Source organism: Callithrix jacchus, chromosome 7 (assembly GCF_049354715.1).
Source record: "Callithrix jacchus isolate 240 chromosome 7, calJac240_pri, whole genome shotgun sequence".
In the NCBI taxonomy this organism is placed as follows: domain Eukaryota; kingdom Metazoa; phylum Chordata; class Mammalia; order Primates; family Cebidae; genus Callithrix; species Callithrix jacchus.
Window position 1 is genome coordinate 37,527,459 of NC_133508.1, and position 141,112 is coordinate 37,668,570.

At 47.3% G+C, this 141,112-nt stretch overlaps 5 pseudogenes; 3 read left to right on the forward strand and 2 right to left on the reverse strand.

Annotated features, from left to right (window-relative positions):
* Window positions 1-7,861: 7,861 nt before the first annotated feature.
* LOC128930927 (ubiquitin-conjugating enzyme E2 E3 pseudogene) lies at window positions 7,862-8,529 on the reverse strand (annotated as a pseudogene).
* A 22,481-nt stretch (window positions 8,530-31,010) lies between these two features.
* Window positions 31,011-31,758, forward strand: LOC108590201 (large ribosomal subunit protein uL30 pseudogene; annotated as a pseudogene).
* Window positions 31,759-34,392: 2,634 nt separating this feature from the next.
* LOC103790768 (haloacid dehalogenase-like hydrolase domain-containing 5) lies at window positions 34,393-35,142 on the forward strand (annotated as a pseudogene).
* A 17,434-nt stretch (window positions 35,143-52,576) lies between these two features.
* Window positions 52,577-57,625, forward strand: LOC100400891 (transmembrane protein 121B-like; annotated as a pseudogene).
* A 7,194-nt stretch (window positions 57,626-64,819) lies between these two features.
* On the reverse strand, window positions 64,820-108,207 carry LOC100400533 (interleukin-17 receptor A-like; annotated as a pseudogene).
* Between the last annotated feature and the right edge of the window lie 32,905 nt (window positions 108,208-141,112).

A 141,112-nucleotide genomic window follows, 5' to 3' on the forward strand; every position in this document is an offset into this window, starting at 1 on the left:
CACTGTTTTTCAACTATATGACATTTTACAATAGGAAAATATATAGATGTAGTATGGATTTCAGGGATTCCCAGAGGTTCAGGAGGAGGGAGAATGGGATGAATAGGCAGAACTCAGTGGACTTTTAGGGCAGTGAAACTATTCTGTAGGATCTACTAATGGTGAGTGGCCATTATACATTTATATTAGCCAAAATCCATAGAATATACAACACAGTTTGAATCCTAATGTAATCTATAAATTTAAATTAATAATAACATGACAATGTTGGCTTTTTGATTGTAACAAATATACCACATAATTCTAGATGTTCACAATGGAAGAAATGGCACAGAAGGGGCAATGTATTGGAAGTCTTTCTACTTGTCACTCAAATTTTCTCCAGAACTAAACTGCTCTAAAATAAATCTATTAATAATAATAATGAAAAAATGAACTAACATTACTAACATCAGATTGAATGATGAGAGTCTGATTTTTTCCCTGTAATATCATGGAACAAGGCAGGAATGTCACCTCTCATTACTCCTTTCCACTTCCTTCTACTGGAAGTCCTAGTGAGGGCAAGAGGTGGGGGTGCGGGGAGGGACATAGCCATACAGAGTGTGAAGTAATTCAGGAATCAGGGTCCATTTACAAGCAACATAATTGTCTATTTTGTAAACTTTATAAGTCCTACAGGAAGCTTCAAATAATAAGTGAATTTAGCAAAATTATTTCATACAAGGCCAATACACAAAAGTCAGTGGTATTCCTATGATAGCCTTTGAATCTCTGATGTCATTGCTGCTTAAGTGAATCTTTTTCATCTGGGAGAAGAAACCACTCTGGTCCTTGGCCTCACCGGGTAGTTGGCATACAACAGATGCTTAATAATTGGTTTTTTGGTGAATGACTTAATTAAAATATGTTCAAGACAAAGGAATCTAAAAGGATTCCAGATCACTCGTCTGCCTTATTTTAGAATGGGCAATATATGACAAGTACAGGCAGATACAATTACAATCTTCATTTTGTTTTGTTTTATTTGTGGAGAAAAGTCTTTCCTGTAGAAAGTGGGATTTTACTTTCTACATGTGCCATCAGTAATTAACCTAATGAAAGTGAGGAGTCTGGAATCTCCACCTTAATCCAGGTTCAGGTGGGCAGGAGGCTTTTTGAAACCAGGGAGGCATCATCACCTGACAAAGGGTTGCTCCCTGATGAGGGTCTACAAAGCAGGCCGGCTCAATTTTTAAGCCATGCCCCAGGATATTCACATGCCAGGATGAGGACCATGGCACTGTGGCTTTGAAATCAGGCTTGGGTTTGCTCACAGCTCAGGCTTTTGCTAAGTGAGTGGCATCAGGTAATCACTCAGCCTTTAGAGCCTCCTTTTAATCCTCTACCAAATAGGCTTAAGTGTAACACATGCTTTAGAGAATTATTGTGTGACTGGTTAACTGGAAGAAGTAAACACTCAGAACAGCACCTATTAATATTATTAGCAGAATCTGCTGACCTGAGCTAGTCAAGATCCTGCTCAGCATCTTTGTGGGCTCTTCTGGACATAGGGGCAAGCAGAAAACTCACACAGGAAGAATTAGAAGACTTAGATAAAAGCAGACTGTACCTTAATGAAAAGTCATTATTTCCCAAAAAAATATCTGCCAGCTTTCTTCCTGTGCATGGAGGGAAAGCCAGATTTCATGCTGCTAAAGATAAAGACAGCAAGGGGAGGGGAGCTGAAAAAGCAGTCAGCTGCAGCCACCGCAGGGCTGCTGATCAAAGTGCTTCTCTTCTTAGGACTCCAGCAGGCCCGAGCACTTTTCCAGGTCTGTGTCAGAAACTGGAGGCTGAAGTGCACCCCTTCCAGGGGTCCAGACAGGAAAATGCTGCTAGGTCCCCCAGGCTCCCTCAGAGGCCCCAGCTCCTCTGTCTTGCACCCAGATGGAGCACTTCTGCTCTCACCCACACCCTGAAACACCTGCTGCTAGGGGCTCAGCCCTCAGTGGCCTGCAGCACTAGAAGCTGATCGGTTGTATCACTGCCTCCCTTTGCCTTGTTGCTGATTGAGTTTTAATAGGTAATTCTTATCTGTAATGGAAGCTAATTGCACAGATTCCCAAGAATTGTTTGTTGAGTAGAAAAAAAAGGCACATCGGGCTGTTTCTAGAGAAGTTAATTAAAGAGTTGGCACCACACAACAGATGGCACTGCACTGGTCAGCCTGACAGAAAAAGAGCTGTTTGCGGAGGTGCTGCCATTGTTAGAAACACCACAGCTCCCACCACCCACCTCTGCTCTGGACACTTTTAGAGTGTTCTCCCTGGCTGAGGCCCACCCCTGGATCTCTGTCTGAGTATGTGGTGGGAGGTTGGGTGGGAGTGTGCTAAGGTGGCCCAGAACCAGACAGCTGATGGAAGGTTAGCATGGGCAGCGTTCTTGTGCTCTTGTGAGCCAGGGCAGAGACACAGCTGTGCTGGGAGCTTGGGAGCCCAGGGCCTCCTCCTAGGGCTCCTCCCTAGGACATAGCACCTCACCCTGGCTGGCTTTGGACTCCACACCTTACCTTCTGGCACCTGTGTCTCCAGCTGTGCAGTAAGGAAAGTGAACTAGACACAAGCACCGAGGATTCCCAGGGTGCCTGTGGTGCCAGTGGGTTGAGGCTGATGAAAGTGATGGGCAGGGTCCTTGTGCAGTGCATCTGGGTGCCTGCTGTGTGCAGAGATGCAGGCCTCTGCCTGCATTCTAACATCCCTCTTGCCAACTCTATGTGTATGTATCATATTTCACAGTTATGAGGACACAGGGGCTCAGAGAAGGTAAATAACTTTGCCAAGGTCATATGCTCAACAAATGTTAGGTCCAAGTATGAACCCAACCTACAGCCTTATCACTGCTGGGGCAGTGCCCTGAGAAAGGTGTAGGAGGGGCACACACCTTCTGTCTCCCTGTTCCGGATTTCTGTAACCTGCCTTCTGTTCCCCTGTCTGCAGGACTCCACTCTCTCCCCCAACCCAGATGAGGCACTTCCTGCACAGCCTTTCTTTCTTCCAGCTTCTCAGGGATGGCTGCCTGTCTGGTCTTTCTGCTGGGCACCTTCTCTTGGGACCCTGAGTCTCATGCATCCTTGAATGATGAGACTCGGATATTAACTTTTCTCCATGAATTCTTGATCTCCCTTCAATGGAAAGGAGCAATTACAGGTTTTATGTAAAATAATTCCTTCTAGTTTGCTTTATGAAACAAAATGATTGATTCATTGATTGACTGATTACTTGGTTTGTCATCTCAGTTCTCTAGGTAGGTGTTGTGTCTAAGTTCTGTACATGAAAATCTGAGGCTGAGATAAGTTGCTAACTTTCTGTCATCCCAGACCATGCTGCCAGTGGGTGGCAGAGCTGGGGTTAAAGCAAGGTCTGTTTGTTTCCCAAGACCTCAGCATTCCTATTGGAACCTGGAACCTCCTGGGGACTCCTATAAGGGCTTGCAGAATAGTTTTGAGGTAGAGCTCAGCCAGCCCTTCTTTGTGTCTTCAGCTCCAAATGAGGCAGCACTCTGTCTTTGTGCTCAGCACAATTTTTCAGGTGAAGGTGGGATAGAAGCACAAGGAAGGAGCCCCAGATTAGGCCTCCTGAACTGCAAGCGGGGTGAAACAAGAGTCCTGAGGCACAGAGATTCCCCACCCAGGGCAGCCCTCTTGCCAGGGGTTGGTGGCTTCGGCCTGTCCCTAGACTTCTCTGGACCTCAGCTCCCCAAAGTGTAAAATGAGAGTTGATGAGATGAGACACCAGCACTGATCCTCTGTGATGCTGACTGCTAAGCATTCAGAGCTCCTGGAGATTCTCAGAGGTAAGGGTGACAGTCAGCAAGGCCATTATGGCTTCCTTACAGATCATGTTCTGGTGCCTGGGCCTCTCAGCCAGCTGTGGGCCCTATGGATGCTCTTTGTGTTTCTCTGTCCCTGTGTCTGATGCTGGCCATGTCCAGAACAGCCACCCTCACTGTGATGTGAAGACAGGAAACTGGTACCAAGGTGGGGCTTTGGCTATAATAAATATCTAAAATTTCCTAAGCATGTGGAAGCATTTGGGGGCTGAGTAATGCACAGAGGCTAGAAGGGTTTTGAGGTGTATGCCAAAAGAAAAAGTCTAAATTGTTGTGAACAGACTCTTAAAGGTAATTTTGGTGGAGGTTCAGTTAGGAAAAAAAGAGAGAGCTACAGAAAAATCTTCTGTCTTCTTAGTGAGTACCAAAGTAATCACTAACTGGTTGCCAGTAGGAACATGGACAACAGCAGCCACACTAATGAGATCTCCAGTGAAAATGAACATGGCCTTGTACAGTGAAAAAAGATGATCCTATCACAAGTGGGGAAGCACTTGTCTTACTTGTGTCTGTGCTCTAGAGTTTTGTGCAAGTTAGAACTCATCAGTGATAAAATTAGATGTTTAGCTAAGGACATTTCTAAGCAAAGTGTTGAAGGAGTAGCTTGGCTCTTTCTGACTTCTTAGAGTGAAATGCAAGAAAAGACAAATGCATTGAAGATGCAATTGTTAAACTAAAAGAAACTGGAAGTTAAAGACTTGGAAAATTCTTAGTTTATTCATCATGCACTAAATGAAAAAACATGTTTGGAACAGAACACTAAAGGTGTTACCAAGTGACTATTTCATAAGAAGACTAGTATAAATGTGAAACATAAACTTAATTGACCATCTTAAAAAATAGCAAGGAATGCAGATGAGATTACCAACAGAAGCACTGCCAATGGTGACCAGTAACATCATAGAAAACAAGACACAATGAAGGAAGACTGTCAGACTTCTGTGCCCTATAGGACCAGACCACACATGTATTCAGCTGCAAAAATGCACTATTTTAAAAACAAGGACAAAGGACCCGAAAGGCTGTTATCATCTGTCTTTTTTGGCAGTTTCTTCCACCATTACCAGCAGCCTCTTCTTTTTCTCTTTTCTTTTCCATCTATAAAAACATCTCTGACATCCCTATGCCCTTCTTTGTTTAATAAAGGATTTATTCAGATATGGACAGAGAACAGTGTTTTCCCAGATTCTAATGAAATTTATGCCTGTTCATTTCCAGACGCATTTAGTAGACTGATAATTGCACTAATTTAGTGTGGATAATAGAAAACAATATGCATGTAATAACAACATGAGGCAAAAACTTTGTAATCAAGAGGAATAAAAATACCTTTCTTCATTAGCCAGGCAGGTGGTGACACCTTCCAAAGTCATTAATGGATTATTATATCTCCCTACAGGCCTGTGGTTGGTCATCTGGCCACATAAGTCCTATCCTCAGGGGTTTCAGCAAGATGACTTGGCTGGAGATGTACCCAGTATTTGAGCCATGGGCTCTCCTGATAGGTATGATGGGTGTGAGGTGGGCACATAATAAAAATTTAATAGCACTTACTATACTATTTACTCTTTTATCTAGGACAGATAATTAAGTCAGATTCTCCAAGGGTGGAGCTGTACTACCCACATACTTTAGAGCTCCCAGATGAGTCTCATGTGCAGTTTAGACTGAGTATTGCCTCAACAGCAAAACATGTGCAAAACATTATTTTGGAATCATTGGGGGTTATCACTTAGGATGTGTGGGCAAGTAGCTCTATTTTCTATGAAAATGGATGCATAATCCAGAATGTTATAATTTGAAGGTTTAAAAGAAAAGCTGACAATCTTTTAGATGTCTTTCAGGAGTAGGAGCAGCACACATCAAATCAGTTCTTGAACCTCTTGAGTCAGAGATGCCTCTGAGGTGTCCCTGCAATCACTGAGCACAGAAGCCTCCCCACTGAGGGCAGGGCCCAAGGTGCCAAAGGCTAGGTGTGGCACTGAAGGAGCAGACCTTCTGTCTGGAAGAACAGTTTTCTCCCTGCTGGAGTTTTCCTAGCGTTGAGGATGAGCCTTGGCCCTCTTTGGAACTGAGACCCAAGGTCAGCCTGACCAATGAGAAGGGCAGGCAGAGGCCAGATGCTCTCAGAAGCTATCCCTGTGCTCCCAGTGAAGGCTCTGGGTCCCCAGAATGGTGCCCATCTGAAGGCACCTCTGAGGAGCCTTTTTCCTGGAGGTCTTAACCCTAAGGCAGCTGGGGAGAGTGCTAGTGTCTGAGTCTGAGACAGGGGCTCACTAGATGGCCACTTATCCCCCTTCTTGCTGTGAGGCCTGTGCAGACCTCCTCTGCTAGCTCATGTATTACCATTTCCCAGCCACATTCACAGAGCAAAACAGTTTCTGGGGCTAACTAGACTCCTCTTCTGCTCTCCTTCACCCCATGTGGGCCATGCTCTATGGATTAGTCCATTTTCACATTGCTATAAAGAATTTCCCAAGACTGGTAATTTATAAAGAAAAGAAGTTTAATTAGCTCACAGTTTTGCATGACTGGGGAGGCCTCAGGAAACTTACAATAGTAGTGGAAGGCTAAGGGAAAGAGGCATGTCTTACACTCTGGTATGGGAAAGAGCAAGAAAGAGAGAGCCAGAGGAAGTGCTACACACTTTTTATGTTTTGTTTTGTTTTTTGTTTTGAGATGGAGTTTTACTCTTGTTGCCCAGGCTGGAGTGCAATGGCGTGATCTCGGCTCACTGCAATCTCTGCCTTGTGGGTTCAAGCAATTCTCCTGCCTTAGCCTCTTGAGTAGCTGGGACTACAGGCACACGCCACCATGCCCAGCTACTTTTTGTATTTTTAATAGAGACAGTGTTTCACCTTGTTGACCAGGATGGTCTCGATCTCTTGACCTCATGATCCACCTGCCTCAGCCTCCCAAAGTGCTGAGATTATAGACGTGAGCCACTGCGCCCGGCCTACACACTTTTTTTTTTTGGACAGAGTTTCGCTCTTGTTACCCAAGTTGGAGTGCAGTGGTGAAATCTTGGCTCACTGCAACCTCTGCCTCCTAGGTTCAAGCAATTCTCATGTCTCAGCCTCCTGAGTAGCTGGGACTACAGGTGCGTGCCACTAAGCCCAGCTAATTTTTTGTAATTTTAGTAGCGACGGTGTTTCACCATGTTGACCAGGATGGTCTTGATCTCTTGACCTGGTGATCCACCTGCCTCTGCCTCTGAAAGTGCTGGGATTACAGGTGTGAGCCACTGCACCCAGCCCACCATACACTTTTAAACAACCAGATCTCAGGTCCTCCTCAGACCCATGGAGATTACAATTTGGGATGAGATTTGAGTGGGGACACTGAGTTAAACCATATCACCCCAGAGGTCACTCAGTGACTGAGGTCAGGAACCAGCTGATTCCAGGCTGGACTGTTGCTGAGCAGACTAGGCCATCTGAGCTGTTGAGTCAGGAGCAGGCAGTAACATACAAATGTCTGAAAATTTTCTTATGCCTTCAGGAGCATGTTTATTGTGTTTGAGATGATACATCAGGTGCTCTCTGAACTAAAAAGGGTAAAAGGAAATCCTCTCATTACAAACTGACAAAGGTCAAAGGTAAAACATTTTTTACAACAGCATGAACCACATACTCAGATCTGGATTTAATACAGATGACATAATTCCTAGTCATCTACAGCTACTTGTATAACTTCATACAGATAATGAATTAGGCTAAAATGCACTGTAATATTCGGTAGACTTTAGGACCAGTATCCTTAGTACATCACAAAATACATTTTGATATCCCAAAAAAGCAAGACTTGCAAGTAGGCATTTTAAACATAACTAATCTACAGCTACAAAGTTCTACTCCCTATAGCATTTACCTTTTTGGGGAGTCTCCCAAGCTCCAAAGGATAAAAGCAGAGTAGAATCAGTATAACACATACACAGAAGTCTGTGTTGTAAAGGCTATAAAGACTTGCAGCAGTGAGAAGATACCTTCTTCTCCTTCACACTGCATACAAATTATGTGAATTATGTTGCTTATCTCTTGGTCCACTGTCTGGCTATCCTGTCGTGTTCTGCTCTGTTGGTCAAATACTCAGTGGCTATGCTTCCAACTAGAGGATCCGCTAGGTTGCAGTCTGTCAGAAGGGAACAAATAGACAACAAAACCTTCGAAACAGTCAAAGTGGGACTCCAGTTGTCTTTAAGGATGTCCAGACAGATGACTCCCTGACTGTTGATGTTGCAGTAATAGATTCTGGTGCAGAAAGTAACTTTTGGTGGCTTAAATGGATAATCTGATGAAAACGTGATATCCAGAAAAAAGACACCACCTTCATATACAGAACCCGGTGGACCAAGTATACTTGATCTCTATTCATAAATGTTATCTCCTTTAGGCCCAGCACTGCAATTAGGAGGAGAAGCAAGGGTTATTTTTAGCTAGCTCCTTATGAATTCTTTTAGCACTAGTGGAAAAGTTAGCAGTGGTTTTGCTAGAGAGCTTGGTGTTTTTCTTCTGCTGGGTGGCAGAAGGTTTTTTTCTTCTTGTTCTTCAGGCTCTGGAGTGGCTGGGTCGTGCTGGTTCGCATCTGAACTGCCACTGCTGGTGCTGGGGCTCTCATCATCGGACCTTTGCCTATCACTGGACATCTTGGTGAAGTTATCTCTTGAAAAACTTCTGCAAAGCTCCCAATGCCACCAAAGTTCCTCACTCAATTTTTACATCACAGGTTAACATTTTGTCCAAAATAACGAAAAAAAAATTTAAAACCCAAGGGAAAAACAAACAAACAAACAAAGCCCCAAGAAGTGCAACAAATTTCTGTGCCCGCTGAGGCAAGCCACGGCTGACGGCGGTGGCCACGCAGCTCCACGGCCCTTTGTGGGGAGGGTCGTGTGGGGGCTGTGGGCAGCGCTCGCCACACCAGGTGCAGAGTGATGTGAGCAGCCCGGCCGGCCCCACCTCGGCTCATGGACACCGGCAGCGCAGGCGCCCAGCGTGAACAAAATTGCTCGCCCCCAAATGTCTGAAATTTTATTGTCATTTCCCATCATTAATTATTGACTCCGGTGTAACAATATGTGGCAACTAAAAACAACACACATTTCTTATCCCCCAGTTTCTGCAGGCCAGGATCCAGGCTCTGGCTCAGGGTTCTTGACATGGTCAGGCTGGTGTCCAGGGTTGCAGTTGCCTGAGGAGCTGAGGGCGCACTTCCAGATCTCCCACGTGGCTGCAGGTGGGGGGCTTTGTGCCTTAGTCCTCAACATGGACACTTTCTTCAGGTCTCAATGTCAGTGAGAATTATCTTCTGTGCGTGGAAATGTGGAAAGATTTCATAGTCTGACCTCGTGTGCATAAATTAAACTGACAGCTTCCTAAGCAGGAATTCTGAGACCCTTTTACAGATTCAGAAAGCCAGCACCCAGAGAGGTACCTGACAAGTGTCGGGAGGTCTGGGAACAGGAACAGTTGCTCCCGACTCCACATCCTGGCCCCTAGCAATACCTCAATTCTACAAAAAATTATTTTTCAAAAATTAGCCAGGCGTGGTATCACGTGACTGTGGTCCCAACTACTCAGGAGGGAGACTGAGGTGGGAGGATCCCTTCAGCCTGAGAGGTCCAGGCTCCAGTGAGCGATGAATCATGGCATCGCTGCACTCCAACCTTGGGGCCAGAATGAGGCCCTGTCTCTAAATTAAAAAATAAGTCCAGGGATGGTCAGCTGAGTTCTCTGTTTAAGAACTTGCAAACCAAGACTGAGGTGCTGGCAGGGCTGTATTCCTGACTGGAGGCTCTGGGGAAGAGCCTGCTTCTACACTCATACAGGCTGTGGGCTAATGTCAGCTCCTGAAGGTGGTGTGACTGGGACCCCTCTTTCCTTGCTGGCTCTTGGCTAGGGAATGTCTCTGCTCCTGAAGGGTGCCTGCACTCCCTGTCATGCTTTCTGTAGGCTCTGAGTCCCTGCCACCCTTCAAATTGCTCGTTTCTTATGTTCAATCTCTCTGGATCCAGCCATAGACAGCTCTCTGCTTTTAAGGACTCATGGAATTAGATTGGGTCTACCTGCATAATTCTAGCTGATCTTCTCATTTAAAGGTCAATGACATTAATTAGATCTACAAAGTTCTCTGTGCTGTATATAATACAACATATTTTTAAGATTAGGGCACAGAGATCTTTAGGAAGCCATCCTGCCTACCACAAATAGACAAGACAGTTGAAAAAAAATCACAATATCATACAAGCAAAGACAGTAAAGTCTTAATCCAACTCCCTCACAGCTTGCCACTTGTATTAGCCTCTCGTGTATCCTTCCAGAGTTTTTTTTTTTTTTTTTTTTTTTTTTGAGACAAAGTCTTGCTCTGTTGCCAGGTATCAGGCTGGAGTGCAGTGGTACAATCTCGGCTCACTGCAACCACCACCTCCTGGTTTCAAGCAATTCTTCTGCCTCAGCCTCCCGAGTAGCTGGGACCACAGGTGTGCATCACCACACCCAGCTAATTTTTGTATTTTTTAGTAGAGATGGGGTTTCACCATGGTCTCGATCTCTTGACCTTGTAATCTGCCCACCTCAGTCTCCCAAAGTGCTGGGAATACAGGTGTGAGCCACTGTGCCTGGCCCAGAGTTTTGGTTTTTTTCTGTGTGAGAAGAAGTCTTGCTCTGTCACCCAGGTTGGGGTGCAGTGGCATGATCTCAGTTCACTGCGACCTCTTCGTCCTGGGTTCAAGCGATTCTCCTGCCTCAGCCTTCCAAGTAGCTGGGACTACAGGCATGTGCCACCATACCTGACTGATTTTTGTGTTTTTAGTAGAGATGGGGTTTCACCATCTTGGCCAGATTGGTCTTGAATTCTTGACCTCGTAATCCACCTGGAAGAGCCTGTCAAACTACTGGGATTACAGACGTGAGCCACCGTGCCCATCCCACGGGTTTCTTTTCTGAAAACATAGTCATGAATAGGCTAGGTGTGGTGGCACATGCCTGTAATCTCAGCAGTTTTGGTGGGAGAGGCAGACAGATCACTTTTAGCCCAAGAGTTCCAGACCAGCCAGGAAAACATGATGAAATCCAGGCTCTACAAAAAGCAACACATAAATAAATAAAAAAAATTAAGGCCAGGCCTGGTGGTTCATGCCTATAATCCCAGCACTTTGAGAGGCCAAGGCAGGTGGATCACCTGAGGTCCGGAGTTTGAGACCAGCCTTGCCAATGTGGTGAAACCCTGTCTCTACTAAAAATACACAAAATTGCCCAAGTGTGGTGGCAGGCTCCTGTAATCTCAGCTATTTAGGAGGCTGAGGTAGGAGAATTGCTTAAATCCAGGAGATAGAGGTTGCAGTAAGCCAAGATCACACCATTGCATTTTAGCCTGTGTGACATAGCAAGACTCTGCCTCAAAAAAGTGAATATATATTATTCTTTTTTCCTTCTTTTTCAATTTGAATATTGAAGATGGTATACTATACACACTTCTGCACTTTGCTTTTTTTTTACTTAAATGTAGTTTGGAGATTTTTTTCATAGTGCATAGAGAAAGTTCTTCATCCACTTTGGGAGGCCGAGGTGGACGGATCATGAAGTCAAGAGATCGAGACCATCCTAGCCAACATGGTGAAACCCCGTCTTCACTAAAAAATACAAAAATTAGCTGGGTGCAGTTGTGTGCACCTGTAGTCTCAGCTACTTGGGAGGCTGAGGCAGGAGAATTGCTTGAACCTGGGAGGCGGAAGTTGCAGTGAGCCGAGATCGTGCCACTGCACTCCAGCCTGGTGCCTGGTGACACAGCAAGACTCTGTCTCAAAGGGAAAAAAAGGAGAAATTTCTTCATCTATCTTTATAAAACATCGGACTTGATAAGTAGGCACCATAATTTACTTAGGCAGCCTCATATTCACAGACTGGTGGTCTTTTCCTGATATTCTTTCATACACTCAGTAGCTAACCATGGCTAACCTCACACACACATCACTGCTTACATGTGACCACTGATTTTGCGTTTCACTCTAACATCTCTGAGGCTAGAGGAAAGTTGGGGTGGTAACAGTCTCTTGTTGGCATGCAACTTGTCCATGGGCAGTTTGATGGCTTAGAAAATGGGGTCTTTGCTTAAATATGTGAATCTGAGCCACTGCCAGACCTAAATGTTGTTTCAATGCTGCCAAAGCATTCTCAGATTTTCTGTAGGATACTGATCAGCCCACTGCACACCCCAGGGTGCCACCAACCCAGTCCATGTGAATGGCATCTCTTAGGTGCAGCCACCAGAATGGGCAAGCTGCCACTTGGCCCCAAGCCCCTTCACCCACCTGCCTTGACACTCTGACCAGAGGACATTTCTCTTGCTGGGCCTTAACTGTTGTCCTCTTTCATCTTCTGGGTGGTGTTTATGCTCTTGCCCATGACGCCCCCTTCCCTAGCCAGTCCCTCATTCTCTCCTGTTTTCTGTGTTGTCATCACAGAAGGTTCATAAGCTGATTCTTAAGGCTGATCTCCTCACCTGAAGTTGCATGCTCACCTGATAGCAGGGCTTGGCCTCTCAAGGCACACACAGAATCTAGGCTGAAGTCAATTTCCTGCCTACGTCCCCACCACCCAACCTCAGTCCCATGACCAGAAGTTTTCTGCTCTTCCTATTTTATTCTGTAGAGGCCTTAACTTTCAGTTTTTATTATAAGACAAAAATGAGTGATATCTCCTGAATGGCTCTCTGATGACTCACCGGGTATAAGTACCCACCCCTCAAGCCTCCTGCCACTACAGCAAAATACTCACAGTGGGCAGTGACTGCACATTCATCATCAGACAGACATCCATCCAGAAGACCAAAGCTATTCCCCAGGCCATGTTCAGGGGCCTCAGGAAGCAGATTGAGAAGACAAGGTGGGCCTGGAATCCTGGAAAGATCAGGAAAGCATAAATTGTGGCTTTAATAAACAGCAAAACAGATGTGAGAACAATTTCAATCCTGTGGGATGGATTTCTTTCTATTCTCTCTGCATCAGATAGAGCAGAGCTTCCAGATGGGGGTTAATATGAGCTGTCACTTCTTACCTGGCATCACATATTCTTTTTTTTTTTGAGACAGAGTCTTGCTCCATCCCCAGGCACCAGGCTGGAGTGCAGTGGCACGATCTCGGCTCACTGCAACCTCTGCCTTCCAGGTTCAGGCAATTCTCCTGCCTCAGCCTCCCGAGTAGCTGGGACTACAGGTGCTCACCACCATGCAAATTTTTGTATTTTTAGTAGAGATGGGGTTTTACCATGTTGGCCAGGATAGTCTCAATTTTTTGACCTTCTGATCTGCCCACCTCGGCCTCCCAAAGTGCTGGGATTACAGGCATGAGCCACCGCACCCAGCTTCTTTGGTTTCTTTTCTTCTTCTTTTTTAAAATTGCATTTTAGGCTTTAGGGTACATGTGCAGAACATGCAAGATTGTTGCATAGGTACACACGTGGCAGTGTGATTTGCTGCCTTCCTCCCCTTCACTCACATCTGGCATTTCTCCCCATGCTATCCCTCCCCAGCTCCCCCTTCCCACTGTCCCTTCCCTATTCCCTCCAATAGACCCCAGTGTGTAGTGCTCCCCTCCCAGTGTCCATGTGTTCTCACTGTTCATCACCTGCCTATGAGTGAGAAAATGCAGTACTTCATTTTTTGTTCTTGTGTCAGTTTGCTGAGAATGATGTTCTCCAGATTCATCCATGTCCCTACAAACGACACGAACTCATCATTTTTGATTGCTGCATAATATTCCATGGTGTATATGTGCCACATTTTCCCTGTCCAGTCTATCATCGATGGGCATTTGGGCTGGTTCCAGGTCTTTGCTCTTGTAAACAGTGCTGCAATGAACATTCATGTGCATGTGTCCTTATAGTAGAACGATTTATAATCCTTTGTATATATACCCAGTAATGGGATTGCTGGGTCAAATGGAATTTCCATTTATACATTTTCGAGGAATCACCACACTGTCTTCCACAATGGTTGAACTAATTTACACTCCCACCAGCAGTTTAAAAGTGTTCCTATTTCTCCACATCCTCTCCAGCATCTGCTGTCTCCAAATTTTTTAATGATCTCCATTCTAACTTGTGTGAGATGGTATCTCAATGTGATTTTGATTTGCATCTCTCTAATGACCAGTGATGATGAGCATTTTTTCATATGTTTGTTGGCCTCATGTAAGTCTTCTTTTGTAAAGTGTCTGTTCATATTCTTTTCCCACTTTTGAACGGGCTTGTTTGTTTTGTGTTGTAAATCTATTTTAGTTTTTTTGTAAATTCTGGATATCAGCCCATTGTCAGATGGGTAAACTGCAAAATATTTTTCCCATTCTGTTGGTTGCTGATTCACTCTAATGACTGTTTCTTTTGCTGTGCAAAAGCTGTGGAGTTTGATTAGGTCCCATTTGTCTATTTTGGCTTTTGTTGCCAATGCTTTTGGTGTTTTGGTCATGAAGTCTTTGGCTCCTCCTATGTCCTGAATGGTTTTGCCTAGGTTTTCTTCTAGGGTTTTTATGGTGCCAGGTCTTATGTTTAAGTCTTTAATCCATCTGGAGTTAATTTTAGTGTAAGGTGTCAGGAAGGGGTCCAGTTTCTACTTTCTGCACATGGCTAGTCAGTTTTTCCAACACCATTTATTAAACAGGGAGTTCTTTTTCCATTGCTTGTTTTTGTCAGGTTTATCAAAGATTGTATCATTGTAGATATGTTGTGTTGCCTCCGATGCCTCTGTTCTGTTCTGTTGGTGTATACCTCTGTTTTGGTACCAGTACCATGCTTTTTTGATTACTGTAGCCTTGTAGTATAGTTTGAAGTCTGGTAGTGTGATGCCTCCCTCTGTTTTTTTTTTTTTTTTTTGCTTAGAATTGAGTTGGCTATGCGGGCTCTCTTTTGGTTCCATATGAAGTTCAAGCTGTTTTTTTCCAGTTCTGTATACAAAGTCAATGATAGCTTGATGGTGATAGCGTTGATTCTGTAAATTACTTTGGGCAGTATGGCCATTTTTATGATATTGATTCTGCCTAACCATGAACATGGAATGCTTCTGCATCTGTTTTTGTACTCTTTTATTTCGTTGTGCAGTGGTTTGTAGTTTTCCTTGATGAGGTCCCTTACGTTCCTTGTTAGTTGTATTCCTAGGTATTTTATTCTCTTTGTAGCAATTGTGAATGGCAGTTTGTTCCTGATTTGGCTCTCTTTCAGTCTGTAATTGGTGTATAGGAATGCTTGTGATTTTTGCACATTGATTTTAGCACACTGATTTTATATCCTGAGACTTTGCTGAAGTTGCTTATCAGTTTCAGGAGTTTTTGGTCTGAGACAATGGGGTCTTCTAGATATACTATCATGTCATCTGAAAACAGAGACAATTTGGCTTCCTCCTTTCCTATTTGAATACCCTTTATTTCTTTTTCTTGCCTGATTGCTCTGGCTAGAACTTCCAGTACTATATTGAATAGGAGTGGTGAAAGAAGGCATCCTTGTCTAGTGCCATATTTCAAAGGGAATGCTTCCAGTTTTTGCCCATTCAGGATGATATTGGCTGTTGGTTTGTTGTAAATAGCTTTTAGTATTTTGAGATATGTTCCATCAATACCAAGTTTATTGAGGGTTTTTAGCATAAAGGGTTGTTTTGTCAAAGGTCTTCTCTGCATCAATTGAGATAATCATGTGGTTTTTGTTTTTGATTCTGTTTATGTGGTGAATTACATTTATAGACTTGCATATGTTGAACCAGCCTTGCATCCCTGGGATAAATTCTACTTGATTATGATAAATAAGCTTTTTGATGTGATGTTGCAATCAGCTTGCCAGTATTTTATTGAAGATTTTTGCATCCATGTTGATCATGGATATTGGCCTGAAGTTTTCTTTTCTTGTTGATTCTCTGCCGGGTTTTGGCATCAGGATGATGTTGGTCTCATAAAATGATTTGGGAAGGATTCCCTCTTTTTTGGTTATTTGGAATAGTTTCAGAAGGAATGGTACCAGCTCCTCTTTGTGTGTCTGGTAGAATTCATCTGTGAACCCATCTGGACCTGGGCTTTTTTTGTGTGGTAGACTTTTAATTTCTGCCTCAACTTCAGACCTTGTTATTGGTCTATTCATAGTTTCAGCTTCCTCCTGGTTTAGGCTTGCAAGGACATGAGTGTCCAGGAATTTATCCATTTTTTCCAGGTTTACTAGTTTATGTGCATAGAGTTGTTTGTAATATTCTCTGATGATGGTTTGAATTTCTGTGGAATCTGTGGTTATTTCCCCTTTATCCTTTTTTATTGCATCTATGTAGTTGTTCTCTCTTTTCTTTTTTATCAGTCTGGCTAGTGGTCTGTCTATTTTGTTGATATTTTCAAAAAACCAGCTCTTGGATTTATTGATTTTTTGAAGGGTTTTTCATGTCTCTCTCTCCTTCAGTTCTGCTCTGATCTTAGTTATTTCTTGTCTTCTGCTAGGTTTTGAGCTTTTTTGATCTTGCTCCTCTAGCTCTTTCAATTTTGATGATAGGGTGTCAATTTTGGATCTCTCCACTCTTCTCATGTGGGCACTTATTGCTGTATATTTTCCTCTAGAGACTGCTTTAAACGTGTCCCAGAGATTCTGGTATGTTGTGTCTTCATTCTCATTGGTTTTGAAGAACTTCTTTATTTCTGCCTTCATTTCATTGTTTATCCAGTCAACATTCAAGAGCCAGTTGTTCAGTTTCCATGAAGCTGTGTGCTTCTGGGTTAGTTTCTGAATTCTGAGTTCTAACTTGACTGCACTGTGGTCTGAGAGACTGTTTGTTATGATTTCAGTTGTTTTGCTTTGGCTGAGGAGTGATTTACTTTCAATTATGTGGTCAATTTTAGAGTAGGTTTGATGTGGTGCTGAGAAGAATGTATATTCTGTGGATTTAGGATGGAGAGTTCTGTAAATGTCTATCAAGTTTGCTTATTCCAGGTCTGAGCTCAAGTCCTGGATATCCTTGTTAATTTTCTGTTTGGTTGATCTGTCTAATATTGACAGTGGAGTGTTAAAGTCTCCCGCTATTATTGTGTAGGAGTCTAAGTCTCTTTGTAAGTCATTAAGAACCTGCCTTATATATCTGGGTGCTCCTGTATTGGGTCCATATATATTTAGGATCATTAGCTCTTCTTGTTGTATTGATCCTTTTACCATTATATAATGTTCTTCTTTGTCTCTTTTGATCTTTGTTGCTTTAAAGTCTATTTTATCAGAGAAGAGAATTGCAACTCCTGCTTTTTTTTTGTTGTCCATTTGCTTAGTAAATCTTCCTCCATCCCTTTATTTTGAGCCTTTGTGTATCCTTGCATGTGAGATGGGTTTCCTGGATACAGCACACCAATGGGTTTTGGCTTTTTATCTAATTTGCCAGTCTGTATCTATTGATTGGTGCATTTAGCCCATTTACATTTAGGGTTAATATTGTTATTTGTGAATTTGATACTACCATTTTGATGCTAGCTGGCTGTTTTGCCCACTAGTTGATGGAGATTCTTTATTTTGTTGATGCTCTTTAGCATTTGGTATGTTTTTGGAATGGCTGGTACTGGTTGTTCCTTTGTATGTGTAGTGCCTCTTTCAGGAGCTCTTGTAAAGCAGGCCTGGTGGTGACAAAATCTCTGACTACTTGCTTGTTCACAAAGGATTCTATTTTTCCTTCACTTCAGAAGCTCAGTTTGGCTGGATATGAAATTCTGGGTTGAAAGTTCTTTTCTTTAAAGATGTTGAATATTGGTCCCCACTCTCTGCTGGCTTGTAGGGCTTCTGCCAAGAGATTCTGCTGTGAGTCTGATGGGCTTCCCTTTGTGGGTGACCAGACCTTTCTTTCTGGCTGCCCTTAGCATTTTCTCCTTCATTTCAACTGTGGTGAATCTGATGATTATGCGCCTTGAGATTGCTCTTATTGCGGAATAACTTTGTGGTGTTCTCTGTATTTCCTGGACTTGAATAATGGCCTGCCTTCCTAGGTTGGGGAAATTTTCCTGGATAATATCCTGAAGAGTATTTTCCAGCTTGGATTCATTCTCTTTGTTACATTCAGGTACACCTATCTGACATAGATGAGGTCTCTTCACATAGTTCCACATTTCTTGGAGACTTTGTTTATTCCTTTTTGCGCTTTTTTCCTAATCTTGGCTTCTCATTTTATTTCATTGAGTTGATCTTCGACTTTTGATATTCTTTCTTCTGCTTGGTCAATTCGGCTGTTGATACTTGTTCATGCTTCGTGAAGTTCTCGTGTTGTGTTTTTCAGCTCCTTCAGTTCACTCATATTCCTCTAAGTTGTCCATTCTAGTTATCATTTCATCAAATCTTTTTTTGTGGTTCTTAGTTTTGATGCATTGAGTTAGAACATGTTCTTTTAGCTCACGGAAGTTTCTCATTACCCACCTTCTGAAGTCTGATTCTATCATTTCATCATAGTCATTCTCTATCCAGCTTTGTTCCCTTGCTTGTGAGGAGTTGTGATCCCTTGTAGGAGGCGAGGTGTTCTGGTTTTGGGTGTTTTTCTCCTTTTTGCGCTGGTTTGTTCCCATCTTTTTGGAGTTATCCACCTGTCATATGAGTGGTTGCTGATTTTCCAATTGGGTCTCTGAGTGGACTTCCAGATTGTTGATGATGAAGTATTTCTATTTTTTAGTTTTTCTTCTAACAGTCTGGCCCCACTGCTGTAAGACTGCTGAGGTCCACTCCAAGCCCTGCTTGCCTGGGGAACTGTTGTAGCAGCTGCAGAACCGTGAGGGTTTCTACCAGTTTCTTCTTCTGCTATCTTTGTCCCTGAATGATGCCCGCCAAATGTCAGTCTGATCAGTCCTTTGTGAGGTGACTCTTTGGATATACAGCGGTCAGAGAGCTGCTTGAGGAGACATTCTGCACTTTATAGGAGCTCTGGTGCTGACCTGTGAGCTCCATTGTTCATTCAGGGCTGCTAGGCAGGTACATTTAAGTCTGCTGCAGCAGAACTCATAAAGTGAGGGAATCTGTGGGGATCACTCCCATTTGAGGCCCCTGGGAAATGGGCCTTGCCTTATGGTGAGCTTGAGCCCAGACACAGATCCCTGGTTGGGCTAGTCGAGCTGAGGGAAAGTTGGAACCGAGAGAGGGACTATGTTATTCTAAATAATTAACAGACATTACTTTATGGATATGAGAACTTGGGAGGCAATGTGTCCACTTTCAGCTTCTTATGGTTTATTGCTTGATTGTGTTCATTTTGGACCCTTGTTACCTTCATTGTAAAATATTAACTTAAGTATTTACACTTGGTAACTTACCATAACTTACTGGGTGTAACTGTAACTTACTTCCCATAGCTTACTGGGAGTGACTGTAACTTACTTACATTGATCTATTGGGCATGACCTAATTACTGAAAGTAACCTACTTACTGAAAGTAACCTACTTACTGGGCGTAACCTACTTAATGGGATTAACTTACTTACTGGGCGTAACTTAGTCGGCATAACTCGCTTACTGTAACTTAAGTACGTTGATCTGGTGTAAACAACTTTGACTTCAGAAAAGTATATAAGGAAACATATTGCAAAAATAAAATTGCTGCTTGGACATAGCCTAAGCCAGCCCTCCATACTCCGCTTTTCTATTTTTTTTCACTTCTGTGCACTCTCTCCCTCAGGTTGAATGAGACATCTACGTTGGCAGTCTTGGGGACTCCTGCAGGTCGGTAGTCCCCCGGCAGACATGCTGGACCCTGACAATAAAGCCCCTTTATTTTCCTCAGGTGTTCTGTCCCAGGGAGTTAGGGTTTTATTTATGAGTATCTGTTGCACTGTCCCGCCCAGCAAGGAGGCAGTCTAATCACTGCTTGCCTGTAGTGGCTATGCTGAGCTGCCATGGGCTCCGTCCTGTTGCTGTGGGCTCTGCCCTGTTGCCGTGGGCTCTGCCCTGCTGCCATGGGCTCTGCCCTGCTGTTGTGTGCTCTGCCCTGTTGCTGTGGGCTCTGCCCTGTTGCCATGTGTAATTCCATGTAGTCCTTTTTATATGGGTGTGGTTAGAGCTGCCATGGTGATGATGGCCTGCCTCCATAGTGGTGGATTCTCTCTGTTATGGCAGGTTGCCTCAGCAATGAGTTGCCTCGGCAATGGCAGGCTTCGTCAGCAATGGGAGTGTACCTCTGTAGGGGTCGAGTGCCTCAGTAATGGCAGATGCCTTTTTCCCTCCGAGCTGCACTGTTCTGGGTTCAGCTGTGCTTGCCATGAAACTCTCAACCCCAAGCGTTTCCAATTGCTGTTTTGTTTGTTTTTGTGGGGGTGGGACCTGCCAAGCCTGATCACCTGGTTCCCTACCTCAGAGCCCCCTTTTTCTTTAAGTTGAATGATTGACTCTCTCCCAGGTGTTCCAGTCACCTGCTGAAAGGGCACCAGGATCTGTGTGATCTCCCATGCAGCGACCCACTGCACTGGCTGGAATCACGTTGCTACCTGGGAATCTCCTGGCCTGGCTTTCTGTTTAAGTCCCATTTAATCAGATGAATGTGCTAATCTGCCTTCCGAAATCTCCAATTGCCGGTTTAACAGGGCAACCAAACCAGTGTATTTTTTTTACGGAGTGCTGCTGTGCTGAGGCCCCAGCCCAAACAGCCGCGTTGGCCCAAACAGCTGCGCTGGCAGCCCATGCAGCTCCTACACCTGGGAATCTCCTGGTCTGTGGGCGATAAACATCTGTCTGAAAATGTGGCATCCACTCATCTGCAGATTCACTGGGAGCTGCAATCCTGAGTTGGTCCTACAGTGCCATCTTCTCTCTCCCCCCTGGTTTATTTTTGAGATGGGGTCTCACTCTGTCACCCAGGCTGGAATGCAGTGTGCCATTATGGCTCCCACAGCCTTGAACTCCTGGGCTCAAGGGATCCTCCCACCTCAGCCTCCTGAGTAGCTGGGCCTACAGCTGTGTGCCATCATGCTTGGCTAATTTTTAAAATTTGTTTCTAGAGATGGGGTCTCCCTGTGGTGCCTAGACTGGTCTTAAACTCCAATCCTCACGTGATCCTCATGCCTGGGGCTCTGAAAGTACTGGGATTACAGGTGTGAGCTACCATGCCTGGCCTACTTACTTTTCTCTGCTACCCCCATTCCTCTTTCAGTTCCTTAAGTCTTTTACCTCAGGACCTTTGCACACACTTTCCCCTGGCCCAGGAAGGCCACTTCTCCTGTTGGCTGACTTCTAGCCATCCTGCTTCTCACTGTCAGAGTCATTTCCTGTGGGAAAGAATTCTGCACCCCCTACTCTGGGTTGGATCTCTCTCCTGTTTTATTCCTTTCTTTCCACACCCTAAATGTAATTCTTTCCATGTAATAATCCATCAAATTATTCATGTTCTGTTTGTAAATGTCGTGAAGACAGGGACCATACCCCCAGTACCTGCTTTGTTGCTACATTGTCTGGCTGACAACAGAATCCCCATATGTATTTGGTAAATAAGTAAGAGGGAAATAACTGTTTTTTCATTGGCAAGTCTTCCATAAATATCTGGCTCGAGGGATTCAGCAAAGGTTCCACATAGTTCCTGCAATCAGGAAATCTGCAGTGGAGTACATTCTTGAAAATGAGAGTTAAAACACTGAGTGTGGAAGTGCTGGGATGTGGAAGGCCTGGCGCTAAGGTGGTTTTCTTGAGCTCCTGCATCCAGTTTCTGGGATAGTGCATCCCAGATACTTTTGTCCCAGAGGGCCCCTTGGGTCCTACTTTGTCATCCTTAGTTACTGACCCCAGGAATCTGGTCCCCTTTCTGCCCCCTGGCTTGCCCCTAGAAATTTTCAGTCTACTCTCCTGGATAATTGTGTCCACTTTTGGTCTTTTTTTTTCTGTGCTCTGGTTGTCTTTTTTTCTTTTAATTCTATGCTGGAGCCGACCCAGGAGGCCTCCCTTCCTTTAGTCTTAGCTCATCATCCTGACAATAACTGCGTTTAAAGATTCATTATTTTTATTTGCATGTAAAAAATCATCCTTTTGGCTCCTGGACAATCTGTTGCTTGTATTACAACTTGAAAAATATTTATGACCCCTGAACTAACATTTTAACACAGATCTCAGCAGGTTCTGCATTTGGGGAATGGCATCACCCCAAATCTCACCTTTTTCCCTGGGGATGAAGAGCTGCCACCAGGAGCTTGCTCTGGCAAACCTATAGAACAGTTTCAAATGCAAATTGATGTTTTTGGTTGAATGGGGGTGGCAAGAACCTTACACACAGGCATGCACAGATCCCAGTCCCTGATTTTCAGCCCACAGGGACAGACCCTAACTTTGTTCCCTGCCTGGCCAAGAATCTGGGGAAATATCATGGGTTCTTTAGTTGATATTTTTCTTTTCTGAGACAGAGACTCACTCTGTGGCCCAGGTTGGAGTGCAGTAGGGGAATCTCAGCTCACTGCAACCTCTGCCTCCTAGGTTCAAGTGATTCTCCATGTTGGCATCCATCCAGAGGACCAGAGCTAGATAGTCTCCAACTCCTGACCTCACAATCTGCCCGCCTTGGCCTCCCAAAGTGCTGGGATTACAGGCATGAGCCACTGCACCCAGCCTGTGGTTGATCTTATTCCAAGCTCTGTTTGGGGGTTGTTTTGAAGGCAAAGATGGCCCTGTTCCCCATCTGGACCCACTTCCTTTATGGTGGCCATCACTTGAACTTTCACAGATTTATAGGGTAATTTAGCTTCAGCCTAAGATGAGAACTTCCTGGTATATTCCTCCCGGTGTGTTCCTGTCCACAGATTGTTTTTCCTTGTGAGCCTTGGGTTCTTTCTATAAAATGGGCATATGGGCAGATCACCTGAGGTGGGGAGTTCAAGACCAGCCTGACCAACATGGTGAAACCCCATCTTAAAAAAAAATAAAATAAAATGGGGACATAAAGTCTACCCCTTACCTTCTCTTCATGCTGGAGGAGGTGGAGGCACACTTTTAATTTTTTTGTAGACATGGGGTCTTGCTGTGTTGGCCAGGCTGCTCTTGGACTCCTGGGCTCAAATGATCCTCTTGGCTCTGCCTCTTAAACTGCTGGGATTACAGGCGTGAGCCACTGCTAGCCTAAAGGCACACTTTCATCATCATGGAAAGGGGAGGAAAGAGGGTGTGGGCCTCCCAGGACAGAGGCTCACTGTGCATTAAGGCTGGCCCGGGTACACATGCATAATGCACTCTGATGTGTGGTTCCTGGTTAGACGTGCAAGATGGAGGGGTTTCCTGTGGTGGTGGTGAAAGCTGGGGCTTCTTGGAGGTGGGCAGGAAACATCCATGCTGTTTGAGGAAGAGGGGTGAAGTCACCAGGAAGAGGGGTGGAGCCACTGGGAAGAGGCAGGAGAGGCTGCTCTACATCCTTTCCATCCTCTCCTCCTCAGGAGTCTCCTTCTTCTTTCTCCTGGACTCCCTAAGGGTGGCCTTGAGGAGGGAGACACCAGTGGCCCTGTGTGACTCTTAGGGAATCTGAGTCTTAATGAGTGTAGGTGATGCCAAATGTAGCTATTTAACTTTTTCATGTGAACTCATCTCTTGAAATGTGGTGGATTTTAGTCCTGTATACAGAAGAATCACTAGGAAAGCTTTTAAAAAATAATAGGACACTCCTCTGCACCCCGAAATACACCAGAGCCCAAGTACAAGGGATCTGACTTAATGGGTCTGAGGTGGGGCCTAGACACCTGTGGCTTGTAAGTTTTCCAGGTAAGGCTGGGCACAGTGGCTCACACCTGCAATCCCAGCACTTTGAGAGGCTGAGGTGGGTGGATCACGAGGTCAAGATATGGAGACCATCCTGGCCAACATGGTAAAACCCCATCTTTACTAAAAATACAAAAATTAGCTGGGCATGGTGGCACAAGCCTCTGGTCCCAGCTACTCGGGAAGCTGAGGCAGAAGAATTGCTTGAACCCAGGAGACAGAGGTTGCAGTGAGCCAATATTGCACCACTGCACTCCAGCCTGGGGACAGAGCAGGACTCCATCTCAAAAAGAAAAGAAAGAAGTTTTCCAGTAGATTCTAAGGCTCAGCCCCAGCTGCATCCAACCTGCACTCAGTTGGGCCTTCTGAAGTCTGTGTAGATGGAGGTACTGCTCCAACAATCCTTCAGAAAGGGAGCAGATGACACTAGCCCCTGGGCAATAGTGGTGGAAGGGCAAATAGAAGTGTCTAATGGGAAGGTGATGGGTGAGGTGTAGCTGGGGTTCCAGAATGTTCAGTGAAGGAGAAGTGGGCAGAGGCTGAGAAGGGTGTGTGATGCATGTGCAAATACAACCACCAGGGGCCAGGAGGCCAAGGCCACCTTGCAGTTCTGCTGCAAACCTCCCTTATAACTGGCCTTTCCCTGCTTCTGTTTTCTCTTCCCTCCCCTAGGAGTCTGTGGGCGAATGACAGGTATACGCAGTTGGCCTGGCTCTCCCACTTGCTGGAAGCTGAATCCAGGGTCTTAGCTTCTCTGAAGTCAGGCTCTCCATCTGTCAAATGGGGGAAAAGTGCTTGCCCACCTCCTAATGCTGAGTGTCTGCTGGCTATTGAACCTATGAAGCCCCTGTTTCCACATCTTCTACAATAGGGACAGTCATAGGTGGTGGACACAGTGGGAAGGAGTTAGCAGGAAAAGGGCAGAGCTCAAAAGAGGCAGCCAAAAAGTTGGGTTCCTCTACCCTTCCTCCCTCTATTTCAGCACTGTCCCCCACTGCCCTTCTTCTCCACAGTGCTCTTCCCACTGTCCTGCTGAATACTCATCCATTGGGAGGCTCTGCATGGAGCTTTTGGTTTAAAGACGAGGCCCAGAAAGGTAGACCAGTTATAAGAAAATGCACTTTAAAGATAAAGGACCTGGCTGGGGGCTGTGGCTCACACCTATAATCCTTGCAATTTGGGAGGCTAAGGCGGGTAGATCATGAAGTGAAGAGATTGAGACCATCCTGGCCAACATGGTGAAACCCCATCTCTATATTTAAAAAAAGAAAAAAAAGATAAAGGACCTGCTTAGATCAGTCACAAAGAACAGTTCTGAGCACGTGTTCCTTTTTTTTTTTTTGAGACAGAGTCTTGCTCTGGTACCAGGTGCCAGGCTGGAGTACAGTAGCACAATCTCGGCTCAATGCAATCTCTACCTCCCAGGTTCAAACAATTTTCCTGCCTCAGCCTCCCTTGTAGCTGGGACTACAGGTGTACACCACCACGCCCAGCTAATTTTTGTATTTTTTTTAGTAAAGACGGGGTTTCGCCATGTTGGCTGAGATGATCTCGATCTCGTGACCTCGTGATCTGTGCACCTTGACCTCCCAAAGTGCTGGGATTACAGGCATGAGCCACTGTGCCTGGCCTTAGCACCTGTCCCTAATGCTCCCTTGGTGGCAAAGCTGAGCCCTAGAGAGAGAAGAAAACTAGGTGACGTCTCACATCCATTTATTCAACCACTGGGCAAACCAGTGACATAACAGTTACATAGAGATTGGCAACTACAGCATTTGTTGCCACTCCTGGTAAGGCCTGGAGCATTTCAACACAGTGTACTGCAGGCCAAGACGGGGGCTCTGTCCAAGGAGGCCACCTGGTCTTTGTTGTCTTAGCAGAGAGGGTAAAGCCTTCTGGGAGTAAAAGACCCAGCTGAGACTGGAAAGTGGGAGCTGGCCACAGGAAGGGGGAAGGGAAGTGTACAGCCTGGGGGTGTGTGCATCTGACCAAAGGCCTGAGGTCAGTACTAGGAGCTGGAGGTTGTGCAGGGGGGGGATACTGGTGGGGGTGATAGAGAGGCCAGTGCCATTGGAAAAGTTTTGGAGCATTTTCAGAAGGAAGTGACACGATCTGATTTGCTTTCCTAAGGTTTCTCATCCAGAGACCAGAAAACACCGGCAGGGATTGTGGCTGGAGAAATAAAACTGAATCCTGGGTGATGCAGGCCCTCAGGCATCTGGGCTTGTAAGAGACGCTGAGCAGCCAGCATCCCCTCCCTGCTGCTGGAGGAAGGCTCTCAAGAACAACACAACCATCACACCAGGAAGTGTGGGCAGTCCTCCTGCTGTCCTGTTAGCAGGTGGAAAGAAAATCCTTCACCCCCACAAAGTCAAAGACCCCACATCTGACCTATAGAAAAGGTTTGCCAAAGCATGCACAATCACACGAAAGGCCTTTTTTTTCCTACTTTTTTTTCTTAGTTGTTATTAGTATTATTATATTTTTATTTTTTTTTGAGACAGAGTCTAGTTCTATTGCCCAGGCTGGAGTGCAATGGCACGATCTCAGCTCACTGCAACCTCTGCCTCCCAGGTTCAAGCAATTCTCCTGCCTCAGCCTCCTGAATGGCTGGGATTACAGACACACACTGCCACACCTGGCAAATTTTTGTATTTTTAGTAGAGATGGGGTTTCACTAAGTTTTCCAGGCTGCTCTTGAACTACTGACAGTGTGATCCACCCACCTCAGTCTACCATAGTGCTGGGATTACAGGCATGAGCCACCACACTAGGCTTAGTTTTTATTATTATGATTTTTTTTAGACAGTCTTGCTTTATCACCAGGCACCAGGCTAGTGCAGTGGTGCGATCTCGGCTCACTGCAACGTCCGCCTCCTGGGTTCAAGCAATTCTCCTGCTTCAGCCTCCCGATTAGCTGGGACCACAGGCATGTGCCACCATGCTTAGCTCATTTTTGTATTTTTTTTTAGTAGAGATGAGGTTTCACAATGGTCTCGATCTCTTGACCTCATGATCCACCTGCGTGGCCTCCCAAAGGGCTGGGATTACAGGCACAAGCCACCATGCCTGGCCAATTTCTATGATTTTTTTAGAGATATGTTCTTGCTCTGTCACCTGGCCTAAAGTGCAGTGGTGTGATTATGGCTCACTGCAGTGTCAAACTTCTGGGCTCAAGCAATTCTTCCACTTTGGCTTCCCAAAGTGCTGGGATTACAGGTGTGAGCCACCACACCTGGCCCAGAGGGCCATTTTTTGTCTTTGGATTTTCAGAACCCACTTTGAAGGTGGCAAGTCACAGGTGTTTGCATGATTGATGATGATTCCTGAGGAGGTCAAAGCAAAGGGCCAAAATACAGACAGGCTCGCCAGGCATGACAGCAGTGATAAAGGAAAAGCCACTCCCCCTACCCTCCAGAAAATAAAATGAAAAATATGAATGAAATAAAGAAAATTATAGAGAGTTGTAAAGATAAATGTTGGTGCTGGCAAGGTTGGGGCAGCCGGGCACAGTGGGTCACACCTGTAATTCCAGCACTTTGGGAGGCTGAGGTGGGCAGATCAGTTGAGATCAAGAGTTCGAGGCCAAACTGGCCAACATGACGAAACACTGTCTCTACTAAAAATACAAAAATTATCCAGCGGGCTAATTTTTGTATTTAATTTTTAAGTTAATGATGCCTGCCTGTGGTCCCAGGTACTTAGAAGGATGAGGCATCAGAATCACCTGAACCTGGGATATACAGGTTGTGGTGAGCACTTCAGCTTGAGTGACAGCAAGACTCCCATCTCAAGAAAACTGAAAGGAGAGTGTGTGGGAGATGGGACACAGAAAGATAAGAGGTAAGTGGTTTGGTCTTGATCTCTAGGGATATTTCAGTGATGCACTGAAAATGAAGAGCTAGGCCGGGCACGGTGGCTCACACCTGTAATCCCAGCACTTTGGGAGGTCAAGGCAGGTGGATCACGAAGTCAAGAGACCGAGACTATCCTGGCCAACAAGGTGAAACCTCATCTCTACGAAAAATACAAAAAATTAGCCGGGAGTGGTGGCGTGTGCCTGTGGTCCCAGCTAGTAGGGAGGCTGAGGCAGAAGAATCACTTGAACCGAGGAGGTGGAGGTTGCCCTGAGCCGAGCTTGTGCCACTGCACTCCAGCCTTGTGACAGAGCAAGATTCCATCTAAAAAAAAAAACAACAAAAAGAAAGAAAGAAAGAAAGAAAGAAAGAAAGAAAGAAAGAAAGAAAGAAAGGAAGGAAGGAAGGAAGGAAGGAAGGAAGGAAGGAAGGAAGGAAGGAAGGAAAGAAAGAAAGAAAGAAAGAAAGAAAGAAAGAAAGAAAGAAAGAAAGAAAGAAAGAAAGAAAGAAAGAAAGAAAGAGAAAGAAAGAAGAGAAGAGCTAAATGCAAACAAACAAGAAAACCTCACCCAGGCTCATCCATGTGCTGTTGGCATTTATCATGATTGTCAAAGCTGTGTTGTGATTGCACAGGTGGAGGGCTGCCCAGGTCCAGGAGGCACTGTGCACACTGCCGGCATTGCAGACTCATCTGTTTATGACAATTGTTAGCCAATGGCACATGAAGAAGCCATGCAGTGAACAGCTGGGCTGACTGGCAACTTCTTGCAAAACACCTGGTGTCATCTGCCTCTTCCCTGTTACACCAGGTTGAGGAGACCCAAGTGGCCAAGAAACACGCACACACCCAAATACCTACTGTTTACCTCCACACTTTCAATTATGTGCACCTTCCCATGGCAGACGTTTGGGTCCTTGCTCTGAGTCTGGCACTATGAAGACCCCACGGTAAACAGCAGCTTTCCATCTGCTATGGGAATTATATGGAATGAAAGGTCATAGAAATCTATGAATACAAAATCACAAACTGTGATGCAAGTTGTGGAAGAAGAGAAAACGGTATCATAGGAGTGGAACTGGGAGTGCAGCCAGGGCTGCCTTTCAAACGGGGCATTCCCTGAAGCCTTCCCTGAGAAAAAAACCCTTTTCATCTGGATCTCAAGGATGGGCAGGAACTGCACTGGTCAAGAAGGGGAAGGGGCTGGGTGTGGTGGCTCATGCCTGTAATCCCAGCACGTTGGGAGGCCAAGGCAGGAGGATCATGAGGTCAAGAGATTGAGACCATCCTAGCCAACATGGTGAAACCTCATCTCTACTAAAAATACAAAAAAATTAGCTGGGCATAGTGGCATGCATCTGTAGTCCCAGCTACTCGAGAGGCTGAGGCAGGAGAATTATGTGAACCCAGGAGGCAGAGGTTGCAGTAAGCCGAGGTTGCATCACTGCACTCCAGTCTGGTGCCTGGTGATGGAGTGAGACTCTGTCTCAAAAAAAAGGAAAGGGGAAAGAAGCTTCTGGCAAAGGGGATTGCATGTCAAAGCCTTGGAAGTGAAGGCCCCTCACTTGAGGGCCACAGAAAGGCTGGCCAGCCGGTCAGGAGCTGGAGGAGGTGATGGAGACATGGTTCCCAGGCCAGATAAGGCTGGCCTAGCAGGCCCAGAAAAAGAGCTTGCATTTTACTTGCTGTGTTGTGGGTAGACTTTGAAAGGTTTTCAGCAGAAAGGAGCATGAGGGGCATGCTGAGATTTGTGCTTTTAGATTGCAGAGTAAAAGATTAATCAAAAGGGGTCAAAAGTAGAAACTACTGAAGTGAGTGGCTGGGGGACGATGGAGTCTTGTGCTGGGTTGCCATTGTGGAGATGGAAGGAGTGGGCAGGCTGAAGGGTAAACATGGGACACCACAGTCAGGGCCCGCTGTTGTGTGGGAGATGCAGAAAGTATCAGCTAACTCCTCCTCATTTTCTAGAATGGAAATCAGGTTTATGGCAGAAACCACTGGGTGGATGGAGGTGCCACTCACTGAGAAGTGGAGTTGGAATAACACCAGATTTTGTGGGGAGGGAAGGTAGAAAAGTCAATGTGGCCAAGTTGAGTTTGAAATCTCAATGTTTGCATGTTCACTGTCATGACATGAGGAGAGAGACATAAACTCACCAGCTCCTCTCTCACCCAACGTATGTTTGAACATTTGCATTCCGACAAAAAAGGACAATCAAAAAAAATATTTTTTTGGCAGCTTCTGGGAATTCAGCAGGGGGAAGAGACAAGGAAGACAGTGAAACAGACATGGGCAGCACAGCCCTGAGACTGCCTGTCTGGTTGCAATACTTAGTGGAGAATGGACTTCCACATCTGTAAAATGGGCAGATTACCTCCCTTATAGGGTTGTCCTGAGGACCACATGAGACGGTGTGGACCATGCACTTTAGTCCAGTGTCAGTGCATAGTAAGTGCTCACTCATTGAAAGCAACTTGTGAGCAAATGTTTAATGAGTGTTGCACTCTAATGGGGAAGATGGACAGGGAGAAAATGGCTTCAAGAGTCACGAGTTGCTGAAGTAGTCAATCTTACTTTTCAGTCTGCCCCTTAGAGTCATGAAGTCAAGTGTTCTCCCCTCCTGGGTTAGTGATGATCTGCTGGGCTCCGCTCAGGTGTAGCATCTGTGGTTTGTGTGTGACAGTGTTCATTTCTTTATTCTGCTCCAAGTTTACCTTATCAGCAGCTCAACAGCCAAAAAACAGAAAGAAGGCTCCTCGCTGGGGCTGTGCACTCACACTCATCGTTTAGAGTCAGGTTCCCAAGAGTTGATCCCCATGCCAACCAGTCTTAGCTTGCTTGCTTTCTCTTTCTTTCTTTCTTTCTCTCTCTCTCTCTCTCTCTCTCTCTCTCTCTCTCTGATGAAGTCTCACTCTGTTGCCCAACCTGGAGTACAGTGGCATGATCTCAGCTCACTGCAAACTCCACCTCCCGGTTTCAAGCGATTCTCCTGCCTCAGCCTCCTGAGTAGCTGGGACTACAGGCACATACCACCATACCTGGCTATTTTTTTTGTATTTATTAGTAGAGATGGGGTTTCACTTTGTTGGCCAGGCTGGTCTGGATGTCCTGACCTTGTGATCTGCCCACCTTGACCTCCCAAAGTGCTGGGATTACAGGCGTGAGCCACCACCCACTGCCGCATTCTTAGCATTCTAGAGGCAGTGATTTTCAAGTCTTTGAATTGAATCTTTCACTTTTACTTTTTAATTTCTTAAAAATTTTCTTCTACCTGCAATCTGAAAGTAATTGCCCCTTTATTTGAGCTGAAACTTTCAGTATCTCCATGCATATCATCAGAAACTGTTTATATTGCTTTTCTTGATTTTTTTTCCATTTTAGACATTATCTGCCAACTTTCAACTGCAGAGATGAAGATCCCCTTCCCACCCTGATTAGCACAAACACGCTTTCTGACTCTATCATCCTCTCTATGATCCACTCTTTGGCGTAACTTTGTGACCTCTCTATTATTGCTTATTTTCACGTGCCTGTGTAGACACCACTGAGTTGCACAGTTAAGGATAACTTTTGGCTCTTTTTTCAGCTAGAACCATGGAGGGTGGAGAAGAGAAAAAGAAGAAGAAGGTTCCTGCTGTGCTGGAAATCCTTAAGAAAAAGCGAAGGAATTTCACAGAGCTGAAGATCAAGCACCTGAGAAAGGAATTTGCCCAAAAGATGCTTTGAAAGGCAAGGAAGAAGCTTATCTATGAAAAAGCGAAGCATTATCACAAGGGATATAAGCAGATGTACAGAACTGAAATTGAATGGTGAGGATGGCAAGGAAAGCTGGCAACTTCCATGTACCTGCAGAACCCAAACTGACATTTGTCATCAGGATTAGAGGTATCAGTGGTGTGAGCCCAAAGGTCTGAAAGGTGTTGCAGCTTCTTCACTTTCATCAAATCTTCAATGGAACCTTTGTGAAACTCAACAAGGCTTCAATTAACATGCTGAGGATTGTAGAGCCATATATTCCATGGGGGTACCCAAATCTGAAGTCAACAAATGAACTAATCTACAAACGTGGCTATGGCAAAATAAAAAAGAAGCAAATTGCTTTGACAGATAATGCTCTGATTGCTCAATCTCTTGGAAAATATGGCATCATCTGCATGGAGGATCTGATTCATGAGATCTATACCATTGGAAAATGCTTCAAAGAAGCAAAAACTTTCTGTGGCCCTTTAAATTATCTTCTCCATGGGATGGAATGAAGAAAAAGACCACACATTTTGTGGAAGGTGGAGATGTAGACAACAGGGAGGATCAGATGAACAGGCTTATTAGAAGAATGAACTAAGGTGTCTACCATGATTATTTTTCTAAGCCAGTCAGTTAATAAACAGTACCTGCTCTCAATTGCAAAAAAAGGATAACTTTTGCTCTACTGCACAATTCTTTGTATTTCTTAGAGTTAATAATTGTCATACTTTTTCTTTGACTTTGTTTTATATGTTGTCTTTATTTATTCAGACTTTTTTTGGGTATGTAAAACTCCTGTGAATAATGAATACAATCAAACACTTTAGGTATTATGGCAATTTCACCTTGAAAAACGTCTCTTCCTGAGGGCTTTTACCAGTCCAGCTGGTCAAGGACCAATCGTCCTTAGGTCTGGTAGACAGCTGTAGACATCAGATCTTTCTTTACCACCAATCTGAGAGTTTCCTCTGCCTTTTCTTTTGAGAAAGAGAGAAAGATATATATACACACACACACATATCATACATACTCACATATATATGATATATATACAATTATATATACACACATATATGATATATATACATATATACACATATATTATTTATACACATTTATATCATTTATACACATATATCATAAACACACATATATATCATATATACATATATACAGGTATATATCATTTATACATATAGATCATATACACACATATATCTCATATTCACACACATATATATTATATATACACACTATATCTCATATATACATACATGTATATCTCATATATATATATATATTTTGTTTTGTTTTGTTTTGTTTTGTTTTGAGATGGAGTTTCACTCTTGATGCCCAGGCTGGCGTGCATGGTGCAATCTCGGCTCACTGCAACCTCTACCTCCTGGGTTCAAGTGATTCTCCTGCCTCAGCCTCCCGAGTAGCTGTGATTAAAGTCCAGCTGACAGCTGCTGTGTACTCTTCGGCTGCTGTTATCTGCAGGGGCAGACTCTTGAGTCTCAGCCTGTGGCTGCCCTCCAGTCAACCTTACAAGTGCTCATCAGCAGAGGGTGGGCACAGCACAGTGCTGCCTCAGGGTATGTCTCAGTAGCTCCAGAGAGATGGGGCATGCTCTTGTTACTTTTAAAGTGTGTCTCTGCAGCTTGAAGCTTGGCATTGCCTCCAAAGTATTATTCCTAGAGGAGGGTATGCTAACACTATACCAGTGCACTTGGTTGGTTATGTTGCTGTGAACTAAAAAGCAAGGGGCAGATTTCAGTTTATAAACGAAATCTGAGATGAACTTTTCTAATTAAAAACAGAATTCATTACATAGATGACACTGAAACATGCGATGGCTCATGCTTATAGTCCCAACACTTTGGGAGGCCGAGGTGGGTGGATCACCTGAAGTCAGGAGTTTGAGACCAGCCTGGCCAACATGACAAAACCCTATGTCTACTAAAAAAAACAAAAATTAGTCAGGCATGGTGGCAGGTGCCTGTAATTTCAGCTACTCGGGAGGCTGAGGCAGAAGAATCACTTGAACCCAGGAGGCGGAGGTTGCAGTGAACCAAGATTGCACCCAAGCACCAGCTATCACATTACCATTCCAGGTGGCAGGAAGGAGTTGGGGAGGCCAGAGAGAAATACCCTGTCACCACTTTATCTTGTTTTATTTTTTTAGATGAAGTCCCACTCTGTCACCCAGTCTGGAGTGCAGTGACAGAATCTTGGCCCACTGCAACCTCCACCTCCCAGGTTCAAGTGATTCTCCTGCCTCAGCCTCCCAAGTAGCTGGGACTACAGGTGTGTGCCACACGCTCGGCTCATTTCTACATTTTTTAGTAGAGACAGGGTTTCACCATGTTGGCCAGACTGGTCCTGAATTCCTGACCTCAGTTGATCCACCTGCCTCAGCCTCCCAAAGTGCTGGGATTACAGGCATGAGCCACCATTCCTGTCCCCTGTCCCCAATTTTAAGGCTGCATATTAAAAGTTTAGCCCAGGCCAGGCACAGTGGCTCACCCCTGTAACTTTGGGAGGATGAGGCAGGCAGATCACGAGGTCAAGAGATCGAGACCATCTGGGCCAGTATGGTGAAACCCTGTCTCTACTAAATGCAAAAAGTTAATCAGACATGGTGGTGCATGGCTGTAATCGCAGCTACTCAGGAGGCTGAGACACGGGAATCACTTGGACCTGGGAGGCAGAGGTTGCAGTGAGCCAAGATCATACCACTGCACTACAGCCTGATGACAGAGTGAGACTCCACCTCAAAAAAGGAAAAAATTTAGCACAGCATTTGTGCGTTTCTTGACTGTAGCTTAATCACATAGCCATGCCTCATTGCAAGGATGGCAAGGGCAGGTCTTTTTCACACCTAGTAGTAATATGGTCAGTTGAAGCAGAAACCAGCAAAGATGGGGAGAAGGGCAACTGTCATCTGCCCAGCTCTACAGCAGGATTTAAGATCTGGAATCAGACTGAGTTGCAATACTGGCTCTGCCATCTTGAACACATTACTGAATCTTGCAGTGCCTCAGTTTTTTTGTTTGTATAATGAGGATGCTAGTGTCCGCTCCTAGGAGTTTTCTGAGAGGGAAATGTGAAACGCCACCTCCAGTGCCAGCACAGTGTCTGCTACATGCCAGCTCTTACCCTGGGGAAGATGCTGGTTTGCGTGGGTGCTGCTTAGAGAATGGCAGTTGTGTTCTCTAGAAGGGCCCAGGGATCAGGAAGACTGAAGTGCTTCATGGTCGTTTCTGGCAGGTTTGGCCATGGCACCTTTCTGCTGTGCCTGGAAACCATTTACCAGAAAATGATGGGCAAGGAGCTGAGATACGAGGGCCTGATAGGCAAACCCAGCATCCTCACTTACCAGAATGCAGAGGAGCTGCTCAGGTAACAGGCGGAGAGGCGAGGCTAAGCTGCCCCCATCCAGAAGCTCTATGCTGTGAGGTAGGCTCTACTTCCCCTCGCCTACCCCTTTCATGATGTCCCCTTCCCTCCCTCTCTTCTCTTACCCCCGTTTCCCTGTATCTGATTCACTCTTCTGCCCTGAAACTCTTCTCTGCTCCCTTTGTTTTGCAACACCGAGTTAGGGCTTTCTTCTTTTTTCTTTTCCAGTGTGGCTGCCCCTGTCAGGAACAACCCTATGTCTTATGTGTATGGTGCCAACCAGTTCCACCAGTACCTGAAGAAGGCGACATGTGATGGGGCGCCAGAACTAGGGGCTGGGGGCCCATAGCAGTAACAGCCCTCAGCAAGTCAGAGCTGCATCTCCATCCTGGTGTGCACAGGCATGTACAATTCCAGGGACCTGCAGTCCATGGAGCCTGTGCTTGGAGGAGAGGAGCCTCCATTTCATGGGCACTGAAACTTCTTCTTCAGTTCAGGGCTCATGGAGGACTCCCACATGGTGAAGGACATGAATGAGGCTGTGCAGCTGGTCTTCTGCAAGGAGGGCTGGGCTTGGGAGTGAAGACAGTTTGGTGGAGGTGAGCGGGTGAGGCCCATTGGCTGGGCTCTGGCCCATCACTGGGCTCAGGTCAGGGCTTGGTTCTCTTGCCACCCTTTCTGCTGCTTCATGAGTGTGGTGTTACTGGTCACTTGGAAGAATACATGGCTTTTTTTTTCCTGCTGGGTAGCATTCTCTATGGAACTGCTGAAATTTTCTGGGCCCAGAACCCATGTGCCTCTCCTGGCAGTCTAACCCCAGGCCAGTCTCCTCACTGGTGTGCCTCAGTGTTTTTCTCATTTCAGTAGGGACTTCTGGAAAGGGGGAGCAGTGTGGAATACCATGGACGACTCTGCAGAGCCTTTGCCAGCACTGAAGGAGTGTGCCTCGTCAGCAGATTATCTAACACCAGATGCTACTTTTTACTGTAGTTTATTACCCAGAGATTTGGGGCTTATTTTTTTAATTAAAATAATAAATAGTCATGATGCCCTCTCTTGTGAAGCTCTGTCTGGAGTGCACTCAAAGTTTTGTGGACAGAGGAGAGGGAGGGAGTGGTGCTGGGCGGCTCTGGGGCTGAAAGATGGGTGGCATTTCAACTCCATGAGGTACCCATGTCTCCTTTCCTACCTCCCACCCACAAGCTTACACCCATTCTGGGCTGTAAGGCTGTCCAGGAATGAGTTATGCCTGGCTTTGGCATACACTTAGCAACTTCCCTAGTGTGGAAAAGAAGAGGGATCTTGTCACTGCTTTGTTCTAAAGGAAGCAGCTCTTCCTGCAGTGACTCTAGAAAACATATGCTGCTTCTTGCCTCCCTTCCTTTAGGAGTAACCAACTTCATTTCTTCATTCGTCTGTGTCACTGGTGGCCTCAGAATCTGCAAATCCTCCAGACAGTTCTTGACCTCATTTTACTCCAGTGGCTGTTTGCATTTGACACAGCTGATGTCTCCTTTTCTAGTTCTTTTTTTATGTTTTGGAGACAGAGTCTCGCTCTGTCACCCAGGTTGGAGCACACTGGTATGGTCATAGCTCACTTGAACCTACCAGATTCGAGCAATTCTCCCACCTCAGCCTCCTGAATATCTGGCACTGCAGGCACACACCACTGTGCCTGACTATTTTTTTTTCTGTATTTTTGATAGAGAAAGGGTTTCACTGTGTTGCTCAGACAGGTCTCAAACTGGCATCAAGAAGTGACTCTTCCACCTTGGCTTCCCAAAGTGCTGGGATTGCAGGCATGAGCTACTGCACCTGGCCTCCAACAAGTTCGATGGGTGGCTTGACCCAACAGGAGGTTATTTTTGTAAGTGATGGACAGGTCAGAGGTGGCACGTCAGTGCTGGGAGCAGCACCAGGCCATCCTGCAGGACTCAATGCCCACTCCACCATTCTTAGCACCTGTGCTTTGTCCAGTGGCAAGGTGGGCTCTTACACGTGCAAGTCCCTCAGCCCCATTGGAAGGGGTGGGAGGAAAGGGCCCAGAGCAGAGCTCATGGAGCTTATCCCTAGGAGTGCCCCCTTTTGTTCTCCCGTTCTGCAGGTGATGATGAGGGGGTTACACAGACACCGCCCATGACAAGCAGGAACCTGCATGTTGTTGCTCAAAATTTGCATTGTGTGTGAAAGGTTCATGGAGTGCATGCCTGGCAGGTGCTTTGTGGTGCCAACAGCACCAAGGCAGTAGTTGGGCTATTCCATAAATCTGCGTGGTGAGGTGACTTGTTGACCTGTCTGACTTGAGAGCTCATCTGGGCTACACCTGGAGCAGTTGCTCCAAGACATGATGCAACACTCTGAGAAGTGGGGCAGGCTCTGGACTCCGAAGCACCTTGGTGACAGCCATCTGAGCCATTGGCCGGGACAGTCTTACTGGCTCATATTTGCATTGTGGTCAGCATTTTCCAAAGCATTTTGAAACTGGCATCATCGTTCTTACTCTGTTAGAGCCTCGCAGAGCCCCTCAAGGAGAGAGAATTCTTACCTGTGCCATTTTCAGAAATGAGGGCACAAAGTCAGAAACCATTCATTATCTTTTTTTAGTTTGACAGAATCTTGCTCTGTCGCCCCGGCTGGAGTGCAGTGGTGCCATCTTGGCTCACTGCAGTCTCCAACATCTGGGTTCAAGCAATTCTACTGCCTCAGCCTCCTGAGTAGCTGGGACTACAGGTGAGTGCCATTATGCCCGGCTAGTTTTTGTAACCATTCTTTTATTTATTTACAATATTTTGAGATGATGTCCTGCTATGTTGACTCAGCTGGTCTTAAACTCCTGGACTCAGGCAATCTTCCTGCCATAGCTTCCCAAAGTGCTGGGATTACAGGTGTGTGTCACCACACACAACACATTCAAGCTGGAGTGCAATGATGTGATCTTGGCTCACTGCAACCTCTGCCTCCTGAGTTCAAGTGATTGTCCTGCCTCAGCCTCCTGAGTAGCTGGTAGTACAGGTGCCCGACACCATGCCCAGCTAATTTTTTGTATTTTCAGTGGAGAGGGGTTTCATGATGTTGGGCAGGCTGATCTCGAACTTCTGACCTTAGGCAATCTACCCACTTTGGCCTCTCAAAGTGTTGAAATTGCAGGTGTGAGCCACCGTGCCCAGCCTGTAATTTTTTGTTGAAACAGGAACTTAGTTATGTTATCCAGGCTGGTCTGGAACTCCTGGGCTCAAGTGATACCCCTGCCTCAGCCTCCCAAAGTGTTGGAATAACAGGCATGAGCCATGGTGCCCAGCCCCCTATTTCTTACTTGTTTGGATTTCCTAAAGATATCATAAGCTATTTCAGGCTGGGTGCAAATGTGCAAGTGTCCTACCACATGACTTATGCAAATATAGAGATCAGGGCCAGCCACTCAGCTCTGATTCCAATCATGTTTCTTGGGGGCTTTGTCTAAACCCTGGAACCAAAACTCACATCCAGCTACCATCATTTGCTCAATCCCAAATGAATGAAAATGTCCTCTTTTTGTGTTTTGATGAAGCCAAGTGAATGAAAGAAAAAAAGACTGAGTACATCAGATAGGACATAAGGCCATATTTTTAACGAAATTATTAACATGGGACAAAACTTCATCAGGTGTTCACATTGAACAGATAAAATCACCTTGGGTGTGAACCATTACCTTGGAATTAGAGCATGGGCACTTCCTTGGTGTTCCCCTTGGTGACAGCCATCTGCTCTTGGCCGGGGCAGGTGCAGGGAGTCTGCTGGTAATTGGGACACCCTGCAGAGCTGGGGTTGCTGTGGTAACCAGATGCTGCCTGGAGGGTGGAATTTTAAAATATCTCAGCTGTAATAGTTTTTCTTGTCACGTTCTGTCACTTCCCCTGTGCTGCATCGTGCTGCTGAGGCAAGCCATGTGGGGACACTTGGGGCCCTTGGCAGGCAGCTTCTGTGGGTGTTGGAAGTAAGAAGATGCTCTCAGTGTGAACTGCTGGGCAGCTGACAGCCTCAGATTTTGCCTCCAGGTTCCTCCAGCTCTTGGTTCCAAAGCCTTGTGTCATTTTCTCTCTTTTTGAGGAAAGGGAGGGGGTGGAGAGAGAGAATAGGAGTCTAGCTTGAAACTCCTTCCCTACCTCTTCCCACTCCGACTTGAGCTTTTTGGCTCTGCATCCCTAGGTGAGCAGCTGTGGTGTTCCTGGAGCCGTCTCTTTGGAGAGGGAAGGGGTGTTCCTTTTTCCCTTCTTTTCTGCTTTTTTCTATGGTCTTTCTAATTTCCTCTTTCGGCTTTATTTATTCACATTTAAATGACTGTTGCACTCCTACTGAGCACAGTGTTAATAAATGAGGGCCGGACACAGTGGCTTATGCCTGTAATCCCAGCAGTTTGGGAGGCCAAGGCAGGCAAATCACTTGAGATCAGGAGTTTGAGAGCAGCCTGGCCAGCATAGTGAAACCTCATCTCTACTAAGAAAAAAATTCAAAAATTAGCCAGGCGTGGTTGTGGGTGCCTGTGGTCCAGGTACTCAGGAGGCTGAGACAGGAGAGTCGCTTGAACCCAGGAGGCAGAGGTAGCAGTGAGCCAAGATCACACCACTGCACTCCAGCCTGGACAACAGAGTGAGACTGTGTCTCAAAAAAAAAAAAAGAGAGAGAAACTGCCCTTGCTTTAGAGGAGTCCATCCTGTCTTGACCCTGGACTTGCCTATCAGATATCAAGCATTTTTTATAAAGTTACAGTAATCAAGACACTATTCTACCGGCAGAGGGAGAGATACAAATCAATGGGACAAAATAAAGTGCCCAGAAATAGACCTACACGTTTGAAAAGGCGGCTTCACAGAGTATTTCTTTCCTGATGATTTCTTCTTCTTCTTCTTCTTCTTCTTCTTCTTCTTCTTCTTCTTCTTCTTCTTTCTTCCTTCTTCTTTTTTTTTTTAAATAGAGACGGGGTTTCACCATGTTGGTCAGATTGGTCTCGAACTCCTGACCTCGTGATATTCCCACCTTTACCTCCCAAAGTGTTGGGATTACCGGCGTGAGCCACTGTGCCCGGCCTCCTTCTGATTTCATAATCTCATATGGGTCAGGTGGCTACTCTTGACCTTTGCCCTTCAAGTGGTGACTCAGGGGCCCAGGCACCCTCCAGTTGGTGATGCTGTCATCATCTTCTACACATGACTTGCAAGGTCTGTGGGAGGGAGCATGAATGTAAGACTGTGATGGGATTTATGGCTGAACCAGCCTGTGGTGGGTACCACTTCTGTACGTGTTCATTGGCTAGCCATATGATTACAGAGAGGATGGGAAATGTGGTCTTTCTCTGCCTAGGAAGAGGAAATGGGATTGGACAGCATCTAGTCTGTCTTTGTTGCCATATTACTATTTACTAGGAATAAAGAAATTCTGGGCCGGGTGTGGTGGCTCATGCCAGTAATCCTAGCACTTTGGGAGGCTGAGGCAGGCAGATCATGAGGTCAGGAGTTTGAGACCAGCCTGACCAACATGGTGAAACCCTGTCTCTACTAAAAATATGAAAATTAGCTGGGCGTGGTGGTGCATGCCTGTAATCCCTGCTACTCAGTAGGCTGAGGCAGGAGAATGGCTTGAACCTGGGAGGCGAAGGTTGCAGTGAGTGGAGATGGCACCATTGCTTTCCATCCTGGGCGACGGAGCAGGACTCCATCTCAAAAAAAAAAAAAAAAAAGAATAAAAGAAATTCCAACCAGGCTTGGTGGCTTATGCCTGCAATCCCAGCACTCTTGGAGGTTGAGGCAGGAGGATTGCTTGAGCCTAGGAGTTTGAGACCAGCCCAGGCAACATAGGGAGACCCTATCTCTACAAACAAACAAAAATAGCTGGGCATGGTGGCACATGCTGTAGTCACAGCTACTTGGAAAGCTTAGGCAGAAGGGTTGCTTGAACTCAGGATTCATGGCTACAGTGAACTATGGTTGTGCCACTGCCCTCTGTCTAGACAAGAGAGCAAGACCAGTAGAGCCAAAAATTTTGTTTTACTCAATTTTTGTTGAAATTCAGATATAAGTGTTAATTGTTTTTCTGTATTTGTTATGTTGATCTTAAGTGTTTTTCTCCTTTAATCTGTTAATATGGTAAGCTATATTAATAGATTTTTTATTTTCTTTTTCCTTTTTTTTTTAAGAGATGGGGTTTCACGTTGGCCAGGATGGTCTCCATCTCTTGACCTCATGATGCACTCGCCTTGGCCTCCCAAAGTGCTGAGATTACAGGTGTGAGCCACAGCACCCAGCCATATATATATATATATGTATATTTTAAAGACAGGGTTTCACCGTATTAGTCAGGCTGGTCTTGAACTCCTGACCTCAGGTGATCTGCCTGCCTCAGCCTGCCAAAGAGCTGGAATTACAGGCATGAGCCACTGCACCCGGCTTATTAATAGATTTTGTTTCTGTCTTTTTTTTTTTTTGGAGACAGGGTCTTGCTCTGTCACCCAGGCTGCAATGCAGTTGTGCAATACTGGCTCACTGCAGCCTCCACCTCCTGGGCTTAAGCAGTTCTCCCACCTCAGCCTCTCAAGTAGCTGGGACTACAGGTATGAGCCACCATGCCCAGCTAATTCAATTATTTATTTTTTGTAGAGGCATGGTCTCGCCATGTTGCCTTGGCTGGTCTCAAACTCCTGGGCTTCAAGTGCTCCTCTCATCTTGGCCTCCAGAATGTTGGGATTATAGGTGTGAGTCACTATTCCCAGTCTGTTTTCAACTTTAACTCTTTTTCTCATTCCTGGGATAAAACCAAATTGGTTATGTTACATGTTGCTGGCAGTTATTACAGCAACAGTTCAGGGGTTCTTCATCAATGTTCACAAGTGTGATCGAGCTATGTGCTAGTCAATTTGGGCTGGTAAAATACCATAGTCTGGGTGTCCTCTGAAAACAAATTTATTTCTCATACTTTTGGAGACTTGGGACAGTCCAAGAGCTTGGCAGCACCTTTAGTATTTTCTCCAAACTGGGTTCTTGTTCTTTTCTATATGGATGGGCTGATCATTTTTCAGAACTTTAAGTTCTTACTCCTTTTTGCTGAACAGTTCTGCCTTTATGTCATTTATGTCTCTCTTGAATTGTACTAGAAGCAGTCATAAGGAGCTAGGTTACTCCTTCAATACTTGGTTTAGAGATTTCCTAAGCCAAACATCCCATTGTAAGTTTCATTGCTTGCAATTTTTACCTCCACAAAATGACAGAACATGAACGCAATTTAGCCAATTCTTTGCTGCTTCCTAACAAGGATGGCCTTTTGTCCAGCTTCTAGTAAATGTTCTTCATTTCCATCTGTGACTCCATCAGAATGGCCTGACTGCCTATAATCCCAGCACTTTGGGAGGTCAAGGTGGGTGAATCACTTGAGACCAGGAGTTCTAGACCAGCCTGGTAAACATGGTGAAACCCCCTCTTTACTAAAATTGCAAAAATTAGCCAAGTGTGATGGCATGTACCTGTACTTTCAACTACTTGGGAGCCTGAGGCAGGAGAATCACTTGAACCTGGAAAGTGGAGGTTGTAGAAGGCTCACACCACTGCACTCCAGCCTGGGCAACACAGTAAGACTCTGTCTCAACAAAGAAAAAAGAAAAAGAATGGTGGTACTGTTCCTATTCCTACCAACATTCTGTTCAGCATTACTTAGGTATTCTCTAAGAAGATTGGGGTTTCTCTACAGCTCTCCTCTTTTCTTTCTGAGACCTCATCAGAATAACCCTTAATGTCCACATTTATAGCATACACCTCAAAACTCTTCCAGTCTCTACCCATTACCCAGTTCTAAAGTGCTAGGATTACAAACGTGAGCCACCATGCCCGGCCATAGTTCCTTCTTTGAGTTTTTATTGTACTGGCTTTTCTTTCTCCCACTTTTATTTATTAATTTTGAGACAAGATCTCACTCTGTTGCCCAGGCTGGAAGTGATGTGATCATGGCTCACTATAGCCTTGAACTCCTGGGCTCAAGAGATTCTCCCATCTCAGCCTCCCAAGTAGCTGGGGCTACAGGCATGGCCATCATGTCTGTTGAATTTATTATTTTTTGTAGAGACAGGGTCTTGCTATGTTGCCTAGGCTGATCTCAAACTACTAGCCTTAAGTGACCCTCCTGCCTTAGCCTCCCAAAATGCTAGAATTACAAGCCACTGTGCCCAGCCAGTTTATTAAGTTGGATGCTTACCTTATTAAATGTTCAATTTTCTCCTTTTGTAACACAAACATTTAAGGCTATACATTTTCCTTTTCTGCTTGGGTTATATCCCATCAATTTTGACAGGAAGTATTTTTATGTTCATTTAGTTGTAAATATTTTATTTTCTTTTTTTCATAAGATAGGGTTTCACCATGTTGGCCAGGCTAGTCTTGAGCTCCTGACCTCAGGTAATCCACCCTCCTTGGCCTCCCAAACTGCTGGGATTACAGGAATGAACCCCTAAGCCTGGCTAGTTCTAAATATTTTCTAATTTTTCGATGATTTATTTGGAAGTATGTCTTTAAACTTCCAAATATGTGGAGGTGGGGTAATTGGTCATCTTTTTGTTACTGTATTTTAATCTAATTGTTGTGAGGTCAAAGAATTGGTCTGACCGAGCTGGGTGGCATGTGCCTATAGTTCCAGCTATTTGGGAGGCTGAAGCTGGAGGATCTCTTGAGCCCAGGAGTTCTGGGCTGCAGTGCGCTGTGCCGATTGGGTGTCTGCACTAAGTTCGGCATCAATATGGTGACCTCCCGGGAGCGGGGGGACCATCAGGTTGCCTAAGGAGGGGTAAACTGGCCCAGGTCAGTAATGGAGCAGGTCAAAACTCCCGTGCTGATCAGTAGTGGGATCACACCTGTGAATAGCCACTGCCTCTTATTTAAAAAAAAAAAAAGAAAAAAGAAAAGAATTGGTCTATACATAGTCATGCTTTGTAAATGTTGCATGTAAAATTGCAAACAATGTATAGTATCTAAATTTGGAGGTACAGAGCTCTAAATTCAGCCATTAGACCAAGCTTGTTAATGATGTGGTTGAACTTGTATACGTCTGTATCAATGTTTTATCTCTTTGGTCTATCACAAACTGAGAGATATGTTTATTTTTTTATTTATTTTTATTGCATTTTAGGTTTTGGGGTACGTGTGAAGAACAGGCAAGATAGTTGCATAGGTATGCATGTGGCAGTGTGATTTACTGCCTTCCTCCCCTTCACCTATATCTGGCATTTCTCCCCGTGCTATCTCTCCCCAACTCCCCACCCCCGCTGTCCCTCCCCTATTCCCCCCAACAGGCCCCAGTGTGTAGTGCTCCACTCCCTGTGTCCATGTGTTCTCATTGTTCAACACCCGCCTATGGGTGAGAACATGCGGTATTTCATTTTCTGTTCTTGTGTCAGTTTGCTGAGAATGATATTCTCCAGGTTCATCCATGTCCCTACAAAGGACATGAAGTCATCGTTTTTGATTGCTGCATAATATTCCATGGTGTATATGTGCCGCATTTCCCCTCTCCAGTCTATCATCGATGGGCCTTTGGGTTGATTCCAGGTCTTTGCTATTGTAAACAGTGCTGCAATGAACATTCGTGTGTATGTGTCCTTACAGTAGAATGATTTATAATCCTTTGGATATATACCCAGTAATGGGATTGCTGGGCCAAATTGAATTTCTATTTCTAGGTCCTTGAGGAATCGCCACACTGTCTTCCACAATGGTTGAACTAATTTACACTCCCACCAGCAGTGTAAAAGTGTTCCTATTTCTCCACATTCTCTCCAGCATCTGTTGTCTCCAGATTTTTTTAATGATCACCATTCTAACTGGCGTGAGATGGTATCTCAATGTAGTTTTGATTTTCCTTTCTCTAATGACCAGTGATGATGAACATTTTTTCAAATATGTTTGTTGGCCTCATATATGTCTTTTGTAAAGTGTCTGTTCACATCCTTTGCCCACTTATGAATGGGCTTGTTGAGAGATATGTTTATATTCCCCACTATAATTTGGTTATTTGGCAATGTCTCATAAATACTACCCATTTTTATTTTTATATTAGGGCTATGTTATTGAGTACATACACATTCAGAATTACAGTTTTCTGGAACTTTGTCCTTTTACAGCAGCAAATATTTATATAACATTTTGTGCTGAGCACTTTCTATATGTTAATTTATTTACTTTATGTAATAACTCTGTGAAGTGGCTATTAATTTTTCTCCATTTGCTAGTGGGAAAATCAAGGAAAGAGAGATTAAGTAACTTGCCCAAGGTCACTCAGCTTCTAAATGGTGGAGTTAGCCTGGCATGGTGGCCCACATCTGTAATCCCAGCCCTTTGGGAGGCTGAGGCAGGCAGATCACTTGGGGTCAGGAGTTCAAGAGCAGCCTGGCTTACATGGTGAAACCCTGTCTTTACTAAAAATACAAAACAATTATCTGGGTGTGATGGTGGGCGCCTGTAGTCCCAGCTGCTTGGGAGGCTGAAACCAGACAATTTCTTGAATCTGGGAGGCAGAGGTTGCAGTGAGCTGAGACTGCATCCCTGCACTCCAGCCTGGGTGACACAGTGAGATTCCATCTCAAAATAAAAGAGAATAAAATGAAATGAAATAGTTTTAATCCAGGTAGATTGGCTCTAGAGTGTGTACCCTTCACTACTATGGTGTACTGCCTTTTATGATTACATAGTGAACTTCTTTATCTTTAAGAATATTCTTTGTCGTATAGTTTATTTTTTCCAGTATTAATATTGGTAAACCCACTTTTTAAAGTTGGTGTTTGCCTAGTTTAATTATATACATGCATTAAATCATATTTGTGTATTTTTTATTCAACCTTTTTAAACTTTGTCTTTATATTTTAGAAATATTTCTCTTTTTATTTTATTTTTTATTTATTTTTTGAGACAGGGTCTTGCTCTGTCAACCAGGCTGGAGTACACTGCAACCTCCAACTCCTGGGCTTGAGGATTCCTCCTTCCTCAGCCTCCCAAAAAGCTGGGATTACAGGCATCAGCCACCATGCCAGGCCATGGGTTATTTCTTGTAAAAGCCTATAACTGAACATTAAAAAAATAAATCAAAGCTGATCATCTGTTGTTTAATATGACATCTGTTATGATTACTGATTATTTAGCTTCATTTTTACCATCCATTGCATTCTGACTTCTGTTATTTCTGATGAGAAGTCTGCCATTAATCTAATTGTTGTTTGTTGTAAGTCGTTTGTTTTTCACTGTTTGATTTTTCTTAAGATCCTTTTCTTGCCTAGAGTTCTACAATTTTACTTGAAAACATCTAGGAGCATGTTTATTTTTATTCATCCTGTTTAGGAGAATGAATTCCTAAATCTGTGGATTGGAGAAGTTCTTTCACCAATTTTTGAAAATTCTCAGTTCAAGTTTCTTTACTGTCTTTCCCTTATTCTTTCTATTTTCTTATTCTGGAGCTTCTGTCAGACATATTTTGTATCTTCCAATATATCTCTCATGTCTCCTGTCTCATATATTTTCAGTCTCCTTTCTGTACTACAGTCTAGAGACTGTCTTCATGTATATTATTACATTCACTCACTTCACTTGTGTCTAATTGGATATTGAGCTCATCCATTAATTTTTTTTAGTGGCTGTCCAATAATGTCTGCTATTTGCAGTTTTACTGTTTATGGTTTCAATTCCATGGTAAAGCACTGTCTGAAAATATTAAGGCATTTTGAGAGACAGAGACACCACATTCACTTTCATTATAATATATTGTTATAATTGTTCTATTATGTGTTATTGTTAATCTCCTGTACCTAATTTATAAATTAAACTTTATCATATCTATGTATAAAGAAAAAACTGTGTGTGTGTGTGTGTGTGTGTGTGTGTGTGTGTGTCCTCAGTTTCAGGCATCCACTGAAGGTCTTGAAATGGATCCCTCAAGGACTACTATATACTTGAAATCTGAAGGTTTATTTTATTTTATTTTATTTTATTTTATTTTATTTTATTTTATTTTTTTGAGACAGGGTCTTGCTCTGTCACCCAGGCTGAAGTACAGTGGCATGATCATAGCTCACTGCAACCTCCTCCTGGCCTCAAATTATCCTCCCACGTTAGCCTCCTGGGTGGCTAGGACTACAGACTTATGCCACCATGTTTGGCTACTTAAAAAAATATATATATACATATATATTTTTTTTTAAGGTAGGGTGTGGTGGCTCACACCTGTAATCCCAGCACTTTGGGAGGCCGAGGCAGGCAGATCACCTGAGGTCAGGAGGTCAAGACTAGCCTGGACAACATGGCAAAACCCCGTCTCAACTAAAAACATAAAAATGAGCGGGTTGTGGTGTCAGGTGCTTGTAATCCCAGCTCCATTGGAGACTGAGGCATGAGAATCTCTTGAACGTGGGAGGTAGAGGTTGCAGTGAGCTGAGATCATGCCACTGCACTCCAGCCTGGGGCACAGCGAGACTCTGTCTTAAAAAAAAAGTTATTTTTAGAGATGAGGTCTTGCTAGGCTTCCCAGGCTGATCTCAAATGCATCCGACCAGGTTTTTTGTTTGTTTATTTTTTAGAACATCCGGTAGGACTGAAGTGTGTGTTTCTTTATTTTCTCCTGAGGTAGAGTATTGCTTTGTCACCCAGGCTGCAGTGCAGTGGCACAATCTCAGATCACTGCAACCTCTACCTCCCAGGTTCAGGCAATTCTCCTGCCTCCGCCTCCTGAGTAGCTGGGATTACAGAAGTGAGCCACCATGCCCAGCTAACTTTTTGTATTTTTAGTAGAGACAGGGTTTCACCATCTTGGCTGGGTTAGTCTCAAACTCCTGACTTCATGATCCACCCACCTCCACCTCCCAAAGTGCTGGGATTACAGGTGTGAGCCACAGTGTTCGGCTAGTGTTTTTTTTTTTTCATTTTTGTTTCCTTTTTTGTGTTGAGTTTTTATAGGGTGACGTTTTAATTCTTTTAATGACTTCTAAACTATGTTTTGGATTATTGTCTTAGTGTCAATCTAGAGCTTATATGTATTAGCTTATCAAAATTCACTTCAGATTTATACCACCTTAATTCCAGTGAGTTAAAAAACTTCATTTCTATTCCTTCTTTGTTTTCTGGTGCTATTAATATTATACACTATACATATATAACTTTTTTGAGACAGGGTCCTGCTATGTTGCTCAGGCTGGAGTGCAGTAGTGCAATTGGGGCTCACTGTAGCCTCAGTCTCCTGGGATCAAGTGATCCTCCCACCTCAGTCTCCTAAGTGGCATAGGCATATGCCACCATGCCTGGCTAATTTTTGTTTGTTTTTTTTTTTTGAGAAAGAATCTTGCTCTGTCACCCAGGCTGGAGTGCAGTGGTGAGATCTCAGCCCACTGCAACATCCGTTTCCTGGGTTCAAGCAATTCTCCTTCCTCAGCCTCCCTAGTAGAGTAGCTGGGACTATACCATGCTAATTTTTTTAATGGCTGGTTAATTTTAAAAATATCTTTTGTGGAGACAGGGTTTCACCATGTTGTCTAGGCTGGTCTCAAACTCCTTAGCTCAAGCAGTCCACATGCCTTGGCCTCCCAAATTGCTAGGATTACAGGCGTGAGCCACCATGCCTGGCCTATATATAAGATATTAAAAAATATCTAACTGTATCTGTATTTTACTATTTCTGGTGGTTTTCCTTTTATTTTTGAATGAATTTTCATTACCGTCTGATGTCATTTCCTTGCATTAATACAGCTTTGCTCTCAACTACCTTCTTTGTGCTGTTATTGTCAAATGTATTACATGTCTATATGTTAAAGGCCCAACAATACAGTTATAGTTTGTTTTTTTTTCTTTTTAAAGACGGGGTTTCACCCTGTTGGTCAGGCTGGTCTTGAACTCCCAACCTCAGGTGATCCACCCGCCTTGGCCTCCAAAGTGCTTGAATTACAGGCATGAGCCACCACACCTGGCCAACAGTTATAGTTTTATGCAATTGCTTTTTGAATAGATTAAGAGAAGAAAGGAGAAGAAATATGCAAAGCACATTTTTATGAAAAAAATTTTTTGGAGAGATGGAGTTTCACTCTATCACCCAGGCTAAAGTACAGTTCCCGGGTTGAAAGGATGCTTCTCAGCCTCCTGAGTGGCTGGGGCTACAGGCCTGTGCCACCAAGCCCCACTAATTTTTGTATTCTTAGTAAAGATGGGGTTTTGCCACATTGACCAGGCTGGTCTTGAACTCCTGACCTCAGCTGATCCACCTACCTCAGTCTCCCAAAGCGCTGGAATTACAGGCATGAGCCACCATGCCTGGCCTAAATTTAAATTTAGATAGCCACATACTAAATAGCATGGCTAAGTGAGACTGACTACATATCTGAAGGCACTCACAGCCTCATGTATTTCACTTTCCAGTCTGGTTTCCTATTCATTTATGGTTCCAAGAGTTTCCCTTACTCTTTGAGATTAACTGCATTTAAAGAATGTTCTATTTCATTGAGTGTTTTTTTTTTTTTTGGTAAGCTAGGGAGTTTTTTTTATATGATTTAATTCACTGTATTGCCAGAATTAGAACATGGTCTCTGTACCTCCATTTCCCATTCCCTCTAATCCATCGTCTGCACGATCAAGCAACTTTTTTTTTATTTATTCTTTTTCTTTAAAAAAAATGAGGTTTCCCCATGTTGGTCAGGCTGGTCTTGAACTCCCAACATCAGGTGATCCGCCCACCTTGGTCTCCAAAGTGCTTGGATTACAGGCATGAGCCACCGCACCAGGCCAATCACGCAGATTTTCTTTTTTTTTTTTTTTTTTTTTGAGATGGAGTTTCGCGCTTGTTACCCAGCCTGGAGTGCAATGGCGCGATCTCGGCTCACAGCAACCTCCGCCTCCTGGGTTCAGGCAATTCTCCTGCCTCAGCCTCCTGAGTAGCTGGGATTACAGGCACGCACCACCATGCCCAGCTAATTTTTTGTATATGTTTTAGTAGAGACGGGGTTTCACCATGTTGACCAGGATGGTCTCGACCTCTTGACCTTGTGATCCACCCGCCTCGGCCTCCCAAAGTGCTGGGATTACAGGCTTGAGCCACTCGGTGTACTCCTGGTTTCAAGAGTTCCTTCCTGCCTTAGAATGCAGCCCAGGTTTGGCCTGGGCTTGGTGGCCCATGGGAATTCAGCCCTGCCTGTGTCCTCAGCTGCGCCTTTCATTGAATGGTCTCCTGTACTTAAATTCAAGCAGAGCCAATATTTGTCACTCTGTACAGGGTCTGCTACTTTATGCCTTAGGCCCTTTGTCCATCTTGGTCCTGACTGCTCTTCTGATCCAGCGCTACCTCCTATCTGCTCCCCAGCACCTGCTCAGTTTTCAAAACAGCACTCTCATCTTGCCCTCTGTGAAGGCTTTGCTGCCCCACTCCTGTCTTGTATCTCTTCTGGACCCTGAATTTGGTCATAATATTTATAATACTTCATTGTGCTTAATTGCTTATATGTCTATGTCCCTCCTAATAAAGAACTTGGTTTATCTTTTATTGTTTTGTTTTGTTTTGTTTTGAGACAGGGTAGGGTGTGGGCTGGGGAGTGGGAGGGTGCTCTTCCCTGGCTCTCAGAAGTCCAGCTCTTTCTTCATCAGCTGCTTCCTCTTTTTTTTTTTTTTTGAGACACAGTTTCACTGTGTCACCCAGGCTGGAGTACAGTGGCGTGACCTCGGCTCACTGCCACCTCCACCTCTGAGGTTCAAGTGATTCTCTTGCCTCTACCTTGCCGAGTAGCTGGGATTACAGGTGCATGCCACCATGCCTGGCTAATTTTTGCGTTATTAGTAGAGTTGGGGTTTTGCCATGTTGGCCAGGCTGGTCTCAAAGTCCTTACCTCAAGTGATCTTCCTGCCTCTGCTTCCCAAATTGCTGGGATTACAGGCATGAGCCACTTCACCCAACTAGCTGCTTCCTTCTTCCACCACTTTACTTACTTGTATAGGAGGCCTGAGCCTGCTTCTGTGTGAGCTGCCAGCTGGTGTTTTCCCTGAAGGGATTGGGAAACTGCCATAATCACCCCCATTAGCAGTTGGCAGACCCCAACAAAACCATTTTTTGACCTGGACTGACTTAGCCCTGATAGCTCTGGGCCTGCTGTGTTGCTCACCATGAGTGGTGGCTGCACCCGCTAGACCATTCACTACCCACTCAGCTCCATGTAGGTGGACCCTGGCCCCAACTGGCACCCTGGATATCTCACACTGTAAGCCTGTGAAGACCAGCTCCAAGAACCAGCGCTCCTAATCGTGGCAGTTTTGCTTCCCAGCACTTACCAAAGTGCAATGCTGTGGGAGAGTAGAACTCAGAATCCAGCCAGAAAACAGCCATTAGTGGCCCCTGCTATGAGTGGACATTCCCCGGGAAGCTAAGGCTAAGTGGAATGATGATCACATAGAAACCTTTAACTGAACATGGACTCCTAGCCAGGGACTGGCTCTGTCATCAAAGAGAGATTACACACAGCATCTCTCTTCATACAACAACCTGTTAAGGTAGGGGTGGGGTCTTTTTTATAGATCAGCTTTGTGAGGTGAAATATCCAGGATAAGACAACAAAGGTGTTAAGTGGCACAGCTGGGACAGTGGCCCCAGAGCTCCTCCTGCCTTCACCACCATGCCTGCTTTCCAAAGGATATGTGTTCAGGAGAGGTGGAAATAGTGCAGGTTCTAAATTGTATATCTACCAGGGATTGGCTGTGCAGACTCTGGGGAACTGGAAAAGGCAGATTTGCCTGAAACTGACCCTCATTCAAGAGGTGGATTTAGGGGCAGCTCTGACTAAGCACTGCAGCTCCACTGCACACCTCCCTCACACTGCATGGTGTTGCCCTGCTGCAAGCTGTTACCTAGGGAAGATGAGCCCACAGCAACGCTTCAAAGGTCATGAAATCAGGGAGGGCACAGGCCACCCAAAGGCTGTGGAGGCCAACAGGCCAGGCGGGCTTCCTGCTCTCCTTTCATGGGGCTGGGAATGGAATGTCTCCATTATTGGTGAATCTCAGATTGTTTCTGAGCTCCAACTGCTCATTTTCTCTTCCCTTAAATCCCCAAAGGTAGCACTCTACCTTCTGCCTTCCAGTGCTTCTGCATGAACATCCAGCCCCAGCCATGGATGAGTCCTTGGGTGAGTTGCTGTGCTCTTTCTCCTGAAGCTTTCTACAGAGGGTTACCGCCTACATTTCTTCCTTGGTGTCTCTGTCTACCATGACGGACTGTAACCCTCACCATCATCCCTTTGGAGCCTTTGTTTTCAGCCAGGTGACCACACCTGTAAATATCCCTTTATTTTCCTCCCTGCTAGACACATCTTCCTATTATGTTCCATTCTGCTTTTAAAACATTTGAGAAGCCCACTGGGTGGATACCACTAGCCTCTCCTCCTAGGCAGGTGTTTTCAGGGAACTTCTCCCTCCTCTGGGTCATCCCTGAGATGGCTCGTGACCCCAGTGCTGGGCACACAGATGTTTAGGACTGTACCTGTGGGACTGCTGCCCTGGCCCTTTTTGCCAACATGGCCTATCTCCTCCACTGGTGTTTAGTGCCTTAGGGAGAGGCGGATGGGCCCCTGGGAAGGGCGCTGGATGGAGGGAAGCTACCTTTTGCCTACGTCAGAGCTGAGAAGGCCAGGTGCAAAGCCCGCCCTGTTGACTGAGTCCATAGTTTGGGGGCACCGAAGCCATCCAGACACTAGCGTCCTGGGGTGCAGCTAGTGAGAGTCCCAGCAACTTCCTTAGGAGTCTGCGCTCCCTCAGAGTCTGCAGCGGGTCGTCTCTCTCTGGTGGCCGCCCGCACCTCCTCCACTTCCTCCAGGCCACAGGGCTCACACCGGACTCTAAAGCTCAGCACCTCCACCCCTTTTCCTGCTGATACAGCGTGCGGCGCTTTCCCCTCCTCTGGTCTCGCCGCCTCCTCTCCTCCTGGAATCCAGTCCTGGTTTCCCCGCCGCCAGCCTCCCTCCGTCCCGGCGGGCTCGCTCCCCGCCCCGCCCACCGTCACCGCAGTCTGCTCCGCTCCGCGCCTGTCACCGCTCCCTCCCGGCTTGGCCCAGCTCACCCAGTCCAGGGGCTCCAGTCGGGATCTCGCTGCCGCCCGGGCCAGGTGAGAGTCCCCACCGCTGGGGAGGCGGCGGGCCCTGCTTCCCTCGGCCGCCTCGCCCACCCGGAGTTGTCGGGGAGGAAGCAGCTGGGGGGCCCCGGAGCCCCTCAGAGGACAATGCGACCAGTGCTCAGCCACCCTAGCTCTGTCTCCTCCGCGCCGGGCCCCTTCCCGCCATCCTCTGCCGCCGCCCGGCTGCAGCCGCTCTTCCTCCGCGGGGGCTACTTTTGCGGCCAGAGAGGCTCGGGCGACAGTAACACCAGCACCAGCACCAGCGGGGAAGGCGGCAGCAGACGCGGCGGGGGCGGGGGCGGCGGCTCCCCGAGCAGCAGCACGGGAGCCGAGAGCGAGGAGCAACACGAGAGCCTGAGCGTCAGCAAGCCACCGGTGCCCAACGCAGCGCTACCTGGGCCGCCGGTTCAGGGCTGCGCCCCTGCCGTCCCCGCGCCGGCCGCCTTCTCCTCCTCCTCCGACACCTCCTCCTCCAGCTCCACGCCCACCCTCTACTGCAGTAAGACCGCCGTGGACTTCGGCGGGGACACCGCAGCCGGGGCCGTCGAGGGCCCTGGGAGCCGCTCAGTGGCGGCGCCGGCGGCGGCGGCGGGTCGGGCAGCAGCGCCTCCTGCTGTTCGTGTTGCTGCTGCTGTAGCAGTCTGGCCTGGCCCGGCCGCAGGGGTCGGCGCGGCCAGCGGTGCGCATCACCCACACCACCACCACGCCGCACCGCCCCTGCTCTTGCCTGCCCCCTTGGCCGCCTCCACCCGGGCCAAGGCGCGCAGAGCCAGGGGGGAGGGGTCGGCGGCCTGGAGGCGGCCGCGGCAGTGGGCGAGTTCGCTTTCACCTACCTGGCCCAGCTTTTCTATTTCATAGCCTTCACGCCCAAGGCGGTGCTGATCTTGGGCACGTCCATCCTAGACCTCATCGAGCTGCACGCTCTCTTCGGCACCATGGGCTTCCACCTCACCATGGTACTGTCGGTGCCCCTGCTCTACAGCTTGGTGCGGGCCATCAACGAGGTGGGTGCACTGCCCGGCTCTGCCAGACCCCTGCTGCTGCAGCCCCAGTGGCACTGCATGGCCTGGTGCTTCCTGGGCACGTGCCTGGAGCTGCTCAACAGCTTCACGTTGGTGGAGCTGATGCTGGAGGTCTGTGCGCAGTTGCCCACGCACCTGCGCTACCTGCTCATCGCCGTCTACTTTCTTACCCTCCTCTCGCCGGTGCTCTGGCTCTATGAGCTCAACGCTGCTGCGGTGGCGGTGGCATCCGGGGGCCAGGCCTCTGGCCCAGCTGCTGCTGCCTTTTTCTGCGCCTGCTGGGCGGCTGCCTGGTGGACGTGCCCTTGCTGGCACTGCACTGCCTCCTGGTGGTCATCTACCAGCAGCCCCTCTCCATCTTCACGCTCAAGAACCTATTCTTCCTCGGCTGCCAAGGCCTGGAGGCACTGGGGGACTGCTGGGACTGGGTCAGTCGGGCCTCCCTGAGTCAGACCATAGGGGGCTATGGTGCTCCACCCTCCGCCCCTCCACTGCCTCTGCCACCACCTGAGGGAGGCTCCCAGCTGGACCATTGCATTTTGGAGAATGACGGGGTTGCCCATGGCTATGTAAACACCTTGGCTGTGACCTCCTAGAACTGAGGGTGAAGGGCATGGGTCCCTGGTTTTGGGTTGAGAGTCCCCAACTCCCTTATCTTCTACCTTCTGTCACCCAGATTTGATCAGGCTTTGTTTGGAAGAGGTAACCCTTTTTATGGCTGAGGGCCAGGGTGTTCTTCTGCACCCCTGGGATGAGGACCGCTTGGAGGGAGACCAGCAGTTAATGGTGAGGGAGGTAGGCGCACTTACCCTCTTTCTTCTATCCTACTCCAATCCTGACCTCCTAGGAGCTGGTAGCTCTGCTTCTTTCTTTACCCACCTCCACTCTAATTGCCATCCATCAGGAGGAGAGAAGTGCTCGGCCTTGGGTCTTCTTCCTGACTTAGAAGTGCCGGCCTCTTTCAGGCTGTGGTTGGTGGCCATTGTCCCATGCCTTGACATTGACCCAGAACCCACTTTCCACTGATGTCTCTATTCGATTTCTCCTGGGTGATAGATGCAAAGTGTATGTCTCTCTCTGTAGTGTTGTTTTCTTGCATCCACCTTGTGACCCTTTGCAATAGGTAGGAGATCTGGGGAGGCCCTGCTCCCTATATCTTACTTACCACCACCCTTCTCTTTTCTGCCTGGATTTGTGACCATGAATTCCCAGGAAGAGCTGGGCCCCTGAGAGCTTCCCAGGTACTCCCTTTAAAGGGAGAAGCTCTCCCAGGATCTTCCTCAATCCTGTTCCTCTCTTCTTAGCTCAGAGGGAGGAGGGGATCCATTCTCTAAGGACAAAAGTGCACCCTTTCTTGGGTGAGCAAGCATTTCTACCTCTGTGCTTTCAACTTTTGTTGCATCATGCACTGATGCTGCTTGCAAAAAATAAGACAAAATACTCAGAAATTGCATTCTCCATGGCCACTGGCTCCAACTGGTGTTGGGTGCCAGTGTTATTACAGGGTCTGTGGAGTATCAGCCATTGGCTTGGCCTCCCACTCTTCTTCCCTCTGCACCTAGAACTCTTATCCTTCCTGTGGTTTGGTGCTGACTGGGTCAGATCTGGGCTTAGAGTAATAGCTTTGATGGTTCCTAGATGGACATGAAGTTGACCCTCCCATAGGCCCAGGAGAGCAGGAAGCCCCATTCCCCACTGGTCCTTCCTCTAGGAAGTGTAGATCAGAAAGTGAGGTGGTGACCTCCTGCCTCTGGTCTAACCAAGTCTCACTAGGGCCAAGGCAGCCTGCAGCACTTTGTGTCCTAGATTCCTCTCATTGAGGGTGAGGACAAGAGACATCTGGGGGCTGTGTGCTCAGAGTCTTGGTGTGGAATGTCACTCTTGCAATCTTTGAGGCAGGATAAGTATTTTTACATATTTTAAGGGTGCAGGAGCACAGCAGGGAACAAGGCCAGAAAATACTTCCTTCCATCCTCAACAGGACGCAGTGGGGGTGAAGCTTGCAGAATTTTTTTTTTATAAGATGGGGGTTTCACTATGTTGGTCAGGCTGGTCTTGAACTCCCAACCTCAGGTGATCCACCCGCCTTGGCCTCCAAAGTGCTTGGATTATAGGCATGAGCCACCACTCTTGGCTGCTTGCAGAATTTTTATTTCCCCTTCTCCCTTCTTATGTTTGGGAAGTTTTATATGGTGTAATAAACCCTAGGTATATTACTGGAAGATGTTGATTCTAGTTCTGATTGTATCACTCACTGGCTTTGAGTGACATATCATTTTTATTTTCTAGGCTTGTTTTCTCACATTAAAAAAGTAGAAGTTAGATGAGTGATCCCTAAGTTTGAAGGTAATTCCAACTCTCACAGTTTTTGAGTTTGTGGCTCTTGAAAACCCTGGTCCTGATGCTCCCTGTACAGGTGGCCAGGAGAGAAGCCAGCCAGGCTGCAGCAGCAGAACATTCCCTGCTCTGCACTGGGTGGGTGAAGCTTCAGCAGAGGCCAGAGGGAGAGCATGGACTCCTGGGCTGGGTGTGAGGCAAGACTGGCACAGCTGAAGTGTCCACGGCACCCCCCACAGAGAGGGCCAGAAGTGCCAAGTCACTGGACATGAACTCAGCACCCATCAAGCCCCCACCTCCCGCTGGAAGCTCCCCTCCCAACTGCTTGGGGGCTTGAAACAGAGACACCCATGTAGACAGACGTAAGAGAGGCTGAGGGCTTGACCAGAGTTCTCTTGAGCCTCCTCTTGCTCTCAGAGCAGGGAAGCATGGGATAAAATGTTTACACTTGATCCACGATCTGTGCTTCCAGTTCCTCACCCTATGTGGCCCAAAAGCTGCCCGGATTTCACATTTAGTATTTTTCTGCCTTCTTCCTCCACCCCCACTGATGTCTATCCCCTCCCTTTCATTGGACTTGAGCTTCTGGGGCCTGAGGCCTGGGCCCTGGGTGGCTACCAACAGCTGCTCCCTGTTCCCATGTCCCCTCTCCAGCTTTGCTGTTTCTCTGCTACCTAATCTCAGTGACTGTGAAAGGACATTGTGTCTGAGCCATAGCTGGCCACTGGCTGGCCCCCTGACCTCCCCCTTTCTGTTGTTTAGATGGCCATCTCCTGCCTTGTCTCCCTGGTTGTAAAATCTCTGTACTGTTAGGTTTTGATGGGAGGCTGTGATAAGTTCCAACAAGTTGCCACTTCCCTGGATATGTCAAGAGGTTGATGGCAACTAGCCCAATTCTTGCAGAGACCAGGCACCCAACTCAGCCCCAGTCACCCTGTTTTACACATGTGGTTAGAGCACTATGTGCTCAGAGGGTAAGGCCCTTGCACCCACCTCCCTTGCCCCATAGTTCCAACAAGTTGCCACTTCCCTGGATATGTCAAGAGGTTGATGGCAACTAGCCCAATTCTTGCAGAGACCAGGCACCCAACTCAGCCCCAGTCACCCTGTTTTACACATGTGGGTAGAGCACTATGTGCTCAGAGGGTAAGGCCCTTGCACCCACCTCCCTTGCCCCATTTATTATTACCCCTGAAGCTTTCTTCCCCTTGCTTTCTAGCACATCCCTGGTGCAGGGGAAAACCTGAGATTTTCCCATGGGCTTGACAGCCAAGGAGGTTTCCTGTCTCCTGAGGCCAATGCCAGCACATGCATCGTTAGTAGAAGAGGACCCTGGGCTCAGAATCATGAGAATTGCCTGCTCCTAATGTTTCTGCCAGTCAGAGTGTTCCTCTCTAAGTTCCCAAATCCTTACTTATTTAAAAAAGACTAGACCCTCTCTAAAGACTGTTCCATTTTAACATGCCCTGATTCTGCATCTGTGGGTTTGTGAGAGAGATAGCTGGTGGTGAGAGCCTGGAGGAAGGAGGGAAGTGGCACCTCACCAGCATTTATCACTTTTTTCCTTTTCTTTTTAAAAGTAAAACCAGACTCTCTTCTGAAAATAAAAAACTTGAGACTTGTGACAAGCTTCCTGTGTGGTTTAACATTTTTTCTGTCTTGATTTTCTTTCAAAGTTTTTAAATGTCCCTGTGACATTCTCCATTATTTTATAGGTTTGTGTTAACATTATGAAAACATCTTGGTCCTTTCCTTCTAGTCAGTGGCATGTGGCTCAGTGGGCCAGTGAGGCTGTGGCCTGGGGCAGGTGAGTATCTGACAGGGTTTGTCAGCACAGCCAGCTCAGCTTTAATGGAGTCAGTCTGAGAGCGATTTTTCCCATCCCACTTTTCTCTTTCTCCCACTTTTCTTTCTTTCCTTCCTTCTTCCTTTCTTTCTGAGCTAGGGTCTCACTTTGTCACCCAAACTGGAGTGCAGTGGCACCATCAGAGTTCACTACAGCCTCAAATTCTTGTGCTCAAGCAATTCTCCTATCTTAACCTCCCAAGTAGCTGGGACTACAGGTGTGTGCCACCACGCTCAGCTTCCCATTTCTTTCTAAGAGTAGCTTTCCAAAGGGGAACATCTTGAGAAACTAATTTTTAAATACTGTGCCTTCCTCTATCACTCTTGTCCCATCCAGAAGCAGATTCTTTCATATGAATAAGAAAAACACGGCCATGGGTTTTTGTTTGGCTTTATTTTAACAGGAAGGATAGTATTAAGTCTAAAGGTCGGGACATCTAAATAAACACACTGAGGTTTTCTTAGTACACAGGCAGCCTGTATTATACAGATCCTAGCTTGCTGCTTCTGGCTGTGCCAAAGGCGATGCAGATCTTTGACTCAGGAGATCCCTGGAGGCAAGAGTAGATGCTCCTGGGAGCCTGAGCTCTCTCTGCCTCTCGTGAGCTGTGGCTTTGCCCATCATCTGGCCTCCTGGAACTTCATTATTTATAAAGCAAGAGCAACCACAGAAGACACATGGGAAATGGTCTTTTCCCCTATGACATGTATAATTGCAACAGGGAACAGAATGTACATACAAAATCATTACAGAACAACATAGAAACATATCTTCATTTCTCCCTGAAGTGGATGTAAAATAAGGTGATTGCTTTGACCAAGCATATTATGAATATTTAGAAACATCTTCTAGGGAAGCAAGCTGGCCCTGACCAATTTTGGTTTGCCAGGCATATCAGAAGTCAACTTGTGACAAGTGAAGAAGGGCACAGAGTGACTTGTTCATGTGTAGGGAAGGCCCACCCCACCCCACACCTGGGCCTTGAGGTGTATGCCTGAGCAGTGGCCCTAAGGAAGAATAAAATAACACAGCCTGTGGTTGACTGCGGGGCCCTCTGCACATCAGCCCCGTACCTCCTCACAGCCACGTTCAGGGCTGCTTTTTATTTTCCTGAGGCCCCGAGAGGGGAGGTAGCTTGCACAATGTGGCACTGCAGTCAGGAGGAGCCAGTGCACAATTCCACATCTGCACTCCAGGCAGCCTGCAGTGATTGGCAGCTGCTTGGGTCCAGCTTTTTTTCCATGAAAACTCAGCCATTCCAGTAAAAAAACAGGGGCTGTTTTCGCCTTCTGTGAAGATCTTATGGAACTTGTGGGCAGAGGAGGCCAGTGGGACACCCATGCCAGGGAGCAGGCAAGCACAGGGGCCAGTCACCTGCACCCCTCCTTTCCACTTCCTCTCCTCCTGCTACCTGTCATCATGTTCCTTCTTCCTGTCTCATCAGAGAGGAAGGATATGGTGAGCAAACTCATCCTACAGCCAGTGGCCCACGGGGCTATTCCTCCTGGGAAGGACTCCAGGGGGAGGTGGGCTGGGCCAGGCTCCCTGGCACCCTTGAAACCAGGAGACAGGGGACTGGGTGTTCCTCTCACAAGCAAGGCCGGCTCACCTGGGCGAGTACCCGCCTTCATCAACCTAAATGCACAGGGCAAGAGTGTGCACCCAGTGCTAGGATCTGGGAGAGGCAATGGGGCATGGAGAGCCATGCAGAGGTGGAGGGCAAGATGGACTGGGAGGCCATTTCAGAGTGAAGGACGCTTGGCGGGGGACGCATCGGGGCACAAAATTAATCTTAACAGCTCACACCACGGGTTGAAGGGTAGTTGCTTTTCTTCATAGTCTTCTGCAAAATATAACCCATGGAATCCTATTGTGGCCCTTTTTCCACAATGTACATTGCTCACTCAGCCAGAAACTTCCTGAGCTCCTTAGAGATGCCCAGTACGAGAACATTTACTACTTTTAGAGTCTGAAAAAGCAAACACAGGAGGGAGAGAGCAATACCTAACAGCAGGGAAAGAGGCTCAATGGTGCATTAGGGGCACAAACTGCTCTGCCCCAGAAGCAGGCTGGTGCCACTCAGGGACACTGTAAGCCACCCAGGACCCCATGAAGCAAGAACTCCTGTCCTGTGCACTTTACAGATGGGCAAACCACCTAGGGCAGATGAGCAGCTGGCCAGTCCCCAACCCTGCTGCCTCTTCTCTGTGAGGACCCTGTGTCTGACACAACTGACTGGTGGGATGAGGGCCTGGATGCTGAGTGGCAACCTCCATCTCACTCTGCCCTCAAGCACCCCTGGTCTTTCTGGAGTCCAGGCTGTGGCAGGGCACTAAGGTGGATGAGGAGCCTGCACATCCCTTGTGCATTCAGGAAGGAGAGCACCAACTTCAGAGCCCAAAGCCTATAGAATTAAAACTACCCACTGTATTGTAAGCACTTCTTCTTCTCTCTTATGTCCTATTTAATTTTCAAAGATAAACAGTAAAGGCCAGGCTTGGTGGGCTCATGCCTGTAATCCCAGAACTTTGGGAGGCAGAGATGGGCAGATGGCTTGAGCCCAGGAGTTCGTGACTAGCCTGGAAAACATGGCATAACCCCATTTCTACAAAAAATACACACACACAAATTAGCCAGGCATGGTGGTACGTGACTGTAGTTCCAACTACTGGGCAGGCTGAGGAGGATGGATTGCTTGAGGCTGGGACAGAGAGAGATCCTGACAAAAACAAAAAACCAAGACACAATAAAAGCAAGAATGAAGTAACTCCATTGCACCCTTGCATTCATAGACCCAGCTCAGATGTTTCAGGGACTGAACACAGCCCTCTTGAGACCCTTAATACCTTCGAGAACCTTCCTACACAGAAAAGAGAAACTGGTTTTGAATCCAGGTAATTATTCATTTAAAGAAAAAACAAAACCAGGATCAAGATAGTAGGCAGGAAAAGTCACATAACTGTGCAGGAGCTGGGAGCTTGCTTAGTGGCTGCATGCACAATTGCCCTGGACAGTCACGATTAGACGCTCTGCTGCAGGTTCTGGGCACACGCAGACTGTTGCTTCTTTCCCAGCTGACCACCTATGTACACTCTGCTTCAGAGAGGGGTTGAAGAGGTGGGAGGGGCACAGAGTGGAGGGCATCTGTTCTTAGACATTTCCAGGTGAAGCAGAATTTATTAGCCATGGTTTGGAATAATACAAAAATAAAGGTGTGGCTTTATATACACTCTTGAAGCTCTTGGCATTCGGCTGACGGCAGACACCATACTCAGAGTCATGGAATTCCTAGAATTTAGGATAATCAAGGACTGGTGTGAGAATGGGTGCAGGAAATGGGGAGGGAATGTGAGGAGAAACTGAAACTAAAGAAGAGATGGAGGTGGATGGGTGTGGTGGCTCACGCTTGTAATCCAAGCACTTTGGAGGCCAAGGTGGGTGGATTGCCTGAGGTCAGGAGTTTAAGACCAGCCTGACCAACATGGTGAAACCCCATTTAAAAAAAAAACAAATGGAGGTGCCCTGGAGGATTTATGATTCCTTTCCATACCAAGTCCAGAAGAGGCAAGTCTACAGAAATCAAAGTAGCCAAGGGGTGCCTAGGGGACTAAGGGTGCTGGATTTCTTTTGGGGGTAATAAACTGTTATAAGATTGTGCTGATGGTTGCTGGACTGTAACTACACTAAACACATTGAATTGTGCACAGTCAATTGTGGGTTGTATGGTACGTGAACTGTATTCCAATAAATTTGTTAAGAGAACAAGGGAAGTTCCCTCAGAGCTAGTGGGCAATGCCCATCAGGGACATTTATTGGCATGGGCTCAAAGGCCAGCAGAGCTAGAGTTCAAGGCTTGTGAGGAACAGGAGATGGGAACATGTGTTCTAGCCAGGGAAGCCTGTACCGTGGTAGCCTGTACTCTGGAGTTTGAACAGGTATTTACTGGAAACCAGGGAAAGGTCGCAGAAAGCCTGGTAGATGTCCAAGCCCAATGAAGCCCCTCTACAGGCCTACTGGAGGAGAGATGGATCCCAAAAGGCCGGTGGCTTGGAGGCCTCAGCTACTGTTCTCTCTTGCCTTGTCCTTTGCTGCTGTTGGGTGGAGTACAGGCCATGCACTGTTTGAGACACAGACCTTGGTGGCCCTGCTGCCACTAGGCAAACTCCAACTGCAAGAAAAACTCTGCAACTAGGAACTTCCTGACCTACAATATGTGACTCAAAACAGCTGCTAGAAACTCTTACCAGATTACCAATTTATGCACTCTTTTATTTGTAATCTTTCAATTACATGTATGGGTGTACACACACTCACACACACAAACTGTCCTATTTGCTCTCCTGTCACATTTCCAAATCCTCTCCTCCTCACTGGGGTTTGAAAATATAGTTAAGCACTCAGGTGTAGGAATAAAGGGCACCCTATTCCAGTGTCTGACAGGACCTCAATGTGTTCTTCAGGACCCCGAAGCCAGAACCCTCCAGTCTACCCCTAGGAGGTAGTTCAGGGACAGATTCTTCAAACACTGGCTTCAGAGCATTTCTTCAAATGCTGCTATTGAACCTCAGACCTTGAAGTCACAGCAGCACCCATTTCTCTCCCCACACAAGGTCTGCTGAGATCTTCACTGCTCCCCCCAACCCCTCATTTCCTTGGCCTTGCACCCCATGGCTTTCCGAGCTCAGGAGAGCTCCAGCCTAGCTGCTCTGAAGAATCCTGCATACTAACATCTCCCCACTGATGGCCAATGGCTTCCCACTGATGGCCAACAGCTCCCCATTGACAGGATGGGTGCAGGCGCAAGGCTTCAAACTCACCTTCCTACAGAATGATTTTCGTTTCACCTCCACATTTCTCTCTGCCTATAAATGAGCTCAGGTGACATCCAGCTGTGTTTGGCCCTCAGCTTCTCACCATGCAAAGGGACAGCTCAACAGACAAAAGGGGCCCCAGGACTTGGGGCTGATGCCCCCACCCCAATCTCTCTGGCTGTGCCTCTCCTCCCACTCCAAGCTCCACCAGCATCTTCCTGACATGCTCACTCCACTCCCTCCCAGCACTCACCCACAGGCTGCTTCCTTCCCCACCCACAATCCTTCAGCTTAGGTATCTCCTCTGGGACCTCCCCCTGGCCTGGTGTCTTTCCTGTGCATGCTCATGTCCCTAGGCAGGCTTCCACTCAACCTTTCTATTTTTTTTAAATTATTTTTTGAGGCATGGTTTCACTCTGTTGCCCAGGCTGGAGGACGATGGTACCATCATGGCTTACTGCAGCCTCCACCTCGGGGGCTCAAGTAAGTGATCATCTTGCATCAGCATCCCGAGTAGCTAGGATTACAGGCCTATGTACTATGTGCCACCATGATTGGCTAATTAGAAAAAATTAGGTAGAGATGAGGTCTCACCATGTTGTCCAGGCTGTCTTGAGCTCCTGAGCTCAAGCTATCTGCCTGTCTTGGCCTCCCAAAGTGCTGAGATTACAAGCCACCACACCTGGCCCATTCAGCTTTTAAATCTCATGTGACCATCTAGTTTTGTTTTTTTTTTCTTTGAGATGGAGTACCCCTCTGTCACCCAGGCTAAAGTGCAGTGGCACAATCTTGGCTCACTGCAACCTCCACTTCCCAAGCAATTCTCCTGCCTCAGACTCCCAAGTAGCTGGGACTACAGGCAAATGTAACCAAGCCCAACTAATTTTTGTATTTTTAGCAGAGATGGGGTTTCACCACTTTGGCTAGGCTGGTCTTGAACTCCTGACCTCAAGCGATCAGCCTACCTTGGCCTCCCAAAGTGCTAAGATTACTGGCTTGAGTCACTGTGCTGGCCCATTCTGTTTGTTAATGTGTCTTTAGCACTAGAGGTTAAGCTCCTTGGTGGCTCGGGCCATGTCACATGTTATCTCAAATGCCTGGAACATATTAGGTGCACAATAAATGCTTGATGAATGAAAAAATGAATGAATGATGGTGCCTCAAGGATACTCTGCCATTAGGTCATTGGAATAGGCTGTGTGGATTCCCCTGGGGATGGAAAATAACCAGATGGCTGCATAAAGAAAAGTTCAGGGGGATGCCTGGGATGAAAATCCAGACACCTACATTTTAAAGCCTACACTTCACACACAAACAAATACAAATGCAGACAAGTACACACAGATGAAAACATGTGTACCCACATGCACACACACTCATTTAAGGTTGCAATATGGGTGGTTCCTGGGGAGCCGCCCTCAGGCACAGGGCCTTTCTGACTCTGACCCCACTGTGTTCCAGCCCAAGTTCTCCTGCAGCTGGCAGAAGAGCAGCTGCTGTTGGAGGCTCCTCAGGCTCTAGGTGGACGTGGTCCTAAAATTCACCCAGTTCCTGCTCACTGACTGTGGCACAGAAGTGGCCCTGGACCTGCTGGGGGAGCAGGCCATCTTGGAGGTGGGCTGCCAGAAGAAAAGATGGTGGAGAACAACTCCAAGATAATCATTCTGTGCTTTCACAGCACGTGCACCAACTGGCAGGTGCTCCTGGGCTAGGGGGTGCCTGTGCGGCTGCGCTGTGACCATGGGAAGCCTATGGGGGACCTGTTCACTGCAGCCATGAACATGATTCTCCCGGACTTCAAGATGCCAGCCTGCTTTGGCATCTATGTGGTCTGCTACTTTTGCGAGGTCAGCGGCAAGGGCACCGTCTCAACCTGTTCAGTGCAGTGCTGTGGTACACGCTCATGGACAGGTTCAAAGAGGTGTGCTTCCACATCCAGGACCTGGAGATGTTCCAGCCAGGCCGCATGCACCACTTTGGGGAGCTGTCAGGGGACAACTAACTGTGCAGTCTGGGCGGCAGGCAGCTCCACGCCTTAGCACAAGGCCTCTCTCCTGGGCCAGGGGGTGCCTGTGCACCTCTCTCTCTCAGGAGAGAGTGGCAAGGTGGGCATCTGTCGGGGGTCTGTGGGGAGCTCCTGGAAATGTAGCCCTGCTCAGACTGTACCGACTGCCGCTGCTCCTTTTTGCAGGGTGTGTGTGGGTCTTTGAGGACAATAGTGGGTCTCCCACAGCCCCCCTGGGCCTGGCAGCTCAGACTCTTCTGGAAGAGCAAGAGCATCAAGCCTTCCAGCTGCTCCCTCAAATCCTCTGGAAGGAGGTCGGCAGACACCATGGGGGTGCTTCCAAGGGGTGAGTCCTTGGGGTTCACAGGGAGGAAGAGGATGCTATTTCATTCAGCACCCAGGCCACCCAGCAGTGGGCATGCCTTGTCCTCCCCAGCCAGCGCCAGCCAGCCAGCAGCATCATCAGCCAGGGGCCCGGGCTCCACCACGGCTGCTGGGGTGCCCTTCTCTGCAGGGAACACCTGGGTGTGGAGGGGCTGCATTGACGGCTGGCCCCAGGGCTGCAGGTGAGGCTCCAGCTTCACCACTGCTGCTCCACCTTCTTCCCCAACCAGGAGATCTACCACCAGGCAGGCCTGGGACACAGGTTCACCGACCAGGGGCACCTGCTTCACGATCCTGGTTCCTGAATGCAGCAGTGGCTCCTCAAACATGTCTTCATCCAGGGATGGGGCATTCTGGTCATCAGCCAGGCAAAGGTTCTCATTCTTGAGCCAGTCGGGGCAGTGGGCCTGCCAGTCCTGGAACCTGTCCAGGGCCACACGAAGCTGCCTGCCACCTGGGCTGCACAGGTAGTTGTCCCCCAACAGCTTCCCAGCACAGTGCATGCAGCCCAGCTGGAACATCTCCAGGTCCTGGATGTGGAAGTACACCTCCTCGAACCTGTCCATGAGTGTGTACCACGGTGCTGCACCAAACAAGTCAGGACATCACCCTCGTTGCTGGCCTCGCAGAAGTAGCAGACCATGTAGGTGCTGAAACAGGCTGACCTCTTGAAGTCTGGGAGGATCATGTTCATGGCTGCCATGAACAGGTCCACCATGGGCTTCCCATGGTCACAGCACAACTGCACAGGCACCCCCTGGTCCAGGAGCACCTGCCATTTGGTGCATGTGCCACAGAAACACAGGATTATGATCTTGGAGTTGCTCTCCACCATCTCCTGCTTCTGGTGGCCCACCCAGGTCATGACTCCCACCTCCAAGATGGCCTGCTTTTCCAGCAGGTCTGGGGCCACTTCCATGTCACAGTCAGTGAGCAGGAACTGGGCGAATTTCAGGACCACATCCACGTAGAGGGGGTGGTCAGCTGAGTAGATGATCCAGACCTTCCTGGGCTTCAGCAGTGGGGGCGTCAGGTCAGCAGCAGGCAGGCCATCTAAGGAAACAAGACCACACGTGCTGACCCTACCTCAGGGCCCAGGGCAGCTCTGTGCCTGCCAGCCCCAGAGGGGCCAGAACCAGGACACAGCCTGGCTCTCTCCCTAGCCTGAGAAAGTGACTAAGGCCTGCTGGAAAAATCCAGATTTAGTATTCTACCATTGGCTGCCTGAAGAAAATCAGTCTGTTGCCTTGTGGGAAAAAGAATCTCTCACATTTCTATCTGGTCTTTAGCCTGCACTTTAATTAAAAAAAGAAAAAGAGTGGCCAGCCCTGTTGGTCTGCTTCCTCCAGGGAGGACCTCTTTTCACAAAATACGGTGCGCTTTCCTTTCCTTGTCTGATTCAATAAATGGCACCCAGGCCTTGTTATTAGGGGCCCTTCTGAGTGGGGTCCTGGAAGTGGGGGGCCTAAGGTAGTGTCTCCTGAAGGGGCTTGGGAGTTAGAAGACAGGAGGCAACACACCCACTTATCCCAGGAGACCACTCCACTGCTTTAAACACAAGCAAACACACAAGCCAGGAAATACTGACCAGTGTGTTTGGTGTCATTACTGTGTTTTTTGCTTGCAGGCTATGGAAAGGAAAAGAAAGACACTGGAGTGGCTCTTTGGAACAGGAAAAGAAACCAGCTCACAGGGCATGTGCCTCACCCTGACAAAGGGTCAAGTGTAGGGGGCAGACCTGAGCTGGGAGGCCATGCTAGGTGTCCGCACAGCCATGAATCCTGGGTCGGCCACTACAAGAATATGACCAGAGCAGTCTCTGGTGCCTCAGAAATGCAGCTGCTTCCTCTCTGCAGTGAGTCTGTGTTTACTCTTGTGTAATGACTATTAAATGAGCATGTGTATGTAAAGTCCTGGCACGTTGCACATGGTCAGCTGGGGTCACAGTTGCTATTTTGTAGCACTGATACAGCTGGGACCCCTAGAACAGTGCTAGAGGGGCCACTCTGAATCCTCACTATCATCTTGTTCTGCCCCATGTCCCTGAAATTTGGCCACAATAAACTAAGCCCACCTGAGGGAAAGCTCTTCCCCAGAAGTGCCCTTGCAGAAGGCATGCATCTTACCACACTTCTTTCCAGAAGCCTCCCCGCTGGGCCACTTGCAACATTTCCTCCTGGTATTTTTGGGGTGAGGAAGGGGAACCCACATACTTAAGCCATTGTTCCCCTCGGAGATTTGATGAAAAAAACTGCTCTGTGGGAGTTAACTCCTTGGTGACAGCTGGGTTAACCAAGACCCACAGACGACTGAGCAAGTGACTTAGAACCTTAATCTCAATCCTCGCCCTTTCAGCTCTCCCTAAACCCATCAGACAGTCAAATAACCAGTGAGGCTCCTCCTTGCCTTCCCCCTGGGATGTGGTGCACTTTGGGAAACAGAAGCAACAGCAGAAACGAAATGAAAAGCACCCTGTGCACCATTAGAGAGCTCCACAGCCTACAGAGCACCAGTCATTATCAGAACCCCCTAAAGCCCCTCTCATGCCAGCAGAGGGCTGCAGGTAGGAGATGAGACTGGTATGTACTAATCTCCCCCAGTAAGCACCTTCCTCAGCTACTCCTTTAACCTTCATCACAGCCCTGAGAGGGAAGCATTATCAGCACATTTTACAGAAAAGTGACTCCATGGTATGTTAAGTAACTGGCCTGTGACTACAAGGCTAACGAGGTGGGGCTGGGGTCTACCCTGATGGCTCAGGGCAGCCAGGACCTTCTCCATCACCTGACACTGGTTCTTGCTATTCTCTCTGACCCCAGATGTACACATCTGGGGGCTGTAAGACAGGGTTGTTCAGGCTGCTCCACCTGCCTGGCTGGTAATTCTTGACACAAAAAAACTTCGACCTGGCTCCTTCCAACCTGTTGATTTAAATAATATTTCATTTAATAACAACAAATGTAATGGTAGCTAACCGACACTGTGCAAACAGCACATGCAAGGTTCTAGGTTCTATGCTAAGAATTCATATGCCTTATCTCACTCAGCAGCACAGTGACATAGGTATCACTGTGATTTCCATTTTACAAGTGAGAACCTGAGGCTCAGAGAATAAAGCAATTTGTCCTGCTAGTGAGTGGCAGTGATAGGGACGGCCAGAGCCCCAGCCCTTACTGGGTAGCCTCCAGGTAATACAGATGATGAGCAGGATGATGGAGCCCACCAGAAGGATGGAGATGCCCATGAAGAACCAGTACACCCACAGGGGCATGTAGTCTGTGGTGAGCAGAACAGTGTGAGTGCTGCCCAGGCCTGCCCTGCTGGCCCTGAGGGCCCCAGCCCCTATTCTTAGCCTCAGGCTCTGTCCTCTCTGGCTACTGACAAACCACGGTCCACCACCCTGCTCCCTCATGCTTGACCCCCCCCCGGGCTGACAAACCATGGTCTCACTCACCCCAGGGCTGACAAACTGTGGTCTCACCATGCCCCCCTCCCAGGGGCTGACAAACTGTGTTCTCACCCCCTGCTCTTGGCTGACAAACCAGGGTCTCAACCCACTCCCGGGCTGACAAACCATGTTCTCAACTCAACCCCAGGCTGTTAAACTGTGGTTTCAAACCCCTACCCTCTGGCTGACAAACCACGGTCTCACCCATGCACACCCCCCCCACCACCCCAGCTGGCCTCCTTCAGGCTAGTCTGCCTGGGTTAGGCATGCACTTCTCACTCTCATGTGGCCCCTGGGGAATGGCCCCTGAGGGCTGCCGCCCTGCAGAGATCGGAGCTTATCCCTCAGTTGGTTCTGCAATAAGAACAAAAGGAAAGGGGGAGAGAGTATTCTTAACTCTTCCCAGTCATCACAAAAACCACCACTGACATCCCTTAATGGCCTTCATGACCTTGGCCCTGCACCAGGCACTTTAGATCCAGCTGCAACTTAATGAAGCCACCTACAAGAAACAAGGACTTGAGCTGCTGGTCTAAGGAGAGATGCCTTGCCTCCTCCTTGGGAGTCTGGGTCTCCTTCCAGCCTGGCCCCATGTCTCAGCCTTCTTGTGAGCCTGTGGCCACAGCCTCCCATGCATTAGGGCATGCAACTTCTGAACAGTGTCCCTGGAGTGTGATCTTAGACAAGTTATTCAATATCACTGAGCCTCAGTTTCCTCATCCATGAACCTGGGGTTTAGGGTGGGAGAATCCTCTACTTCACAGTATGACGACTCACTCACAATGAGGGAGGATCAAACATGGACAGCATGTTGGAGCTGTGTGCTCAGTGCATGGCACAGCACTAGGCCTATAGGCTAAAAACCACCCCATTTTCCAGTCAAGAAAGTGGAGGGTCAGAAAGGTTAAGGATTTTGCCTGAGGATGCATTGCTAATGAAAGGCAGCCAGGACTCCAACTCCAGGGAGTGACACTCTAAACCCCACTCCACACTTCAGGTCTGAAGAGGTCCAGGTTAAACTAAACTCTCCTCTCAAACCGCCTCCCAGACTCAGGTCAGGCCTCAGCCCCAGGCTGGTGGTCCTCAGCCACCTGCGCTCCCAGTGTGGCCCTGGACACCTGAATGTCTCCTACCTGGAGTGTCTGGCATTTCTGGGCAGGAAACAGTCACAGAGTGTCTGAAGCAGTCATTAAGGCAACTGCTGAAGAAGGGCTGGATCTGCAGGCAGAGAGGGCAGGTTAAGGGTCATTGTCTCCCTCCAGCAAGGGGTGAACAGTCAGAGGACCCCTGCCCAGATGAGGCTGAGAGAATCAGAAAGAAGAAAGGCAGGGGCAGTGTCTCAACCCGCAAGGAATTCTCACTGCCAGAGGTGCCAGGTGCCAGAGACAGCACAAGCCCTCCCTGTACACCAGCAGGAACAACAGACTTTGCACGCTCCCCTCTCTGTCCACATCACACTCTCCACCTGTGCACACTCCTCACTCCCATCCACACCATACTCTTCACCTGTGCACACTCCTCACTCCCATCCACACCACACTTTCCATGTGTGCATACTCCTCACTCCCCCACACCACACTCTCCACCTGTGCACACTTCTCTCTCCCCCAAACCACACTCACCACCTGTGCACACTCCTCACTCCCATCCACACCACTCTCCACCTGTGCACACTTTTCACTTCCATCCACACCACACTCTCCACCTGTGCACACTCCTCACTCCCCCACACCACAGTCTCTGCCTGTACACACTACCCTCTCCATCCACACCACACTGTCCACCTGTGCACACTTCACACTCCCACCCACACCACTCTTCACCTGTGCACACTCCTCACTCCAATCCATACCACACTCTCCATCTATGCACACTCCTCACTCCCATTTACAACACACTCTCCACCTGTGCACACTTCTTACTCCCATCCACACCACACTTGCCACCTGTGCACACTCCTCACTCCCATCCACACCACTCTCCACCTGTGCACACTTTTCACTTCCATCCACACCACACTCTCCACCTGTGTACACTCCTCACTCCCATCCACACCACTCTCCACCTGTGCACACTCCTCACTCCCCCACACCACACTGTTCACCCATTTTTCTCTCTGCATCCGTCCACACCAAACTCACTCACCTGCACTCGGTGGCAACAGCACCCTCTAAGACTGCGTAGAGTGAGCATGATGTTGGATCACTGGTGGAATTCTGGTGGTCTGGGCTGAGGAGAAAGTTAAGGATGGGTAAGACTACTTGGGTGAGAACCTGCTGTGGCTCTGCCAAGGAGGAGCTTTCCAGGGCACCCGTTAGGAACGCCAGGGGACAAATGCTTTTCAGGTTTCTATTCCAGAAAAAAATTCAATTTTTGCATGGAAGATGGTTTGTTGTAACTTTGTAAGTACATTTATTAACTGGTAAGGCCCTCTTTGCTTTCTCTGCTGGAAATTGGGGCTACAAATCTGTGTTTATTTACACCAGTTGTACAGAGCCACACAGCACACCTTTCCTGCCCAGCCTCCTAGGTGGCTGGGATTACAGGCATGTGCCAGTGCACCTGGCTTACTTTTGTACTTTTAGTACAGATGGGGTTTCAGCATATTGGTGAGGCTGATGTTGAGCTCCTGACTTCAAGTGATCTACCTGCCTTGGCCTCCCAAAGTGCTGGGATTATAGGCATGAACCACCACGCCCAGCCTATTTTATTTCATTAATTTACTTTTTTTTGACTCTGTTGCCTGGGCTGGAGTACAGAAGCATGATCTGAGCTCACTGAAATCTCTGCCTCCCAGGTTCTAGCAACGCTCCTGCTTCAGCCTCCTGAGTAGCTGGGATTACAGGCATGTATCACCACACCCAGCTAATTTTTTGTATTTTTAGTAGAGATGGAGTTTCACCAACTTGGCCAGGCTGGTCTTGAACTCCTGACATTGTGATCCACCCACCTTGGCCTCCCAAAGTGCTGGGATTACAGGCATGCACCACTGTGCCCAGCCTTTTTGTTTTTAGGAGGCAGCACCTTACTCTGTCCCCCTAGTTGGGTGTAGTGGTGCAATCACTGCTCACTGCAGCTCCAACTCCAACTTCAAGACTGCTGTGGTCTACCAAAGTATCAGGATTACAGGTGTGAGGCACTTATTTCCTTTAGTTTCCCTTTATCTCTATTTCCACATTTCTTTTTTTAAATCATCAAATCCTTTTTGAAATAAACACAGCAAAACAAAAAGAGAACAAGGGAGCCTGTGGAGGAGGGAAGAAGGAAAAGGATTGAGTCATGGGCAGGATGGAGTCAACTGCCTTTCTATCAACCATCAGATCACCAGGGAAGATAAAAGCAGGGCACCACGACCACTACAGAGTAAGCACAGCATGAGCTCCAAGCTCTGGCAACACAATTCTGTCAGACTAACAGAGAAGAGACTTGGGGCTAGGAGGGTGGTTCTGAGCTTAGAAGGGTCAAGAATAGCAGAGTTATCACAGGCATGTGGTACATATGCTCAAAACAGCTATGGTTCTCCGTAGGTGAAAAGCTGATCAGCAGAATCTGGTAACAGGTAGATTTGTTCCACAGGGTGAAGCTCACATGCAGCTGGTGGGCCTCCAGGGTCTCCACAATGATGTCGGGGTCCCACAGGCTGCCTGCCAAAGTTACTTACACAGGCTGGGAGTGAGAAAGGGCATGGGAGTGGGAGTGTGTGTGCATGTGTGCAGCTCTCCTGGGCAGCCTGTTACCTGCTCTCATGCACGGAGCAGTTTCTTTCATCCTGGTGTCCTCGCAGCATGCCTATGCAGAGAAAAGGGAACTCATGAAGCCTCTGCTTTCGGAAACCTGTTCTTCCAGACTCCTGAAACCAGAACAGCTATCTTTTCTCCCCTGGGAGCCTATCCATGGATGACCCCTTTAGAGTGAGCTCTGGGGCTGGACCCACCATAGCATGGGCGCTAGCCTGCTTGCCTGATCATCATCTTTCAGGGAGCCCTCCCAATTCAAGTGCATTCCTCCTAAGCTTGCTGTGGGTGACCAAGCAATCCTGGTCCCCTCCAGGGTGGACATGTCCACCCTGTCCACACTGTGGTGGACAGTTTTCTCTCTGTCCACCACAGCTTACTGTCCCTGGCTGCCCAACTTTGCCCAGGCTGAGAAGACACATGACAGGCATGAATCAGCATGGAGGGACAGGGACTGAGCCAGTTGCTTTAGGAATGAAGAAAGAACTGAGAAGAATGACTCCCTCAACAAATACTGATGGACCCCATTCATGCACCAGGCCCTGTTCTTGTCCCTGTAGGTAAGTGGTAAACAGGACAAAGCCCTGCCCCCTGGAGGCTTCAAGCCCATAGGAAAGACCAATAAAAGCAAACACACAGCATGCAGTGCCATGCCAGGGAGTGATGAGCCTCACACGGGGACACACAGCAGGGTAAGCCAAGAGTGTGTGCACATGCATGTGTGCAGGGTGTCCCCAGGATGAAGGTCAACATCATCCTTAACAAGCATTTCTGGACCACCTGCTATATGCAAAGCAATTTGTGAGGCTCTGGAGATGCTACAAGTGGGCAAAAGACCTAGACTTTGTTATCAAGTAGACTTTCTGACACATCTGGCTATGAACAGTGAGAATTATAGAGAGGCTGAGGCAGGAGAATTGCCTGAATCCAGGAGTTCCAGGCTGCAGTGAGCTAGGATAGCAATACTGCACTATAGCCTGGGTGACAAAGTGAGACCACCTCTATTAAAATAAAAAAGAGAAATGCAGGTAACAGCTGAGCCTCTGGGGAGGGTGGGGAAGTAGAAGGTGCCTGTATATCACAGGATACCTGAGAAGAAAAGCCTAGCAGTAACCGCAGGCAGGGTGGATGGTGTGGGAAGGATAGTGCCATGCCTGGGATGAGTGTTGCATGATGCAGGGAGAATGAAAGGTGGGAGGAGGAGAGCAAGCCATGGAGGCTGCACCAGGCTGCGGGCAGATGCTGCAACTTCTCCATGAGTGGTCTGCAGCTTTGCCTTTATGCTATTTTCTGGGCAGGATGGGTGCTTCTCTAGGTAGAGAAAGGGACTCCAGTTCTCATAAAATTTGTGGGCTCTTGGGCCAATGTCCACTGCTGTGCCAGCAGAGAATGGCTCTGCCTCAGGGAGTGGAGGCTGCAGCACATGCCAAAGAACTCCCAGTCCTGGCCTCTATTCTGTGGGTCTCAGGCACTGACAATGCCAGCCACTGCCTTTCTGAGCAAGGGGGCTGGCATCTGTGCCACCTGCTTCTTCTTCCTCATAGAGTCCAGTGGTGAGGGAATTCCTTGGGAGGATGCTCTTACCAGGCATGAGGAAATTCTTGGACTGGTGGTTTGGGCCCCATCAGAGATGGGCTTGGGCAGGTGGTGAATGGTCACCTGATACTCCTGGTTGGGGTCAACCACGAAGTGGCTGCAGGTAAAATGCCACTGAAGAGAAGGCAGGAAGGGAAGGTGGATGGGTTACATGTACCTCTCTCACCTATCTATGTGCAAAGACCCTCGTTCCCACCCACTCTTAAACATTCAACCAAAAATAAGAATAAAGCAACTACCACAGCAAAACCCAGTCAGGGAAATCAGTATCCTTGTCCTGTTTCCTCTGGTATTCTCTTCCTGTTAAGAAAAACAGTAGCAACCTGGATCTGGCCTCCTGAGCAGTCAATGAATAAGGAAAAGCAGTCCTGCCCCCCACCAGGCTTCTCAAATTCTAGAACAATGGGTGTGAAATGGCTGAGCCAGAGGACTTAAGGCTGTGGAGATCTGGCACACAGGCAGGTAAAAACTTTGTCAAATGATTCTTCCTCCTTAAATGGGAAAGCCAGGGATTCCTTGAGAATGTTCTGGGGTAAAAAAGTGTGGAGGACAAGCTCACTTGCCCTGGGCCAGCAGACACCTTAGTTGCAGAGATATTTGAATTTGTGCTGTTATTTTCTGGGTGGTAGAGATTACAGATATCAACTCCAACCCCCATTCTAGTTACCCTAGAGTAAAGGCCACTTCACTTCTGAGTGGATGGAGGAACCTGGTTCTTATCATCACACAGCAGCCAAGTTTGGGGGTCTTAATCTAACATCAGAGAGGGGTCCTGTCTTTGCTGCAAACACACATTTCTTTTCTTCTTTTGTTTGATACGGAGTCTCACTCTGTCACCAGGCTGGAGTGCAGTGGCACAATCTTTGCTCACTGCAACCTCCGCCTCCTGGATTCAAGCGATTCTCCTGTCTCAGCCTCCTGAGTAGCTGAGACTACAGGCACATGCCACCATACTCAGCTTATTTTTGTATTTTTAGAAGAGGCAGGGTTTCACCATGTTGGCCAGAATGGTCTCCATCTCTTGACCTCATGATCTGCCCACCTCGGCATCCCTAAGTGCTGGGATTACAGGTGTGAGCCACAATACCCAGCCAGAACACACAGTTTTAACAAGTTTCCAGGTGAGATTGAGGCTGCTGATCTAGAGAGCACACTTTGGGACCCACTGTTTTAAACAATCTTAAAAAAGAATCAACATTTCACCACATAGCCATGCGCAGTCACATAAGACTGAGCTGCGGAGTGCTCATTTGCCCACCTTCAGCAGCTCTTTGGTCTGGGCAGTTTTTTCTTCCTGAGGGTAAACCCCAGCTTAATCCAAGTTACACAGAAAAGGTGTCATACAAAGTTACACAAAGATGCCAGGAGGCAGGGCTGTGGAAGTTGTCTTCCAATTCACCTTTCTTTCAGAATGAATAGCTCAGTAAATGGGGAAGAAAAGGCAGGGGTATGTCAGGAAAGCTTTTAAAATACACTCTGTCCCTCACTATTGCTCACAACAGCCCCACCACTTCTCTGTTCACTTCTGCTTATCTGAAGCTGCTGTATGGAATTCCTCAGACTCTCTCAGCGCCTTTGGGTCTTCACCACTCTAAATCAGGGTATTAATTTGGGGACAAGTCTGTACTGGTGTCATCAGCGGACCATGATCCACTTAGGAGCTGTATTCTTACCCGCTTGTGGTGATGCCTCAGTTTGGACAGAAACTTGAACCTGGATTTGCCTTGCCTGGATTTGCCTTGACTTGCCTTTCCTGGATTTGCCTAGCTTGGATTTTCCTTGCCTTGCCTCGCCTGGATTTCTTTTGCCTGTATTTAACTTGGCGTACCTTGCCTAAATTTGCTTTGCCTGAATTTGCCTTGTCTTTTCTTGCCTGGATTTGCCTTGCCTGAATTTGCGTTGCCTTGCCTTGCCTGGATTTGCCCTCCCTGTTTTTTTCTTGCCTGTATTTGAATTACCTGGATTTGCCATGCCTTCCGTTTTCTGGATTTGGCTTGCCTGGATTTGCCTTGCCTTACCTTTTCGTGCCTGGGTTTACCTTGCCAGAATTTGTCTTGCATTAACTTGCCTGGTTTTGCATGTTCGTGCATTACCTGGATTTGCAATACCTGGATTTGTCTTGTCTTGACTTGCCAGGATTTGCCTTGCCTGGATTTGCCTAGCCTTGCCTTGCCTGGATTTGCCTTGCCTGGATTTTCCTTGCATTGCCTTGCCATGTCTGGGTTTTCTTGCCTAAATTAAATTTGCTTTGCCTTGCCTGGATTTGCATGGCCATCTCTTACCTGGATTTTTGTTTTCTGGATTTGCTTTGCCTTGCCTTGTTGGATTTGCCTTATTTTGCCTTGCCTGGATTTGCCTTGCCTTGCCTTGCCTTTCCTGGATTTGCTTTGCCTTGCCTTACCTGGATTTGCCTTGCCTGGATATGCCTTTTCTTGCCTTGCCTGGATTTTCCTTGCCTTGCATTGCCTGGATTGCCTTGCCTGTATTTTCCTTGAATTGCCTTGCCATTTCTCGGTTTTCTTGCCTAAATTTAACTTGCCTTGCCTTGCCTGGATTTGCATGGCCTTCCCTTACCTGAATTTTTGTTTCCTGTATTTGCCTTGCCTTGCTTTGCTTGGATTTGCCCTACCTTGCTTTTTCTAAATATACCTTTCCTGGATTTACCTTTTCTTGCCTTGCCAGGATTAGCATTGCCGAGATTTGCCTTGCCTTTGCTTTCCTGGATTTGCCTTGCCTTTCTTGATTTGCCTGGATTTGCCTTGCCTGGTTATGCCTTGCCTTGACTTGCCTGGATTTGCCTTGCCTGGATTTGGCTTGACTTACATTTCCCTGTCTGGGTTTCCCTTGCCTAAAATTGACTTGCCTTGCCTCACCTGGATTTGCATGGCCTTGCCTTATTTGCATTGGTCTTTTCTTGATTTGCCTTGCCTTGCATTATTTTGATTTGCCTTGACTGTATTTCCCTTGTCTTACCTTGCCTGCATTTGCCTTGCCTGGATTTACCTTTTCTTGTCTTGCCTTGCCTGAATTTGTGATGACTGCATTTGCCTTCTTTTGCCTTTCCTGGATTTGCCTTCCCTTGCGTGCCTTGCCTGGATTTGCCTTGCCTTGCCTTGCCTGGATTTGCTTTACTTTGCCTTCCCTTGTCTGGATTTGCCTTGCTTGGATTTGCCTTGCCTTGCCTCGCTTTGCATGCATTTCCTTTGTGCATTTCCTTTTCCTTGCCTTGCCTTTCTTGGCTATCCCTTGCCTAGATTTGTCTTGCCTTGCAATGCCAGGATTTGCATTGCCTGGATTTGCCTTCCCTTGCCTTTACTGGATTTACCTTGCCTGAATTTGCCTTGCCTTGTCTTGCCTGGATTTGTCTTATCTTGCCTTGCTTTGCCTGGATTTGCCTTGCCTGAATTTGTCTTGCCTTGCCTTGCCTGGTTTGCCTTCCCTGGTTTTGACTTGCCTTGACGTGCCTGGATTTGCCTTGACTTACATTCCCCTGCCTAGGTTTGCCTTGCCTAAATTTGACTTGCCTTGCCTGGATTTGCATGGTCTTTCCATATTTGCATTGGTTTTGCGTTGATTTGCCTTGCCTTGCGTTTTCTTGATATGCCTTGCCTGGATTTGCCTTGCCTAAATTTTCTTTGCTTTGCCTTGCCTTGCCCTGCCTTGATTATAATGCCTGGATTTGCCTTCCCTTGCCTTTCCTGGATTTGCCATCCCTTGCGTGCCTTGCCTGGATCCACCTTGCCTGGATTTGCTTTGCCTTGCCTTGCCTTTCCTTTCTTTGCCTAGATTTGCCTTGCCTTGAACTGCCTGGATTTTCCTTGCCGGGATTTGCCTTGATTTGCCTTCACTTGTCTGGATTTTCTTTGCTTGGATTTGCCTTGTCTTGCCTTGCCTGGATTTGCCTTGTCTTGCCTTGCCTGGATTTCTTTTTCCTGTATTTGCCTTGACTTGCCTTGCCTGCATTTGCCTACTCTTGCCTTGCGTGGATTTGCCTTTCCTGGATTTGCCTTGTCTTGCCTTGCCTGAATTTACCTTGCCTGGTTCTGCCCTCCCTGGTTTTTTCTTGCCTGTATTTGTATTGCCTGTATTTGCCTTGCCTTCCCGTTTCTGGATTTGCCTTGCATTGCCTTTCTCTGCCTGGGTTTGCACTGACTGAATTTGTCTTGTCTTGCCTTGACTGGATTTGCATGGCCTTCTTTTATCTGTATTTCCATTCCTGTGTTGTCTTTCCTAGCCTTGGCTTTCCTGGATCTTTTTTCTGAATTTGCATTTTCTTGCCATGCCAGGATTAGCCTTTCCTGGATTTGCATTGCCTTTCATTTCCCAAATGTGCCTTGCTTGGATTTGTTTTTTCTTGCCTTGCTTTGCCTAAATTTGTTTTGCGTGGTTTCGCCTTGCATTGACTTGCCTGGATATGTCTTGTGTTACATTACCCTGCCTGGGGTTACCTTGACTACATTTGATTTGCCTTGCCTGAATTTTAATGGTCCTGACTTATTTGAATTGATCTTGCCTTGATTTGCCTTGCCTTGCGTTTTCTTGATTTTCTTTGCCTGGATTTGCCTTGCCTTACCTTGCCTGGATTTGCCTTACCTGCATTTGCCTTGCCTGGATTTTTCTTGCTTTGCCTTGCCTGGATTTGTGATGACTGGATTTGCATTCCCTCACCTTTGCTGCATTTGCCTTCCCTTGCATGCCTTGCCTGGGTTTACCTTTCTTGGATTTGCCTTGCCTTGCCTTACCTTGCCTTGCCTTTTCTTTCCTTTGCTGAATTTGCCTTGCTTTGCCTTCTTTTGTCTGGATTTGCCTTGCTTTGCCTTCCCTTGTTTGGATTTGCCTTGCTTAGTTTTGCCTTGCCTTGCCTTGCTTTGACACATTTACCTTGCGTGCATTTCTTTGCCTTGCCTTGCTTTCGTTGCCTGAATTTGCCTTGCCTGAATTTGTTTTGTTTTGCCTTGTTGGGATTTGCCTTACCTGAATTTGCCTTCCCTTACATTTTCCTGCCTTATCCTTTCTTGGATATCCCTTGCCTGGATTTGTCTTGCCTTGCCTTGCCAGAATTTGTGTTGCCTGGATTTGCCATGCCTTGCCTTGACTAAATCTCCCTTGCGTTGCCTGGATTTACCTTTCCTGGATTTGCATAGCCTGTATTTGCCATGCCTTGCCTTGCTTTGCCTGGATTTGCCTTGCCTTGCCATGTCTGGACTTGCCTTACATTGCCTTTCCTGGATATTCCTTGGCTGGATTTGCCTTGCCTTGCCTTGTCTGGATTCGCCTTGCTTGATTTGTTTTGCTTTGCCTTGCCTTGCCTGGATTTGCCTTGAGTAGATTTTTTATGTTTTGACTTTCCTGGATTTGCCTTGCACTGCTTTGCATTGCCTTGCCTTCGTTTGCCTTGACTTACCTTAACTGGATTTGCTTTGCCTGGATTTCCCTTCCATTGCCTTGCTATGTCTGGGTTTCCCTTGCCTACCTTTGCCTTACCTGGATATGCATGGTCTTCCCTTAACTGGATTTTCATTTTCTGGATTTGCCTTGCCTCTCCTTGTCTTGCTTCGATTTGCCCTGCCTTGCCTTTCCAGTAAATCCCTTTTTAGATTTGCCTTTCCTTGCCTTGCCAGGATTACCCTTGCCTTGATTTGCCTTTCCTTTCCTTTCCCGGATTTGCCTTGCCTCGCCTGCTTTGCCTGAATTTGCCTTGCCTGGTTTAACCTTGCCATGACTTGCCTCGATTTGCCTTTCCCAGATTTGCCTTGACTTACGTTGCCTTGCCTGGGGTTGCCTTGCCCAAATTTGACTTGCCTTTCCTCACCTGGATTTGCATGTCTGTGCCTTATTTGGATTGGTCTTGCCTTGATTTGCCTTGCCTTCCATTTCCTTGGTTTGTCTTGCCTGGATTTTCCTTGCTTTGCCTTGCCTGGATTTGCCTTGCTTTGTCTTGCCTTGCTTGGATTTGCCTTTTTCTGCCTTGCCTTGCCTATATTTGTGATTCCTGAATTTGCCTTCCCTTTCCTTTCCTGGATTTGCCTTCCCTTGCGTGTCTTGCCTGAATTTACCTAGCCTGGATTTGCCTTACCTTGCCTTGCCTTGCCTTTCTTTGGCTTGATTTGCCTTGCCTTGCCGTGCATGGTTTGGTCTTGCCTGAATTTCCGTTGCATGCCCTTGCCATGCCTGGCTTTCTTTTGCCTTAATTTGTGTTTTCTTGACTTGCCTGGATTTGCATGGCCTTCCCTTACCTGAATTTCCCTTGCGTGAATTTGCCTTGCCTTGACTTGCCTAGATTTGCCTGGCCTTGCCATTATTTGCCTTGCCTGGATTTGTTTTATCTTATATTGACTGGATTTGCCTCTCCTGGATTTTCCTCGCATTGCCTTGCCTGGATTTTCCTTGCATTGCCTTGCCTGGATTTGCCTTGCCTGGTTTTCCTTCCCTGAGTTTGCCTTGCCTTGCCTGGATTTGCCTTGTCTGGATTTTCCTTGTCTTGCCTTACCTGAATTTGCCTTGCCTTGATTTACCTTCCCTGGTCTTCTCTTGCCTCTATTTGCATTGCCTGGATTTGCTTTGCCTTCCCTTTTGGATTTGCCTTGCATTGCCTTGCTCTGCCTTGGTTTGCCTTGACTGAATTTGTGTTGCCCCTCTTTGACTGGATTTGCATGGCCTCAGCTTACCTGGATTTGCCTTTCCTGGACTTGCCTTGCCTTGCCTTGCCGGGATTTGCCTTGCCTTGCCGGGATTTGCCTTGCCTTGCCGGGATTTGCCTTGCCTTGCCTTGCCGGGATTTGCCTTGTCTTGCCTTGCCTTGCCTTGCCTTGCCGGGATTTGCCTTGCCTTGCCTTGCCTTGCCTTGCCGGGATTTGCCTTGCCTTGCCTTGCCTTGCCTTGCCTTGCCGGGATTTGCCTTGCCTTGCCTTGCCGGGATTTGCCTTGCCTTGCCTTGCCTTGCCGGGATTTGCCTTGCCTTGCCTTGCCTTGCCTTGCCTTGCCTTGCCTTGCCTTGCCTTGCCTTGCCTTGCCTTGCCTTGCCTTGCCTTGCCTTGCCTTGCCTTGCCTTGCCTTGCCTTGCCTTGCCTTGCCTTGCCTTGCCTTGCCTTGCCTTGCCTTGCCTTGCCTTGCCTTGCCTTGCCTTGCCTTGCCTTGCCTTGCCTTGCCTTGCCTTGCCTTGCCTTGCCTTGCCTTGCCTTGCCTTGCCTTGCCTTGCCTTGCCTTGCCTTGCCTTGCCTTGCCTTGCCTTGCCTTGCCTTGCCTTGCCTTGCCTTGCCTTGCCTTGCCTTGCCTTGCCTTGCCTTGCCTTGCCTTGCCTTGCCTTGCCTTGCCTTGCCTTGCCTTGCCTTGCCTTGCCTTGCCTTGCCTTGCCTTGCCTTGCCTTGCCTTGCCTTGCCTTGCCTTGCCTTGCCTTGCCTTGCCTTGCCTTGCCTTGCCTTGCCTTGCCTTGCCTTGCCTTGCCTTGCCTTGCCTTGCCTTGCCTTGCCTTGCCTTGCCTTGCCTTGCCTTGCCTTGCCTTGCCGGGATTTGCCTTGCCTTGCCTTGCCTTGCCGGGATTTGCCTTGCCTTGCCTTGCCTTGCCTTGCCTTGCCGGGATTTGCCTTGCCTTGCCTTGCCTTGCCTTGCCTTGCCGGGATTTGCCTTGCCTTGCCTTGCCTTGCCTTGCCTTGCCGGGATTTGCCTTGCCTTGCCTTGCCTTGCCTTGCCTTGCCGGGATTTGCCTTGCCTTGCCTTGCCTTGCCTTGCCTTGCCGGGATTTGCCTTGCCTTGCCTTGCCTTGCCTTGCCTTGCCGGGATTTGCCTTGCCTTGCCTTGCCTTGCCTTGCCTTGCCGGGATTTGCCTTGCCTTGCCTTGCCTTGCCTTGCCTTGCCGGGATTTGCCTTGCCTTGCCTTGCCTTGCCTTGCCTTGCCTTGCCTTGCCGGGATTTGCCTTGCCTTGCCTTGCCTTGCCTTGCCTTGCCTTGCCGGGATTTGCCTTGCCTTGCCTTGCCTTGCCTTGCCTTGCCTTGCCGGGATTTGCCTTGCCTTGCCGGGATTTGCCTTGCCTTGCCTTGCCTTGCCTTGCCGGGATTTGCCTTGCCTTGCCTTGCCTTGCCTTGCCTTGCCTTGCCTTGCCTTGCCTTGCCTTGCCTTGCCTTGCCTTGCCTTGCCTTGCCTTGCCTTGCCTTGCCTTGCCTTGCCTTGCCTTGCCTTGCCTTGCCTTGCCTTGCCTTGCCTTGCCTTGCCTTGCCTTGCCTTGCCTTGCCTTGCCTTGCCTTGCCTTGCCTTGCCTTGCCTTGCCTTGCCTTGCCTTGCCTTGCCTTGCCTTGCCTTGCCTTGCCTTGCCTTGCCTTGCCTTGCCTTGCCTTGCCTTGCCTTGCCTTGCCTTGCCTTGCCTTGCCTTGCCTTGCCTTGCCTTGCCTTGCCTTGCCTTGCCTTGCCTTGCCTTGCCTTGCCTTGCCTTGCCTTGCCTTGCCTTGCCTTGCCTTGCCTTGCCTTGCCTTGCCTTGCCTTGCCTTGCCTTGCCTTGCCTTGCCTTGCCTTGCCTTGCCTTGCCTTGCCTTGCCTTGCCTTGCCTTGCCTTGCCTTGCCTTGCCTTGCCTTGCCTTGCCTTGCCTTGCCTTGCCTTGCCTTGCCTTGCCTTGCCTTGCCTTGCCTTGCCTTGCCTTGCCTTGCCTTGCCTTGCCTTGCCTTGCCTTGCCTTGCCTTGCCTTGCCTTGCCTTGCCTTGCCTTGCCTTGCCTTGCCTTGCCTTGCCTTGCCTTGCCTTGCCTTGCCTTGCCTTGCCTTGCCTTGCCTTGCCTTGCCTTGCCTTGCCTTGCCTTGCCTTGCCTTGCCTTGCCTTGCCTTGCCTTGCCTTGCCTTGCCTTGCCTTGCCTTGCCTTGCCTTGCCTTGCCTTGCCTTGCCTTGCCTTGCCTTGCCTTGCCTTGCCTTGCCTTGCCTTGCCTTGCCTTGCCTTGCCTTGCCTGGGTTTTTCTTGCCTGGATTTGCCTTACCTTGCCTTGAGTGGATTTGTTTTGCCTGGATTTGCTTTGCCTGGATTTACCCTGCCCTGCCTTGTCTGGATTTGCCATGTCTGGATTTTCAATCCCTAGGCTTTTTTCCGCCTGTGTTTGCATTTCCTGAATTTGCCTTGCCTACCCTTTTCTGGATTTGTTTTGCCTGGATTTGCCTTGAATTGCTCTGTTATGCCTAGGTTCCCTTGCCTAAATTTGCCTTTCCTTGCCTTCCCTTGCCTGGATTTGCCTTGCTTTTCCTTTTCTTTTTGGATTTTTCTTGCTTGGGTTTGCCTTGCCTTGCCTTGCTTTGCCGCATTTGCCTTGCATGCATTTCCTTTGCCTTGCCTTGCCTTGCCTGAATTTTGCTTGCCTAGATTTGCCCTTTCTTGCCTTGCTGGGATTTGCCTTGCCTGGATTTGCCTTGCCTTGCCTTTTCTGGATATCCCTTGCCTGGATTTGTTTTGCCTTTTCTTGTCAGGATTTGTGTTGCCTGGATTTGCCATGCCTTGCCTTGACTCAATTTACCTTGCCTGGAATTGCCTTTTCTGGATTTGCCTTGCCTTGCCTTGCTTTGCTTGGATTTGCCTTGTCTTGCCTTGCCTGGATTGGCATTGCCCGGATTTCCCATGCATGGCATTGCCATGCCTGGATTTTCTTTTGCCTAAATTTGCCTTTCCTTGCCTTGCCTGGATTTGCATGGCTTTTCCTTTACTGAATTTCCCTTGACTAAATTTGCCTTGCCTTGCCTTGCCTTTCCTTGCCTGCACTTGCCTTGTATTGCTTTTTTTGGATATCCCTTGCCTGGATTTGTCTCCCCTTGACTTTCCTGGATTTGCCTTGCTTTGCCTTGCCTGTATCCTCCTTGCCTGGATTGTTTTTCCTTGCCTTGCCTGCATTTGCCTTTCCTGGATTCGTCTTGCCTGGATTTTGCTTTCCTTGCATTGCCTGGATTTCTTTTGCCTGTATTTGCCTTGCCTTTCCATGACTAGATTTGCCTTGTGTGAATTTGCCTTGTCTTTTCTTGCCTGGATTTGCCTTGCCTTGCCTTGCTTGAATTTGCCTTGCCTGGATTTGCCTTGCCTAAATTTGCCCTCCCTGTACTTTTCTTGCTTATATTTGCATTTCCTGGATTTGCCCTGCCTGGGTTTGCCTTGCTTGAATTTGTCTTGTATTGCCTTGCCTGGTTTTGCATGGCCTCACCTTACCAGGATTTGCATTACCTGAATTGGTCTTGCCTTGCCTTTATTTGTCTTGTTTTGCTTTGCTTGAATTTGCCTTGCCTTGCCTTGCCTTGCCTTGCCTGGATTTGCCTTGTTTTGCTGTGCCTAGCCTCGATTTGCATTACCTGGAATTCCCTTGCCTTGCCTTGACTGGATTTTCCTTGTTTTGCCTTGACTGGATTTTCCTTGCCTTGCCTTGCCTGGATTCACCTTTCCTGGATTTGCTTTCCTTGCCTTGCCTTGCCTGATTTTACCTTTCCTGGATTTCCCTTGCATTGCCTTGCCATGTCTGGGTTTCCTTGCCTGAATTTGTCTTGCCTTCCCTTTCCTGAATTTGCATGGCCTTGCCTTAACTGGATTTGCCTTGTTTGGATTTGCCTTGCCTGGATTTGTTTTTTCTGGATTTGCCTTGCCTTGCTTTGCCTTCCCTGGATTGGTCTTTCCTTGCCTTGCCAGGATTTTCCTTGCCTTGCCTAGTCTTGTTTTGCCTTGCTTAGATTTGCTTTACCTTGCCTTGCCTGGATTTGCCTTGCCTTGCTGTGCCTAGCCTCGATTTGCATTGCCTGGATTTCCCTTGCCTTGCCTTGACTGGACTTTCCTTGCCTTGACTGGATTATCCATCCCTGTATTTCACTTGCATTGCCTTGCCAGGTGTGGGTTTCCTTGCCTACATTTGCTTTGTCTTGCCTTTACCGGATTTGCCTGGACTTCGTTTACCTGGATTTCCGTTTCCTGGATTTGCCTTAACTTGCTTTGCTTGGATTTGCCCTGCCTTGCATTTCCTGGATATTTCTTTCCTGGATTTGCCTTTCCTTGCCATGCCAGGATTAGCCTTGCCTGTATTTGCCTTTTGCCTTTCCTGGATTTGCTTTGCCTGGATTTGCCTTTTCTCACTTGATTTACCTGGATTTGCCTTGCCTGGTTTTCCTTGCCTTGACTTGCCTGGATTTGCCTTGCTTACATTCCACTGCCTGGGGTTGCCTTGCCTAAATTTAACTTGCCTTGCCTTGCCCGGATTTGCATGGCCTTGCCTTATTTGCATTGCTGTAGCCTTGATTTGCCTTGCCTTCCGTTTTCTTGATTTGCCTTGCCTGGATTTTCCTTGCTTTGCCTTGCCTTGCTTGGAATTGCCTTGCCTGCATTTGCCTTGCCTTGACTTGTTTTGCCTGGATTTGTAATACCTGAATTTGCCTTACCTTGCCTTTCCTGGATTTGCCTTCTTTTGCGTGTCTTGCCTGGATTTGCCTTGCCTTGCCTTTTCTTTTTTTGCCTGGATTTGCCTTGCCTGGATTTGCCCTCCCTGGACTTTTCGTGCCTGTATTTGCATTGCCTGGATTTGCCTTGCCTTCCCTTTTCTGGATTTGCCTTGCATTGCATTACCCTGCCAGGGTTTGCCTTGACTGAATTTGTCTTGCCTATCCTTGACTGGATTTGCATGGCCTTTTCTTACATGTATTTTTGTTTTCTGGGTTTGCCTAGCCTTGCCTTGCTTGGATTTGCCCTACCTTGCCTTTGCTGGATATTTCTTTCCTGGATTTGCCTTTCCTTGCCTTGCCAGGATTAGCCTTGCCAGGATTTCCACTGCCTTGCCTTTCCTGAATTTGTTTTGTCTAGCCTTGCTTTGCCTGGATTTGCCTTGCATGGTTTAGCCTTGCCTTGACATGCCTGGATTTGTTTTGAGTAACATTGCCCTGCCTGGGGTTTTCTGTCCTGTCTGGGATTGCCCTGCCGACATTTGACTTGCCTTGCCTTGCCTAGATTTGCATGGTTCTGCCTTATTTGGATTGGTCTTCCCTTGATTTGCCTTGCCTTGCATTTCCATAATTTGTTTGCCTGGATTTGCCTTGCCTTGCCTTGCCTTGCCTTGCCTTGCCTTGCCTTGCCTTGCCTTGCCTTGCCTTGCCTTGCCTTGCCTTGCCTTGCCTTGCCTTGCCTTGCCTTGCCTTGCCTTGCCTTGCCTTGCCTTGCCTTGCCTTGCCTTGCCTTGCCTTGCCTTGCCTTGCCTTGCCTTGCCTTGCCTTGCCTTGCCTTGCCTTGCCTTGCCTTGCCTTGCCTTGCCTTGCCTTGCCTTGCCTTGCCTTGCCCTGCCCTGCCCTGCCCTGCCCTGCCCTGCCCTGCCCTGCCCTGCCCTGCCCTGCCCTGCCCTGCCCTGCCCTGCCCTGCCCTGCCCTGCCCTGCCCTGCCCTGCCCTGCCCTGCCCTGCCCTGCCCTGCCCTGCCCTGCCCTGCCCTGCCCTGCCCTGCCCTGCCCTGCCCTGCCCTGCCTTGCCTTGCCTGAATTTGCCTTCCCTGAATTTGCCTTGCTTTGCCTTCCTTGTTTGGATTTCCCTTGCTTGGTTTTGCCTTGCTTTGCTGCATTTGCCTTGCGTGCATTTCCTTTGCCTTGTTTTGCCTTGCCTGGATTTACCTTATCTTGCCTTGCATGGATTTGACTTGCCTGGATTTGCCCTCTCCGGTCTTTTACTGCCTGTATTTGCATTGCCTGGATTTGCCTTGCTTTCCCTACTCTGGATTTGCCTTGCATTGCCTTGCCCTGCCTAGGTTTGCCTTGACTGAATTAGTCTGTCCTTGCCTTGACTGGATTTGCATGACCTTGCCTTACCTGGATTTGCCTTGCCTTGCCTTGCCAGGATTTGCCTTGCCTGAATTTGCCTTGCCTTGCCTTTCCTGGATTTGTGTTGTCTAAATTTGCCTTGTTTTGCCTAGCCTTGCCTGTATTTGTTTGCCTGAATTTGCCTTTTCTTGCCTTGCCTCTATTTGCCTTCCTTTGCCTTGCCATGCCTGAATTTGTCTTGCCTGGATTTACCTTACCTTGCCTTGCCTGTATTTGCCTTGCCTGGATTTTCTTTTCCTGGATTTCCCTTGCCCTGACTTGTCTGGATTTATCATGCCTTTATTTTCCCTCCCTTGCTTTTTCTAGCCTGGGTTTGGCTTGCCTGCATTTGCCTTGCCTTGATTTTCCTTGCTTTGCCTTGCCTTGCCTGGATTTGCTTTTCCTTGCTTTGTCTTGCCTGCATTTGTGATGCCTGGATTTGCCTTTACTTGCTTTTTCTGTATTTGCCTTGTCTTGCGTGCCTTGCCTGGATTTACCTTTTCTGGATATACCTTGCCTTGCCTTTCTTTGCCTGGATTTGCATTGCCTTGCCTTGCTTGGATTTGCGTTGACTTGGCTTGTCTTTTCTGAATTTGCCTTGCTTGGATTTGCCTTGCCTTGTCTTGCCTGGTTTCGCCTTGCCTGGATTTCTTTTGCCTTGCCTTGCCTGGATTTGCATTGCCTGGATTTGCCTTTCCCTTCCTTGACTTGCGTGGATTTCTTTTGCCTGTATTTGCCTTGCTTTTTTTGCCTGGATTTGCCTTGTCTTTCCCTGCCTGGATTTGCCTTGCCTTGCCTTGCCTGGATTTGCCTTGCCTGGATTTGTTCTCCCTGTTCTTTTATTGCCTGTATTTGCATTGCGTGGATTCGCCTTGCCTTCCATTTTCTAATTTTGGCATGCCTGGATTTGCCTTGCAATGCCTTCCCTGCCTGGGTTTACCTTGCTTGAATTTGTCTTGCATTGCCTTGCCTGGTTTTGCATGAACTCGCCCTACCTTGACTTGCATTACCTCAATTTGCCTTGCCTTGCAATGCCTGGATTTGCCTTGCCTTGCCTGAATTTGCCTTGAATTACATTGCCCTGCCTGGGGTTGCCTTGCCTAAATTTGACTTGCCTTGCCTTCCCTGGATTTGCATGGCCATGCCTTATTTGGATTGGTCTTCTGTTAATTTTTCTTGCCTTGCATTTTCTTTATTTGTCTTGCCTAAATTTGCCTTGCCTTGCCTTGCCTTAATTCGCCTTGCCTTTATTTTCCTTACCTGGATTTTTCATGCTTTGGGTTGCCTTGCCTGGATTTGTTTTTCCTTGCCTTGCCTTGCCTTGCCTTGCCTGGATTTGTGATGCCTGGATTTGCCTTCCCATGTTTTTCCTGGATTTGCCTTTTCTTGTGTGCCTTTCCTGGATTTATTTTTCCTGGATTTGCCTTGGCTTGCCTTGCCTTGCCTTTCTTTGCCTGGGTTTTCCTTGCATTGCCTTGCCTGGATTTGCCATGCCTGAATTTGCCTTTCCTTTCCTTGCCTTGCCTGGATTTGTGGTGCCTGGATTTGCCTTCCTTTGCCTTTCCTGGATTTGCCTTCTCTTGCGTGCCTTGCCTGGATTTACCTTTTTTGGATTTGTCTTGCCTAGCTTTGCCTTTACTTTCTTTGTTTAAATTTGCCTTGCCTTACCTTGCCTGGATTTGCCTTGCCTGTATTTTCCTTGCATTGCCTTGCCTGGATTTTCCTTGCCTGGTTTTCCCTTGCCTGAGTTTGCCTTTCCTTGCCTTTTCTGTATTTGCCTTTTCTTGCCTTGACTGGATTTGACTTGCCTTTTCTGGATTTCTTTGACTTGCTTTGCCTTTATTTGTATTGCCTGGATTTGCCCTCCCTGAACTTTTGATGCCTGTATTTGCATAACCTGGATTTGCCTTGCCTTTCTTTTTCTGGATTTGGCTTGCCTGGATTTGCCTTGCATTGCCTTGCCCTGCCTGGGTTTACCTTGGCTGAATTTGACTTGCCTTGCTTTGCCCGGATTTGCATGGCCTTGCCTTACCTGGATTTGCATTTCCTGGATTTGCCTAGCCTGGATTTGCCTTTCCTTTCCTTGTGTTCCCTGGATTTGCCATGCCTTGGCTTCCCTGGATTTGCCTTGCCTGGATTTACCTTGCCTCGCCTTGCCTGGATTTGCCTTGCTTGGTGATGCCTTGCCTTGACTTGCCTAGATTTTCCTTGCCTTGCCTTGCTTTGTCTGGTTTTACCTTGCCTGGATTTACCTTGCTTCTTCTTCCCTGTATTGGTCTTTCCTGAATTTCCCTTGCACAGCCTTTCCATGTCTGGGTTTTTTTTGCCTAAATTTGCCTTTCCTTGCCATGCCTGGATTTGATTGGCCTTCTCTTACCTGGATATTTTTTGCCTTGCCTTGCCTGAATTTGCGATGCATTGCCTTTCCTCGATATCTCTTTTCTGGGTTTTTCTTGCATTGCCTTGCCTGGATTTGCCTTGTCTTGCCTTGCCTAAATTTGTCTTGCCTGGATTTGCCTTGCGTTGCCTTGCCTGGATTTGCCTTGCCTGGGTTTTTCTTGTCTTGCCTTGCCTGAATTTGCCTTGCCTGAGTTTGCCTTGCCTTGCCTTGCCTGCATTTGCCTTGCCTGGATTTGCATTGCCTCAATTTGCCTTGCCTTTCCTATTCTAAATTTGCCTTGCACTGCCTTGCCCTGCCTCGGTTTCCCTTGATTGATTTTGCCCTGCCTTGCCTTGACTGGATTTCCATGGCCTTGCCTTGCCTAGATTTGTGTTGCCTGGATTTGCCTTGTTTTGCCTAGCCTTGCCTGGATTTGCTATGCCTGAATTAGCCTTTTCTTGTCCTGCCTCTATTTGCCTTCTCTTACCTTCTGTGCCTCGATTTGCCTTGCCTGGATTTGCCTTACCTTGCGTTGCCTGTATTTGCCTTGCATGGATTTGCCTTACCTTGCGTTGCCTGTATTTTCCTTGCCTGAATTTGCTTTGCCTGGATTTCCCTTGCCCTGCCATGTCTGAATTTGCCATGCCTTTATTTTCCCTCTTATGCCTTTTCTTTTCTGTGTTTGCATTGCCTGGATTTGCCTTGCCTTTTCTTTTCTGGATTTGTTTTGCCTTGATTTTCCTTGCCATCGTCTTGCCATGCCTGGGTTCCCTTGCCTAAATTTGTTTTGCCTTGCCTCGCCTGGATTTGCATGTCCATTACTTACCTGGATTTGCCTTGCCTGGATTTGCCTTGCATTGACTTGCCTAGACTTGCCTTGCCTGAATTTATCTTGCCTTGCCTTGCTATGCCTGGATTTGCCTTGCGTGGTTTTGCCTTGCCTTGGCTTGCCTGGATTTGCCTTGCATGGATTTGCTTTGCCTTGCCTTTCCTTTCCTGATGTTGCCTTTCCTGGATTTCTCTTGCTTTGCCTTGCCATGTCTGGGTTTACCTTGCCTAAATTTGCCTTGCCTTGCCTTGCCTAGATTTGTATGGCCTTTCCTTATGTTTATTCCCATTTCCTGGGTTTGCCTTGCCTTGCCTTGCTTGGATTTGCCCTGCCTTGCCTTTCCTGGATATTTCTTTTCTGGATTTTCCTTTTTTTTTTGCCTTGCCAATATTAGCCTTGCCTGGATTTGCCTTGTCTTGCCTTGCCTTTCCCGGATTTGCCTTGCCTGAATTTATCTTGTCTTGCCTTGCTATGCCTGGATTTGCCTTGCGTGGTTTTGCCTTGCCTTGACTTGCCTGGCTTTGGCTTGATTTACATTGTCCTGCCTGGGGTTGCCTTGCCTAAATTTGACTTGCCTTGTTTTGCCTGGATGTGCATGACTCTGCCTTATGTGGATTGTTCTTGTCTTGATTTGCCTTACCTTGTCTTGCCTTGCCTGGATTTGACTTGCCTGCATTTTTCTTGCCTGGATTTGCCTTTTCTTCCCTCTCCTTGCCAGGATTTGTGATGCCTGAATTTCCCTTACCTTGCTTTTCCTAAATTTGCCTTCCCTTGCATGCCTTGTCTGGATTTACCTTTCCTGGATTTGCCTTGCCTTGCCTCTCTTTGGCTTAATTTGCCTTGCCTTGCCTTGCCTTGCCTCACCTTGCCTGGATTTGCCTTCCTTGGTTATGCCTTGCCTTGACTTGCCTGGATTTTCCTTGGCTTGCCGTGCTTTGTCTGGTTTTACCTTGCCTAAATTTTCGTGGCTTTTTCTTGACTGGGTTGGTCTTGCCTGAATTTCCCTTGCATGGCCTTGCCATGCTTGGGTTGTTTTTTACCTAAATTTGCCTTTTCTTGCCAAGCCTGGATTTGCATGGCCTTCCCTTACCTCGATTTCTCTTCCCTTGCCTTGCCTGAATTTGCCTTGCATTGCCTTTCCTGGATATTCCTTGCCTGGGTTTGTCTTGCATTGCCTTGCTTTGATTTGACTTGCCTTACCTTGCCTAGATTTGTTTTTCCTTGCCTTGCCTGGATTTGCCTTGCCTGGATTTGCCTTGCCTTCCTTGCCTGGATTTGCCTAGCCTGGATTTGCCTAGCCTGGCCTTGACTGGATTTGCCTTGCCTGGACTTGCCTAGTCTTGCCTTGCCTGGATTTGCCTTGCCTGGATTTGTCTTGCCTTGCCTTGCCTCGATTTGCCTTGCCTGGATTTGCCCTGCCTGGTCTTTTCTTGCCTTTATTTGCATTGCCTGGATTTTCCTTGCCTTCCCTATTCTGGATTTGCCTTGCATTGCCTTCCCTGCCTCGGTTTGCCTTGACTGAATTTGTTTTGCCTTGCCTTGACTGGATATGCCTGGCCTTGCCTTACTTAAATTTGCCTTACCTGGATTTGCCTTGCCTTGTCTTGCCGGGATTTGCCTTTTTTGAATTTGCCTTGCCTGGATTTGTCTTGCCTTGCCTTGCCTTACCTGGATTTGTGTTGCCTGGATTTGCCTTGTTTTGCCTAGCCTTGCCTGGATTTGCTATGCCTGAATTTGCCTTTTCTTGCCTTGCCTCTATTTGCCTTCCCTTGTCTTGCAGTGCCTGGATTTGCCTTGCCTGGATTTGCCTTACCTTGGCTTGCCTGGATTTGCCTTGCCTGAATTTGCTTTGCCTGGATTTCCCTTGCCCTGCATTGTCTGGATTTGCTGTGGCTTTATTTTCCCTCCCTTGCCTTTTTGAGCTTGTGTTTGCATTGCTTGGATTTGCCTTGCTTTCCCTCTTCTGGATTTGTTTTGCCTTGATTTTCCTTGCATCGCCTTGCTATACCTGGGTTCCCTTGCCTAAATTTGTTTTGCCTTGCCTTGCCTGGATTTGCATGTCCTTTTCTTACCTGGATTTGCCTTGCCTGGATTTGTCTTGCCTTGACTTGCCTGGACTTGCCTTGCATGAATTTGCCTTGCCTTGCCTTGCCTTTCCCCGATTTGCCTTTCCTGGATTTGCCTTGCCTTGCCTTGCTTTGCCTGGATTTGCCTTGCTTGGTTCTGCCTTGACTTGACTTACCTGGCTTTGGCATTAGTTACATTGCCCTGCCTGGGGTTTCCTTGCCTAAATTTGACTTGACTTGCCTTGCCTAGATTTGCATGACCTTGCCTTATTTGGATTGTTCTTGCCTTGCTTTGCCTTGCCTTGCCTTGCCTGGATTTGACTTGCCTTGCCAGGATTTGTAATGCCTGAATTTACCTTCCCTTGCCTTTCCTGGATTTAACTTCACTTGCATGCCTTGCCTGGATTTACGTTTCCTGGATTTGCCTTGCCTTGCCTTGTTTTGCCTTTCCTTTCTTTTGCTGAATTTGCTTTGCCCTGACTTGCCTCGATTTGCCTCGGCTAAATTTGCCGTGTTTTGCCTTCCCTTGTTTGTATTTGCCTTGCTTGGTTTTGCCTTGCCTTGCCTTGCTTTTCCGCATTTGCCTTGTGTGCATTTTCTTTGCCTTGCCTTGCCTGAATTTGCCTTGCCTGGATTTGTTTTGTCTTGCCTTGCTGTGATTTGTTTTGCCTGGATTTGCCTTGCCTTGCCTTTCCCGCATATCCCTTACCTGGATTTGTCTTGCCTTGCCTTGCCAGGATTTCCGTTGCCTGAATTTGCCATGCCTTGCCTTGACTGAATTTGCCTTTTCTGAATTTTCCCTGCCTGGATTTGTCTTGCCTTGCCTTGCCTGGATTTGCCTTGCCTTGCCAGGATTTTCCTTGCCTGGATTTTTCTTGCCTAGCCTTGCCTGGATTTGCCTTGCCTTGCTTGCTTTGTCTGGTTTTACCTTGCCTGTATTTGCCTTTCCTAGGTTTGCCCTCCCTTGTCTTTTCTTGCCTGTACTTGCATTGCCTGGATTTGCCTTGCCTTCCCTATCCTGGATTTGCCTTGCATTGCCTTGCCCTGCCTTGGTTTGCTTTGACTGAATTTGTCTTGCCTTGCCTTGACTGGATTTGCATGGCCTTGCCTTACCTGGATTTGCCTTACCTGGATTTGCCTTGCCTTGATTTGCCTTGCCTTGCCTGGATTTGTGTTGTCTGGATTTGTCTGGTTTTGCCTAGCGTTGCCTGGATTTGCTAAGCCTGAATTTGTCTTCCCTTGCTTTTCCTTGCCTGAATTTGTCTTGCCTGAATTTTCCTTACCACGCCTTGTCTGTATTTGCCTTGCCTGGATTTCCCTTGCCCTGCCTTGTCTGGATTTGTCGTGCCTTCTTTTCCCTCCCTTGCCTTTTCTTTTGCCTGTGTTTTCTTTGCCTGGATTTGCCTTGCCTTCCCTCTTCTGGATTTGTTTCGCCCTGATTTGCCTTGCATTGCCTTGCCATACCTGCGTTCCCTTGCCTAAAATTGTCTTGCCTTGCCTTGCCTGGATTTGCATGTCCTTTCCTTACCTGAATTTGCCTTGCATTGCCTTGCCTTGCCTTTCCTGGATTTGCCTTTCCTTGCTTTTTCTGGAAATCCCTTACCTGGATTTGCCTTGCCTTGCCTTGCCAGGATTTGCCTTGCCCGGATTTGCCTTGCCTGGATTTGCCTTGCCTGGATATGCCTTGCCTAGATTTTTCTTGCCTTGACTTGCCTGGATTTGTCTTGACTGAATTTGCCTTGCCTTGCCTGAATTTGCATGGCTGTGCCTTATTTGGATTGGTCTTGCCTTGGCTTGCCTTGCTTTCCTTTTGCTTGATTTGCCTTGCCTGGATTTGCCTTGCCTGGATTTGCCTTGACTTACATTCTTCGGCCAGGGGTTGCCTTACCTATATTTGACTTGCCTTGCCTGTATTTGCATGGCCGTTCCTTATTTGGATTGGTCTTGCATTGATTTGTTTTGTCTTGCGTTTCCTTGATTTGCCTTGCCTGGATTTGCTTTGTCTTGCCTTGCCTGGATTTGGCTTGCCTGTATTTGCCTTGCCTGGATTTTCCTTGCTTTGTCTTGCCTTGCCTGTATTTGTGATGCCTGTATTTGCCTTCTCTTCCCTTTCCTGTATTTGCCTTGTCTTGCGTGCCTTGCCTGAATTTAATTTTCCTGGATTTGTTTTGCCTTGACTTGCCTTGCCTTGCCTTTTCATTCTTTGTCTGCAATTGCCTTGCCTTGCCTTGCCTGGATTTTCCTTGTCTGGTTTTCTTTTGCTTGAGTTTGCCTTGCCTTGCCTTGTCTGTATTTGCCTTTCCTGGATTTGCCTTTTCTTGTCTTGCCTGGATTTGACTTGCCTTTCCTGAATTTGCTTTGCCTTGCCTTGCCTGGATTTGCCTTGCCTGGATTTGCCCTCCCTGTATTTTTTTTTTGCCGGTATTTGCATAACCTGAATTCACCTTGCCTTTTTTTTCTGGATTTGGCTTGCCAGTATTTGCCTTGCATTGCCTTGCCCTGCCTGGGTTTACTTTGACTGAATTTGTTTTGCCTTGCTTTGCCTGAATTTACATGGCCTTGCCTTACCTGGATTTGCCTTGCCTTGCCTGGATTCACATTGCCTGGATTTGCCTTGCCTGAATTTGCCTTGACTTTTCTTGTGTTCCCTAAATTTTCCTTGGCTTGGCTTGCCTGGATTTGCCTTGCCTGGATTTGCCTTGCTTGGTTATGACTTGCCTTGACTTGCCTGGATTTGCCTTGCCTTGCCGTGCTTTGTCTGGTTTTACCTTGCCTGGATTTACCTTTCTTTTCCTTGCCTGGATTTGCCTTTCCTGAATTTCTCTTGCATGGCCTTGCCATGCCTGTATTTTTTTGCCTAAATTTGCCTTTCCTTGCCATGCCTGGATTTGCATGGCCTTCCCTTACCTGAATTTCCCTTGCCTTGCCTTGCCTGAATTTGGCTTGCATTGCCTTCCCTGGATATCCATTGCCTGGGTTTGCCTTGCATTGACTTGCCTGGATATGACTTGCCTTGCCTTGCCTAGATTTGCCTTGCCCAGATTTGTTTTGTTTTGCCTTGCCTGGATTTGCCTTGCCTGAATTTGCCTTGTCTTGCCTGAATTTGCCTTGTCTTGCCTGGATTTGCCTTGTCTTGCCTTGCCTGGATTTGCCTTGCCTGGCCTTGCCTGGATTTGCCTTGCCTGGCCTTGCCTGGGTTTGCCTTGCCTGGTCTTGCCTGGATTTGCCTTGCCTGGATATTCCCTGCCTGGTCTTTTCTTGCCTGTATTTTCATTGCCTGGATTTGCCTTTCCTGGTTTTGCCTTGCCTTGACTTGCCTGGATTTTCCTTGCCTTGCCTTGCTTTGTCTGGTTTTACCTTGACTGAATTTGCCTTCCTTCTTCTTGCCTGGATTGGTCTTGCCAGAATTTCCCTCATGGACTTGCCATGCCTGGGTTTCTTTTGGCCTAAATTTTTCTTTCCTTGCCATGCCTGGATTTGCATGGCCTTCCCTTAACTGGATTTCCCTTGCCTTGCCTTGCCAGAATTTGCCTTGCATTGCCTTTCCTGGATATCCATTGCCTGAGTTTGCCTTGCATTGCCTTGCTTGGATATGACTTGCTTTGCCTTCCCTAGATTTGCCTTGCCTGAATTTGCCCTGTCTTGCCTTGCCTGGATTTGCTTTGCTTTTATTTGCCTTGCCTTGCCTTGCCTGAATTTTCCTTGCCTGGATTTGCCTTGTCTTGCCTTTCCTGGATTTGCCTTGCCTGGCCTTGCCTGGATTTGCCTTGCCTGGATTTTCCCTGCCTGGTCTTTTCTTGCATGTATTTGCATTGCCTGAATTTACCTTTCCTGGTTTTGCCTTGCCTTGCCTTGCCTGGATTTCCCTTGCCTTGCCCTGCTTTGTCTGGTTTCACCTTGTCTGCATCTGCCTTGCTTCTTCTTACCTGGATTGGTCTTGCCTGAATTTCCCTTGCAAGGCCTTGCCATGCCTGGAATATTTTTTGCCTAAATTTTCCTTTTCTTGCCATGCCTGGATTTGCATGGCCTTCCCTTACCTGGATTTCCCTTGCCTTGCCTTGTCTTGCCTGAATTTGCCTTGCATTGCCTTTCCTGGATATACCTTACCTGGGTTTGCCTTGCATTGCCTTGCCTAGATTTGTCTTGCCCAGAATTGTTTTGCCTTGACTTGCCTGAATTTGCATTGCCTGGATTTGTCTTGCCTTGCCTCGTCTTGCTTCGATTTGCCTTGTTTTGCCTAGCCTTGCCTGGATTTGCCTTGCCTTGCCTGGATTTGCCTTGCCTGGATTTGCCTTGCCTTGCCTTGCCTTGCCTTGCCTTGCCTTGCCTTGCCTTGCCTTTTTTGGAAACTCCTTGCCTGGATTTGCCTTGCCTTGCCTTCGCTGGATATCCCATGCCTAAATTTGTCTTGGCTTGCCTCGCCAGGATTTCATTGCCTGAATTTGCCATGTTTTGCCTTGACTGGATTTGCCTTGCCTGAATTTGTCTTGCCTTGCCATGATTTGCCATGCCTGGATTTATTTGGCCTCGTTTTTTCTGTATTTGACTTGCCTTGTTTTGCCTTTCTTTGACTTGCATGGATTTGCCTTGCCTTGCCTTGCTTTGTCTGGTTTTACCTTGCCTGGATTTTTTTTTTTTGGCCTGGATTTGCCCTTTCTGGTCTTTTCTTGCCTGTATTTGCATTGCGTGGATTCACCTTGCCTTCCCTATTTTGGATTTGCTTTTTTGAATTTGCGTTGCCTGGATTTGCATTGCCTTGCCTTGCCTTGCCTGGATTTGGGTTGTCTGGATTTTCCTTGTTTTGCCTAGCCTTGCCTGGATTTGTTTGCTTGAATTCGCCTTTTCTTGCCTTGCCTCTATTTGCCTTCCCTTGCCTTGCCGTGCCTTAATTTGTCTTGCCTGGATTTGCATTATCTGGCCTTGCCTGTTTTTGCCTTGTCTGGATTTGCTTTGCCTGGATTTCCCTTGCCCTGCCTTGTCTGAATTTGCCGTGCTTTTATTTTTTCTCCCTTGCCTTTGCTTGCCTGTGTTTACATTGCCTAAATTTTCCTTGCCTTCCTTTTCTTGATTTGTTTTGCCTTGATTTTTCTTGCATCACCTTGCAATGCCTGGGTTCCTTTGCCTAAATTTGTTTTGCCTTGCCTTGCCTGGATTTGCATGTTCTTTTCTTACCTGGATTTGCCTCGCCTAGCCTTGCCTGTATTTGCCTTTTATTGCCTTTTCTGGAAATTTCTTGCCTGGATTTGCCTTGCCTTGCCTTGACTTGCCTTTCCTGAATTTGCCTTGCCTTGTTTTGCCTGGATTTGCTTGCCTTTCCTTGCCTTGCCTGATTTTGCCTTTCCTGGATTTCCCTTACATTGCCTTGCCATGTCTGGGTTTCCTTGCCTAAATTTGGCTTGCCTTGCATTGCCTGGATTTGCATGGCCTTCTTTTACCTGGATTTCCGTTTCCTGGATTTGCCTTGCCTTGCCTTGCTTGGATTTGCTCTGCCTTGCTTTTTCTGGAAATCCCTTTCCTGGGTTTGTCTTTCCTTGACTTGCCAGGATTAACCTTGCCTGGATTTGCCTTGCCTGAAATTGCCTTGCCTTGCCTTGCTTGCTTTGCTTGGATTTATTGCCTGGTTTTGCCTTGCCTTACATTCCCCTGCCTGGGATTGCCTTGCCTATATTTGACTTGCCTTGCCTTGCCTGGATTTCCATGGTCTTGCCCTATTTTCATTGGTCTTGCATTGATTTGTTTTGCCTTGCGTTTCCTTGATTTGCCTTGCCTAGATTTGCCATGTCTTGCGTTGCCTGGATTTGGCTTGCCTGCATTTGCCTTACCTGGATTTTTCTTGCTTTGCCTTGTCTTGCCTGAATTTGTCTTTTTTGCCTTGCCTTGGCTGGATTTGTGATGCCTGGATTTGCCTTCCCTTGCCTTTCCTGTATTTGCCTTTTCTTGCATGCCTTGCCTCTATTTACCTTTTCTGGATTTTCCTCCCTTGCCTTTCTTTGCATGGATTTGCCTTGCCTTGTGTTGCCTGGATTTGCCTTGATTTGCCTTGCCTTGTCTAAATTTGCCTTGCTTGGATTTGCCTTGCCTTGCCTTGCCTGGATTCGCCTTGCCTTGCCTTGCCTGGATTTGCCTTGCCTAAATTTCTTTTGACTGGTCTTGCCTGGATTTGCCTTGCCCTGCCTTGCCTTGCCTGGATTTGCCTTGTCTGGATTTTGCTTGCCTTTTCTTGCCTTGTCTGGATTTTTTTCGCCTGTATTTGCATTGCTTTCCTTGGCTGGAATTGCCTTGTGATTCCCTGCCTGGATTTGCCTTGCCTTGCCTTGCCTGGATTTGCGTTACCTTGCCTTGACTGGATTTGCCCTTCCTGTCCTTTTTTGCCTGTATTTGCATTGCGTGGATTTGCCTTGCCTTCCCTTTTCTGGATTTGGCTTGCCTGGATTTGCCTTGCATTGCCTTGCCCTGCCTGGGTTTACCTTGCCTGAATTTGTCTTGCATTGCCTTGCCTGGTTTTGCATGGCATCGCCTCACCTTGATTTGCTTTACCTGGATTTTTCTTGCCTTGTTTTGCTTGGATTTGCCTTGCCTGGATTTGCCTTGACTTACATTGCCCTGCCTGGGGTAGCCTTGCCTAAATTTGACTTGCCTTGCCTTCCCTGTATTTGCATGGCCGTGCCTTATTTGGATTGGTTTTGCTTTGATTTGCCTTGCCTTGCGTTTCTTTGATTTGTCTTGCTTGGATATGCCTTGCCTTGCCTGGATTTGCCTTGCCTTGCCTGAATTTGTCTTGCCTGCATTTGCCTTGCCTGGATTTTTCTTGCTTTGCTGTGCCTTGCCTGGATTTGCTTTCCTTGCCTGGATTTGTGATGCCTGGATTTGCCTTCCCTTGTATTTCCTGGATTTGCCTTCCCTTGCGTGCCTTGTCTGGATTTATATTTTTTGGATTTGCCTTGACGTGCCTTGCCTTGCCTTTCATTTCCTGGATTTTCCTTGCATTGCCTTGCCTGGATTTGCCTTTTGTTGCCTTGCCTGGATTTTCCTGGCCTTGACTTGCCTGGCCTGGATTTGCCTTGCCTGGATTTTTCTTTCTTTGCCTTGCCTTTTCTGGATTTGCCTTGCCTGGACTAGCCTTTCCTTGCCTTGGCTTGCCTGGGTTTGTGAAGCCTGGATTTGCCTTCTCCTGCCTTTCCTGGATTTGCCTTCCCTTGCGTATCTTCCTTGGATTTACCTTTCCTGGATTTGCCTTGCCTTGACTTTCCCTTACTTTTTTTGTCTGATTTTCCTTGCCTGGATTTGCCTTTCCTGAATTTCCCTTGCATGGCCTTGCCATGCCTGGGTTTCTTTTGCCTAAATTTTCCTTTCCTTGCCATGCCAGGATTTTCATGGCCTTCCCTTATTTGGATTTCCCTTGCCTAGATTTGCCTTGCCTTGCATGAATTTGCCTTGCATTGCCTTTCCTGAATATCCCTTGCCTGGGTTTGCCTTGCGTTGCCTTCCTTTGATTTGACTTGCCTTGCCTTGCCCAGATTTGCCTTGCCAAGATTTGTTTTGCTTTGCCTTGCATGGATTGGTCTTGCCTGGGTTTGCCTTGCCTTGCTTTGGCTAAATTTGCCTTGCCTGGATTTGCCCTACTGGTCTTTTCTTGCCTGGATTTGCATTGCCTGGATTTGCTTTGTCTTTCCTATTCTGGATTTGCCTTGCATTGTCTTGCCCTGCCTCAGTTTGCCTTGACTGAATTTGTCTTGCCTTGCCTTGATGGGATTTGCATGGCCTTGCCTTACCTGGATTTGCCTTGCCTTGCCTTACCGGGATTTGCCTTGCCTTACTGTGCCTTGCCTAAATTTGTGTTGTCTGGATTTGCCTTGTTTTGCCTAGGCTTGCCTGGATTTGTTTGCCTGAATTTGCTTTTTCTTGCCTTGCCTCTATTTTCCTTCCCTTGCCTTGCCATGCTTGGGTTTGTATTGCCTGGATTTGCCTTATTTTGCCTTGCCTGTATTTGCCTTGCCTGGATTTGCTTTGCCTGGATTTCTCTTGTCCTGCCTTGTCTGGATTTGCCATGCCTTTATTTGTACTCCCTTGCCTTTTCTTGCCTGTGTTTGCATTGCCTGGATTTGCCTTGCCTTCCCTTTTCTGGATTATTTTTGCCTTGATTTGCATTGCATCACCTTGCCATGCCTGGATTCCCTTGCCTAAATTTGTTTTGCCTTGCCTTGCCTGGATTTGCATGTTCTTTTCTTACCTGGATTTGCCTTGCCTGGATTTGCCTTTTCTTGCTTTTTCTGGAAATCCCTTACCTGGATTTGCCTTGCCTTGCCTTGCCTTGCCTTGGCAGTTTTTGCCTTGCCTTGGCAGTTTTTGCCTTGCCTTGATTTGCCTTGCCTTGACTTGCCTGGTGTTGTTTTGCCTAAATTTGCCTTGCCTTGCCTTGCCTTGCCTGGATTTGCATTGCCTGGATTTGCTTGCCTTGCCTTGCCTTGCCTAATTTTGCTTTTTCTGATTTCCCTTGCATTGCCTTGCCTTGCCTGGATTTGCATGGCCTTTTCTTACCTGGATTTCCGTTTCCTGGATTTGCCTTGCCTTGCCTTGCTTAGATTTGCCCTGCCTTGCTTTTTTTGGATATTCCTTTCCTGGATTTGTCTTTTCTTGCCTTGCTAGCATTAGCCTTGCCTGAATTTGCCTTGCCTTGATTTCTCTACCTGCATTTACCTTTCCTGGTTTTGCCTTGCCTTGACTTGCCTGGATTTGCCTTTCCTGGATTTGCCTTGACTTACATTTTCCTGCCTGAGGTTGCCTTGACTACATTTGACTTGCCTTGCCTTGCCTGGATTTGCATGGCCTTGCCTTATTTGCATTGGTCTAGCGTTGATTTGTTTTGCCTTGCGTTTCCTTGCCTTGCCTTGCCTTGCCTGGATTTGTTTTTTCTTGTCTTGCCTGGATTTGGCTTGCCTGCAATTGCCTTGTCTGGATTTTCCTTGCTTTGTCTTGCCTTGCCTGGATTTGCCTTGCCTGGATTTCTTTTTCCTTGCCTTGTTTTTCCTGGATTTGTGATGCCTGGATTTGCCTTCCCTTGCCTTGCCTTACCTGGATTTGCCTTGATTTGCCTTGCCTTTTCTGGATTTGCCTTGCTTTTCCTTGCCTGGATTCGCCTTGCCTGGATTTCTTTTTCCTTGCCTTGCCTGGATTTGCCTTGCTTTGCCTGGATTTGCCTTGCTTTGCCTGGATTTGCCTTGCCTGGATTTTCCTTGATTTTTCTTGCCATGCCTGGATTGGTTTTGCCTGGATTTGCCTTGCTTTTTATGCGTGGATTTGCCTTGTCTTTTCCTGCCTGTATTTGCCTTGCCTTGCCTTGCCTGGATTTGCCTTGCCTGGATTTCTCCTCCCTGTCCTTCTTGTGCCTGTATTTGCATTGCGTGGATTTGCCTTGCCTTCCCTTTTCTGGGTTTGGCGTGCCTGGATTTGCCTTGCATTGCCTTGCTCTGCCTGTGTTTACCTTGCCTGAATTTGCCTTGCATTGCCTTGCCTTGTTTTGCATGGCCTCACCTTACCTTGATTTGCATTACGTGGATTTGCCTGGCCTTGACATGCCTGAATTTGCCTTGCCTTTACTTTCCTTGCCTTGCCTGGATTAACTTTGCCTTGTTTTGCTTGGATTTGCCTTGCCTGGATTTGCCTTGACTTACATTGCCCTGTCTGGGGTAGCCTTGCCTAAATTTGACTTGTCTTGCCTTCCCTGTATTTGAATGGTCGTGCCTTATTTGGATTGGTCTTCCCTTGATTTGCCTTGCCTTGCGTTTTATTGATTTGTCTTGCCTGGATTTGCCTTGCCTTGCCTTGACTTGCCTGGATTTGCCTTGCCTGCATTTGCCTTGCCTGGATTGTGATGCCTGGATTTGCCTTTCCCTGCCTTTCCTGAATTTGCCTTTTTTTTCGTGCCTTGCCTGGATTTATTTTTGGGGGATTTACCTTGCCTTGCCTTTTTTTTGCCTGAATTTGCCTTGCCTTACCTTGCCTGGATTTTCCTTGCCTAAATTTTCCTTGCATTGCCTTGCCTGGAATTTGTTGGCCTGGATTTTCCTTGCCTGGTTTTCCCTTGCCTGAGTTTGCCTTGCCTTGTCTTTCCTGGATTTGCCTTTCCTGGATTTGCCTTGCCTGGATTTGCTTTGCCTGAATTTGCCTTTCCTTGCATTGCCTTGCCTTGTGTGCCTGGATTTGCTTTCCATTTCCTTTCCTAGATTTGCCTCCCCTTGCGTGCCTTGCCTGAATTTATTTTTCCTGGATTTGTTTTGGTTGACTTGCCTTGCTTGCCTTTTCTTTCTTTTCCTGTATTTGCCTTGCCTGTATTTGCCTTGCCTGGATTTTTCTTGCATTGCCTTGCCTGGATTTGCCTTGCCTGGTTTTCCCTTGCCTGAATTTGCCTTGCCTTGCTTGTCTGTATTTGCCTTTCCTGGATTTGCCTTTTCTTGCCTTGCCTGTATTTGCCTTGCCTTGCCTTGCCTTGCCTGGATTTGCCTTGCCTGGATTTGCCCTTTCTGTCCTTTCCTTGCCTGTATTTGCGTAACCTAGATTTGCCTTGTTTTACTTTTTCTGGATTTGGCTTGCCTGGATTTACCTTGCATTGCCTTTCCCTGCCTTGGTTTACCTTGACTGAATTTGTCTTTCCTTTGTTTGCCTGGATTTGCATGGCCTTGCCTTTCCTAAATTTGCCTTGCCTGGATTTGCATTCCCTGGATTTGCCTTGCCAGGATTTGCCTTGCCAGAATTTACCTTGCCTTTTTTTGCATTCCCTGAATTTGCGTTGCCTTGCCTTGCCTGGATTTGTCTTGCCTCGCCTTGCCTAAATTTGCCTTGCTTGGTTATGCCTTGCCTTTACTTGCCTGGATTTGCCTTGCCTTTCCTTGCTTTGTCTTGTTTTACCTTGCCTGGATTTGCCTTGCCTTGCCTGGATTTCTGTTGTCTGGATTTGCCTTGTTTTGTTTAGCCTTGCTTGCATTTGCTTTGCCTGAATTTGACTTTTCTTGCCTTGCCTCTATTTGCCTTCCCTTGCTTTGCCATGCCTAGATTTGTCTTGCCTGGATTTACCTTACCTTGTTTTGCCTGTATTTGCTTTGCATGGATTGTCCTTGCCCTGCCATGTCTGGATTTACCATGCCTTCATTTTTCCTCCCTTGCTATTTCTTACCTGTTTGCATTCCCTGGATTTGCCTTGCCTTCCTTTTTTTGGATTTGTTTTGCCTTGATGTGCCTTGCATTGACTTGCCATGCCTGGGTTCCCTTGCCTAAATTTGCCTTTTCTTTCCTTTTCTGGATTTGCATGTTCTTTCCTTAATTGGATTTGCCTTGCCTGGGTTTGCCTTGCCTTGCCTTGCCTGAATTTGCCTTTCCTTGCCTTTTCTGGAAATTCCTTGCCTGGATTTGCCATGCCTTGCCTTGCCTTGCCTTGCCAGGATTTGCCTTGCCTGGATTTGCCTTGCCTTGCCTTGCCTTGCCTTGCCTTGCCTTGCCTGAATATTTCTTGCCTAGATTTTCCTTGTCTTGACTTGCCTGGATTTGGCTTGCCTGAATTTGCCTTGCCTTGCCATGATTTGCCTTTCCTGGATTTGCCTTGCCTGGATATTCTTTGCTTTGCCTTGCCTTGCCTGGATTTGCCTTGCCTGGATTTTCCTTGCTTTGGATTTGCCTTTCTTTGCCTTTCCTGTATCTGCCAGGATTTGCCAGGCCGTGCATATTTTGAATTTGTCTTGCCTTGATTTGCATTGCCTTTTGTTTGCTTGATTTGCTTTGCCTCGATTTGAATTTCTTTGCCTTGCCTGGATTTGCTTTCCTGGATTTGTCTTGCCTGGATTTTCCTTGCTTTGACTTGCCTTGCCTGGATTTTCCTTGCTTTGCCTTGCCTTGCCTGGATTTGCTTTGCCTGAATTTGTGATGCCTGGATTTGCCTTTCCTTGCCTTTCCTGTATTTGCCTTGTCTTGCGTGCCACGCCTAGATTTACCTATCCTGGATTTGCCTTGCCTAGCCTTGCCTTGCCTTTCTTTGCCTGGATTTGCCTTGTTTTGCCTTGCCTGGATTTTCCTTGATTTTCCTTGCCTTTTCTAGATTTGCCCCCCTTGAATTTGCCTTGCCTTGCCTTGTTTTGCCACATTTGCCTTGCGTGCATTTTCTTTTTCTTGCCTTGCCTTTCATAGATATCCCTTGCCTGGATTTGTCTTGCCTTGCCTTGCCATGCCAGGATTTCCGTTGTCTGGATTTGCCTTGCCTTGCCTTAACTGGATTTAACTAGCCTGGATTTGCCTTGCTTTGCCTTGCCTGGATTTGCTTGCCTTGCCTTGCTTGATTTTGTTTTGCCTGAATTTTCCTTGATTGCCTTGTTATGTCTGGGCTTCCTTTGCCTAAATTTGCCTTGCCTTGCCTTGCCTGGATTTGCATGGCCTTCGCTTACCTGTATTTTCGTTTCCTGGGTTTGCCTTGCCTTGCCTTGCTTGGATTTGCCCTGCCTTGCCTTTCGTGGATATTCCTTTTCTGGATTTGTTTTTCCTTGCCTTACCAGCATGAACCTTGCCTGGATTTACCGTGCCTTGCCTAGTTTTTCCCGGATTTGCTTTGCCTGAATTTGCCTTGCCCTGCCTGGGGTTGCCTTGCCTAAATTTGTCTTGCCTTGCCTGCCTGGATTTGCATGACCCTGTTTTATTTGGATTGGTCTTGCCTTGATTTGCCTTGTCTTGCGTTTTCTTGATTTGCCTTGCCTTGCTTGCTTTGCCTGAATTTGCCTTGCCTGCATTTTCCTTGCTTTGCCTTGTCTTGCCTGGATTTGCCTTTTTTTGCGTGCCTTGCCTGGATTTACCTTTCCTGGATTTGCCTTGCCTTGCCTTTCTTTGCCTGGATTTGCCGTACCTTGACTTGCCAGGATGTGCATTGACTTACATTGCCCTGCCTGTGGTTGCTTGCCCTGCCTGGAGTTGCCTTGCCTAAATTTGACTTGCCTTGCCTTGCCTGGATTTGCATGGTCCTGCCTTATTTGGATTGGTTTTGCCTTGCGTTTCTTTGATTTGTTTTGCCTGGATTTGCCAAGGCTTGCCTTGTCTGGATTTGCCTTGGCTGCATTCGCCTTGCATGGATTTGCCTTTCCTTTCCATGCCTTGCCTTGCCTGGATTTGCCTTGCCTTGCCTTGCCTTGCCTTGCCTTGCCTTGCCTTGCCTTGCCTTGCCTTGCCTTGCCTTGCCTTGCCTTGCCTTGCCTTGCCTTGCCCTGCCTTGCCCTGCCTTGCCCTGCCTTGCCCTGCCTTGCCCTGCCTTGCCCTGCCTTGCCCTGCCTTGCCCTGCCCTGCCCTGCCCTGCCCTGCCTTGCCTTGCCATTTGCCTTCCCTTGCCTTTCCTGGATTTGTTTTCCCTTGCATGCCTTCCCTGGATTTACCTTGCCTGCATTTGCCTTGCCTTGCCTTGCCTTTTTTTCTTTGGCTGAATTTGCCTTTCCTTGCCTTGCCTCGATTTTCTTTGCCTGGATTTGCTTAGTTTTGTTTTCCCTTGTTTTGATTTGCGTTGTTTGATGTTGTCTTGCCTTGCCTTTCTTTGCCAAATTTGCCTTGGGTGTATTTGCTTTGCCTTGCCTTGCCTGAATTTCTCTTGCCTGAATTTGCCTTGTCTTGCCTTGCTGGGATTTGCCTTGCCTGGATTTGTCTCTCCTTGCCTTTCTTTTATATCCCTTGTCTGGATTTGCCTTGCCTTGCCTTGCCTTGCCAAGATTTGTGTTGCCTGGATTTTTTATGCTTTGCCTTCACTGGATTTACCTTGCCTGGAATTGCCATTTCTAAATTTGCCTTGATGGATTTGCCTTGCATGGCCTTGCTTTGCCTGGATTTGCCTTGCCTTTCCTTGTCTGGATTGGTCTTGCCTAGATTTCCCTTGCATAGCCTTTCAATGCCTGGGTTTCTATTGTCTAAATTTGCCTTTCCTTGTCTTGCCCGGATTTGCATGGCCTTTCCTTCAATGGATTTCCCGTGACTGGATTTGCCTTGCCTTGCCTTGCCTGAACTTGCTTTGCACTGCATTTCCTGGATATCCCTTTCTTTGGCTTGCCTTTCCTGGATTTCTTTTGCCTTTATTTGCCTTGCCTTACCTTTCCTGGATTTTCCTCGTGTTGATTTGCCTTGTCTTATTTTGCCTGGATTTGCCTATCCTTGCATTTCCTGGATTTGCCTTGCTTGGAATTGCGTTGCCTTGCCTTACGTGGATTGGCCCGCCCTGTTTTTTTCTTGACGGTATTTTCATTGCCTGGATTTGCTTGCCTTCCGTTTTCTGGATTTGGTTTGCCTTGATTTGCCTTGAATTACCTTGCCCTGCATGAATTTACCTTGCATATATTTGCCTTGCCTTGCCTTGCCTAGATTTGCCTTGCCTTGCCTTGCCTGGATTTGCCTTGACTTGCCTTGCCCGAATTTGCCTTGCTTGTAATTCCCTTGTATTGCCTTGCCATGTCTGGGTTTTCTTGCCTAAATTTACCTTGCCTTGCCTTGTCTGGATTTTTATGGCCTTCCCTTACATGGATTTCACTTTCCTGGATTTGACTTGCCTTGACTTCCTTGAATTTGCTCTGCCTTGCCTTTCCTGGATATCCCTTTCCTGGATTTGTCTTTCCTTGACTTACCAGGATTAGCCTTGCCTGGATTTGTTTTTCCTTGCCTTTCCTGGATTTGCCCTGGCTGTATTTGCCTTGCTTGGATTTTTCTTGCTTTTCTTGCTTTGTCTGTATTTACCTGGCCTGGTTTTGCCTTGCCTTGACTTGCCTGGATAGGCCTTGAATGGATCTGGCTTGACATACATTCCCCTGCCTGGGTTTGCCTTGCCTAAATTTTACTTGCCTTGCCTCGCCTGGATTTGCATGGCCTTGCTGTATTTGCATTGGTCTTGCCTTGATTTGCTTTGCCTTACGTTTCCTTGATTTGCCTAGCCTGGATTTGCCTTGTCTTGCCTTACCTGCATTTGCCTTGCCTGGATTTTCCTTGCTTTGCCTTGTTTTTCCTGGATTTGCCTTGCCTGGATTTTCCTTGCTTTGCCTTGTTTTTCCTGGATTCGCCTTTCCTTTTCTTGCCTTGTCTGGATTTGTGATGCCTGGATTTGCCTTCCTTTGCCTTTCTTGGATTTGCATTGCCTTGCCTTGCTTTTCTTTGCCTGGATTTGCCTTGCCTTGACTTCCCTGGATTTGCCTTACCTGTATTTGCCGTGCTTTGCCTTCCCTTGTCTGGATTTGCCTTGCTTGGATTTGGCTTGCCTTGCATTGGTTTATTGCATTTGCCTTGCCTGCATTTCCTTTTACTTACCTTGCTTTTCCTGGATATCCCTTGCCTGGATTTGTCTTGCCTTCCCCAGCCAGGATTTGCATTACCTGGATTTGCCTTACCTTGTCTTGACTGGATTTACCTTGGCTAGATTTGCCTTGCCTTGCCTTGCCTGGATTTGACTTGCCTTGCCTTGAGTTGCCTAAATTGGCCTTGCCTGAATTTTTCTTGCATGATTTTGCCATGCCTGGGTTTCGTTTGCCCAAATTTGCCTCTCCTTGCCTTTCCTGGATTTGCATAGCTTTCCCTTACCTGGATTTTCCTTGCCTGGATTTGGTTTGCCTTGCCTTGACTGGATTTGCCTTTTCTTGCCTTTCCTGGATTCCCCTTGCTTGATTTATTTTGCCTTGCCTGGATTTTCCTTGCCTGGTCTTGCTTTGCCTTGGTTTGCCTTGTGTTGCCTTGCATTGCCTGGATTTGTCTTGTCTGGATTTGCCTTGACCCTCATTACCGTGCCTGCAGTTGCCTTGCCTAAATTTGACTTGCCTTGCCTTGCCTGGATTTGCATGGCCATGCCTTATTTGAATTGGTCTTGCCTTGATTTTCCTTGCCTTCCGTTTTCTTGATTTGCCTTGCCTGGATTTGCCTTCCCTTGCCTTGCCTGGATTTCTTTTGCATTGTCTTGCTATGTATGGGTTTCTTTTGCCTAAATTTGTTTTGCTTTCTTTTACCTGGATTTCCGTTTCCTGAAATTGCCTTGACTTGTTTTGCTTGGATTTGACCTGCCTGCCTTTCCTGGATATCCCTTTTTTGAATTTGCCTTTTCTTGCCTTGCCAGGGTTAGCCTTGCCTTGATTTGCCTTGCCTTGTTCTTTACGAATTTGACTTGCCTGGATTTGCCTTACCTGGTTTTGCGTTGCCTTGAGTTGCCTGGATTTGCCTGGCCTGGATTTGCCTTGACTTACATTGCCCTGCCTGCAGTTGCCTTATCTAAATTTGACTTGCCTTACCTTGCCTGGATTTGCATGTCCGAGCCTTATTTGGATTGGTCTTGCCTTGATTTGCCTTACCTTTTCTTTCCTTGATTTGCCTTAGCTGGATTTGCCTTGCCTTGCCTTGTCCGCATTTGCATTGCCTGGAATTTTTTTGCTTTGCCTTGCCTTGCCTGGATTTGCCTCTCATTGCCTTGTCTTGCCTGGATTTGTGATTTCTGAATTTACCTTCTAGTGCCTTTCCTAAATTTGCCTTCCCTTGCGTGCCTTGCCTGGATTTACCTTACCTGGATTTGCCTTGCCTTGTTTTGCCTTGTCTTTCTTTGCCTGAATTTTCCCTGCCTATCCTTGTCTTGCCTAAATTGGCCTTGCCTGGATTTCCCTTGCATGGCCTTGGTATGCCTCGGTTTCTTTTTCCTAAATTTGCCTTTCCTTGACTTGCCTGGATTTGCATGGCCTTCCCTTACCTGGATTTTTTTTTTGCCTGAATTAGCCTTGCCTTCATTTGCCTTGCCTTGCCTTGCCTGGATTTGTTTTGCCTTACCTTGCCTGGATTTGCCTTGCCTTGATTTGCCTGGATTTGACTTGCTGGATTTTCCTTGCATTGCCTTGCCTGGATTTGCCTTGCCTGGTTTTCCCTTGACTTAGTTTGCCTTGTTTGCCTTTCCTGAATTTGCCTTTCCTGGATTTGCCTTTTCTTGCCTTGCCTGGATTTGTCTTGCCTTGCCTTGCTGTTTTTCTCCTTTGGCTGAATTTGCCTTGCCTTGCCTTGCCTCGATTTGCCTTGCCTGGATTTGCCTTGCTTTGCCTTCCCTTGTTTGGAATTGCCTTGTTTTGTTTTGCCTTGCCTTGCCTTGCTTTGCCACATTCATTTTGCGTGCATTTCTTTTGCCTTGCCTTGCCTTGCCTTGCCTGAATTTGCCTTGCCTGGATTTGTCTTGTCTTGCCTTGCTGGGATTTGCTTTACCTGGATTTGTCTTGCCTTACCATTCCTGAATATCCCTTGCCTGGATTTGTCCTGGCTTTCCTTGCCAGAATTTGCATTGCCTGAGTTTCCCTTGCATGGCATTGCCATGTCTAAACCCTTTTGTCTAAATTTGCCTGGATTAGCATGGCCTTTCCTTACCTGAATTTTTCTTTCCTGGATTTGCCTTGCCTTGCCATGCCTGAACTTGCCTTGCATTGCCTTTCCTGGATATCCCTTTCCGTGATTTGCCTTTCCTTGCCTTGCCTGGATTTGCCTTACTTGATTTGTTTTACTTTGCCTTGCCTGGATTTTTCTTGCCTTGCCTTGCCTGGATTTGCCTTGCCTAGATTTTTTTTGCCTTGCCTTGCCTGGAATTGCCTTGCCTTGCCTTGCATTGCCTTGGTTTGCCTTGCCTTGTTTTTCCTGTATTTGCCTTGCCTGTATTTGCCTTGCCTGTATTTGCCTTGTCTGGAATTGCCTTTCCTGGATTTCCCTTGTATTGCCTTGCCATGTCTGGGTTTCCCTTGCCTAAATATGACTTGCCTTGTCTTGCCTGGACTTTCATTGCTTTCTCTTACCTGAATTGCCTTGCCTTGCCTCGTCTGGGTTTGCCTTGCCTTGCCTTGCTTGAATTTTACCTGCCTTGCCTTTTCTGGATTTGCCTTTCCTTGCCTTGCCAGCAATAGCCTTGTCTGGATTTATCTTGCCTTGCTTGCTTTGTCTGGATTTGCCTTGCCTTGTTTTGCCTTGGCTTGACTTGCCTGGATTTGCCTTGCCTGAATTTGCCTTGACTTATATTCCCCTGCCTGGTGTTGCCTTGTTTTAATTTGACTTGCCTTGTTTTGCTTGGATTTCCATGGCCTTGCCTTATTTGCATTGGTCTTGCATTGATTTACCGTGCTTTGCATTTCCTTGATTTGCCTTGCCTGGGCTTTCCTGAATATCCGTTTCCTGGATTTGTCTTTCCTTGCCTTGCTAGAATTTGCTTTTCCTGTATTTGACTTGCCTTGCCTTGCCTTGCCTGGATTAGCCCTGCCTGGATTTGCCTTGCCTTGCCTGGATGTGTGTTGTGTGGATTTGCCTTGCCTTGCCTAGCCTTGCCTAAATTTGCCTTGCCTGAATTTGCCTTTTCTTCCCTTGCCTCTATTTGCCTTCCCTTGCCTTGCCATGCCTGGATTTGTCTTGCTTTGCCTGGATTTTCCTTACCTTGCCTTGCCTGGATTTCTTTGCCTAGATTTTCCTTACCCTGCCTTGTCTGGATTTGCCATGCTGGAATTTTTCCCTCCCTCGTTTTTTCTTGCCTGTGTTTGCATTTCCTGGATTTGCCTTGCCTTCCCTTTTCTAAATTTTTTTTGCCTGAATTTGTCTTGCATTGCCTTGGCATGCCTGGGTTCCTTGCCTAAATTTGCCTATACTTACGTTGCCTGGATTTTCATGTCCTTTTCTTACTTGGATTTGCCTTGCCTTGCCTTTCCTGGATTTGCCTATTTTTGCCTTTTCTGAAAATCCCTTGCCTAGATTTACCTTGCCTTGCCTTGCCAGGATTTGCCTTGCCTGGATTTGCTATTTCTTGCCTTTTCTGGAAATCCTTTGCCTGGATTTCCTTTGTTTGCTTTGCCAAGATTTACCTTGCCTGGATTTGCCTTTCCTTGACTTTTCTGAAAATTTCTTTCCTGGATTTGCCTTCCCTTGCCTTGCCTGGATTTGCCTTCCCTTGCCTTGCCTGGATTCTCCTTGCTTGATTTGTTTTTCCTTGCCTTGCCTTGGTTGGCCTTGCCTTGCCTCGCCTGGATTTGCCTTGCCTAAATTTGCCTTCCCTTGCCTTGCCTGGATTTGCCTTGCCTGGATTTTTCTTGCATTGCCTTGCTATGTCTGGGTTTTGCTTTCCCTAAATTTGCCTTGCCTGGATTTGCCTTCCCTACATTTGCCTTGCCTGGATTCACCTTGTCTTGACTTGCTGAGATTTGCCTTGCCTGGATTTGCCTTGCCTTGCCTTTCTGGATATCCCTTGCCTGAATTTTTCTTGCCTTGCCTTGCCAAAATTTGCGTTGCCTGGATTTGCCATGCCTTGCCTTGACTGGATTTATTTTGCCTGAATTTTCCTTTTCCTGGATTTGCCTTGCTGGGATTTGCCTTGCCTTGCCTTGCTTTACCTGGATTTGCCTTGCCTTCTATTTCCTGTATTGGCCTTGCCTGGATTTTTGTTGCATGGCTTTGCAGTTTTTAATTTTTCTTTGCCTAAATTTGTTTTGCCTTTCCTGAATATCTTTTTACTGGATTTGTCTTTTCTTGCCTTGCCAGGATTAGCCTTGTCTGGATTCGCCTTTCCTTTCCTTTCCCGGATTTGCCTTTCCTGAATTTGACTTGCCTTGCTTGCTTTGCCTGGATTTGCCTTGCATGGTTTTGCCTTCCCTTGACTTGCCTGGATTTGCCTTGGCTTACATTCCCCTGCCTGGGGTTGCCTTGCATATATTTGACTTGCCTTGCCTTGCCTGGATTTGCATGGCCTTGCCTTATTTGCATTGATGTTTTGTTGATTTGTTTTGCCTTGTGTTTCCTTGATTTGCCTTGCCTGTATTTGCTTTGTCTTGCCTTGCCTCTATTTGCCTTGCCCGCATTTGCCTTGCGTGGATTTTCCTTGCTTTACCTTGCTTTGCCTGGATTTGCATTTCCTTGCCTTTCTCTGCTTGGATTTGTAATGCCTGGATTTGCCTTCCCTTGTCTTTCCTGTATTTACCTTCCCTAGCGTGCCTTGCCTGGATTTACCTGTCCTGGATTTGCCTTGCCTTACCTTGTTTTGCCTTTCTTTGCCCGGATTTGCCTTGCCTTGCCTTGCCTGGATTTGCCTTGTTTTGCCTTTCCTTGTATGGACTTGCCTTGCTTGGATTTGCCATGCCTTGCCTTGCCACATAAGCCTTGCGTGCATTTCCTTTTCCCTGCCTCGCTTTTCCTGAATATCTTTTGCCTAAATTTTCTTGCCTATCCTTGCCAGGATTTGCGTTGCCTGGATTTGCCTTGCCTTGCTTTGACTGAATTTACGTTGCCTGAATTTACCTTGCCTTGCCTTTCCTGGATTTTTTTGCCTAGCCTTGCTCTGCCTGGATTTGCCTTGACTGGATTTACCTTGCCTATCCTTTCCCGGATTGGCCTTGTCTAAATTTTTCTTGCATGGTCTTGCCATGCCTGGATTTCTTTTGCCTAATTTTGCCTTCCCTTGCCTTGCCTGAATTTGCATGGCCTTCTTTAACCTGGATTTCCCTTGCCTGGATTTGACTTGCCTTGCCATGCCTGGACCTGCCTTGCTTTGCCTTTCCTGGATCTCCCTTGCCTGGATTTGACTTGCCTTGCCATGCCTGGACTTGCCTTGCTTTGCTTTTCCTGGATATTACTTGCATGGATTTGCCTTGTCTTGCCTTGCCTGGATTTGCCTCGCATTTCCTTGCCAGATTCGCCTTTCTTGATTTGTTTTGCTTTGCCTTGCCTGGATTTGCCTTGTCTTGCCTTGCCTGGATTTGCCTTGCCTGCGTTTGCCTTGCCTGAATTATTCTTGTTTGCCTTGCCATGCCTGGATTAGCCTTGCCTGGATTTGCCTTTCCTTTCCTTTCCTTCCATGGATTTGTGATATTTGGATGTGCCTTCCCTTGCCTGTCCTGGATTTGCCTTCCCTTGCATGCCTTGCCTAAATTTATCTTGCCTGGATTTCCCTTGCCTTGCCTTGCCTTTCTTTGCCTGGATTTACCTTGCCTTGCCTTGCCTTGTCTGTATTTGCATTGCCTGGAATTGCCTTGCTTTGCCTTCCCTTGTCTGGATTTGCCTTGCCTTGTCTGTATTTGCCTTGCCTGAATTTTCCTTGCCTTGCCTGGATTTCTTTTGCCTGTATTTGCTTTGCCTTACTTGCCTGGATTTGCCTTGTCTTGTCTTGCGTGGATTTGCTTCACCTGGATTTGCCCTCCCTGGTCTTTTCTTGCTTGTATTTGCATTGCCTGGATTTGCCTTGCCTTCCCTTTTCTGAATTTGCCTTGCATTGCCTTTCCCTGCCTGGGTTTGTCTTGACTGAATTCTTCTTGCCTTGCCTTGACTGGATTTGCATGGATTTTCCTTACCTGTATTTTTATTTCCTGGGATTGCCTTGCCTTGCCTTGCTTGGATTTTCCCTGCCTTGCCTTTCCTGGATATCTTTTTTATGGCTTTGCCTTTTTTTTGCCTTGCCAGGATTAGCCTTGCCAGGATTTGCATTGCCTTGCCTTACCTGAATATGCCTTGCCTGGATTTGTTTTGCCTTGCTTTGCTTTGCCTAGGGTTGCCTTGCCTAAATTTGACTTGCCTTGCTTTGCCTGGATTTGCATAACCCTGCCCTATTTGGATTGGTCTTGCCTTGCCTTGCCTTTCTTTGTCTGGATTTTCCTTGCCTTCCCTGGATTTGCCTTGCCTGAATTTTCCTTGCATTGCCTTGCCTGAATTTGCCTTGCCTGAATTTTTCTTGCATTGCCTTGCCTGGATTTGCTTTGCCTGGTTTTCTTTTGCCTAAGTTAGCCTTGCCTTGCCTAAATTTGCCTTTCCTGGATTTGCCTTTTCTTGCCTTGCCTGGATTTGCCTTGCCTTGCCCTGCCTGGATTTGCCCTCCCTGTCCTTTACTTGCCTGTATTTGCATAATTTTGATTTGCCTTGCCTTCCCTTTTTTGAATTTGGCTTGCCTTGATTTGCCTTGCATTGCCTTGCCCTGCCTGTGTTTACCTTGACTGAATTTGTCTTGCCTTGCTTTGCCTGCATTTGCATGGCCTTGACTTACCTGGATTTGCCTTGCCTGGATTTGCCTTGCCTTGCCTTGCCTTCCCTGGATTTTCCTTGCCTTGCTTTGCCTTACCTGTATTTCCCTTGCCTGGATTTGCCTTGCCTTGTATTACCTGAATTTGCCTTGTGTTGCCTTTTTTGGATATCCCTTTCCTGGGTTTGCCTTACATTGCCTTGCTCGGATATGACTTGCCTTGCCTTGCCTAGATTTACCTTGCCCAGATTTGTTTTGCCTTGCCTTGCCTGGATTTACCTTGCCTGGATTTTTTTCTCTTGTTGTGCCTGGATTTCTTCTGCCTGTATTTGCCTCGCCTTGCCTGGCCTGGATTTGCCTTGCCTTGATTTGCTTTGTCTTGCCTTGCCTGGATTTGCCTTGCCTGAAATTGCCTTTTCTTGCCTTACTTCTATTTGCCTTCCCTTGCCTTGCTCTCCCTGGATTTGTCTTGTCTGGATTTGCCTTACCTTGCTTTGCCTGGATTTGCCTTGCCTGGATTTGCCTTACATGGATTATTCTTGCTTTTTCTTGTCTGGATTTGCCGTGCCTAGATTTTCCCTTTCTATCTTTTTATTACCTGTGTTTGCATATCCTGGATTTGCCTTGCCTTTTATTTTCTGCATTTGTTTTGCCTTGATTTGCCTTGCATTGCCTTGCCTTGCCTGGGTTCTCTTGCCTAAATTTGCCTTGCCTTTTCTTGCCAGGATTTGCATGTTCTTTTCTTACCTGGACTTGCCTAGCCTTGCCTTGCCTGGATTTGCCTTTCTTTGTCTTTTCTGGAAATCCCTTGCCTGGATTTGCCTTGCTTTGTGTTGCCTTGCCAAAATTTACCTTGCCTGGATTTGCATTGCCTTGACTTGCCTGGAGTTGCATTGCATAAATTTGCCTTGCCTTGACTTGCCTAGATTTATTTTGTCTGGATTTACCATGCCTTGACTTGCCTGGCCTCGATTTATTTTGTCTGAATTTACCTTGCCTTGCCTTGCCTGAATTTGCCTTGCATGGATATACTTTGTTTTGCCTTGCCTTTCGTGATTTGGCCTTTCCTGGATTTCCCTTGCATTGCCTTGCCATGTCTGGGTTTCCCTTGCCTAAATTTCCCTTGCCTGGATTTGCATGGCCTTCCCTCACCTGTATTTCCGTTTACTCGATTTGCCTTGCCTTGTTTTGCTTGGATTTGCTCTGTCTTGCCTTTCCCAGATAACCCTTTCCTGAATTTGCCTTTCCTTTCCTTGCCAGGATTAGCTTTGCCATAATATGCCTTGCCTTGCCAGAATTTGCCTTGCCTTGCCTTTCCCGGGTTTGCCTTGCTTGGATTTGCCTTGCCTTGCATTGCTTTGCCTAGATTTGCCTCGCGTGGTTTTTCCTTGCCTTGACTTGACTGGATTTGCCTTGAGTTACATTGCTCTGCCTGGGGTTGCCTTGCCTAAATTTGACTTGCCTTGCCTTGACTGGATTTACATGACCCTGCCTTATTTGGATTGGTCTTTCCTTGATTTGCCTTACCTTGCGTTTCATTGATTTGCTTTGCCTGCATTTGCCTTCACTGGCCTTTCCTGGTTTTGCCTTCCCTTGCGTGCCTGGCCTGGATTTACCTTTCCTGGATTTGTTTTGCCTTGACTTTCCTTTCCTTTCCTTTCCTTTCCTTTCCTTTCCTTTCCTTTCCTTTCCTTTCCTTTCCTTTCCTTTCCTTTCCTTTTTTTGTCTAAATTTGTCTTGCTTTGCCTTTCTTTTCTTTGCCTTCCCTGGATTTTCCTTGCATTGCCTTGCCTGGATTTGCCTTGCCTTGCCTTTCCCGGATTTGCCTTGCTTGGATTTGCCTTGCCTTGCATTGCTTTGCCTAGATTTGCCTCGCGTGGTTTTTCCTTGCCTTGACTTGACTGGATTTGCCTAGAGTTACATTGCCCTGCCTGGGGTTGCCTTGCCTAAATTTGACTTGCCTTGCCTTGACTGGATTTACATGACCCTGCCTTATTTGGATTGGTCTTTCCTTGATTTGCCTTACCTTGCATTTCATTGATTTGCTTTGCCTGCATTTGCCTTCACTGGCCTTTCCTGGTTTTGCCTTCCCTTGCATGCCTGGCCTGGATTTACCTTTCCTGGATTTGTTTTGCCTTTCCTTTCCTTTCCTTTCCTTTCCTTTCCTTTCCTTTCCTTTCCTTTCCTTTCCTTTCCTTTCTTTGTCTAAATTTGTCTTGCTTTGCCTTTCTTTTCTTTGCCTTCCCTGGATTTTCCTTGCATTGCCTTGCCTGGATTTGCCTTGCCTGAATTTGTCTTGCCTTTCCTTGCATTCCCAGGATTTGCCTTGCCTTGCCTTGTCTGGATTTGCCTTGCCTGGATTTGCCTTGCCTCGCCTTGCCTGGTTTTGTCTTGCCTTGACTTGCCTGGATTTGCCTTGCCTTGCCTTGCTTTGTCTGGTTTTACTTTGCCTTGATTTGCCTTGCTTTGCCTTGCTTGGATTGGTCTTGCCTGAATTTCTCTTGCATTGCCTTACCATGCCTGGGTTTCTTTTGCCTAAATTTGCCTTTCCTTGCCATGCCTGGATTTGCATGGTCTTCCCTTACCTGGATTTCCCTTGCCTGAATTTGTTTTGACTTGCCTTGCCTAAATTTGTCTTGCATTGCCTTCCTGGATATCCATTGCCTGGGTTTTTTTTTGCATTGCCTTGCTTTGATTTGACTTGCCTTGCTTGCCTAGATTTGCCTTGCCCGGATTTGTGTTGCCTTGCCTTGCCTGGATTTGCCTTGCCTTAGCTTGCCTGGAATTCCCTTGCCTAGATTTTTCTTGCCTTGCCTTTCCTCGATTTCTTTTGCCTGTATTTTTTTTTTTTGCCTTGCCTGAATTTGCCTTGTCTTGTCTTGCCTGGATTTGCCCTCCCTGGTTTTTTCTTGCCTGGATTTGCCTTGACTTTCCTATTCTGTATTTGCCTTGTATTGCCTTGTCCTGCCTCGGTTTGCCTTGACTGAATTTGTCTTTCTTTGCCTTGACTGGATTTGCATGTCCTTGCCTTACCTGGATTTGCCTTACCTGGATTTGCCTTCCCTTGCCTTGCCGGAATTTGCCTTGCCTGGATTTGTTTTGCCTAGATTTGTGTTGCCTTTCCTTGCCTTGCCTTAATTTGTGTTGCCTGAATTTGCCTTGTTTTGCTCAGCCTTGCCCGGATTTGCTTTGCCTGAATTTGCCTTTTCTTGCCTTGCCTCAATTTGCCTTACCTTGCCTTGCCATGCCTGGATTCGCTTTGTCTGGATTTTCCTTGCTCCGCCTGGTCTGGATTTTCTGTGCCTTTATTTTTTCTCCATTTTCTTTTCTTGCCTGTGTTCACATTGACTGGATTTTCCTTGCCTTCACTTTTCTGGATTTGTTTTGCCTTGATTTGCCTTGCATTGCCTTACCACGCCTGGGTTTTCTTGCCTAAATTTTCCTTGCCTTGCCTTGCCTTTCCTTTCCTGGATTTGCATGTTCTTTCCTTACCTGGATTTGCCTTGCCTTGCCTTGCCTGTAATTGCCTTTCCTTGCCTTTTCTGGAAATCTTTTGCCTGGATTTGCCTTGCCTTGCCTTGCCATGGCAGTTTTTGCCTTGCCTGTATTTGCCTTCGCTTGACTTGCCTTGCCTGAATTTGCCTTGCCTTGCCTGGATTTACCTTCTCTGGATTTGCTTGCCTTGCCTTGCGTTGCCTGATTTTTCCTTTCCTGGATTTTCCTTGAATTGCCTTGCGATGTCTTGGTTTCCTTGCCTAAATTTGTTTTGCCCTGCCTTCCCTGGATTTGCATGGCCTTCCCTTACCTGTATTTCCGTTTCCTGTGGTTGCCTTGCCTTGCCTTGCTTGGATTTGCCCTGCATTGCCTGTCCCAGATATCTCTTTGCTGGATTTGCCTTTTCTTGCCTTGCCAGGATTAGCCTTGCCTGGATTTGCCTTGCCTTGCCTTTTCCTGATTTGTCTTGCCTGGATTTGTCTTGTCTTGCTTGCTTTGCCTGAATTTGCCTTGCCTGGTTTTGCCTTCCCTTGCTTTTCTGGATTTGCCTTCCCTTGCGTGCCTTGCCTGGATTTACCTTGACTGGATTTGTCTTGCCTTGCTTTGCTGTTCTTATCTTTGCCTGGATTTGCCTTGCTTTGACTTGCCTGGATTTTCCTTGCCTGTATTTGCCTTGCTTTGCCTTCCCTTGTCTGAATTTGCCTTGCTTGGACTTGCCTTGTCTTGCCTTGCTTTGCCACATTTGCCTTGCATAAATTTCTTTTGCATTGCCTTGCCTTGCCTTGCCTGGATTTGCCTTGACTTACATTTTCCTGCCTGGGGTTGCTTTGCCTATATTTGACTTGCCTTGTTTTGCCTAGATTTGCACGACCTTGCCTTATTTGCATTGGTCTTGCATTGATTTGTTTTGCTTGTGTTTCCTTGATTTGCCTTGCCTGAATTTGACTTGCCTTGCCTTTCCTGGATTCCCCTTGCTTGATTTGTTTTGCTTTGCCTTGCGTGGATTTGCCTTCCCTAGATTTTTCTTGTCATGCCTTGCCTGGATTTTCCTTGCCTTGCCTTGTCTTGGTTTGACTTGCCTTGCCTGGATTTGCCTTGTCTTGGATTGCCTGGATTAGCCTTGCCTGGATTTCCCTTGCATTGCCTTGCTATGTCTGGGTATTCCTTGCCTAAATTTACCTTACCTTGCCTTGCCTTGCCTGGGTTTGCATGGCCTTCCCTTACCTGGATGTCTGTTTCCTGGATTTGCCTTGCCTTGCCTTGCTTGGATTTGCCCTGTCTTGCCTTTCCTGAATATCCCTTTCCTAAATTTGTCTTTCCTTGCCTTGCCAGGATTAGCCTTGCCTGGATTAGCATTGGCTTGCCTTTCCCGGATTTACCTTGCCTGAATTTGCCTTGCCTTGATTGTTTTGCCTGGATTTGCCTTGTCTGGTTTTGCCTTGTCTTGACTTGCCTGGATTTGCCTTGAGTTACATTCCCCTGCCTGGGGTTGCTTTGCCTATATTTGACTTGCCTTGCCTTGCCTGGATTTGCGTGGCCTTGCCTTATTTGCAGTGGCCTTGCATTTATTTGTTTTGCCTTGCCTTTCTTTGATTTGCCCTGCCATGCCTTGCCTGTATTTGCCTTGCCTGCATTTGCCTTGCCTGGATTTTTTTTTTGCTTTGCTTTGCCTTACCTGGATTTGCCTTACCTGGATTTGCCTTTTGTAGCCTTTCCAAGATTTGCCTTCCCTTGAGTGCCTTGCCTGAATTTATGTTTCCTGGATTTGCCTTGCCTTGCCTTGTCTTTACTTTCTTTTCCTGGATTTGCCTTGCCTTACATTACCTTGATTTGCCTTGTCTTGGTTTGTCTTGCCTTGCCCTGCCTGGGTTTGCGTTGCTTGGATTTGCCCTTACTGGTCTTTTCTTGCCTGTATTTGCATTGTCTGGATTTTCTTTGCCTTTCTTATTCTGGATTTGCCTTGCCTTGCTTTGCTTTGCCTCGGTTTGCCTTGACTGATTTAGTCTTGCCTTGTCTTGACTGGATTGGCATAGGCTTGCCTTGCCTGGATGTGCCTTGCCTTGCCTAGATTTGTGTTGCCTAAAATTACCTTGCCTAGTTTTTCCTTGCCTAGATTTGCATGGGCTTCCCTTATCTGGATTTCTGTTTCCTGGATTTGCCCTTCCTTGCCTTTCCTGGATTTGCCTTTTCTTGCCTTGCCAGGATTAGTTTTGCCTTGATTTGCCTTGCCTTGCCTTTCTTGGATTTGCCTTGCCTTGCTTGCTTTGCCTGGATTGTCCTTGCCTGGCGATGCTTTGCCTTGAGTTGCCTGGATTTGCCTTGACATATATTGCCCTGTCTTGGGTTGCCTTGCCTAAATTTGACTTTCCTTGCCTTACATGGATTTGCATGGCTGTGCCTTATTTAGATTGGTCTTGCCTTGATTTGCCTTGCCTTCTGTTTTCTTGATTTGCCTTGCCTGGATTTGTCTTGCCTTTCCTTTACTTGAGTTGCCTTGTCTGCATTTTCATTGCTTTGCCTTGCCTTGCCTGCAATTGCCTTTTTTTGCCTTGCCTTGCCTGGATTTGTGATGCCTGCATTTGTCTTCCCTTGCCTTTCCTGGATTTGCCTTCCCTTGCGTGCCTTGCCTGGATTTACCTTGCCTGGATTTGCCTTGCCTTGCCTTTTTATGCCAGGATTTGCCTTGCCTTGCCTTTTTTTTTTGCCAGGATTTGCCTTGCCTTGCTTTGCCTTGCCTGGTTGGCCATGTCTGGATTTGCCTTGTTTGCCTTCCCTTATCTGGATTTGTTTTGCCTTGCCTTGCCTGGATTTGTCTTGCCTGGATTTTTTTTTTTGTCTTGCCTTGCCTGGATTTTTTTGCCTGTAGTTGCCTTGCCTTGCCTTGCCTTGCCTTGATTTGCCTTGCCTAAATTGGCCTTGTCATGCCTTGCGTGGATTTCCCTTGCCTTACCTTGCCTTGCCTTGCCTTGCCTGGATTTGTGTTGCCTGAATTTGCCTTGCCTTGCCTTGATTTGCCTTGCCTGAATTTGCCTTTTCTTGCCTTGTCTGTATTTGCCTTCCCTTGTCTTGCAGTCTTTGAATTTCTCTTGCTTGGTTTTGCCTTGCCTTGCCTTACCTAAATTTGCCTTGCCTGGATTTTCCTTTCCCTGCCTTGTCTGTATTTTCCATGCCTGGATTTTCCCTCCCTAGACTTTTCTTGCCTCTGTTTGCATTGCCTGGTTTTGCTTTGCCTTTTTATTTTTGGATTTGTTTTGCCTAATTTGCCTTTTATTGCCTTGCCATGCCTGGGTTCCCTTGCCTAAATTTGCCTTGCCTTGCCTTGATTTGCATGTCCTTTACTTGCCTGGATTTGCCTTGCCTTCCCTGGATTCGCCTTTCCTGGATTTTTCCTCCCTGGACTTTTCTTGCCTGTATTTGCAATGCCTAGATTTGCCTTGCCTTCCCTTTTCTGGATTTGCCTTGCATTGCCTTGCCCTTCCTGGGTTTGCCTTGACTGAATTTGTCTTGCCTTGCCTTGTCTGGATTTGCATGGCCTTATGTTATTTGCATTGGTCTTGCCTTGATTCGCCTTGCCTTGCGTTTTCTTGATTTGCCTTGCCTGGATTTACCTTGCCTTGCCTTGCCTGGATTTGTCTTGCCTACATTTACCTTGCCTGGACTTTCCTTGTTTTGCCTTGCTTTGCCTGGATTTGCCTTGCCTGAATTGGCCTTTCCTTGCCTTACCTTGTCTGGATTTGTGATGCCTGGAGTTGTCTTCCCTTGACTTTCCTGAATTTGCCTTCCCTTGCATGCCTTACCTGGATTTACCTTGCCTGGATTTGCCTTGCCTTGCCTTGTCTTTTCTTTCTTTGCCTGAATTTTCCCTGCCTTGACTAAATTTCCCTTGCCTGGATTTGCCTTGCTTTGCCTTCCCTTGTCTGGATTTGCTGTGCTTGGATTTGCCTTGCCTTGCCTTGCTTAGCCACATTTGCCTTGCATCCATTTTCTTTGCCTTGCCTGAACTTGCCTTGCCTGGATTTGCCTTGCTTTGTCTTCCCTTGTCTGGATTTGCCTTGCTTGGATTTGCCTTGCCTTGCCTTGCTTTGTTGCATTTGCCTTGCGTGCATTTCTTTTGCCTTGCCAGAATTTGCCTTGCTTTGCCTTACCTTGTCTGGAATTGTTTTACTTGGATGTGCCTTGCCTTTGCCTCGCTGAAATTTGCTTTGCCTGGATTTGCCTTGCCTTGCCTTTTCTGGATATCCCTTGCCTGGATTTTTCTTGCCTTGCTTTGACTGGATTTACCTCGCCTGGATTTTCATTGTCTTGCCTTGCCTGGATTTGCCTTGCCTTGCCTTGCCTTGTCTGGATTTGCCTTTCCTGGATTTTTTTTGGTCTTGCCTTGCCTGTATTTCTTTTGCCTGTATTTGCCTTACCTTGCCTTGCCTGGATTTGCCATGCCTGGATTTGCCTTGTCTTGCTTTGTGTGGATTTTCCTTGCCTGTATTTGCTTTGCCTTTTCTTGCCTGGATTTGCCTTGCCTGGATTTGCCCTCCCTGGTCTTTACTTGCCTGTATTTGCATTGCCCGGATTTGCCTTGCTTTCCCTTTTCTGGAATTGCCTTGCATTTTCTTGCCCTTCCTGGGTTTGCTTTGATTGAATTTGTCTTGTTCTTCCTTGACTGGATTTGCATGGTCTTGACTTACCTGGATTTGCCTTGCCTTGCCTTGTCTTGCCTGAATTTTGTTGCCTGGATTTGCCTTGCCTTGTTTTGCCTTGCCTGAATTTGCCTTGCCTGAATTTGGCTTTTCTTGCCTTGTCTCTATTTGCCTTCCCTTGCCTTGCTATGTCTGGATTAGTCTTGCCTGGATTTGCCTTACCTTCCCTTGCCTAAATTTGCCTTGCCTGGATTTGCTTTTTATGGATTTATTTTGCCCTGCCTTTTCTGTATTTGCCATGCCTGGATTTTCTTTCCCTACTCTTTTCTTGCCTGTGTTTGCATTGCCTGGTTTTGCCTCTCCTTTCTATTCCTGAATTTGTTTTACCTACATCTGCCTTGTGTTGCCTTGCCATGCCTGGGTTCTCTTGCCTAAATTTGCCTTGCCTTGCCTTGCCTTGCCTTGCCTTGCCTTGCCTTGCCTTGCCTTGCCTTGCCTTGCCTTGCCTTGCCTTGCCTTGCCTTGCCTTGCCTTGCCTTGCCTTGCCTTGCCTTGCCTTGCCTTGCCTTGCCTTGCCTTGCCTTGCCTTGCCTTGCCCTGCCTTGCCCTGCCTTGCCCTGCCCTGCCCTGCCCTGCCCTGCCCTGCCCTGCCCTGCCCTGCCCTGCCCTGCCCTGCCCTGCCCTGCCTTGCCTTGCCTTGCCTGGATTTGCCTGGATTTGTCTGTCTTGAATTTGTCCTCCCTGCTCTTTTCTTGTTTGTATTTGCATTGCCTGGATTTTCCTTGTCTTCCGTTTTCTGGGTTTGCCTTGCATTGCTTGCCCTGCCTGGGTTTGCCTTGACTGAATTTGTCTTGCCTTGCCTTGCCTTAATTTGCATGGCCTTAACCTATTAGCATTGGTCTTGCCTTGATTTGCCTTGCCTTTCGTTTCCTTGATTTGCCTTTCCTTGGCTTGATTTGCCTTGTCTGCATTTCCTCTGCCTGAATTATTTTGCTTTGCCTTGCCCTGCCTTGATTTGCCTTGCCTGAATTTGCCTTTCCATGCCTTGCTTTGCCTGGATTTGTGATGCCTGGATTTGCCTGGATTTGCCCTGCCTTGCCTTGCCTGGATTTGCCTTGCCGGGATTTGCCTTGCTCTGCCTTTCCTTGTCTGGATTTGCCTTGCCTTGCCTTGCCTTGCTTTGCCACATTTGCCTTGCATGCATTTCCTTTTCCTTGCCTCGCCTTGCCTAAATTTGCCTTGCTTTGCCTTACCTTGTCTGGAATTTCATTCCTTGGATTTGCCTTGCCTTGCCTTGCTGAAATTTGCTTTGCCTAAATTACCCTTGCCTTGCCTTTCCTGGATATTCCTTTGGATTTGCCTTGCCTTGTCTTGACTGGATTTACCTTGTCTGGATTTCCATTGCCTTGCCTTGCCTGTATTTGCTTTGCCTTGCCTTGCCTTGCCTTGCCTTGCCTGGATTTGCCTGGCCTGGATTATCCTTGCTTGATTTGTTTTGCTTTGCCTTGCCTGTATTTGCCTTGCCTTGCCTTTCCTGGATTTGCCTTCCCTGGATTTTCCATGCCTTGCCTTGCCTGGATTTGTCTTGCCTTGCCTTGCCTTGGTTTGCCTTGCCTTGCCTTGTTTGGATTTGCTTTGCCTGGATTTGCCTTGCCTTGTCTTGCCTGGATTTCCCTTGCATTACCTTGCTATGTCTGGGTATCCCTTTCCTAAATTTACCTTGCCTTGTTGTTTCTTGCCTGGATTTGCATGGCATTCCCTTACCTCGAATTCCGTTTCCTGGATTTGCCTGCCTTTTCTTTCCTGGATAACCCTTTCCTGGATTTGCCTTTCCTTGCCTTGTTAGGATTAGCCTTGCCTTGATTTGCCTTGCCTTGGCTTTCCCGGATTTGCCTTGCTTGGATTTGTCTTGCCTTGCCTGCTTTGCCTGGAATGTCCTTGCCTGGCTTTGACATGCCTTGAGTTGCCTGGATTTTTCTTGCCTGGATTTTCCGTGCCTTCCATGCCTGGACTTGCCTTGCATTGTGTTTCCCAGAATTTCCTTTCCTGGATTTGCCTTGCCTTGCTTGCTTTGCCTGGATTGTTTTTCCTGGCTTTGCCTAGCCTTGAGTTGCCTCGATTTGCCATGCCTGATTTCCCTTGACTTACATTGCCCTGCCTGGGGTTGCCTTGCCTAAATTTGACTATTTTTGCCTTGCATGGATTTGCATGGCCGTGCCTCATTTGGATTGGTCTTACCTTGATTTGCCTTGACTTCCGTTTCCTTGATTTGCCTTGCCTTGCCTTGCCTTAATTTGCCTTGCCTGCATTTGCTCTGCCTTGGTTTTTCTTGCCTGTATTTGCATTGCCTGGATTTGCCTTGCCTGGATTTGCCTTGCCTTCGTTTTCTGGATACACCTAGCATTGTTTTGCCCTGCCTGGGTTTACCTTGACTGAATTTGTCTTGCCTTGCCTTCACTGGATTTGCATGGCCTTGCCTTACCTGGATTTGCCTTGCCTTGCCTTTCCTTGCCTGAATTTCTGTTGCCTGTATTTGCCTTGCCTTCCCTTGCCTTGCCTGGATTTGCCTTGCCTGAATTTTCCTTGTTTTGTCTTGTCTCTATTTGCCTTCCCTTGTTTTGCCATGCCTGGATTTGTCTTCCCTGGATTCTCCTTACCTTTTCTTGCCTAAATTTGCCTTGCCTGGATTTGCTTTGCCTGGATTTTCCTTGCCCTGCCTTGTCTGTATTTGCCATGCGTGGATTTTCCCTCCCTAGCCTTTTCTTTCCTGTGTTTACATTGCCTGGTTTTGCCTTGCCTTCCCATTTCTGGATTTTTTTTGTCTAAATTTGTTTTGTATAGACTTGCCATGCCTGGGTTCCCTTACCTAATTTTCCTTGCCTTGCCTTGCCTTGCCTCGATTTGCATGTCCTTTCATTACCTGGATTTGTTTTGCCTGGATTTGTCTTGCCTTGCCTTGCCTGGATTTGTCTTTTCTGGATCTGCCCTCCCTTGTCTTTTCTTTCCTGTATTTGCATTGCCTGTATTTGCCCTACCTTCCCTTTTCTGGATTTGTCTTGCATTGCCTTTCCTTGAGTTTCCTTGATTTTTCTTGCCTGGATTTGCCTTACCTGAATTTGCGTTTCTGTGCCTTGTTTTGCCTGGATTTGTGATGCCTGTATTTTCCTTCGCTTGCTTTACCTGTATTTGCCTTCCCTTGCGTGCCTTGCCTGGATTTACCTTGCCTGGATTTGCCTTGCCTTGCCTTGCCTTGCCTTTATTTGCCTGTTTTTTCCCTGCCTTGCCTTGCCTGGGCTGCATTTTCTTGCCTGGATATACCTTGCTTTGCTTTCCCTTATCTGGATTTGCCTTGCTTGGATTTGCCTTGCCTTGCCTTGCATTGCCACATTTGCCTTGAGTGCATTTCCTTTGTTTTGCCTTGCCTTGCCTGAATTTGCCTTGCCTGGATTTGCCTTACTTTGCCTTACCTTGTCTGGAATCGCCTTTCTTGGATTTGCCTTGCCTTGCCTTGCCTTGCTGAAATTTTCTTTGCCTGGATTTGCCTTGCCTTGCCTTTCCTGGGTATCCCTTGTCTGGATTTGCCTTTTCTTACCTTCCCAGTAATTGCATTGTCTGGATTTGCCTTGCCTTGCCTTGCCTTGACTGGATTTACTTTGCCTGCATTTTCATTGCCTTGCCTTGCCTGGATTTGCCTTGCCTTGCTTTGCCTTGCCTGTATTTGCCTTGCTTGATTTGTTTTGATTTGCCTTGCCTGGATTTGCCTTCCCTTGCCTTGCCTGGATTTGCCTTCCCTGGACTTTCCTTACCTTGCTTTGCCTTGGTTTGCCTTGCCTTGCCTTGCCTTGCCTTGCCTGAGTTTGCCTTGCCTGGATTTGCCTTGCCTTGTCTTGCCTGGATTAGCCTTGCCTGGATTTCCCTTGCATTGACTATCTATGACTGGGTATCTTTTGCCTAAATTTATTCTGCCTTGTTTTTCATTGCCTAGATTTGCATGGCCTTCCCTTACCTGAATTTCCGTTTCCTGGATTTTCCTTGCCTTCCCTTGCTTGGATTTGCCTTTCCTTGCCTTTTCAGGGTAACCCTTTTCTGGATTTGCCTTTGCTTGCCTTGTCATGATTAACCTTGCCTTCTTTTGCCTTGCTTTGCCTTTCCCGGATTTGTTTTGCCTTGTTTGCTTTGCCTGGATTGTCTTTACCTGGCTTTGCCTTGCCTTAAGTGGCCTGGATTTCCCTTTCCTGAATTTGCCTTGTCTTCCATGACTGGACTTACCTTGCATTGTCTTTCCCGGAATTGCCTTGCCTGGATTTGCTTTGCCTTGCTTGCTTTGTTTGGATTGCCCTTTCCTGGCTTTGGCTTGCCTTGAGTTGCTTGGATTTGCCATGCCTGGATTTACCTTGACTTACATTTCCCTGCCTGGGGTGGCCTTACCTAAATTTGACTTTCCTTGCCTTGCATGGATTTGCATGGCCATGCCTTATTTGAATTGGTCTTGCCTTGATTTGCCTTGCATTCCGTTTCCTTGATTTGCCTTGCTGGATTTGCATTGCCTTGCCTTGTTTGGATTTGCCTTGCCTGCAGTTTCCCTGGCTGGTATTTTCTTGCCTGTATTTGCATTACCTGGATTTACCTTGCCTTCGGTTTTCTTGATTTGCCTTGCATTGTCTTGACCTGCCTGGGTTTGCCTTGACTGAATTTTTCTTGCCTTGTCTTGACTGGATTTACATGGCCTGGCCTTGCCAGAATTTGCCTAGCCTGAATTTGCCTTGCCTTGCCTTGCTTGGATTTGCCCTGCCTTGCATTCCCTGGATAGTCCTTTCCTGGATTTGCCTTTCCTTGCCTTATTAGGATTAGCCTTGCCATGATTTTCCTTCCCTTGCCTTTCCCGGATTTGCCTTGCCTTGCTTGCTTTGCCTAGATTGTCCATGCCTGGCTTTGCCTTGCCTTGAGTTGCCTGGATTTGCCTGGCGTGGATTTGCCTTGACTTACATTGCCCTACCTAGGTTTGCCTAGCCTAAATTTGACTTTTCTTGCCTTGCATGGATTTCCATGGCCGTAACTTATTCGGATTGGTCTTGCCTTGATTTGCCTTCCCTTCCGTTTTCTTGATTTGCTTTGCCTGGATCTGCATTGCCTTGCCTTGCCTTTCCTGGATTTTCCTTGCCTGCATTTTCCTTTCCTTGCCATGCCTTGCCTGGATTTTTGATGCCTGGATTTGCCTTCCCTTGCCTTTCCTGTATTTGCCTTCCCTTGCGTGCCTTGCCTGGATTTACCTTGCCTGCATTTGCCTTACCTTGCCTTTTCTTTCTTTGCCTGGATTTGCCTTGCCTTGCCTTGCCTTGCCTTGCCTTGCCTTGCCTTGCCTTGCCTTGCCTTGCCTTGCCTTGCCTTGCCTTGCCTTGCCTTGCCTTGCCTTGCCTTGCCTTGCCTTGCCTTGCCGGGATTTGCCTTGCCTTGCCTTGCCTTGCCTTGCCTTGCCTTGCCTTGTCTTGCCTTGCCTTGCCTTGCCTTGCCTTGCCTTGCCTTGCCGGGATTTGCCTTGCCTTGCCTTGCCTTGCCTTGCCTTGCCTTGCCTTGCCTTGCCTTGCCTTGCCTTGCCTTGCCTTGCCTTGCCTTGCCTTGCCTTGCCTTGCCTTGCCTTGCCTTGCCTTGCCTTGCCTTGCCTTGCCGGGATTTGCCTTGCCTTGCCTTGCCTTGCCTTGCCTTGCCTTGCCTTGTCTTGCCTTGCCTTGCCTTGCCTTGCCTTGCCTTGCCTTGCCTTGCCTTGCCTTGCCTTGCCGGGATTTGCCTTGCCTTGCCTTGCCTTGCCTTGCCTTGCCTTGCCTTGCCTTGCCTTGCCTTGCCTTTTGCCTTGCCTTGCCTTGCCTTGCCTTGCCTTGCCTTGCCTTGCCTTGCCTTGCCTTGCCTTGCCTTGCCTTGCCTTGCCTTGCCTTGCCTTGCCTTGCCTTGCCTTGCCTTGCCTTGCCTTGCCTGGATTGGGCTTGCCTGGATTTGCCTTGCTTTGCCTTACCTTGTCTAGAATTGCCTTTCTTGGATTTGCCTTGCCTTGCCTTGCTGAAATTTTCTTTGCCTGGATTTGCCTTGTTTTGCCTTTTTTGGATATTTCTTGCCTGGATTTCTCTTGCCTTGCCTTGCCTTGCCAGGATTTGCCTTGCTGTGCCTTGCCTGGGTTTGCCTTGCCTTTCCTGAATTGGCCTTGCCTGAATTTCTCTTCAATGGCTTTGCCATGCCTGGCTTTTATTTGCCTAAATTTGCCTTTCCTTGCCTTGCCTAGATTTGCATGGCCTTTTCTTACCTAAATTTCTCTTGCCTGGACTTGCCTTGCCTTGCCATGCCTGGATTTGCCTTGCATTGCCTTTCCTGGATAACCCTTGCCTGGATTTGCCTTTCCTTGCCTTGCCTGGATTCGCCTTACTTGATTTGTTTTGCTTTGCCTTGCCTGGATTTGCCTTACCTTGCCTTGCCTTGCCTTGGTTTGCTTTGCCTTGCCTTGCATGCATTTGCCTTGCCGAAATTTATTTTGCATTGCCTTGCCTTGCCTTGGTTTGCCTTGCCTTGCCTGAACTTGTCTTGCCTTGTCTTGCTTGGATTTCCCTTGCATCGTCTTGCTATGTCTGGGTATTTCTTGCATAAATTTACTTTGCCTTGCCTTGCCTGGATTTGCATGGCTTTCTGTTACCTGAATTTCCGTTTTTTGGATTTTCCTTGCCTTGCCTTGCCTTGCTTGGATTTGCCCTGGCCTTCCTTTCCTGGATAACTCTATTCTGGATTTGCCTTTTCATGTTTTGCCAAAATGATCCTTGCCTTGATTTGCCTTGCCTTGCCTTTCCCGGATTTGCCTTGCCTGGATTTGCGTTGCCTGGATTTGCGTTGCCTGGATTTGCCTTGACTTACATTGCCCTGCCTGTGGTTGCCTTGCCTAAATTTGTCTTTGTTTGCCTTGCATGGATTTGCATGGCCATGCCTTATTTTAATTGGTCTAGCCTTGATTTTCCTTGCCTTCCGTTTCCTTGATTTGCCTTGCCTTGACTTCCCTGGATTGGCCTTGCCTGAATTCCCCTTGCATGGCTTTGCCATGCCTGGGTTTCTTTTGCCTAAATTAGTCTTTCTTTGCCTTGCCTGGATTTGCATGACCTTTTTCTACCTGAATTTCTTTTGCCTGGATTTTCCTTGCCTTGCCATGCCTGGACTTGCCTTGCATTGCCTTTTCTGGATATCCCTTGCCTGGATTTGCCTTGCCTTGCCTTGCATGGATTTGAGTTGCCTTGCCTTGCCTTGCCTGGATTAGCCTTGCTTGATTTGTTTTGTTTGCCTTGCCTGGATTTGCCTTGCCTGGATTTGCCTTGCCTGGTCTTGCCTAGATTTGCCGTCCCTGGATTTTCCTTGCATTGCCTTGCCTTTATTTGCTATATTTGCATTTGCTTTTCCTTTCCTTGCCTTGCCTTGCCTTGGTTTGCCTTGCCTTGCCTTTCCTGGATTGTTTTTTCTGGATTTTTTTTGCCTTGCCTTGCCTGGATTTGCATAGCCTTCCCTTACCTGGATTTCCCTTGCCTGAATTTGCCTTGCCTTGCCATGCCTGGACTTGCCTTTCATAGCCTTTCCTGGATATTCATTGCCTGGATTTGCTTTGCCTTGCCTTGCCTGGATTCGCCTTGCTTAATTTGTTTTGCTTTGCCTTGCCTGGATTTGCTTTGCCTTGCCTTGCCTTGCCTTGCCTGGATTTGCCTTCCCTGTATTTACCTTGCCTTGCCTTGCCTTGATTTGCTTTGCCTGCACTTTTCTTGCCTGGATTAGCCTTGCATTGCCTTTCCTTTCCTTGCCTTGCCTTGCCTGGGTTTGACTTGCCTGGATTTGCCTTGCCTTGTCTTGCCTGGATTTGCCTGTCCGGGATTTACCTTGCATTGCCTTGCTATGTCTGGGTATCCCTTACCTAAATTTACCTTGCCTTGCCTTGCCTTGCCTGGATTTGCATGGCCTTTCCTTACCTGGATTTTTGTTTCCTGGATTTGCCTTGCCTTGTCTTGCTTGGATTTGCTTTGCCTTGCCTTTCCTAGAGAATCCTTTCCTGGATTTGTTTTTCCTTGCCGTGCCAGGATTAGCCTTGCCTTGATTTGCCTTGCCTTGCATTTCCCGGATTTGCCTTTTCTGGATTTGCCCTCCCTGGTCTTCACTTGCCTGTATTTGCATTGCCTGGATTTGCCTTGTTTTTTCTTTTCTGGATTTGTCTTGCATTGCCTTGCCTTGTGTTTCCTTGATTTGCATTGCCTAAATTTGCCTTACCTTGCCTTGCCTAAATTTTCCCTGCCTGCATTTGCATTGCCTGGATTTTTCTTGTTTGCCTTGCCATTCCTGGGTTTATCTTGCCTGAATTTGCCTTTCCTTGCCTTTCCTTGCCTTGCCTGGATTGGCCTTTCATAAATTTCCCTTACATGGCTTTGCCATGTTTGGGTTTCTTTTGCCTAAATTAGCCTTTCTTTGCCTTGCCGGGATTTGCATGGCCTTTCCTTATCTGGATTTTTTTGCCTGGATTTGCCTTGCCTTGCCATGCCTGAACTTGCATTGCCTTTCCTGGCTATCCCATGCCTGCATTTGCCTTTCCTAGATTATCCATGCCTTGCCTTGCCTGGATTTGTTTTGCCTGCATTTGCCTTGTCTGGATTTGCCTTGCCTTGCCTTGTTTTGCCTTCCTTTGCCTTGCTTTGCCTTCCTTTGTCTTGCCTGGATTTGCCTTGCCTGGATTTTTCTTGCATTGCTTTGCTATGTCTGGATATCCCTTACCTTAATTTACCTTGCCGTGCCTTGCCTTGCCTGGATTTGCATGGCCTTCCCTTACCTGGATTTACATTTCCTGGATTTGCCTTACTTTGCCTTGCCTTGTTTGTATTTGCCATGTCTTGCCTTTCCTGGATAACCTTTTTCTGGATTTGCCTTTCCTTGCCTTGCCAGGATTAGCGTTGCCTGGATTTGCCTTGCCTTGCTTGCTTTGCCTGGATTGTCCTTGCCTGGTTTTGCCTTGCCTTGAGTTGTCTAAATTTGCATTGCCTAAATTTGCCTTGACCTACATTGCTTTGCCTGGGGTTGCCTTGCCTAAATTTGACTTTCTCTGCCTTGCATGGATTTGCATGGCCGTGCCTTATTTGGATTGGTCTTGACTTCATTTGCCTTGCCTTCCATTTCCTTGATTTGCCTTGCCTGGATCTTCCTTGCCTAGCCTTGCCTGGATTTCCATTGCCTGCATTTGCCTTGACTGGATTTTCCTTGCTTTGCCTTACCTTGCCTGGATTTGCCTTTTTCTGCCTGGATTTGCCTTCCCTTGCCTTTCCTAGATTTTCCTTCTCTTTCTTGGCTTGCCTGGATTTGTTTGGCCTTGCCTTGCCTTTCCTTTCTTTTCCGGGATTTGCCTTGCCTTTCCTTGCCTAGACTTGTCTTGCCTGGATTTGTCTTGCTTTTCCTTCTTTTGTCTGGATTTATTTTGCTTGGAATTTCCTTGCCTTGCCTAGCCCGGATTTGCCTTGCCTGGATTTTCTTTGTCTTGCCTTGCCTGGATTTCTTTTGCCTGTATTTTTCTTGCCTTGCCTTGCCTGGATTTCCCTTGCCTGGATTTGCCCTTCCTGGTCTTTTCTTGCCTGTATTTGCATTGCCTGTATTTGCCTTGCCTTCCCTTTTCTGGATTTGTCTTGCATTGCCATGCACTGCCTGGGTTTGTCTTTACTGAATTTGTCTTGCCTTGCCTTGACTGGATTGGCCTTACCTGGATTTGCCTTGCCTTGCCTTGCCAGGATTTGTTTTTCCTGGGTTTGCCTTACCTTGCCTTGCCTAAATTTGCCTTGCCTGGATTTGCTTTTCCTGGATTTCCCTTGACCTGCCTTGTCTGTATTTGCAGTGTCTGAATTGTCTCCCTAGCATTTTCTTGCCTGTTTGCATTGCCTGGTTTTGCCTGGCCTTCCCACTTCTGGATTTGTTTTGCCTAAATTTGCCTTGCATTGCCTTGCCATGCCTGGGTTCCCTTGACTAAAATTGCCTTGCCTTGCCTGGCCTGGATTTGCGTGTCCTTTCCTTACCTGGATTTGCCTTGCCTTGCCTAGCCTGGATTTGCCTTTCCTGGATTTGCCCTACCTGGTCATTTCTTGCCTGGATTTGCGTTGCCTGGATTTGCCTTGCCTTCCCTTTTCTGGATTTGCCTTGCATTGCTTGCCCTGCCTGGGTTTGCCTTGACTGAATTTGTTTTGCTTTGCCTTGCCTGAATTTGCATGGCCTTACCTTCTTTGCATTGGTCTTGCCTTGATTTGCCTTGCCTTCCCTTTTCTAGATTTGCCACGCATTGCTTGCCCTGCCTGGGTTTGCATTGACTGAATTTGTCTTGCCTTGCATTGCCTGGATTTGCATGGCATTACCTTTTTTGCATTGGTCTTGCCTTGATTTGCCTTGCCGTGCGTTTTCCTGATTTGCCTTTCCTGGATTTCCCTTGCCTTGCCTTGCCTTGATTTGCCTTGCCTGGATTTGCCTTTCCTTGCCTTTACTTGCCTGGATTTTTGATGCCTGAATTTGCCTTCTTTTGCCTTTCCTGTATTTGTCTTTCCTGGATTTTCCTCGCTTTGCCTTGCCTTGCCTGGATTTGCCTTTCATTGTCTTTACTTGCCTGGATTTTTGATGCCTGGATTTGCCTTCTTTTGCCTTTCCTGTATTTGCCTTCCCTTGCATGCCTTGCCTGGATTTACCTTGCCTAGATTTGCATTGCTTTGCCTTGCCTTTTCTTTCTTTGCCTGGATTTTCTTTGCCTTGTTTTGCCTGGATTTGCCTTGTTTTGCCTTCCCTTGTCTGGATTTGCCTTACTTAGATTTGCCTTGCCTTGCCTTGCCTGGATTTGCTTTGTCTTGCCTTGCCTGGATTTGCTTTGTCTTGCCTTGCGTGGATTTGTCTTGCCTTGCGTGGATTTGCCTTGCCTGTATTTGCCCTCCCTGGTCTTTTCTTGCCTGTATTTGCACTGCCTGGATTTGCCTTACCTTCCCTTTTCTGGATTTGCCTTGCATTGTTTTGCCCTGCCTGTGTTTGCCTTGACAGCATTTGTCTTGAATTGCTTTGACTGGATTTGCATAGCTTTGTCTTACCTGAATTTGCCTTACCTGGATTTACCTTGCCTTGCCTTGCCTCGCCTGGATTTGCCTTGCCTGAATTTGCCTTTTCTTGTTTTCTTTCTATTTTCCTTCCCTTGCCTTTCTTGCCTGTATTTATGATGCCTGGATTTGCCTTCCCTTGCCTTTCCTGGATTATCCTTTCCTGCATTTGCCTTGCCTTGTTTTGCCTTTTCATTCTTTGCCTAGATTTACCTTGCCCTGCCTTGCCTGGATTGGCCTAGCCTGGATTTCACTAGCATGGCTTTGCCATACCTGGGTTTCTTTTGCCTAAATTTGCCTTTTCTTGACTTGCCCGCATTTGCATGTCCTTCTTTTACCTGGATTTCACTTGCCTGGATTTGCCTTGCTTTGCCTTGCCTGGATTTGCCTTACCTTGATTTGTTTTGCCTTACCTTGCCTGGATTTGCCTTACCTGGGTTTGCCTTGCCTTGCCTATCCTGGATTTGACTTGCCTGGATTGTTCTTGTGTTTCCTGGACTGGATTTGCCTTGCTTGGTTTTTCCTTGCCTGAATTTGCCTTGCCTGGATTTGTCTTTCCTACTTGCCTGAATTTGTCTTGCCTTGTCTTGCCTGGGTTTGCATGACTCTGCCTTATTTGGATTGGTCTTGTCTTTCCTTCCCTTGCGAGAATTAGCGTTGCCTAGATTTGCCTTGCCTAGCCTTTCCCGGATTTGCCTTGCGTGAATTTGCCTTTCCCTGCTTGCATTGCCTGGATTTGCCTTGCCTGGTTTTGCCTTGCCTTGACTTTCCTGGATTTGCCTTGCCTGTATTTGCCTTTACTTACATTCCCCTGCCTGGGGTTGCCTTGCCTAAATTTTACTTGCCTTGCCTTGCCTAGATTTGCATGGCCTTGCCTTATTTGCATTGGTCTTGCGTTGATTTGCATTGCCTTGCCTTTCCTTGATTTGCCCTGCTTGGATTTGCCTTGCCTTGCCTGGATTTGCCTTGCTGGCTTTGCCCTGCCTTGCCTTGCCAGGATTCGCGTTGCCTGGATTTGTTTTGTCTTGCCTTGCCTGGATTTGCCTTTCCTAAATTTGCCTTGCCTTGCCTTGCCTGGATTTGCCTTGCCTGGATTTCCATTGCCTTGTCTTGCCTGGATTTGCCTTGTCTTGTCTTGCCTAAATTTCCCTTGCCTGAATTTCCCTTGCATGGCTTTGCCATGTCTGGGTTTCTTTTGCCTAAATTTGCCTTGCCTTGTCTTGCCTGGATTTGCACGGTCTTTCATTACCTGGATTTCCCATGCCTGGATTTGCATTCCCTTCCATGCCTGGACTTGCCTTGCATTGCCTTGCCTGGATTCATTTTGCTTGATTTGTTTTGCTTTGCCTTGCCTGGATTTTCCTTGCCTTGCCTTGCCTTGCCTGGATTTGTTTTCCCTAGATTTGCCTTGCCTTGCTTATCCTGGATTTGCCCTGCCTTGCCTTGTCTTGCTTTGGCTTGCCTTGTTTTGAATTGCCTGGATTTGCCTTTCCTTGTCTTGCCTCGATTTGCCTTGCCTAGATTTCCCTTGCATTGCCTTGCTATGTCTGGGTATCCCTTGCCAGGGATTAATTTTGCCTTGTCTGAATTTGCATGGCCTTCCCTTACCTGAATTTTTGTTTCCTGGATTTGTTTTGCCTTGCCTTGCTTGTATTTGCCCTGCTTTGCCTTTCCTGGATAACCCATTTTTGGATTTTCCTTTCCTTGCCTTGCCAGGTTTAGCCTTGCCTTGCCTTTTTCAGATTTGTCTTGTCTGGATTTTCCTTGCCTTGCTTGCTTATCCTGGATTGTTTTTGCCTGGCTTTACCTTGCCTTGAGTTGCCTGGATTTGCCTCCCTGGATTTGCCTTGACTCACATTTCGCTGCCTGGGGTTGCCTTGCCTAAATTTGGCTTAACATTGCCTTGCATGGATTTGCATGGCCGTGCCTTATTTGGATTGCTCTTGCCTGGATTTGCCTTGCATGCATTTGCCTTGCCTGGATTTTCCTTGCTTTGCCTTGCCTTGCCTGGATTTAACTAGCCTGGATTTGCGTTTCCTTGCCTTGCCTTGCCTTGCCTGGATTTTTGATGGCTGGATTTGCCCTCCTTTGCCTTTCCTGGATTTGCCTTTTCTTGCGTGACTTTGCCTTTCCTGAATTTGCCTTGCCTTGCCTTGCCTTTCTTTTCTTTGTCTGGATTTGCCTTGCCTTGCCTTGCCTTGCCTTGCCTTGCCTTGCCTTGCCTTGCCTTGCCTTGCCTTGCCTTGCCTTGCCTTGCCTTGCCTTGCCTTGCCTTGCCTTGCCTTGCCTTGTCTGGATTTGTGTGGCCTGGATTTACCTTGCCTGAATTTGCCTTTTCTTGCCTTGTCTCTATTTGCCTTCCCTTGCCTTGCTGTGCCTGGATTTGTCTTCCTGGATTTGCCTTACCATGCCTTGTCTAAATTTGCCTTGCCTGGATTTGCTTTCCCTGGACTTTTTTTGCCCTGCCTTGTCTGTATTTGCTGTGCCTGGATTTTCCCTCCCTCCAATGTGTTTGCATTGCCTGGTTTTGCCTTGCCTTTCCATTTCTGGATATATTTTGCCTAAATTTGCCTCATATTGCCTTGCCATGCCTGGGTTCCCTTGCCTAAATTAGCCTTGCTTTGACTTGCCTGGATTTGCATGTCCTTTTCTTACCTGGATTTGCCTTGCCTTGACTTGTCTGGATTTGCCTTTCCTAGATTTGCCCTCCCTGGTTTTTTCTTGCCTGTATTTGCATTGCATGGATTTGCCTTGTTTTCCCCTTTATGGCTTTGCCTTGCATTGCCTTGCCCTGCCTGGGTTTGCCTCGACTGAATTTGTCTTGCCTTGCCTGGCCTGGATTTGCATGGCCTTACCTACTTTGCATTGGTCTTACCTTATTTGCCTTGCCTTGGATTTCCGTGATTTTGCTTGCCTGGATTTGCCTTGCTTTTCTTTTCTTTGCCTGAGTTTGTGTTGCCTGGATTTGCCTTCCCTTGCTTTTGTTGGATTTGCCTTCCCTTGCATGCCTTGCCTGGATTTACTTTGCCTGGATTTGTCTTGCCTTGCCTTGCCTTTTTTTTTTTGCCTGAATTTGCCCTGCCATTCCTTGTCTGGATTTGTCTTGCCTGGATTAGCCTTGTTTTTCCTGGATTTGCCTTTCCTGGATTTGCCCTCCCTGGCCTATTCTTGCCTGTATTTGTATTGCCTGTATTTCCCTTGCCTTCCATTTTTTGGATTTGCCTTTGATTGCCTTGCCCTGCCTGGGTTTGCCTTGACTGAATTTGTTTTGCCTTGCCTTGCCTGGATTTGCGTGGCCTTGCCTTATTTGCATTGGTCTTCCCTTGATTTGCCTTGACTTCGTTTTCTTGCTTTGCCTTGCCTGGATTTAAATTGCCTTGCCTTGCTTTGCCTTGATTTGCCTTTTCTTGCCTTGCCTTGCCTGGATTTGTGATGCCTGAATTTGTCTTCTTTTGCCTTTCCTGGATTTTCCTTTTCTTGCGTGCCTTGCCTGGATTTGCCTTGCTTTGCCTTTCCTTGTCTGGATTTGCTTTGCTTGGATTTGCCTTGCCTTGCCTTGCTTTGCTGCATTAGCCTTGCATGTATTTCCTTTGTTTTGCCTGAATTTGCTTTACCTGGATTTGCCTTACCTTGTCTGAAATTGCCTTCCTTGGATTTGCCTTGCCTTGCCTTGGTGAAATTTGCTTTGCGTGAATTTGCCTTGCCTTGCATTTCCTGGATATCCCTTACCTGGGTTTGTCTTCCCTTGCTTTGCCAAAATTTGCGTTGCCTGGATTTGCCTTGCCTGCCTTGACTGGATTTACCTTGCCTGAGTTTCCATTGCCTTGCCTTGCCTGGTTTTTCCTTGCCTGGATTTGGCTTGCCTTGCCTTGCCAGAATTGGCCTTGCCTGAATTTCCCTTGCATGGCTTTGCCATGCCTGGGTTTCTTTTGCCTAAATTTGCCTTTCCTTGCCTTGCCTAGATTTGCATGGCCTTTCCTTAACTGTATTTCCCTTGCCTGGATTTGCCTTGCCTTGCCATCCCTGGACTTGCCTTAGATTGCCTTTCCTGAATATCCCTTGCCTGGATTTACCTTGCCTTGCCACGATTTGCCTTGCCTGGATTTGTGTTGCCTTTCCTTGCCTTTCCCACCTTTTCCTTGCCTGGATTTGCCTTGCCTTGCCTGGATTTGCCTTGCGTGGTTTTGCCTTTTTTTGACTTGCCTGAATTTGCCTTGAGTTACATTGCCCCGCCTGGGGTTGCCTTGCCTAGATTTGACTCGCCTTGCCTTGGCTGGATTTGCATAGCCCTGAATTATGTGGATTGGTCTTGCCTTGATTTGCCTTGCCTGGATTGGTCTTGCCTGAATTTTTCTTGCATGACCTTGCCATGCCTGGGTTTCTTTTGCTGAAATTTGCCTTTCCTTGCCTTGACTGGATTTGCATGGCCTTCCCTGATTTCCCTTCCCTGGATTTGCCTTGCCTGGATTTGTTTTGCTTTGTCTTGCCTGGATTTGCCTTGCATGGATTTCCCTTGTATTGCCTGGTTATGTCTAGGTATCCCTTGCCTAAGTTCACCTTGCCTTGCCTTGCCTTGCCTTGCTTGGATTTGCATGGCTTTCCATTACCCGGATTTCCATTTCCTGAATTTGCCTTTCCTTGCCTTGCTTGTATTTGACCTGCCTTGCCTTTCTTGGATAACCCTTTCCTGGATTTGCCTTTCCTTGTCTTGCCAGAATTAGCCTTGCCTTGATTTGCCTTGCCTTCCCTTTCCTGGATTTGCCTTGCCTGGATTTGCCTTGCTTTCCTTGCTTTTCCTGGATTGCCCTTGCCTGGGTTTGCCTTTCCTTGGATTGCCTGGATTTGTTATTTTATGGATTTGCTTTGACTTACATTGCTTTGACTGGGGTTGCCTTACCTAAATTTGACTTTTTTTGCCCTGCATGGATTTGCATGGCCGTACCTTATTTGGATTCGTCTTGCCTTGATTTGCCTTGTTTTCCGTTTTCTTGTTTTGCCTTGCCTGGATTTGCCTTGCCTTGCCGTGCCTGGATTTGCCTTGTCTGCATTTGTCTTGCCTGGATTTTCCTTGTTTTGCCTTGCCTTGCCTGGATTTGTAATGCCTGGATTTGCCTTTCCTTGTCTTGCCTTGCCTGGATTTTTGATGCCTAAATTTCCTTTCCTTGCCTTTCCTGGATTTGCCTTTTCTTGCCTTGCATTGCCTGGATTTCTAATGCCTGTATTTGCCTTCCCTTGCCTTTTTTGGATTTGCCTTCCCTTGCGTGCCTTTCCTGGATTTACCTCGCCTGGATTTGCCTTGCCTTGCCTTGTTATTTCTTTCTTTGCCTGGATTTGCCTTGCCTTGCCTGGATTAGTTTTGCCTGAATTTCCCTTGCATGGCTTTGTGATACCTGGGTTTCTTTTGCTTAAATTTGTATTTTCTTGACTTGTCTGGATTTGCATGGCCTTCTTTTACCTCGATTTTCCTTGTCTGAATTTGCCTTGTCTTGACTTGCTTAGATTTGCTTGCCTTGCCTGGATTTGCCTTGCCTGGATTTGTTTTGCCTTACCTTGCCTGGATTTTTCTTGCCTGAGTTTTCCTTGCCTTGCCTCCCCTGGATTTGCCTTGCCTGGATTTTCCTTGCACTGCCTTGCCTGGATTTGCCTGTCCTGGTTTTCCCTTGCCTGAGTTTGCCATTTTTTGCCTTGCCTGGATTTGCCTTTTCTTGCCTTGCCTGGATTTGGCTTGCCTTGCCTTGCCTGGATTTGCCTTGCCCTGATTTGCCCTCCCTGTCCTTTTCTTTCCTGTATTTGCTTTACCAGGGTTTACCTTGCCGTCTGTTTTCTGAATTTGGCTTGCCTGGATTTGTCTTACATTGCCTTGCCCTGCCTGGCTTTACCTTGCCTGAATTTGTCTTGCCTTACCTTGCCTGAATTTGCATGGCCTTGCCTTACCTGGATTTGCCTTGCCTGGATTTGTTTTGCCTTGCCTTGTTTTTTCTGGATTTGCTTTGCCTTGCTTTCCTGCATTTTCCTTGCCTGAATTTGCCTTGCCTTGCCTTGCCTGGATATGCCTTTGTTGGTTTTCCTTTGCCTTATCTTGTCTGGATTTGCCTTGCCTTGCCTTGCTTTGTCTGGTTTTACCTTGCCTGGATTCGCCTTGCTTTGCCTTGCCTGGATTGGCCTTGCCTGAATTTCTTTTGCATGGCCTTGCCATACCTGGGATTTTTGCCTAAATTTGCCTTTCCTTGCCCTGTCTGAATTTGCATGTCCTTCCATTACCTGGATTTCCCTTGCCTGGATTAGCCCTGCCTTACCTTGGCTGGATTTGCCTTGCCTTGACTTTCCTGGATATTTCTTACCTCGCTTTGCATTGCATTGCCTTGACTGGATTTGCATGGCCTTGCCTTACTTGGATTTGCCTTACCTGGATTTGCCTTGCTTTGCCTTGCCTGGATTGTTTTTGCCTGGATTTGCCTTTCCTTTCCTTTCCTGGATTTGTGTTGCCTGGATTTGACTTCCCTAGCCTTGCCGTGCCTGGATTTGTTATTCCTGGATTTGCCTTACCTTGCCTTTCCTGGATTTGCATTGCCTGGATTTGCTTTGCCTTGATTTCTTTTACCCTGCCTTGTCTGAATTAACTGTGCCTGGATTTTCTCTCCCTAGCCTTTTCTTTCCTGGTATACATTGCCTAGATTTGCCTTGCCTTCCCTTTTCTGAATTTGTTTTGCCTGTATTTTTTTTGCATTGTCTTGCAATGCATGGGTTCCCTTGCCTAAATTTGCTTTACCTTGCCTTGCCTGGATTTGCATGTCCTTTCCTTACCTGGATTTGCCTTGCATTGCCTTGCCTGGATTTGCCTTTCCTTGCCTTTTCTGGATATCTCTTGCCTGGATTTGCCTTGCCTTGCCATGCCAAGATTTGTCTTACCTGGTGTTGCCTTGCATTGACTTGCCTGGACTTGCCTCGCCTTGCCTTGCTTTGTCTGGATTTGCCTTGCCTTGCCTTGCCTTGCCTGGATTGGCCTTGCTTGAATTTCCCTTGCATGGCCTTGCCATGCTTGGGTTTCTGTTGCCTAAATTTGCCTTTCCTTGCCTAGCCTGGATATGCATGGCCTTTTCTTATCTGGATTTCAGTTGCCTGGATTTGCCTTGCATTGCCTTTCCTGGATATCACTTGCCTGAATTTGCCTTGCCTTGCCTTGCCTTGCCTGGATTTGCCTTGCCTTGTCTTGCCTGGATTCCCCTTGCTTGATTGGCTTTGCTTTCCCTTCCCTGGATTAACCTTGTCTTGTCTTGCCTGGATTTGCCTTGCCTACATTTTCCTTCCCTTGTTCTGCCTGGATATGTTTTGACTGGATTTGCATTGCCTGGACATTCCTTGACTTGCCATGTTTTGCCTTGGTTTGCCTTGCCTTGGTTTGCCTGTATTTACCTTGCCTTGCCTTGCCTTGCCTGGATTTGCGTTGCCTGGATTTGCGATGCCTGGATTTCCCTTGCTATGTCTGGGTTTCCCTTGCCTAAATTTGCCTTGCCTTGTTTTGCCTTGCCTAAATTTGCATGGCCTTCTTTTACCTGGATTTCCATTACCTGGATTTGCTTTTCCTTGCCCTTCTTGGATTTGCCCTGCCTTGCCTTTCCTGGATATCTTTTTCCTGAATGTGCCTTTCTTTGTCTTGTCAAAATTAGGTTTGCCTTGATTTGTTTTGCCTTGCCTTTCCCGGATTGGCCTTTCCTGGATTTTCCTTGCCTTGCTTACTTTACCTGGATTTGCCTTGCCTGGTTTTACCTTGCCTTGAGTTTCCTGGGTTGGACTTGCCTGGATTTTCCTTGACTTAAATTGCCCTGCCTGCGGTTGCTTGCCTAAATTTGACTTTCCTAGCCTTGCCTGAATTTGCATGCTGTGCGTTATTTGGATTGGTCTTGCCTTGATTTGCCTTTCCTTCCGTTTCCTTGATTTGCCTTGCCTGGATTTTTTTTTTTTTTTGCC